Genomic DNA, 144,179 nt, shown 5'->3' on the forward strand with positions numbered 1-144,179 from the left:
TGGAGATTATCCTAGATTGTCTAGGTGGACCACATGTAATCATAAGAGTCTTCATAAAAGGAAATATTTATAAGACTTAGAGAAGCAGAGGTCAAAGTTATGCCATTGCTAGAAGAAAACCAGGAGCCAAGGAATGAAGACAGTCTCTGGAAGGTGGAAAAGGCGAGGAACAGATTCTGCCCTGGAGCCAAGGAAGAAATGCAGTCCTACTGGCACCTTGATTTTAGCCTCATAAGACCCATTTTTGGACTTCTACCCTACAAAACTGTAAGACAAATTTGTGTTGTTTTAAGCTAATAATTTTGTAGTGAATCAGTGCAGGAGAAATAGGAACTACAACTTCTGCCCACTTTTGTCTCCTCCCTTGTCCACACTCTCACTTCCTTACTCTCCCATCCTACATTCCTTCCTTTCCTCCCCATTTACTTCTGAACCTGGGCCTCCACCAATATTTTACAAATTACACAATAGTGAAAAAGTAGTTATAGCTCATGCTTTTGTGGGATGCATATGAATAGGGGGAGGGGGACCATAAGGCAGAAAGCATTAAGTACTTTAAGCAATTGCTTCAAAGGGATTAATCAAAGGTCAGAGAAAATGAGGCTTGTGTCTACTTTATGAGATACTTTGTGATGGTGTTACTAGAGAGATGGCATTTCTACAGAGATGCTAAAACTGAAAAAGAGTGATATGCAAAGGAGTTTTGTGTGGATTGGGGTGAGTAGTGGGTGGTGACTATCTGTCCAGATAGAAGGGCCTGTAGAAGGCAAGGTAGAATAGGCAAAGGAGTTCAGGCTACTTTTCAAGAGCAAGACTTGTCAAACTGTAATCATTCTTTTAACCTCAGTGAATAAAAAAATCAATATCTCTCTTACACAGAATTTTAAGATCTCCTGTAACATTTAGCTCAAGCTGCCAAAATTCTTGTTCTTCAAAAATGAAGGAGCTTTGAGTAATTGGTTCAGTCCCAAGTTCCATCCTACAGTGGGCAATATCTCATACTGCAAGGCTCTAAATATAGTGGAGGGCTGGTTTGGTTGACTTGGCCTTGAACCTGATTATTAAGGAAACTACAGCTTCTATGCATGCCCTGTTATCTCACACACACACTGCATAATTAGGGACTCAGTGGATGGTGGAGATAATTATCTTTCTACCCTTTTCTACCTTTGAATTTTAGGTCCCTTTTGTGTCTGAAATCTTTAATTTTGATAAGAACTCTTGTTCCAACTGTGGCACCATACCAGGTAAGGTCACTGATGCTACTTCATACCCTCCTGTCTCCCTCTGCTTCTAGCTCCAGTCCTCTCTAAGGGAACATGGAAGATTGAGGGGATATAGCATTGATAATTCAAGTCATCAAATACTTTCCCTGCTGTTACCAAGCAACTGTAACTAACAGGTACCTTTTGGCTTGACTTATATGGATAATTGCCTTTAAAAAATACTGTATTCAAGGTTTTGACTCCCTGTGACAACAGATACTAAGGTATTGTATTTATAAACAATACAAGGAAGAACAGGATGACAATTAAAAATAAATCACATCATTGACAATGTAACTTTGTGTTAGGGACCAATTGCTTTGTTTCTCTTATCACCACAACTGTGAATTGTCCTACCTCATTTTTGAATTGTCAGTATCACCACACACTTATTTCTCAAATTTTATATTTTCTCTGTTTTCTCAAAGTTCACTCCAAGAAATTCAGTTCAGTAAGTTTCTGCCATCAATATGTTTATTTTTCTTATAGGTGACATTGTAGATATCTCTTCCCTCTTAAAATATCTTCCACTAATAGCTCCTCTAATACTTTATTGTGCTTTGGTTTTATTTTATTTTTGTTTTTGTTTTTTTTTTCTTGTTCCTTTTAGGCATACCTTATCTGGCTCTTCTTCCACCCTTAAATACAAGGGTTCCACTAGGATTTACTCTTGATCATGATTGTGTGTGTGTGTTTATGTATTTCAATACTTTTGACCTGACAATCTCACAATATGTCATTTTTCCATGTGTATCATCTCTCTAAGGCCAATCTCTATTGAGCTGCATATCTAGCTGCCTGTAATAGACATTTACATCCATGTGTCCTTCTGGTGCTGTTAGGGGTTTGCAGAACCTTTCAGTAATTCTAGCCACCTAAGCACACTAGTCTAAGGCTCAGACTTTCAACCCCCACCTGTAGATCAGGAATGTCAAGTGTCTTAAATTCTAGGTCACAGCAGCATGGCCTAGTAATGCTGCCACTGGGAACTTCTTCAATAACATATCTCTCTAGCTGGATTTCTGGCAAAATGGCTGGAAAAGATTTCCAGAGGTTGTCTGGTGTGCATCAGACAGAAACTATATTTACTGTAAAACTGTAGCCACTCACAATGAATGCATCGTTATGGCTGCAAAAGAGGGGTCAACCTTCCTTTGCCCACCCTTAATGGTATGTGTTTTCTTATTCCCTATCTCTGCTTCAGTTTTCTATGCTGCTGCTGACCATAGGCTATCTGAGAAAGCATGAAAGAAGTCATCAAATGCCCCTTTATTTCCTCTTTCCGTGCATTGTCTCTTATGAATGAAGGGAATTGGAGTTTGCAGAAAATGAGACATGATAACTTGGCCTTTATGGATATGATATCATGGGAGTTGGGGTGGGTGAGCCATCTAGTGGGCTCCAGCCATGCTCTACTTCAACTCTGTCCCCCAGACAGGCTAACCTTTTCCTTTTCCAACAGGATCTCTACATGTATTCTTTATTTTCACCAGGGAATCACTGACGACCTAGTCACCCAACTCTGTATTCTGTAACTGCCTGTCCTTCTGATTAGAATGCTATTGAAACACTATAGGCATGTGGTATAAAGGTCTGTCTAAACCACACTGCAGTCATGGCTGGGGGAATGGAGAGGGAGGGACAAGTACAGAAAATAAGATACATGATAAGTTTAATGAGACTTGAGAGTTCATTATGAAGTAAGGGTGAAGGAGAGGGTAGAGTTGGATAGCAATAATTGTAACATTTATTGAACCCTTACTTACATGCCAAGAATTATTCTAAGTTCTACATGTAGTACCTCCATTAAGGAGCTGCAAATAGATTAATATTGAACTACCCCAGCTCATGGTAAGTGAAGGTCAGTGCCACTCAAAGTCCCGAGTCCCACAGACTGGAAGGTGTAGGCCCACAGACTGCGGTGATCTATGCTGCAATGAGCATAGGAATTGAAAGTAAGGATTAGAAACCTCCATGACAAGTCAACTTGTAAAGTGACTGGCAATAATAAGTGTAATAATAAAATTTTGGTGTCTGTATTTTGTGTCTTTGCTTTATATCTTATGTAATTCATTTTGGAGAGTGCACCTAGAGGCTGTCTCAAGCCTTATTCCCTTGCTGAATTCAGTTGGTTTGTTGATCTATAGTAATTACTTCCAATAATACCTCCTCTTGGGTCTCATTTAAATAGTTTATGCCTTTAAGCCCTTCTTCAGAGGTAGCAAAGGTTCTCACATTTTTTCAAGAAAAATTTTCATCTTATGGACACTCACCGCTGAGCTGGGTAAATGGGAAGAATGTTTTGAAAGTTGGCTTATTTTAACCTGTGAGGAAAGATCTCAAAGTATTCAGAACTGCCAAAGAAGAGTGCTTTTGTAGAGGTTCTGTGGGGAGTCTTGCCACCACACTTGAGTCTGATTACCTGGACTCTGTATAGTTAAGTCCCCACATGAGAATCCAAGTCCTGTTCTTTGATCAATCATGGGTCCATCCCTTTTAACTTTGTCCTGGAGCAACTGGAAGGGACTGGAATGATGCTTATGAGAAAGGAGAAAGACTGGGAAGTCAAATCCACACCATGTCTAATGAAAATAACATTCAATTTATTGACCACTTAGTATTTATTGGTAGTATTCTAAGTTCTCCACCTGTGTCAACTTCTTGCATCTTTACAACGAACTTGTGAGGTTGAGGTATCATGGTCTCTGCTTCATAGGTGAAGAATCTGAGCCACAGATTTTAAGTTGCCAATGAATTCACAGATGGTAAATGGCAAAACCAGGATTCCCACCTGCGTGGTCTGACCCCACATCCTGGACTATTGTATTTCTGAGGCATTCTTGTGTGATTCATTTTAATTATTATTATTGAGATATAATTGACATATGACATTTATATTAATTTCAGGTATATGACATGATGTTACAATATTTGTATATATTGTAAAACAGGGGTCCCCAACTCCCGGGCTGGTTCTGTCCACACACAGCTTATTAGGAACTGGGTCACAAGCAAAGCTCACCTGAACTCTGCCTTCTACTCCCACTCCCATCTTCCACAAAACTTGTCTGTAATGCCGGAAAGCTTGGGGACCACTGTTGTAAAATGATTACCACAAGCAATCTAGCTAACATCTGTCACCATACATAGTTACAAATGTTTTTTCTTCTAAGGAGAACTTTTAAGATCCCTTCTAGCATGCTATTCACTTTTATTGATTTCTATACATGTATCTGTTATGTTTACATGAATGTGATACTCTTACAGAAAACACAGGGTCTCTGAATCAGAGAACAGATTGTTTATCGCTTACAGAGTATTTTGGCACGTGTTCCTTGGGCACCAGTCCTGTTGGGGTGATATAGTGAGGGCCAGAGAGGAACCTAGAAATTATGAGACTTGGAGCTTATATAGAAAAGCTGGCTGGCATATGAGCCCATCCTCCCCTATGGAGAGATAGAGGAACCTTTGCAATGGAATATGAATAAATATTCTCCAGGTAGGCAAGAGGAATGGGATCTGTAGCTTCCCTAGTCTGGGATGTAAGCCAATGGCTCTAGGAAAGATAAGTCTCTAAGTCTCCTTAGAACAATCTACTGTCTTCAGCTTTTAAGGTATGTTTGCCATGACATCCTTCTTTACCCAAATTTTCCAGTTCTAAGAAAGCTCAGACCAAGCAGATATGTGAAACTGTTTATGGAGAATTAGTTCTGAACAGTATCAATCTAAGACAGAAGGGAGAATTAAAATCATAAAGGTCTCCCCTTCACAACAGTTTGAGATGCACTAGTATAAAGATCAAAATAAGGAAATTAACAGGTGAAGCTAGATTCAGTGAGGTGCAGGGTGAGAAATTTGTTTTAGATGACATTTCCTGGAGAGGTTATCCTATAACTTAAAGGTGAGGGAGAACTGAAAGCAAACTTTTGCAAGTTATCATTAGCATATTTGAGAGCAGGTAGGTTCAGGGCGACATGGCCTTACACGCTGTTAGAGGTTGAAAAAAGTGAAGGGATTAAGAAGTACAAACTGGTAGTTACAGAATAGTCACAGTGATGTAAATTATAACATAGGGAATATAGTCATTAATATTAATGACTACAGATAGGCATTAATTACTATCTATGGTACCAGGCAGGTTCTTGAACTATTAGAGGTTAGGGTGGTGTGGGACCACTCTGTAAATTACATGATAGTCTAGCCACTATGCTGTACATAAGAAACTAATAGAGGACAATACTGAATGTAAACTGCAGTTGAAATTTGTCAAAGAAATGAAATTTGAGGCCAGAAAGAGAAGAAGAAACTCTATTGGACAGAAAAGAGGGAAGAGAAGGAAGGAGACAGAAGGATGTTACAAAGTAAAAGCTGATAAGCATTGGGATTCATGGAGAGAAGAGCAATCTTAAAAAGGCTGTCTGGAGGAGGTTAGGATGGGCATGTAGACAGAGCCAAAATGGGTTCTGAGGACAGGTTGTGGTCCAGCCATTGTCACGTGCTGAGAGCAGTTTCATTCCTCTCAGCTGGAAGACCCCTCTCACCAGGTGCTTTAGGACACCAATTGCAATCAGGCCCATTCCTATGAAATCATCCTTCTTTTAAATGCTAATCCTTTTGGAAATGAAATGTCTGTCAGAATTATATAGGTATTCTTGAGAGATGTTGCAGGTTTTGTTCTAGACCACCACAATAAAGTGAGTATCACAATAAGGCAGAGCATATTTTTGTTGGTGATGGAGGGTCTTGCCTTCAGTTTGTAAGAATGCAATACTTGTGAATCACAATAAAGCAAAGTGCAATGAAATGAGGTATGCCTGTATATGAAAACCTGGCCCATTCTCATACATTTTTTCATTTTTAGCTTCTCTCTTTTCTCTAAAAAAAAACCCCTCCAAAGTAACAGATCAGCAATACTAGATATATACTTACCTTTCGAGAGAGTTCCATAATCTCCAACATACTCTCTCTCCTTGGCCTTAAACCTGAATAGCAGCTGCCCTCAACAAGTGTGAATACCACTCTTCTTTTCCCCCAGCTGGCTTTACTTATTTAAATGATTCACCTGTTCTCTCTATTGTACAATATTTGTCCTTAGAAGTTTTCTTTTGGAAATATACTTTTGTATATTACAAGGGATCCTTGCCCTCAAAACAAAATTCAGTGCCAGAAACTGATTCAGTAAAGTTTTAAAGAGCTAAATATCAAATGTCAGCTCTACCACTAACTATCTGTGGCAGAGAAGGTGACTGGTCACCAGAGCTGATGGCCTCTGCCCAAATGGTGAGAGTTGTTACTAGGAAGTGCCAGGCATCCCATTTTTGAGCTCATTTGCATCTAGGTGGAACCATGTGATTTGCTCTGGGAAATAAAAGTGTGAGAGGCAAGGATGCATTTATATCCTGACCTAGGAAGTTTCTAAGGATAGGGTTTGCTTACTCTACAAGTATTGTACCTCTGCGATGCTCTCCTAGGCCATGAGTTGACACTTTCAGCTATGTAAGATGCCTCTAACCTGGATCCCCAAGTCATTACTTGAGAAAGAGCCTCTCAACAGGGATGGACATTACTTGGTACCTGAAATATTTGAATTGGACTTCATTGGAGGAAGAAATATATGTTTAATATGTTAAGTCACAGGGATTTTAGAATTGTTAATAGAACAATGAGCCTCTTGACTAAAACACCAGCTATATGACCTTGGGTGGATTAATTTAACTTCTCTGTGTTTCAATTTACTCTTCTGTAAAATGAAAAGGAGAATACAGAATACCTCATAGAATTGTGAGAATTAGGTGGGGGTAATTTGTGTAAAACATTTAACCAAATGCTATTTATAGGCATTTGAAAAGTGTTAGCTATTGCCACGTTTATCCTGGTTATATTGGTTCATACATGGAGTTAAATGTGGTCTTTATAAAAAATAAGAGTCAGTCTATTTTTTCCCAATATATGATCAGATCACAGAGCAGAGTTAGGCAAAACAAAATTCCCATCAAGAAATCCACATAGATCTGTTGTCTGTATTTGAATTTGTCACACTTATCTAAATAATTGGGTAGGTCTTTCTTAAGATCGTCGTCTTCGCAATTTCTTATCCTTATTAGGCTGAGGCTGACCAATCACCCAAATGATGGTCAATAAGAAAAAATGTGGCAAACTTTACTAAAAATAGACAGATTGAATTATTATTTTCTTTATTGGGCAGGCACAGTGCTATGGTGGCTGTTGTGTTAACTTGCTGGCACATCTGATCCTCCTTGTGACAGAGACCTGCATTGACAGGACAGGGTCCCTCAGCATGCAGAATGCTTCTATTGTAACATTTGATTGAGTACCAGGCCTCCTTGACTCTGGGTCTCAGATAGCAGCTTCTTGTCTCCCAAATTTCACCTTGCCACCATCCTCAGCAGCTTCCGTGATCCATCCCTACAGGTGTTGGTGGGATGGAACCAGAGAACAGAATTTGGGGAAGCATGGTTTGCAGGCATGTCCTTCTGGGATATGAGAAGATGCAGGAAGAGAATAAAATGGGAACATTTGGAGGTAACATACCCAAGAAACTCTCACAGTTTGTAGAAATATCTTTGATAGGGAAAAATCTACCAGTTTTCCCCTATGTAACCTGTATCAGAACTGTGATTGAGCTCTGTCACTCTTATTTGACTCCCATTCTCTTCTCTGCAGCAAGTTTACTTGAATCTGTGTTCCTTTTTCATAGAATGTACTTTTCATCGCTTTGACTTAATCTAATTAAAAAATCAACTCTGGCCTTACTTAAACTCAAAGGACATTACAAGTCCCCCAGTCCCATCATTATTTATTTACTTAAAGACCACAAGGGGTTCTCTGGCCCTTCCCCAGTACCCAAAGTATGTCCCAGTATCCCCTTCCATCTCTCTCATGCTAATCTCCCTCCCTACAAGACAGCTCTGGAAGAAGCCTGTCAGCTCTGGGAAGGAAGCAGAGCAGATAATCAGGAAATCAAGTATTCACCAGCAATGGGTACTTGGAGTGCAACAAGTTCAATTTGCCAGATAATTTGCTTCCCACGCTCAGCTCTACCTACAGCACAATGAAATACATTTTAATCTAAATTGCCTCCTAACTCCAATCAGCATTAATTTAATAATACATATTCAACAGACATAAACACTTCAAATAACTCAAAAATGAATATAGATCCACATGCGGTTTTGCTGATATTGGCACCTAAATATATTTATCAGTGAGGGGAATGGAAATTTTTTGTTATTTCCCACTCCCAAATATGAATATAAAATAATCTTCAAGCTGCAAAGGGATTTACATATTGGCAGGGTTGGGAGAGCCTTTGCTACTTTGCTTTGCTTTTCTGTGTGTTCACTACGATTTTCTCTGTTGGGCCTCACTCTGGTGTGATAAATTCCTTCTCTATTCAGGACATAGGGACTGCCTCTTCTGGTGGGTCTGGACAGGATCAGTACCTCCTACAGTGGGGATTATCTTCTTTCTTTGTGAAAGAAGAGGGAAAACTGAGGAAGTGTTAGCACATTCTTACCACATAGATTAGAGGGCCAAACAAAGGCATTTCAAACAGAGAATATTCATAAATAGACTCCAAGATTGTTAGAAATGGAGAAAGCATCCTTGAGACCTAACCTCTCATTTTCCAGGCAGAGAAACTGAGCCTCAGAGAGGAAAGGAAATGTGGCTACAGGGTCAGGCAGAACAAGAACCAGAAGTCAGGCTTCCTGACCTCCAGGCTTCTGGACATTGCCAGATGCAGCTCCCACACTGGGGGAAAAAAGGTAAAGCATACAACTAGGATGGCCTTTTCATCGTTGTTGTTAAAAGTAGTTTAGTAGCTGAAAAAGCATTAAAAAAGAAACATGAGACTTTTATCAAAAATATGGTAGTGATAGAGGCAGAAGGAGTTTTGCATCTTTATCTCTGTCAAAGTATAATTTTCAAAAACTTAACTTCTTGATCTTGATACAAATATAATATAAGAATATGTCAAATTTATTTTACTCATTAATAAGGGGACAGATGAGATGGTAAAGCTGGTTACAAGAGCATTTGCAGAATTAAGCATGTACAGGAATTTAAAAATCTCAAACTATGTTTGCTAGGTTGGTTACAAAACTGATTAATGTCCTGTAAGGCAATAAAACTGAACACTTTAATGTTTGGGGGTATCTTTTCTACTGGACATCAATGTACACATTAACATGTAATGTCAGTGCCTGGGCTCTAATAAATAGAAAACAGTAATGTCAAACACAGGTACAGTCTTCCAGAGAACTAAACAGTCTCTCAGTGTACCTGTTAAGCAATGCCTCAATATGCCATTGATAAAAATGACTGCCCCCACCCCTGCCCCATTATTTCAAAGGGGTAATGATTAAAGCAGATTTTTAAGTTTTGGGTCACAATCACAATAGAACTTCATAATCACTCTTTGCTTTGTTCTAAGTATATTTCTCCTACCAGTAACTGCCTCCCCCAATCACTTGCATATCTCCAATCTCTTTCCACTTCCCTAGACTCAAAGCCTGATTGGGTTTTTAACTTTCCTGCTCTTCCTCACTAAGTCTTCTCTTTTCCTTCCTCCAGCCCAGAAGTTCTTTCTGTTTCCAATGTTAATCTCATAGGATCTTCAGGCTTTTACAATTCCTTTTATTATGTTTCAATGTAGTGATCATTAAAGTCAGAAATAGTGATGCTAAATGAAATCCCATGGCAAAGAAAGACAGGTAGGCCAAATCCAGCCAGCAAAAGCTGAATTTTCCCTGAGGAAGGAAGGAATGAATGGGGAAGAAACTTAGGATACCCAAACATTAGAAATCTTTATCCTTGCCAACAATATAGTTCCCACCCAATAATGGGTCTCTCAGATATTCATGGCCCTGAAAAACATACAAGGATTTAGCTTTATTGGGCCAATGTACCAATTCAGAGGTATATCTTGAGCTATCCTTGGAGTTAAAATCACTTTGAAAATTCCCAGCTTTCAGTGATAAGTATTTGGATGCATTGTTTTTCTTTTACTGCCTTCTGTGTTTATTTTCATGGCTATATAATTATTACTAACCATTTGGCCTGTTTATTCAGGCACACACTTCACTTGCAATACCAAGTTCTGATATCTTTTTCTAAAATTGTGTTTGAAGCTGACATTTCATTGGGTTTTTCACAGAATCTGAGACATGGAATGCATTTGCTGGGTATAAATATTTAAAGATGTTTCTGCTTTCAGCTGGAGTCAGTAAGTGCAGAATTTGTTTACTTTCGAAATAGGTTAGAGAATTGGGAAGACCTAAGTTGTCATCTGAGGAGTCTTACAGGTATCTGTGTGGCCTTGGATGAGCCCTTCAGTCCCTGAATGCAAATGTGGACCTTGCTTTGCATCTGGAGCCACACAAGGAGCTAGTGATTTGAATGAGTATGTATGTACATATGTGTGCATGTGTGTGCAGATGTGTGGTGGGTAAATGGAGTGGTGGGGTGTCATGGACACCTGCTATCTTGTTTCCCATTGCATGGCTTGTTTGACTATTTGCACATTATACACACAGCAATAAAATCACTGGTTATCTTAGACTTCATTTTTGTAGCATACCTAAAGGACATGGTAATTCTCATCATTAACAGAGATACATTTGACTGATTTGCTGAGGTTCTGAGAACAGGCAATGAGTATTCTGTGTTACCACTTGAGTCTTCACTGTACCTTTCGACCACATCACAACTTGCTGGAGGGGACTACCCCTTCCTTATGAACTCTCTTCATCCCCACTTCTAGAAAATCATTGCCATGAGCAAGGGGGCCTGTGGACTCTTTTCAGAAGCCCCTGAGGCTCCAAGACTGGGGTGTGGTGTTTGCATATGCTCTCAAAAGCAAACCCCCACTTGGGGTGCCCAGGTCCCACAGTGGATTAGTTTCCCTTTAGAGAAGCTGTGGGGAGGGGATGTTGATGGGCTCACTGAGGCTCCCACAGTCTCTGCAGCTCAGGTCTTCTGGCCCACACATCTATCACCACTAATGGCCCCTGACGGCAGGTTATTAGAACACAGAAGGCTTCTACCTTTGAGTGCATTTTATGTATTTCTTCAAAGGCTTCACTGCATCCCTCAGGGATGTGCATCATCCAAGTTGAACTAAAAAACCTGACACTCACACCGGAATGCTATAGCATTAGCATGCACCTCTGCAGTGTTTCCTGCTATTTGGTTTCTTCTTTCCTCTTGGAAATTCTGAGTTCTCATTCTTGAGCAAATTTGGCATGAATGGCACAAGGTTGCCACCATGTCTTTGTGGCAGAATCTCTTATAAGGGATATGGGAAAACCATAACCAATGTATGGGATGCATAGTCCTTTAGAATTTGTACAGATGGGCACATCATGGCTTGGGAGTTCCATGATCTTTGAGACTTTCTATGAAAGATGAATGCAACCTTCCATATAGACCCATGCTTCCCAAATATCTGTGGTAAAGGGTCAATTTTATTGTTTTAAAATTTCTAGCCCACTGCAGACTAGCACACATTTAAAATGCAAGCAAAATGTACAGGGAACCAATAGTGATGGGAAGGAAACTGGGACTCAAATCAATGGAGTGGGCCAGAAGGAAGAAAGAAACATCCAATCAGAAAAGAATGAAGAAACAAGAATTCAAAAAAGTGAGGAGAGGCTTAGGAAACTCCAGGACATCTTTAAACATTCCAACATCTGAATTATGGGGGTACCAGAAGGAGAAGAGGAAGAGCAACAAGTGGAAAACTTATTTGAACAAATAATAAAGGCGAACTTCCCCAATCTGGCAAAGGAAATAGACTTACAGGAAGTCCAGGAAGCTCAGAGAGTCCCAAAGAATTTGGACCCAAGAAGGAACACACCAAGGCACATCATAATTACATTACCCGAGATTAAAATGAAGGAAAGAATCCTAGAAGCAGCAAGGGATAAGGAGACAGTTACCTACAAAGGAGTTCCCATTAGACTGCCAGCTGATTTCTCAAAAGAGACCTTGCAGGCAAGAAGTGGCTGGAAAGAAGTATTCCAAGTCATGGAAGTCAAGGACCTGCATCCAAGATTATTACTCTATCCAGCAAAGCTTTCATTTAGAATGCAAGGGCAGATAAAGTGCTTCTCAGATAAGGTCAAGTTAAAGCAGTTCATCATCACCAAGCCCTTATTATATGAAATGTTAAAGGGTTTATCTAAGAAAAAGAATATAAAAATCATGTATAGTAAAATGACAGCAAACTTACAATTATTAACAACCACACCTAAAACAAAAACCAAAACAAAAAGAAACTAAGCAAACAACTAGAACATGAACAGAACCACAGAAATGGAGATGAAATGGAGGGTTATCAACAGGGGAGCTGGAGGGTGGGAGAGGGGGAAAAAGTACAGAGAATAAGTAGCCTAGAAGGTAGGTAGAAAATAGACAGGGGGAGGGTAAGAATAGCATGGGAAATGTAGAAGCTAAAGAACTTATAAGTATGACCCATGGACATGAACTAAAGGGGGGAATGTGGGTAGGAGGGGGTGTGCAGGGTGGAGGGGAATGAAGGGGGGAAAATGGGACAACCGTAATAGCATAATCAACAAAATATATTTAAAAGTATAAATAAATGAATAAATCAAATGCAAGCAAAATACATTAAAATTACATTTAACAAATATACAAAATACAAGCTCCCTTCTTTACATTTTTAGATTCAACAGCATAAAACTATTTTCAAGTATCTATAAAATTTCTGGATATTTTCCCTCAATTTCAGTCTATTGTTGTAGAACTGCAGCAAGCAACTTATGGACAGCCCTGCTGGTCGCCCATAGTTTGAGTAGCTCTCATTGAGAGCATATGTAGGAAGATTCCCATCCCAGTCCTTTTTGAATCTGGGGACAGACTATGTCTCCCTACACACCCTTTTTAAAAATCATGCTGGGTCAGTGGGAGATTGTAGATTTGATTGTATACTCAAAGCTGTCAGTGCCTCCATCCTACCCCTCTACTCCCAAGTGGTTAGGGCCCACAGTCAGAGAGTGGGCTCTGTGCAACCAGGATATAGAAAGTGAGGTTTTTTTTTTAAGATATCCTTTTTATTTTTTTTTAAAGATTTTATTTATTTATTTTTAGAGAGGGAAGGGAGGGAGAAAGACAGAGAGAGAGAAACATCAATGTGCGGTTGCTGGGGGTCATGGCCTGCAACCCAGGCATGTACCCTGACTGGAAATCGAACCTGTGACACTTTGGTTCACAGCCCATGCTCAATCCACTGAGCTACGGCAGCCAGGGTTTAGAAAGTGAGTCTTGTTCATAAAATCTAATCACAGATTGAGGCCTTAGGGTCCCATTTATATAGTCTTTTATAATAATGAAAACAAAAGATCTTCACCATCCAAGACAGCCTTGATTTTAAGTTACCCATGTCAACTTGTTTTTGGTGAATTTGATATTTTTCTAGCCAAATTGGAGTTACCCTAAATTACCTTACTCATTACAAATGGCTTAGGAATGTGCATTGAAGTATTTGTATAGTAGCCACTTAAATGAGGGAAGTAGGAATGCAGGTCCACCAGATGATCTAAGTGTTTTCCCAACATGTCAATTTGGGAAAGATGAAAAAGTATAAATATTGTTTAAAACATAAAGAAGTCTGTGTGGGAGCCAGGTACTCTAAAATGAAAACAATAAAGCCATGACTTCAGCTAAGTGCTTACGATAACAACCTAAATTCTACATGAAAGGGAGGCATGAAAGTGGGGAGAGAGAGAAACGGAGAAACGAGAATATGAAATTTTGTGACAATAGATGCCCTTTGAAAGGGATGGATTTTTAGGATTCAGCACTAATATTTAGGTTCAGAAGCATTGGCATTTTTAACCACATCAAAATTGCGTAAATTCCTTTGTTACTCTAAGGAACCCCTCCAAGATGGTTTAAATGATACATTCATACATTAACTTCATAAGTGTGTTTGTTCACTGTGTAAAATTACTACATCAGTCAAGAAGATTGCAACTGGCTTGGTATACAATTTGGAAAGACTTGCTTCTGAGATTGGAACTATGTAGACCAACTAAATGGAAACATAATGCCATTATCTGAAAAATTCACACAAAAGAAGCTATTACAAAGGTAAAATTATGCAAGAAGTTTTTGGGGAATTATCAGAGAAAATTTTCTAGATTGACATATGTGTTGATTTTATTTAACTAGCCTTACCACTTAGCAAGACTCATTAATACTTGAGTATATGATGCCTACCTTGTTAGTGTCCTTACCCAACTGATAACCTATTTCTTTTTTTTAAATATTTTATTTATTTATTTTTAGAGAGGGAAGGGAGGGAGAAAGACAGAGAGAGAGAAACATCAATGTGCGGTTGCTGGGGGCCGTGGCCTGCAACCCAGTCATGTGCCCTGACTGGGAATTGAACCTGCGGCACTTTGGTTCACAGCCCACGCTCAATCCACTGAGCTACGCAAGCCAGGGCTTCTATTTCTCATTTAAAGAAATTACAGGAAGAACTGATAATAGACAATGCTATAATAGAATGAAAGGCGTTAAGTCTTTCAGTTGCCAATTTTCACTGGGTACCAGGATTGCTTGGGTTGCTTGTCTGTAATGTAGATCCCAGCTCCTTTGTCCAGATATTCTGAGTAATCAGATCTCGGGCAACATGAACTGCTATCACAAGCACACCAAGTGAGTGTAATACTATTGGTTTCTAGAGCACATCTTCAAAATTGATATAACTTCCTCACTGTAAGAATGATGAAATGGAGACTCCTTAGCTGTATGACCCTGATGAAGTCATTTAAACTCTAAGAGGCAGAACCAAGGCTGGAACTCAGGATCCATTCCCATGCTTGTGCTGTCTTAGGTCTCAGAGACTGCTTGGGTCTCTGGCTGGATCTCAGCCTTGTACAACACCTTAGAAGCAAAAATAGCTTTCTTAATTTACAGCTAGAAGGATTAGCCAAGATCAGGGATAACTCAGACAAGTAAAGCTCATAGTAGGTCATCAATGCTTCTTCTAAAATTCTGCCTTAGTTTGTACTATATCTGGTGACTGATGGCCTTGGATTTCCACAACTGCAAACACAGGTTGAGGACATACAGGGCAGAGAGACTCTCTTTCTGCACCAATTGGAGAATGTGAAAAATGACAAGAGGAGGTGTTACAGGGTGCAGCCAAGAGGGGGGACCCCAAATAGGAATTTGAAATGGGGTCCAGAACTTAAGGTGTCCAGGAGATTTTAAGATGTCTACCCCCCCCCCCCCCACTGCACGGTGTGGGTTGGGGGAAGGGACAAATGGAGCAGGGCCATTGAGAACTGTTTTGCATAGCAACAGCCTTGCAGCTACCCTCTGGCATGGTCATTTAACATATCTATAGCCTTTGGCTGGTTTCATGGATATGTTAAATAGCTGTGATCATCTCTGAGCCAGGGGAATGGAAGTAACTTCCCCACCAAGACGTGACTGGGGGCAGATCCCCCAAGCTACAGTGCCTGCATGGGAGCTCGGAGAAGATTGGCTCCAGGACATGGGGCCACGCCTGCCCAGACTCAAGATGGCAGCCCAGTAAAGCTGGAAGGATACGAGTTCTGGCATGTGAAGCTGAGTGTGGGAGGAGTTGGAAATGGGGCTGCAGAGGAAGATTGGCCACGGGGATAAAAAACCCAGACTTGGCGGCCATTGAGAGAGAACCATGCTGCTTTAGGAGAGAGAACCACACGGCCTTGACAGAGTGGAGACTCCCGCAGCCCTGAGAGGGAGAACCATGAGGCCTGGACAGAGCGGGGACCCCCACAGCTTTAGAAAGGGAACCACCACCTGGTTTTAGCAGAGATCCTGGCGACTCAGCTGAGGGTGCCGGGAACCCAGGGAGGTCTCCCAGTCGAGATGGAGGACTAACTGGGAAGAACCAGAGGACTGCCTGAGCCATGGACTTCTATTTCCTTTCCTGAGATACGGTACTCTGGACTGGGCAAAGGGGGAAGGAAGGAAGGACTGTGGGTGTTTTAAGGGACTTTGGGATTTTTGATAAAGACATTAGTCACTACTTTAAGTTTGTATAGCATTAAATAAACATTTCCTTTTCTTTTCACGAATCTCTGGCATTGAGAGACGTCTTTCCTCTGGCGGCGGATATAATGGACCCGGGGCCTTGTTTCAATAATAGTATATTGTCCCAGGCCCCCCTTGTTTGTTCTGTAACAGAGGTATAAAAACTAACATTCCCACCTAGTCCAGTTATCCACATGGGAAGGAACTGAATTGCTTCAGAACTGAAGCAATTCCCTTTTGCACTACTTCTGCAGCAAGTGTCTGACACCAGTCTCTACTCTATTCTGACACTAACTATCCAGAGTTAGCACAGACATCACAGGGTAGGGTTTCAGTACTACAAGACTGATCCTACTTCAAATGCCAGTTCCAAGGTCTGGATCTCTCTAAGCCACTTACAGTTTTGCTTGGCCAGCTACAAATTGGGAGTTCCTGCAAGCCTAATTTAGGTTTGATAATTTGTTAGAACAACTCACGGAACTCAGGAAGAGCAATACTTAGAATTACAGTTCTATTGTAAAGGAACTGTACAACCCAGGGACAGTGTTGCGTGGGTCACCGGCCAGCAGTGACCACGGAATGCTGTGGATGGCTCGCCAAAAAACACGCGAGAAAAAACACATGCACAGAGACAGACTAGTTTCTGTGGGGAAGTAGGGACGAAATGGCCACCCCCCCAGTGGGGAGCGCGCCTATTTACAGTCCATACCTGCTTTTATTGGGCTCATTTTGCTTAATAATTCAGGTAAAGTACAGTACTCATTAAGCTGTAAGACTTTGAGGAACAAATTAACTTCCTCCTTGGACCCCTCTCATTCAACTGAGAGCATTCTAAACAAAGAAGGTTTCACAGTAATTTACATATTCTTTCTTAGGCCTGATCACCCGGGGAATCCACCCTTTTCAGCACAGAGCTGCACCACCCTGTCATTGTTTCAGGCTTAGGTGGAGCAAGGGAACTAAGGCAACCAGGAGACTAGGAGGTTTTCTCCCAGATGCTGAGAACTCAGGCTATGTCAAAGCCGAGGAGCGAGGGTCCATCACCCCCTTTTGCTGCAGCCCCCCAAGTCCTTCTTTTTGGGGGCCTCCCAAAGTGATCATGCCTGTCTTAGGTCGTTCCCCCCTTGGGGAATCTTACCTGTCTTTGGCTAACCGACCAAGCTTTTTGGGGTTCAGTTATGAATAAAGCAGCAGAAGCAGCATTCCTGCCAGGGAGATAAGCTTTTGTCTCCTTGCTGGTTTACAGTTCCAAGGGCGTTCCCTTAGCCTTAGCCTAGGCGGGGGTTTCAGCTTCTGATACCAGTCAGGGCAGTTACCAACAGGACAGTCAAGTAAAAGAGATATATAGGACATGGTATGGGCATTGAAGTTCCCATGCAGTTTCTAGGTGTACCACCCTTCAATGTGTTCATCCACCTGGAAGCTCTCTGAGCCTCAGTGTTTCAGAGTTTTTATTGAGGTTTCATTGAGTAGCCCTGATTGATGAAATCATTGGTCACATGATTGCACTCAATCACTGAAGAAATTGAGGGCTGAAAGTTCCTACCCTCCAATCCACCTTTGGTTTTTCTGATGAATGGTCCCTTGTCTGAGGCTACCTAAGGGCCTTGCTTTGAGTCATCTCATTAGCATAAACTCAAGTATGGTCTAAAAGGGCTCCTTATAAATAACGAAAGACATGACTATCACTCAAGAAATGCCAATGGTTTTAGGTGCACTGTGCCAGAAACTCTGGAAAAAGACCAAACACTTTTTTCATTGTTGTTATAGCACATCATTCAATTTTGTTTTGAGTAAATACTGTTGTCAGAGAAGGTCATTTGTCTTATTGACTTATCTGTAGCATCGTGCAAGGAGACATTTACTATCTGGGCCTCAATTGCAACATGTAGGAGTATTAAAAATGATTACATGTACAGTTTGCATTTCTTATATTAAAATTATGACAAGATGACTTTATAGATTATTTTGTAACTGTCTAAATGCTATTATGATGTATAAGAAAGAAAAGATTTATGTAGCATGATACATTACCTCATTAGGAAAATTAAGCTGCAGTAATAAATAACATCCAATGGCACTTTACAGTTTATAATGTACTTTCATGGGCATCATAAAAAACTGCTAACATTTATTTAATGCATCCTTGGGTCAGACTCTGTGATGAGTGTTTATACGCATGATAACTCTGGCTTCTATGCACTATAACCGTACAAGATAGACACTGTTATTGTCCCATTTTGCTAATGAGGAAACCGAGTATATACAAGGTTAAAAATCTTGCTAAAGACTGGAAATTAGCATTAAAACGTGGAATTTGGCTCATCTGAGCCCAGAGCCCTGCTCTATACTTATAATCCCTCTGCTATAAAAAGAAGGTAGAAGAGTGCATCCTGAACTAATAGCCAGAATGGCCTGTGTTCCAGTCTTTGTCACACACACATTTGCTATTTGACATTAGGTAGTTCACTTTGTTCATTTCTGGTTTCTCAGAGTGGGGGACAGGGGCAGGTGAGGGGAAGTGCTCTGTGACATTTTGAGTTTTGACATTTGTGATCTGATGCCCAAGTTTGGTTTTTGCTCATCTTTTGTCCCTAACATTGCAGAAGGTGATTTTTAAAAAAAGATTTTATTTATTTTTAGAGAAAGAAGAAGGGAGGGAGAAAGAGAAGGAGAGAAATGTCAATGTGTGGTTGCGTCTCATGTATCCCCATCTAGGGACCTGGCCTGCAACCCAGGAAGGTGCCCTGACTGGAAATGGAACCAGTAACCCTTAGGTTCACAGGTTGGCACTCAATCCACTGAGCCACACCAGCCAGGGCAGGAGGTGATGTTTTGTAAATCAGGGAACTTGAAGGGTAAGGACAGCTTCCTTGAGAAAGTCTGGGGCCAGTTTCCCAATTGCCTTTAATGTCATAATTCCTGGTTCCTGTATACTTAATCCCAAGATATTTATCTTATCTGCTTCTCTCTAAATATAAATGGAGTTCATCACACAGAGCCCTATGGACAGTGTAAATGCAGCTTTCAAAATAAATAGCATCCTGGGAAAATGCCTTCATAATCCATAGACTTAATATTTTTCTGCCTTTCTGATGAGTGAGTATAAGTCTAAGAGCATTTGGCAATCTATTTTCCCTCCTACTCTTGTAGTGCAGGAACGTATTCATGTAGGCTGAGGTTTTGCTTTCCAGCTCTCTTATAAGTTAGACTGATCTTAGTCAAATGTCTTAAGAACTGTTTATGTCAAATAATGATAACACCCATTTTATGAGATTACCAGGAGGATCAAAGCAGTCTATGAACTGCTTTAATGTTATTGACTTAAATCTGGTTTAAACCTTTTTGGGCTACTCCTTTACTTTTTCCTCCTTTCACCCTAAGCTTATGGACAGCTAGTATGTTGGTGGGTCTTGGGCAGCCTGCTGGATGGGAGGATGCCCTGCACTTGCTGCTGCCTGTTTTATCTTCAGATCTTCCCCTGCCTGTCTTAGCCGGCTCCCATTTGGAGATGGAAAGAAAAATTCTTGGGGCTAGGCAGAGAATTCCTCCTTGTCAGTTCATAGATGGCTTTAATGCCACTCTGGATATTTTCCCAGAGCCTTGCAATGGCCTCAGGAAAAACACAAAGCTCTCAGGGGTCCTGATTAAAGGTGGCTCTGAATGTTCATGTACTATTTATGTCCATATGATTTAATTATATTAAACTAGTTTTTCCCCCTTCCATAGTATTTCAGTAACATGAATAAAGAAAGATTCTCCACTCAAGCATGGTTTTTGATTCACTTAATGGTGACTGTGCCTAAGTAGGAGCTCTTTACTGGTGCTAAAATTCTGCTCCTGAATAGAAATTGCCATTTCAAAGGGGGAAATAGTACAACAATGACTCATTGGTAGACAGAGAAGAGCGTCACTGAGTAGTGTCAGCTATGTTTCATACTTGCCTTCTAGTAATTTCCCTGATGATGGCCCAGTTTGGGGCTTGCCATTATGTTCTGAAGGATCAGCTACCACAAAAAATACCATCTCTTGTCTTTTTTGAGAGCTGTGATGTAAATATGGAGAACAGGAGGGAGTGTGGGTTTTATTTCCAGTTTCATCCCTTTCTAAAGGTCTGACCTTTGGAGAGTTATTTGTGCTGCCCAGGCTTCAATGCTTAAGTAGGTGAATAAAGCTAACCCAGAGTTCAGAGTCATGAACTGCTTTCTCTTGGGTCCAGTTTGGATAGTAGAGGTGTTTTTTTTTGTTTTGTTTTTTTTTCAGTTTAGCATGAAACACCTTTAAGTCCTGCTCCTGTTTGAAACTTGAAAGGTCCTCTGACCTTGATCCCATTTTCCTACATGGTAACCATTCACTGCAGCTGAGGAGCTGTTGCCCCTTTAGATCTGGCATTCGTATGGTCCCCACCAGTTCTGCTGTCTTACACAAGCCTCCTTCATTCAGTTACAGCATCTGCCTTGCTTCTATAGGCATGTGTGTTTGTGACTTCAGGAGTTCTCTTTTGGTTACTTAAATGTCTTTGCTTCTACCATCTTGGCTGCTTCAAGAATAGGCTGGGCTTGCGAAGGTAGACTGTTTCTGAATTTTACAAAAAGGCTTGTGTTAACTTTTCAGAATTTTCCATGTATATATACATTTTTACTACTTTTAATTTTCCTACTTATGATCATGAACTTCATGAAGTTCATGAAGTTCATGATCATGAACTTCAACATAATTTCAGTTAGGTGTTGTTTACACTTTTACATCTGGAATTAATTCCTAAATCAGAATTGATTTGCCATTTTAAAATGTTTGGTTTTGATGTAACTTTGAAGATCCAAGCTTTCTTTAGTCTCTTAAATTATCAAAGGAATGAAAAATAACTTAAAGAAAATAAGGAGGAAAAAGCCCTGGCATTCACTGTTATTTGCTGATGTGTTATCTATCTCCTCTTCATTATCAGGAAGTCTAGGGAAATATAATTGTTGGGGGAAAAGGCACTAGGTAGAAGGAAAATCTAACAGATCAGATAAATAATGTAATCACTGGTTTAATAATGAGGTATTATTATTGTATGCAATAACATGGAGAAGCTTTTTAAATATTTATTTTTTGGTCATATTATTACAGTTGTCCCAATTTTCCCCAAGCACCCCCCATTCCCTCCTGTGATCCCTTCTCTTTTGTTCATGTTTATGGGTCATGTATATAAATTCTTTGGCAACTCCATTTCCTATACCTGCTCTTAACATCCCCCTGCGTATTCTGTACCTACCAACTTGTACTTCTTAATCCCTGCACCTTTTCCCCCATTCCCCCAAACCCCTCTCCCCACTGGCCACCATTCCAATGATCTCCATATTTGTAATTCATTTCTATTCTGCTTGTTTGCTTAGTTTGTTTTTTAGATTCCATTTTTGATAGTTACATATTTATTGCCATTTTAATGTTCATAGTTTTGATCTTCTTTTTTAAATATATTTTACTGATTATGCTATTACAGTTGTCCCATTGTTTCCCCCTTTTATTTCCCTCTACCCTGTACCCACCCCTCCCACTAGCATTCTCCACCCTTAGTTCATGTCCATGGGTAGTACATAAAATTCTTTGGCTTGTCCACTTCCTATACTATTCTTAACCTCCCTCTGTCTATTTTGTACCTACCATTTATGTTTCTTATTCCCTATAACTTCCTCCTGCCATTCTCCTTACTCCTCCACCCTGCTGATAACCCTCCACGTGATTTCCATTTCATGATTCTGTTCCTGTTCTAGTTGTTTGCTTAGTTGTAGTTTTCTTTTTAAGGTTTAGTTGTTGATAGAGCAAGAAATTGAAAACTTATTGGAAAAATAATGAAGGAGAACTTCCTTAATATGGCATAGGAAATAGACTTCCAGGAAATCCAGGTAGCTCAGAGAGTCCCAAAGAAGTTGGACCCAAGGAAGTACATACCAAGGCACATCATAATTATATAACCCAAGATTACAGATAAGCAGAGAATCTTAAAAGTAGCAAGAGAAAAGGAGACCATTACCTACAAAGGACTTCCCATAAAGTTCTCAGCTGATTTCTCAAAAAAAATCTTATGGGCAAGAAAGGGCTCAAAAGAAGTATTCCAAGTCATGAAAGGCAAGGACCTACATCCAAGGTTACTCTATCCAGCAAAGCTTTCATTTAGAATGGAAGGGCAGAAAAAGTGCTTCCCAGAAAAGGTCAAGCTAAAGGAGTTCATCATCATTAAACTATTATTATATAAAATTTTAAAGCAACTTAAAGAAAAAGATCATTTTATTGTTCATATTTTTTATCATCTTTTTCTTCAGTAAGTCCCTTTAACATTTCATATAATAATAGTTTAATGATGATGAACCCCTTTAGCTTTACCTTGTTCCCTTCTTTGAAATAGTTTTTCTAGGTTTTTCTTTTTAAAATTTTTCTGCATGTCCTTTTCAATAACTTTTTTTAGGTTTTTCTTTTAAATGTGAATCTTTTTAAAAATTTTCTGCATATACTTACTTATGACATTTCAAATATATAATGCTTCTCTTTTGTCTTTTCTGAGTACAACATTTGTCAAACATTAAGCTAATAAAATTAACATCCATAACCACCACTAAAATTTGTTGAATGCTTCTTTCATATGAGTCATTTTTCTAAGGGGATTAAATGTATTAATGCAACAACTGCATGTGATAGATACTATCAGTAATTAATACAACAACTGTATGTGGCAGATGCTATTAATACCATTGTGCAGATGGAATAGTCACAGAAAGGTTAAGTCAGTTGCTGGCATCTCATTGCTGGAAGTGATAACACCAGTCTTCAAGCCCAGGCAACTAGCATAGCTCCTAGCACATAGCAGGTACTCAGTAGATGTTGAGAAAAGAATAAATGAGTGATATAATTTGACAGTGTACCAGTCATAAGAGTTCATGCATAAGTAAAGAAATTACTGCATCTGATGCCTGATTTCCTTTTCATGGTTCCAAGATGCTAAGTAAAACTTCTCAAGTACCAGATAATATAGTCTTCTCTCACTTCATCTCCAAAGCATCTATGACCCTATTGGGAACTATGTAGCACTACTGCCTTTGGCAATATTTCCCTTATCAAAATGTGTTCTTGTTGGCAAACCAATTAAACCACCCTTAATTGAATGACATTGAAAATGGATCTGTTAGAAGGTTATTGGGTAGTACATAGAATAAATCAGAAGGGTACGTTTGGAAAACAAGCCAGAGGTAAGATATACTAGAAAAAGTTATGCATATGACCCTCTAAGTGAACAGTCTTCATTAATTAATTATGATGTTGTTGCATATTCCTCACTGATCTTTGTCTACCACTGGATATTCATGGCTGTGTCATCAGAAGAACCTCTTGCTACCAGCAGGCATCACCTTAAAAATATCTTTGCTGTGGCTGGGTGTTTGAGTTCTTTTTTTAGTATTCAAGTTTTCTTTTTCAGGGGGACATCTTATTGGTGACTTCAGTTTTTGGGTCTTTATCATGCATGGACTGGTCCAAGCACAACTATGTCTCAATTCTCATCTTCCACTATTTTGGGATTTTACAAATTTAGAATAATTGAGATGCCTGATAGTCACCTTTATTTCTGCCAAAACTACATATATAGAGACTAAATTCTTTAAAGGTACCAGGAGAGAGTGATGAGGTGAAAGAAATCTTAGCATTGCTACCAATTCTTATTATTTTTCTCTTATTTTAAATTGACATATAATTGACATACAACACCCTATTAGTTTTAAGTGTAGGTCATAGTGATTTGATATTTATATACATTGCAAAATGATCCTTATGATAAGTCTAGATATCACCCATCACCATGCAAAGTCATTACAATAGCATTTACTATATTCCCTATGCTTTATATTACATCCCCCAAGACATTTACTTTTTAACTGAAAGCTTGTAGTTCTTAATTCCCTTCACTCATTTGGCCTGCTCTCAATCCCTTTCCCCTCTGGGAACTATCACTTTGTTTTTTGTATCGATGAGTCTGTTTTTTTGTTTGTTTGTTTGTTTTGTTTTATAGATTTCACACATATAACAAGTCATGCAGTATTTGTCTTTTTTATGCCTGGCTTATTTTACTGAGCTTACTACCCCCTAGGTCCATCCATTACAAAATGGGCAGAGGACCTGCAGAGACATTTTCCCAAAGGAGATATACAGATGGATAGGAGGCATATGAAAAAATGCTCATCATACTAATGATCAAGGGAATGCAGATCAAAATCACATCTCATACCTGTCAGAATGGCTATCATCAAAAAGACAAAAACTGATGTGTTGGCCAGGATGTGGAGAAAAGGGCACCCTCTTCCATGGTTGGTGGGAATATAAAATGGTGCAGACACTATAGAAAACAGTATAGAAGTTCCTCAAAAAATGAAACATAGAACTACCATATGATATAGCAATTTCACTTGTGGGTATATATCTGAATAAAATGAAGGCACTCTTGTGTTAATTGCAGCATTATTTACAATAGCCAAGGCATGGAAGAAATCTAAGTGTCCATCAATAGATAAATAGATAAAGAAAATACAGTTTATATACACAACAGAATATTACTCAGCCATAAAAAATGAAATCTTATTCTCTTTTGAAATTAAGGCATAGATAGATAGATAGTCTGAGATAGGCTAAGGATTGATAATTTAGAGTGACATCATCTTCTATATGAAGTGATCACATTATATTCACTCACCTACCACATATTGATTTAGTAGTCATGATGTGCCTGGCACTACCCAAGGCACATGATGAAAAGTGAAGGTGATGTCCCTGTTTTCACAGCACTTATATTGCCCATAAACTCACTAGTAATCAGAAGCCACATGGGCTTACTGGAGTACAAAAATTCAGCTAAGTGCAGAAGAGTGATGTAGCAAAGTATAATTTATTATTTTTTGTTTAGGATTTGGGAGACAAGTTACTAGATTTAGTTTGACAAAGACTTTCTAAGCTCATTTTTAGCTTTATTATTATTGTTATTATTTGCCTTTGGGGGACTAGCTCACTATCTTCCCAGCAGGCTGGGAGCCATCTGAGCAGCTGGTCCTGAGCTGCATGTGCCAGCCATTTGCCTGGTGTGTTTGCACATGGTGCTGCTTTTGTCCAAGCAGCAGGCCATTGATGCAGAGTGTTTTCCCATGTGTTCCAACAGTGCATGGGGTGGGAGGAGGAGTCCATAGGCTGAGATCCAGAAGTGGTTTTCTTTCATTTATGATCTTCTGCAAACAGGTTCATTGTTTGGCAGGCTCCCTGGGCAGAATGAAGGGACTGGCAGAATCCTAGAATCCTATGGCCATTGGAGAGCCCAGAATAGTAATACTAGGTATAATCATTGGCAATTGATCTTCTGGATGTCCTTAAATGTCTAATACATTATATCTCCCCCAGCTGAAGACCAACTAAACATTTAAATCCAAAAACACTGGACAGTCACTATCCATGCCTATCTTCTGAGCATCACTGTGTAGCTCTTTTCCCTTATGGTCTCTTGCCTACTCATATGGACCTACGCTGTAAGATTTACTTCAGTAATAAACTAAACTGCTATTTTTTCCTATGTGACATCACTGTCTGCTTTTAATCTGGGTTTCAGTTATGACTCTTACTGTATGATTTGAGCTGTCCCCTTAGCTACTCTGAACTTCAGTATCCAAATCTGTAAAACTGGGAGAAAAAAAAATAGATTTCTCTAGCTGCAGAGAAGATGGAAATTAAGTGTGCATGAAAACATTTGTAAAATACAAATTGCCTTTGAAATGTCATGTTGTAGCTATTATTATTAATTATATATTGAAGCCAATATGTAGAAATCTCAGTTTTTACTAAAGGAAAGAGGTTAAACAAGTGAAAAGAACACAAGACTTTAAATGACAAATGAATTTAAACTAGTTTTCTTACATGGGAATTATGGTATCTGGGTTGCAAGTTTATATATGAAGATTAAGATAAATTGACTGTTTCTATATTTCCATTTTAACTCTATGTGGCTCTAGGTAACTCACTTAACCCCTCTGAGCCTCCATTTCTTCATTTTAATGAGGAGAAATATGATAGTTACTTTTCTTCCCTGTCAAAAGTACTCAATGAGATGGTTTATAGAATACATCTGGCTCAAAGTAGAATTTTGGTAAATGTGAGTTTTATTTTTTTCAGTATCATTTATAAGGGGATTATCATTTTCACGGTTTTCTGATTGTTCTTGGAGAAGTGGTGGGTGAATAGTTTCATGTTTCTTCTTCCCCAGTTTTATGGGGATGATCTGCAGAAAGAAGTTGATGACAGAAAAAAATAGCTCATAGCATTGTTAACTGATTTTCTTCAGTTAAACTCTATGAAGAGAGAACAATTAGTTGGATGTAAAAATACCAGTTGATGGTCTATTTTACCTCTATTGCTCAAGTCTCCTGTCAAAGTCTTCTCAATTAACTGATAAATTACCTTGGTGTCTTTGACTATTTGTGGTTACAATAAGACCCTTCAACAAGCCACATCCGGTTCTCAGTTCTGGCATTTTTTTAGGTTTCTATTAACATCTCCATTGTTTAATGTAAATAAATCCAAGGCAGTTCAGTGACCACCTCCCTCCATCACCTTAAAATAAGATGGGAGACACCAGGCTTTTAATAAAAATTTCGTTCCCTATAGTCAAGCTTCATTCAGTTTCTTGCTGCTTTTTTTTTGTGATGAAGCTTCCCTAATCACCTATCTCCTACCCGTTTTTGTGAATCCCTTTTCATTATTTTAAAATAACTTCAATCTAAGAGAAAAATGGAAAGAAAACTACAAATATTTTAGTTTCAACCATTGAGAGTAAGCTACACATGTAATACTCCAGTATGCCTGAATACTTCAACACAAATCTTCTACAAACAAAGACTTTCTCCTAATTTTTAGGATAATCATCAAGTAGTCATGAAGTCAGAAAATTGACAGTGCTACATTACTAACATGAAATCCAAAGATTCCATACAAGTATTGCCAAATACCTCAACAATGTCCTTTATAATCAAAGAATCCAATACAGGGTCATGTGTCACACATAGCTGTCTTGTTCTTCCAGTCTCCTTTGATCTAGAACAGCTTCTCAATCTTTCCTTGAGCTTTTAAAAAAATTGTTGTTCAGTTGCAGTTGTCCCACATTTTCCCCATTACTCTCCCCTGCCCTGCCCTCCCCACTTCACATTCAACCCTCCCCTCTGTTGTCCTTGTCCTTGTGTCCTTTATACACATGTCCTTGAGCTTTTTTAAAGAGTATAAGACAGTTATTTAGGAGAAAGTCCCACAAACCAGGGTACTGACACTCTCATTGTGGGTAGAGCTAAGAAATATATGTATATGTGTATGAATACCCACATTTATATGCACATTTATTTCTCTATCTGTGTATGTACCTATCAAAAGCCATGAATTATTATAGTCCAATTCCAAACTAATGCCAGAGTGTCCATTCCAGTTTTTTCCCTTTCTGTATTTGCAACTCCCTTCTTCAACAATGAGAGACCTGGATAACATTATCTTCTCCTGTATTTTATTTGCTCAGTCTTTCTTCTTGGAATCAATTTCCTAGAACTTCTGGTATACCATCTTTTCCACTGTGTGTACCTTCCTTGCACAGGCTTCAACCCTAATTGCTTTTGAAGGGAAAGGAAGGGGGCAAGAAGTAAGGTTAGATGGCTTCTAGCTTCTTTACATGTTGGTACTTAGAGGACTGTACTACTGTGGATTTGATTATATGTGTGTATCTGCCTCTTTAAGCCTCTTTACTTCCATGCTGTGATTGTGGAGGCAACTTAAAGGATGGTCTTCCTCTTGCCTTCTTGTTGTTGGATTTTGGATTCATACTATTTGCAAGTCACCTCTTTGGAGTCTAGTATTGGCCTTGTCTTTAAAAGTGGCCTCCTTAGCATAGTGTGTGATTTTTCATGGGTCACATCTTGTGACATTGCAGCTTCCCTTTTAAAACACTCTGAATTCTTGCAGCAGTGTTTTACAAGATACTTATTTTATTTTAGAAGTGGATTTTTTTTCAAATGACATCATAAGCAGGAAACCAATTTACAATATATAAAAAATCTTCTTATGGCAAGGCAGCCTTTCAGAGCATTGTGTGAGACCCATTAGTATTACCAGGGGATTTTCTGCTTTTAAACTGGTCTTCAGTTGCATGGAATTGATTTAATCTTAACCATTGATTTGCAGCATATTCTTATCATTCATCTATGGATGGTCTATTATTTAATTATTTACTATTTTTGTAGTGATTTAATTATTTTTAGCAATGTATTAGGTATGCCCAAACACATCACCCCTAGCAAGTCATTGGCTTTAATTTTTGATATTTTTAGTGCCTCTATATACACATCTATAAAATATACCTCTATGTTTATAAAAGTAGAAAAATCTAGTTTTAGCAGATTTAACCTTTATTTTAAATATATAATTAATATTTTCCTACTTAATAATATGTTACTAATATTCATCTACCTTGTTGTATACTACTTCAGTTCATTTGTTTTGATTGCTGCATAATAGTCTGTTGGGTGAGTATGCCATGATTAATTCTCCTACTCATGAGCATTTAACCTTGTTCTAGCTTTTTCTCTTGTGATCAGTGCTGCTGTAAATAGGCTGCAATGTTTTCCTTTGTAAATGTGTCAGTAAGTATTGGGTCTTTGTCTAAGTTAGAAATTGTTATGTCATACTATATATGACTATATGTTACTTTAGAACATTGTTTCTCAAACATGGCATTGTTGGCATTTTGGACCACATACTTCTTTGTTGTGGGGCTGTCCTATGCAGTGTAGGATGTTTAGCAGTGTCTCTGGCCTCTACCTACTAATGCATTCACACCCCAGTTGTAACAATTAGACATTGCCAGATATTCCCTGGGAGACAGAATCACCCCTGGTTGAGTAGCATTGCTTTAGAAGATAAAGCCAAGGTAATTTTTCAAAGCCTTTATGCCACTTGACACTCTCAGCAAGAATGTTAAAGATCCTATGTCTCTATACCCTCTGTGACACTTGGTATTGTCAGACTTCTGAAATTCTGCCAATACTCTGTAACGTGGCAGCTTAATCACAGCCAACTATTCTCATTTACAATTACTTCTCTAGTCCTATGCTCTAACAAACCAATCAATTCTCCAGTGATTAAATTGGCCTAATACTTATTTATCCTGCAAATATTTGAGCAGCAATTTCACACAAAAGCATGAAGGTACATGCTAGGCACAAATACAGTGGCAGTAGAAACAAGCCAGGTTCCTGCTCTTGTGAAGCTTGCACACTAATGCAGAAAAGAGATATTGATCAAATTGCCACCATGTTCCAAGGAAAGGGACAGGAACATGGTGCTGATGACTTATTTATTAGAGCATTTAATCCAGCCAGCAAAGTCAGGAATGCATAAAGAAATGTAAAATGCTACTGTTTCTGGAGGGATAACAGTGAGAGGATTGCGGTTTGAGGTGATAAAGAGATACAGGTAAGGATCAGACCATGTAGGTACTTGTTGGCCATGTTAAGGAGTTTGGAAGTTAGACCAATTTGGATAGGAAACATGGGAGGCCATTTGTATGAGAGAGCTAAGGCTGCCACAACAGATTATTACAGGCTTGGTGGCTTGAACAGTAGACATTTATTTTCCTACAGTTCTCAGGCTTGGTTGTCCAAGATCAAGGTACCATCATGGCTGGTTTCTCTGGAGACCCTCTCTCTTTGGTTTGCAGATGGGCACCTTCTTGCTGTGTCCCCACATGGCCTTTACTCCATGAGTGAGTAGTCCTAATGTCTACTCCTTTTCTTTTATGGATACTAGGCATACTCCTTTTATTATATGGATGCATACCTTTATAATATCATTTATCTTTAGTTACCTTCCTAAAGGTCCTATATTCAAACACAGCCACATTGAGGGTGAAAGCTTAAAATTAGAAATTTGAGAGGGTCATGATTCAATTTATAATACCAATGAAATGTTTGAAGTAGAGAAATAATTTGATTAGTTGGTCATTTCAAAAAGAGGTTATCTTACTGTGGTATGAATTGGAAGAAGGCCCTAGTAGATGCAAGAACAGGGTAAGGAAACAGCCATGGGAAGCCATATCAGGGATTAGGGTAGCCAGGACCAGGATGGGGACAGTGATCGAGAGAGGTGATGTGACCAGAGACTAATTTAGTATCTAAAATTGACCTGACATGATGATGGAGAAAGAGTAGCAGGAAAGGGGTGATGATGATAGATCATAGGTTTCAGCTTTGAGCAACTAGCTGGATAGTGATGCCATTCCATGAGACTGGGGTTGGGCCCTGATGGGTCCAGGGCCAGACCAGGTATGCAGGGCATGGGTCTGTTTTTGGTTCAAGTAGTTTCCCCTATCTAGACTGTTTTTTGTCTCTTTATCTGCCTTTTCTTGTTCTTCTCATAAACTACTCATCACTCAAAGCCCACATTGAATATTGCTTCTTTTTTTCTGCCCCTCCTTTGATTTTCATCTCTTATCCCTTCTCTTCCCCACCCCCTACACTTATGCCTATATAGTACTTATTCCTTTCCTCATACCAAATGGACTGAAGGCACAGTCCTTGTAACATCAGAATGCAGATGTTTCTGGATTTCAGCTCATTTCCAGGTGGGAAACTCTACCAGTCCAGGAAGTGTTTGGTTCATCCTTTCACTTCTAAAGTTTATCATTGTTCCAAGGAGAATAATTAAATGAGTTGTTCAGATTGTTTTATCTTCAAAGGGAGACAATTCATAACCAGGAGGGAAATGGGAAGCATAATAGGGAAATTAGCTTTCAGTCATAACCTCCTTTGGTGACCTTTATGATTATTAGGTAAGTTCTGGTCTGGTCCTTGCCTGTCTCCTTTCTATTGGAGGTAGGGGATGTTTACTTCCTGGAAGACTTCACCAGGTTTAATGTGGATTCCTACTTTAATCTATCTTCCTCAGCTCCATCCATCCATCCATCCAGTCATTCATCTATTCATTCATTTATTCACTAATTAATTTACTGAATAATTCAGTTCTCTATTTAGTATTTTTTAAGTAATAGGCATACTCCTAGGTGTAGGGAATAGAGAAAAGAAAAAAACAGATGAAAAATATCTGTCCTCATGAGAAAAAAAAAGACCCAAAATCTGAGTGAAGTTTTATCAGTGATGCTTAGTGCATCATTGATAGTGATGGTAGGTGAGGTCATTGGCTCCTTTACTTTTCTGAGCATGATTTTGCAGGAAATAGGAAGGGGTATGAAGAGAAGAAGTGGTGCTGCTGACTCTGGAAGGGAAAGAAAATGCAGATTTCTGAGATGGAGAGATGGGGAAAGTTTAGTGTCTGTCCCTAGAAGTCATTGCACAGAGGGACAAGACCTTGCTCCATTTCCATTATGGGAAAGGTGCATGGTTTTCCCCTTTCTTTGGTATTGTGATTGTAATCTGGGGGGTGGGGGAAGGTTAGTCCAGATAGTCTCTAAAGCACTTCATTCTTTATAATTTCTCATGTCACATCTGTGGACAAATTGTGAAGTAAAAACAGAGAATGGGCTTACTGTGTATATAAACTCAGGCATTAAAAGAGGGCCTAGATTCTAAATATTCATAATTTATACTAAATTTAAATATTTACTTCCAAATAGCTAAACAGCTAACTCACTTTCTTTATTAGTCCTTCATTCCTGGTCCTTGGCAGCCAGAGTAAAAGTCAGATGAAAATTGATTAACTATCAAACGATAAAACAATTAATCTTAACAACAACAAAAACTCTGCTGCAATAAAAAGTAAGAGAGAATGTTTTTGAAATTCATTGAAACATAAAACTAAATTAAGTAGATAAGTGCCTATTTTTTATTTGAACCTATGTAAATACTCCTATTTAAGGCATTAATTCTTAAGCAAAAGGCTGCTGTCAGGGTCCTGAAATAAATAGGATATGTTCAAAGGTAAAAGGAAGCTGGAAATTAGACAAATTTAAATGATCTAGAATCATTTAAATTTGCATTTAAAGACATAAATATGCATTTGTCTACATTCTCTGAGAAGTGAGATAAATGCCTCTGAGCTGGGAACCCAGGATGTTGATATTCTCTATCCATTTATATTAGCTCCAGTGTAATACTTTGACCCTCATAGTATAAGTCTCCCCATCTGTTTATTGTACTCACTAATGTTTTCAAAATCATTCCCTCAAAAATAAACATACCAAGGAGCATGCTCTATAATAATTGAGGGAAGTGGGGAGAAAACACCTTTCCATAAGGGAAGTATAATGGAAATAATATCCCTGCAAATCTGTCTCTTGGTGATGCATAACTTGTGATGGGAACCCTTGCCCTCGTACCTCAATAAAACTGTTCTTCTTCACTTGACATGACTTATTGTGGGTTGGTGAGGTTCCTGGAAACCTGACTTTCTCACTGTCAGAACTACTATTATTTCAGGGCAGATTCTAAATACTTCACAGATAAACTCTGTGGCTAATGAGCTTAAGGCTATTTTGTGAGGCATGATTAAGTATATCAAGGTTCTTGCAGATAAAAGAATCTACTTATGCTGGTTAAGCAGAAAGAAAATTATCACAGAGAATTAGGTAGCTTACAGAATTTCCAGGAGGGCCAGGAACTGAGCTTAGATCTACATAACCAAGAATATGTGGCCAGGAAGAATGTTTAACCCTAGCATGGGAAGTTTTGAATGAAACTGCACTTTTGACCTTTGTGTCACTTGGTACCAGTGATGTTGGAGACTTACTTCCAAGCAGCCCCCAGAAGAACCATGTATCTCTCCCATCATACCTGACAGAAGCTCTACTCTCTCCTCATGTTCTACCTTTTCTTACTACTCAGAATTATCTTTTAAGTCTTGTGGAGGTTTGTATCAGCCTGCCTGAGCCGAGGTTACCTGTGTAACTCCTTGCAAAGGCTTATTCAAAATGTAGTTCTTTGTGGACAGGAAGTCATGTCAGCAAGGGGCTAGAGTGGGAGCTGTAGGAGCCTACTTTCCTAAGTGAATAGCTTTGTCGTGACATCTATTTGCACACCTTCCTCCATTTTCAGGTCTTCTTTTGAAAATTAGAAAACTGATCCAAGGAAAAGGAAGCAATTTAGCAATGTTAAACTTTATGGTAATTAATATACTTTGGAGACATTTATAAATACACTACTAATATGAAAAGGTATTAAGGAAAGTACTCACTTTTTAGAAATCATTGGTTCTAGATCCAAATATATAATTTTCTAGCTACTGATATTTTACATTCATTTATTCAACATATATTTGAAATGTTTCTCCAGGCACCTTCATTAGAGATATACAGATGAGCACAACACAGTGTTTGTTTATTGTCAGGGAAAGTGAGTGAGTATGTAATTACAGATTAGTGTGATATATGTTAAAATATGGAGTAAGCATGTTGGCAGGGGAGCATGCAGGAGACACAGCTTATGTAATCTTTGGGTGTCAGGACAGCTTCCTGGTGCTTTTGGAAGAGATATCTAAGCTTACTTAACCCAGTTACCAAAGTTGACTAGAATTTAGACAAAAATGGCTTTTTTATGTGCTATATTCTTTCTCCAGAAAACCCTCATAGGTAACAGAAATGCCTCCAAATGATTGGAAACAGTATGTTTGAAGTCCAGTGTTGAGAGGAGGCAGAGAGTGTTTGTAGGGGAAAGCCAGCAGGGTGTGAAATGGACTAGAGGTTTAGGAGATGAGTCTGGAAAGGCAGTAAGTACAGTTCAAGTGGGACCTTGTATATTAGGATATAGAATTTGCACTATATCAACTATATATTAACCTCTCCCAAACCTAACTTTTATGCTAGTCAGCACTCTTCCAAACCGATGTGGTTAAAAAGCACAAAACAAAACCAAAACATGGAGAGGGAGAGGAAGAGGGGAGGAGAGCAAGAGAGAGAGGGAGATTGAGGAATGTGTTGATTTGTGGGCTGGGAAAGATAGCTCACAGTATACAAGGGGAAAAATTAGTGAGCAATAATAAGCAAGCTTTGGAGGCTGGAACTGGGGTTAAAGATATTCAGCACATGCATTCACATCTCTTTCTCTCTGCCTGTCTCTCTACCTCTTTCTCTTTCACTCCCATGTGTACCATTTGGCTTCACCTAATAACAGGGTTTCCTCACATAGTAGGTTAGATGGCATCTAACATTGTGGAAATCACACCTTTCAGCCTAGAAACCTTATAGGAACGAAAACTTCTCTGTATTTGTAAAACAGCCCCAAGGAAGCACTCTGACTGAACCTATTTGAGTTACATGCTGTGGAGTTCACTCACTGCTACCAAGGGGATGGCCAACTCTAACTGGCTCTACTTGGATCACATGTTTTTCCTGAGAATGGGTGGGTAGAATATTTCATAGTTGGCTGCTTCATTAAAACTGTATTTGGCCCCTGGCTGGTGTAGCTCAGTGGATTGAGTGTAGGCTGCAAACTGAAGTGTTGCAGGTTCGATTTCCAGTCAGGGTACATGCCTGGGTTGTAGGCCATGACCCCCAGCAACTGCACATTGATGTTTCTCTCTCTCTCTGTCTCCCTCCTTTCCCTCTCTAAAAATAAATAAATAAAATCTTTAAAAAAAACCAAAACAAAAGCTGTATTTGATAGGTTCTTTCCCAGTGGGTTACATGGTTGTTAATAGTTCTATATTTATTATATATTCTTATAGCTTGCTGTACCCAGCATATATTATTAAAATAAATGTAATATGTATTCAAAATATTTGCTGTGGAAAGATTATTCACTTCCTAACCCATTAATATCAACTTTGGCCAGAAACCCTTTTCCTACTTTATTAACATCATATTTGGAACAAGAAGGAAATCTTGGTTGTTGAAAGCCATTGAAATGTAGGAGTTTATTACAGCAGCATAACCAAACCTAAGCTAACAGATACAGACAACATTTTTCTTCAAACACATTTTAAATCTATGAAAGAACTCTATTGACTCTGCTGTCCAGATCTTGAGCCACTTATCATCACTAGAGGGAGCAGAAATATGATTGACCAGCTCAGGATGTCACATGTAAATTCCTTCACCAATCAGAAAAATTTTAGTGATCATGGGTAGGATATGGGATGTGCTCATATCCTATGAGCACTGTTGGAACCATTAGAACTTTATTGTCTAGGAAGGAGGGTGGTATTTACCACCTACCTCTCAGCCTTGCTAGTTCCTCTCTTCCTATGCATAGAAGGTTAAGCACAGGTGTCACTGAGGTTTCTGCGAATATAAAGAGAAGAATCATTGCAGGGTGGGAGTGGGGGTTGGTCTTTCATGAGTTAAGAGGGAAAATGTTTATTTTCTGTGTCTTTTTCAGGAAACCAAAGCTATCCTGTTCTTCATCTTTTGATTATATCAAAGATTAAGTGACTGTTTCATCTTATTTATAAACAGGACTCATCATTCACCCATTTTAGTTCCCAGAAAGCTTAATAAAAAGCTAAAGCTGCAACCTCAAAGAAAATAGAGCCATAGAGCTATCCCTTCACCTGCATAAATATAACTGCTTTGTATGCTCTTCCAGACTTGCCTTTACCTTGAGACAGCCCTGAGAATGGATTCACCTGGGGGAGGGACTGTATGTTATTCTCACATTTATGAGCATCATGCCTTGGTGGCAAGCATTCCTGTAACAACTGTGACTTAGAGAAATCTGCCAGACTGATTTGGGGCCATGGGTTTGTGCTGACATTTGTGATCAAGGAGAAAGTGTATGCTAAACCAATTGAAAACACCATTTTTAATTAAAATCTGGGCCCTCGTGACATAGTAGTAAATGAACATCATCTATTATCTGGTATTGTTGAAGTATAATGTCTAACAAACACATTTCCTTGGGAGCTGCCTTTGGGATTTTAAACCTGAGATGAATTATTATTAGCAAAGTATAAATTGAGACCTTTTCCTTGGAGTTTAGCCCATATAAGATATGTCTGTTTTCCTAGCAGGATCATGCTTATTTTTGAGCAAAGATGATTAGGTGACAAAGTGAATCCTCACTGCCATTTATATCTAGTCTGGGACCATTCTTTTTAAATGTTGGTGGGTTCATACTACTTACAGAAGGGCTGGGGCAGAGCAATTGAAATATAAGATAGCACTGTGTCTTCTATCATTACTGATGTTAATGTTCAGCCCACATGGGAATTAAACTGGGGGGGATTGTGTTTCATTTCTATTTATCTTGGAGAAGTAAAACATGATGCATATAATAGCTCTTTAATCTGTGCTTAATAGGAAACACTAAAATAATTCTATGTACTTTGTTTTACACATGGAGAAACTGAGACCTAGAGAGAAAGAATGAGTTTATACATGAGGTGATATGTGAATTAGTAATCATGGAGCTGAGGTAACCAGTTTCTTTGTCTCTTCTTTTTTCTTCACTAACATTTCCCAAAGTGCAGGGCTCCTACTGGTGACTCTTGAGATGGGTTTGGAGGATTACATTCTGAAAGAGTCATTCCCTCTTCAATTCTCTTTCAGCCTTTCAGACTCTAAAATAAGATGGTCTTAGTTCAATGTCAGACTCTACCTCTGTGAATACTTGCTAATCTTTGTGTAACAGAGACAGTGAGACTCACTAAATTCTACTACACTTAAAAGCAGCAATGTTTCCATTGAACTAATTTTCTTTTTTTAAAATTATTTATTTATTTATTTATTTTTAGAGAGGGAAGGGAGGGAGAAAGAGAGAGAGAGAAACATCAATGTGCGGTTGCTGGGGGCTGTGGCCTGCAACCCAGGTATGTGGCCTGACTGGGAATCGAACCTGTGACACTTGAACTAATTTTCATAGTTACCTTCCCTGTATGAGAAGTGATACCACTTTTATATTTGCAATAATTATATAAAGTTACTTTTAAAATAAAAATTAAAAATAAAGTAAATAGATTTATAGAAAAACATTAAGTTAGAAATAGAGATGGCATGAGGATATGGTAACAACTTAAAGTTCCCCCAGGGCTGTAGTTTGGAAAACATGAGACTGTGCTATGTTTCTCTTCAAACAGTCTTCAGAAACAACTTGCCACCAATTCTTACCACTGTCGCATGCATCTTCCCTCTCTCCTTCCCTTCCTTCCATCTGTCCATCTGTCCATCTATCTTCTTAGGCCATTGTCTAGTTTTGGTTTTTGTTTTTTACCTGGTTGGCTGAATTCCATCCAGTCTTGAGCTACTTTACATCATCATCTTAAGGCAATTCCCAGCTGTACTGTAGAATCTTTAAGTAAACAAATACTCAAGCAAGCAAATAAAACCAACAAAATCCCAACAATCTTGATATATGATGATTTTGCTTTACTTAAAATAACATGCATGCTCATTGGAACATAGAGAACATGAAATTTTGTGAGAAGAACCTTGCTTCCTAGAACCTGCATTTCTATAACTTTCAGGCATAGCTCTTAGCAGCCCCCTCCCTGATCAGGTAGATTTTTATTGAAAGATGGCAGGAAGGAACAGTGCCCTAGTCTGGATGTCTGTCTGGTCTCTTTGAAGCTTTCAGAACATTTGCCCAACCCTCAGAAAATAGAGGCAGCTCATCTGTATTCAGTAGAAAATTAGTGTTAGATTGGCCCTGTGATGGTACAACTTCTAATTAAGCCCACATAGCCATTGCTCCTGAAATACTTATTTGTTGCTATACTCAGTAGTAATCACTGTATACATGTAATTTCATAAAATCCTCTCAACATCTCTAGAGGCTTCTATTCTTATTTTGTAATGGTAAAAATGGAGAATCCCCTTGCATGTGATATTCTACACTCTTACACATAAGCATTCCTATAGTCCCTAGGATTCTGTGCTGAGAACACACTCACCATCAACATCTAGGCTCTCATTAGTTGAACAATTTATTGAGCACTTATGATGTGCAAGTGAGCTGAGCATACAGAGGTAAGTCACAAAACCAAACTCTCAGTGACTCTCCAGCTGGTCCAAAAGACATGCATGTGCACAGACCCACTATTTGGGGACAGTTTTATAGAGGAAGCCAAATTTTCCCTGAAGAGAGAAGAAAGTAGATCACATGAAGAACAAGGGGAAACAGCAAAGGCACAAACACCTGTTGATTTCCCATATCCTACAGGCTTCAGCCTTGTAAATGGTGGTAATGGACGTGTTTTGAAAACTTACTACTCAGTTGGCCTAGCACTAGGGCCATCACATTCTTCATCTCATGTAAGACTTGAAGAACTATCAAGCATCTATTAACAAAACAAATTTTTAGAAAAAAACTGAATGTTTGATAAACTGAGTTAAAGGTGGCATTTCAGAAAGAAGACACACCTGGGTGCCAGCAAGGAGCTAAATTTATGTTACTAGATATGTACTTGTTGATCTGATTGAATGAGAGTAGCTTTTGGAGTTCTCTGGGGAGATGTATGGTGAGGCTGTGTTCCCACTCTCTGGGAAGGAATGGTATGATTAACTAGCATGGGTTTGGAGTGGAGAGCCACAGCATGACTACTATTCGATCCCAGAGTAAAAGGATGACATGAGTCATGTATGCAAGAGCCATGAACAGATGGCTCCATGAGAAGTCAGAACTGAACTGTTTTTGAGCCACCACCCCCATTGCAAACCTAACCATTTTATGTCCACATTCTTCTTCATCCACTGACAAATCCTTCTACTGGTTTATTCTTTCGAAAGTAGTACTTCGACCATTTCATTCCTCATTAACCATAACTTGGAGTCTAAGCTTATAATACAAATACTTGGCCTTCTTTCCTTTAACCATTAAACATAATTCTCTAGTACGTTCTCAAGAAACTGGTTGCTTCTGAACATCTCCTCTTAGTCACCATAGAGACACAAAGTCAAACAAGTCTTTTAAAAATTATCATATAATTATCTCTTATTTCTAAAGAAAAGCTTTTGGTTGCACTTTGCCTTGATTTGACAGATATCATCAGCTGTGATTGAGTGTCTAGCCATGTTATACTTGCAGTTTCCCAAAAGTGAGTCCCATGACATTGGAAAAGATAGTGAATTAATTTCCATGAATTAGAAAGGAACCATATGTTTCTGACTAACATATACTTCATCAACAAAATAAGCTGCGCACTTCTGAGGGGTGGCTATTAGCTGTCCAGCTCAGGTCAGTACAGGGTAGGTAAATCTAATTTAGGACAATGATAGAAACAAGTTTGCCCATGGATTAAAGCCATATTCTCCAAAGAGCTTTCTCAGTAATAAATTTAACATTCTGATTTCTATCTGTGAATCTCCTTTGTCTTAATTCTCATTTAGTTCCTCTTCTGGTCATTGGCTTGTTTTTCCTCAGATACTTTCCTTGCTCATTCTCCTCTCCTCTGCAGGGGGCCTGACCCTTCAGACAACATTTCTGACTTTGTTGCTCACTGCCTTCTGGCTGAGTCAGCAAGGCTAGGCACTAGAGAGGTATTGAGGCTAGGAGAGAGGGATAAACTCCAGTGATCTTCCACCTTCACTGCTCATGGTAAGGGTTTCATCAATAGTTACTGCAGATATACCTCAGTTCCAGCTCCCACCACCCAGCTGCTCCGTGTGGAGGTAGGTGCCTTTCAAAAAGGTCCAGCATAACTTTTGTTTCTGTTAGAAGCACCAGCTCCTGCCTCCTTTAACACTGTTTCCTTCCTTTGTCCCTCCAGTCCTCAGGGTGGTAGGGGCTTACTCTAAATGCTGATCTCTAAATTGCTACTCCTTTCCATGTTTGCTTTTTTAGCTTTTCTAAACACTGCTGTCATAATTCCCTATATTCAGTCCTCTCTATTGAGTTACCTGGTATGGGTTTTGTTTTCCTGACTGGATTCTAATGACTGCAGTTCCAAATTTAGGAGGGAGGAAAGGGGTTTCTGAACATTTTATTGATAACCTGAAATACCATTAATCTCCAATTCAAAATCCAGATATTTCTGGCACGGCTTGACATCACTAACTAAATACAATTATAATTCACTTCTCAAACCCTATAAGTAAGACTGGGAAAAATGGATCAGATTAATGATCTGAACACAAAAGTATAAATATACAAATGCATCAATATTAGAGAATACTTTTATATAACTTAGTGAGAAGACCTGTGAGTCTTCAGCTCATCTACTAGTTGCAGAAACTGAAGTTCAGAAAGCCTTAGTAACAAGTCTAAGTACAGAAATACCACTAGAATTTCAACCCCAATGAGCAAGTACCTTTCTGTCTTGATTACTGATGTGTCCCCAGAAAATAAAAATATTTGTCACATGGTGTGGTATTGAAGATCACAGTGCCAAAAAATGGCAGAATGAGAATTCGAGTGCAGTATGCCTAGCATCTCAGCTTACCATTTATCAGTAGTCACCACGCAAGGGTCTCAGCTGACCAATGCTGAAGCATAGGGGATCATAGGAAGCATTTAAGAGATGGAGTTTGAGGACATTAGTTCAACATTGGTGAAGTCATGCAAGGCTGGTTAGGATGTGATCACCTGAGCAGTGAGATACAGATGATTTCTGGGTTACAAAGTACTCAATTTAGTCAATTGTGAACTTTTACAAATTATTCTTAAGAATGTAGTAGAGATGAAGAGACATGGAGAAGGTTTGTCTCACCTAAAACACAAAGTAGACCAGAACACAGATAAATATCTTTAAATTAAAAGATAATGTTGGAAAGCAGCTGAAAAAGGTGAAGGAATTAAACAGTACAAACTGGCAGTTACAAAGTACTCATGGGGATGTAAATTACAGCATAGAGAATATAGTCAATAATATTGTAATAACTATGTATGGTTTCAGGTGGGTACTAGACTTAGCAGGATGATCACTCTGTAAGTTATCTAAATCTACAACCACTAACATAGACACCTGAAAGTAATATAATATTGAATGTCAACTGTAATTGAAAAACAAAAATAGATAATGTTGCAGCCTGCTAGCACAAGGTGAACACTGTTTTGTCTCATGCTGTTTCTGTTGCTTCGGTTTGTTATTTCAGGGTGATTTGCAGAGTTTGCTCCCTTTTGTTGTATTCTAATAGTGACAGGGAGGTGGTGGAAGGAAAGTAAAAGTTGAGCAGCAGCTCTGGAGTAGAAAGTACATAGATAAATATAAGAAGTAAAGGCAGCCAAGCTGCCTCCCAATCTACATGGTCATAATTTGGCTCTTTTATAAGTTAAATACTTATGTAAGTCGGAACATGAAAGAGAGAAAGGTCTTCTGTTTTAAAGTGGGCAGTGATGAAAAAGTCCTCTGGATGGAGGACACACTGGTTTTCAGTACCTGAGCTGCTCCTGCACTGTTCCCACAGTCCCCAAGGCCCTCATGCCACTGCCCTGACTCTCCCCATGGTCCATACCACTGGGGCCTTCCAAACCTTGTTCCAGCATGTGTTCTGATTGATTAAGGCCCAGGATATATTTCTTGTTGAATATGTTGAATGTCATCTCTGGAAACATTTTTATAAGAGTCATAATTGAATGATAATTGTCTAGTAGAAATCTTACTCCTACATGGTCTCCTGATATGATTAGTTTTGTACTGAGTAGTATTACAGAATGTACACCCCACCCACACACACACATCTATATGTTGAGGCCCTAACCATCAAATGTGACTATATGTGGAGACAGGGCCTTTACAGAGGTAATTAAGGTTAATAAGGTCATGATGGTGGGGTCCTAATCCAATAGGACTAGTCTCCTTATAACTAAAGGAAGATATAGGCAATGCCAGGGGTGGGTGCATAGAGAGAAAAAGTTCACGAGAGGATAGTGTGAAAGGCACCCATTTACAAGCCAGGGAGAATCACCAGAAACCAATCCTATGAGCATCTTGATCTTGGACTTAAGTTAAACAAATTCTGATGTTTAAGCCACTGAATCTCAGGTAGCCTTAGCACTAATACAAGTAGTGATGAACTTAAAATGGAAAAATCTGTTTTCTTTTCATGATGTGAAGAAGGGTGAGTATCTACAAATAGCAATAAATCAGCCTCATTATAGTAAGACCACGCAAAGTCAATGCAAGTCCTGTGAAACATCTAATGGTAGAAAGCAGCATGATACCAAATACCAGATGACTGAGATTCATTTTCTTTGAGTAGGTGATGTAGTTCTGCATCTCCTTGCTACCTGGCTAACTTCATCCATCAAGTGTCACAATAATGGAAATTCAATGATGGTTCTGAGACAGAAAGATAAATTACATATTGCACGTGAGGAGGGAAAGCCATCTTTGATTTTCTAATAATAGCCTTTAAGCCTACACTTTCACACATAATTCTTGACACTCCAAAATGTCTTCATAATTTTTTACCCAGATTTGGCTTGCCTATGCCAACTGACATGCATTAGATAATATCAATTAGCATCTTCTTTGGTGCAGTTACTCAGAGCTTTATTCCTCCCTTGTGCATGAAATAGAAGTTGCGTGTGTAAATATATATTAATTTTGATACATAGAGAATATTTGGAGGCTGCAAACCCCTGTCTAGTTCTGAAATGAACCAAATGCTTGCTCTTCAGTGGACAGTGTTTATTTTGAATATTTAGAAGAATTGCTCTGCCACCCAAACATTCCCAGGAGAACAGTTCATTCTGTTTACAGTGGCCCTTTGCTTCTTCTTCATGAGCATGCTGAGGCATCTTTTGGTGAGGGTATAAGTATTTTTCCTAGTGTAGGTATCATTATCTGAATTCTAATGATCAGATTAGAAGCTCACTATGTCATCCCTTTATGAAGATGATAACAGGACTAGTTGAGAATGGCCAAATATTTACCAGGAAGTTAACTAGGTATGGATTCATTATGTAAAATGATAATTGTGTATCCATTTAACAAATGGCATGTTTACAATTTCCTTGGTAAAAGGTGGTAAAAGCCTTTGGTATAGACTGGTCAGGCTATCCTGACTTGATTTAGGTTTTGCTTTGTTTTCCACCATCGGCACTCTGCTATTTCTCCTCTGTGCCATCACACCACTCTCACCCTTTCTCGTGTGCTCATCCTTGAATCGTAACCCCCTTTCTTAACCTCAGTTTATTTGCTTGCTCAAAGTTCATTTTAAGTACATGCTCTGATCAACCATTTTGCTAGAGTTTGCTTTTTTTCTAGTGGCAGGCTGTGTGAAATACCTACAGTTGAGCATGTATTTCAAGGAAATAGCTTCTCTTTTAATTTGTGAAGGAATTTGTGAGTTTTACAGATGCCCACAAGGAGGGAATGCTTATGTGCCCGTCTACTACAGTGGAAAGAGTGAGTTGAGATTAGATTTGAGCTACAAATGTGCTTTCCTCTAACTGAACAAAAGCATTAGCACCAGGGTACATGTGACATACTAATTGTCATCCTGTCTAGTTACCATTTAAAATCTATGTCTACACCATGAAAATAGCACCACCTGGAGTCGCTGCACTGCCGTCCTGGTGCCCACTGCTTTTCTCCAATACATGGCTGCAGTTAAGCATACATTAATTTATATAGAGAGATCTTTTTCTGATTATTGAGTACCTACTCTGTTATGATGGAAAGAAATATGTTACAATGTGTTTACAACACAAAATAAAAATGCAAAGAATTGTGGGAGTTAGGACCTAACTGTCAGAGGCAAATTTTGGAGAGTCTTGAACTGTGTGAGAGTTGTTGAGGTGCTTTTTAAAAAATTATTATTAAAATATTAGTGTAAATTGAAGTAATAAAGACAATAATATTATGGGTATTTTCTTGGCCTTCACTTGGTTTGAAATTAGCCAATCAATCTGACAACTGTCAATTGTACCTTCATTTCAGATCTTGAGCAATGGCATACATCAATTTAGGCACATTTGCATGAAGTGAATTTTTGATTTTTAATTTTAAGTATATGCTCAAGGAGAAGGCAGAGTTCTATATTAATTTTGCATTGGTAAAGCAAATTTTATGGTTTATCTTCCTGGAAACATTGCTATTGAATGAACTTAGGTTTAAATGACACTAACAGGAAAGCAAAGCAAAAACTGACATGAATGTGATATAAAAATAAATCCATTCTTATGGAAAGGAATAACTATATATGCTCTTTATTCAGGACCTTAGGCTAAAGAGGCAGTCAGTTTAAAGAGTATTAAAATCTCCCCCCCATCTTTCCTCCTTATCAGGACCCATGGAAAAATACAATGAGAGGAGGGAGATGGGTTGGGCAGGGGAGAGTAATGGGGGCGGGGAATGAGGAGAACTGTAATTAAACAAAAATAAAAAATAGGTTAAAAATAAAAGATATACTTTATTTTTAATATATTTTATTGATTATGCTATTACAGTTGTCCCATTTCCTACCTTCATTCCCCTCTGCCCTGCACACCCCCTCCCACCCACATCCTCCCCCCCTTTAGTCCATGTCTATGGGTCATACATATAAGTTCTTTGGCTTTCACATTTCCCATACCATTCTTGGCCCCCCCCATCTATTTTCTACCTACCATCTATGCTACTTATTCTCTGTACCTTTTCCCCCTCTCTCACCCTCCAACTCCCCTGTTGATAACCCTCCATTTGATCTCCATTTCTGTGGTTCTGTTCCTGTTCTAGTTGTTTGTTTAGTTTGCTTTTGTTTATATTTTAGGTGTGGTTGTTAATAATTGTGAGTTTGCTATCATTTTACTGTTCATATTTTTATCTTCTTTTTCTTAGATAAATCTCTTTAACATTTCATATAATAAGGGCTTAGTGATGATGAACTGCTTTAACTTGACCTTATCTGAGAAGCACTTTATCTGCCCTTCCATTCTAAATGAAAGCTTTGCTGGATAGAGCGATCTTGGATGTAGGTCCTTGCCTTTCATGAATTGGTATACTTCTTTCCAGCCACTTCTTGCCTGTAAGGTCTCTTTTGAGAAATCAGCTGACAGTCTTATGAGAACTCCCTTGTAGGTTATTGTCTCCTTATCTTTGGCTGCTTCTAGGATTCTATCCTTCATTTTACTCTTGACTAATGTAATTATGATGTGCCTTGGTGTGTTCCTCCTTGGGTCCAAATTCTTTGGGACTCTCTGGGCTTCCTAGACTTCCTGAAAGTCTATTTTTTTTGCCAGATTGGGGAAGTTCTTCTTTATTATTTGTTCAGATAAGTTTTCCACTTGTTGCTCTCCCTCTTCTCCTTCTGTTACCCCCATAATTCAGATGTTGGAATGTTTAAAGATGTCCTGGAGGTTTCTAAGCCTCTCCTCATTTTTTTTGAATTCTTGTTGCTTCATTGTTTTCTGTTTGGTTGTTTCTTTCTTCCTTCTGGCCCCCACCATTGATTTGAGTCCCAGTTTTCTTCCCATCACTATTGGTTCCCTGTACGTTTTCCTTTATTTCGCTTAGCGTAGCCTTCATGTTTTCATCTAATTTATGACCAAATTCAACCAATTCTGTGAACATGAGCATTTTGATTACCAGTGTTTTGAACTGTGCATTTGATACATTGGCTATCTCTTCATTGTTTAGTTGTATTTTTTTCTGGAGCTTTGATCTGTTCTTTCATTTGGGCCACCTTTTTTTATCTTGATGCTCCTGTTACGTAGTGAGGGGCAGAGCCTTAGGTATTCATCTGGGGGGGTAACTCACATCACTGTGTTGTGACGCTGTCTGTGGGGAAGGGATCTGAGAGGGAACAATTGTGTTCGCTCTGCTCTCTACCAGATTTCAGCCACTTCCCCCACTTCCCAGAAGGAAATTGGGTCCTTCTGGTGCTGATTTCCAGTGGGTGGGCTTGTGTATGTTCTAGGACCCTGTGGGTCTCTCCAAAGAATTCTCCTATGAGGCGTGAAATTTCTCCCACTGCCTCAACTCCCACAGGTGTTTTCAATCAGTGGTTTGAGGCTTTATTTCCCCATACTGGGGCTCTAGGGTATGCAGTCCATCACGCTCCCCAGGTCTTTCTCCCAGTTTATCTGCACATGAATGTAGGACTTCCCAGTCTGCAGTCCACCACCTCACCAGGTCCACTTGCTGCTGTTATGCCTGCTAGCTGCAACCTTGCACACCCTGCTCCACAATCCACCCCCTCTCTGGGTCCTCCAGCTGCCACCTTGCTGAGAGTCCCTTCTGCCCAGCTGCCTGTCTCAGCCCCTCCTACTGGTCTGGATAAATGTGTCTTCTTTAACTTCTTGGTTGTCTGACTTCCATACAGTTCCATTTTCTGTCAGTTCTGGTTGTTTTTTGTTTTTAAATTGTTGTTGTCCTTCTTTTGGTTATTAGAGGAGGCACAGTGTGTCTACCTACACCTCCATCTTGACTGGAAGTCAAGATATACTTTAGAAAAAAAAGGCATTAAACTTTAAATTGTGAATTTATACTTAAAACTCTCAATAACAATAGAAAATGATCTAGGAACTTTTCCCTGAAAACTCTGCTCATCAAAGGCTTAGGAGTAGGAAAGTGATGTATTCTAAGCACTCTATTGCACATACTAGTACTTCAAATATTTGGGAATGACTGTCACACCCCCTCAAAGCTATACCATCAACCCTGGCTGGGTAGGTAGCTCAGTTAGTTAGAGTGTCTTCCTGATGCACTAAGGTTGCAGATTCAATCCCTGGTCAGGGAACACACAAGAATCAATCAGTTAATCATAAATAAGTAGGACAACAAATTGATATTTTTCTCCCTCTCTCTAAAATCAATAAACTAAAAAAAATGAAAAGTTATATTGTCAAACTGAATCACATACACAAATTCACAAATTAAATTATTACTGCTTTGATGCCACATCATTAACATAGGTCATTGGATGTTATCTATAAAGATATTGGTCTTTCCATTTGATCCCTGTGCTCTGCAGCTACCTACACAGTAGTCTTCTTCTATCTGCATGGTATATGTTCGAAGACCTCCAGTGAATTCCTGAAACTACAGATAGTACCAAACCCCTACATATGTTTGTTTCTTTCCTGTATGTGCAGACATGTAATAAAGTTTATAAATTGGCACAGTAAGAATTTAACAACAACTAATAGAACAATTATAATGATGGAAGTAAAATGAGGACTACTTGAACACAAGTACTGCAATACCATAATAGTCAATGTGATAACCAAGCAGGAAGCAGGTAGATAAGAGACTAATGGACTGGTAGTGTATACAGCATGGACATGGTGGATGCAGGGTAATTTATGTGGCGGTGGGAATGTCTGGAGTGGGTTAGTATGAGATTTCACCATGCTACTCAAAACAGCCTAATTTAATCCTTATGGATTGTTTATTTCTGCAGTATTTTATTTAATATTTTTGGCTCATGGTTGACTGCTTGTAACTGAAACCACAGAAAACAAAATCATGAATAAGGGGAAACTACTGTATGCGAACATGTCTAGAACTGCCAGTCTGGTATTTTGAAATCTCCATCTAAGTCCAGGTTTTCAGCTTGTTCATGGGTTTCTTATGGATGAAGTGCATTGATTTTGCATTTGAGTAAATGATTTGTAGCAGAGGGATGACACCCTGCAGCAGGTTAAAAATATGTTGAGAGCAATGGGACTCATCCTTACTTTAGAGGACAGAGGGGTAGTTATGCAGAAGAAAATGTAGACTTTTGAAAAAGGGGAGGCTAATGCTAATCAAGGAATATAAACACCAGCTTATCTTGGAAAGGGCCTGAGATTGATTTCTCCCAGTTGTACAGAGGAAATTGGCCTGCAATTTTCACACTGTACTTGGTTTAAATTATCGGGGAAAAATAAAGTTGTTTATTGATTAGCATTTGAAAAACCAATTAGTACTTTGTTTGCTTGAAAGATAAAATAAAAGTGCAATATCAGAACAAAATGTAAGTGTTTCCAGGACTAACAAGCACCCCAGGACTAAAAAGATGGTTCTGAAATGCTGAAGAAACAGTGACTGAGGATATAATTTCAGCTGCAACTCCAGGGCCTGAGCCCACATTTTGGGGACTGCAATTGCCCCCTTTCCTCTATGTGATTGCATAGTTGATGCATTATGCATGTTTCTTTGGGAAACAACACTTTTTTGTTTGTTTTCATTACATGCTTTTTTATATCATCTTTTCTCTAATCTCTTTCCTGATAGATAATGGAGGGAAAGTTGCCATGAACATGAAAAAAAAAAAACAAAAACAGAAATCCGTAAATTTTAAAGTGCATCACATGACCACCAGTTTTAACAGATTAACAAAAAGTATATAAAGGATAGTTTATAAGGGCAAGTGAATTTGAAAAATACTGGGTTATACTTAGTTTAATAGAGACTTTTAGTGCAGGATCTAGAAGAACCCTTCATATGCTAATGTAAATGGTGCTCTGTCATATCTGTCTGTCTGTTCACCCATTGAGCCAGCCAACCAACAAACTTCTTTCATTCAATATGCGAGGCACTGGCAAAGGAAGCGAGATGACTTATTGGGCATGGGGGTGTTAGGTAGCAGCTAGGAATGAGTGCCCAGAAGGAAAATAAAGGCAGGGCCCTAGTCATTACAATCTAGTAAAGAACTTAATATAGGAGGATAGAAGCAAAAGGAAAATGTCTCACCAATTAACTCAGCAGTCCTGAGCTTAGTTTGATTAGATTATGAGGTGTCCCAAGCATTACAAGTAAAACAGCATGGGAGAGTCCTTGAGACTGTACTGAGAAAAGGGGCTTCTCTAATAATCATACTAAAATTGCAATTGTTCTGATGATCACAAGTGGGAACTGCACAGGCGGAAAAGGGGGTGCCTATACTGGGAAAGGGGGCCTCTGTAAAAATTTCACTAAGACAAAGAGCCTTTACTAACTGAGAAAGAAAGCCTTTGTAACTGTACATTCTTCTCAAAGGGAGAAAGGAGGGGAACCAAGAAGCCAGCTAAGGAATATAATCTGTGAAACCAAATAGTCAGCATATATTAGTTAAGTACCCACTCGTAGCCCCAGGTCAACTGTATAGAACAAACTTATTAACAAACTTACTAACACTTTATGGATCCCTGCTTGCAACTTTCTGCTTGTGTGTGTTTCATCAAATGAACTTGCTATTTCATTCTCACTATACTTGTTTGTCTCTCTCTTGAATTTGTATCTTGCAAGTAAGGTAAGAACCGAGGCAGGGAAGGAAGGCCTCCTGACTCAAGTCTCTCTCTCCCTATCCTTAACAGGGATAGAGAATAGAATGTAAGTTTCTAAATAAAAGAAACTTGACCTAATATGGAGTTTTTTCTAGTTTGGTGGGTCTGTAGGCCTATGCCCAACTTTTCTTACTGTGAATATTAAGAGCTTTTTCCTCCTCTTATTTAGATTGGATTTACCTTCTTCTTGGAAGCACAGTAGAGAGTAGAACTTAGAGGCAGTTGAGTGTGACCATAGGAGAGGAGCCTAGGGGTTAGCTCTGGTCTCAGTGGTGGGTCAATCAGCATTTTGAGTGACAGGTCCTGGGGTATAAGGTTACAAAGACACAGTTCTTGGACAACTAGTAGGAGCCTGGAGACTGCCTGGTTCTCAGCAGGGACTTGAAAGTGAGCCAGAGTGAGACTCAGGGCACAAACACTCAATTTCTGTTGTTTATCTGAGCTTGTCATGTGGGGGCACAAAAGTAGGGACCCCTTATCCCATTTAGGTGAGAGAGAACTGCTTGTAAGGGCAATATAGTAGTGAATTTTCAGATTAGCAGAAAACTCAGCTTCTAGTATAAAACCCCTAACAAAGGATATGCACGTTGACTCTGGAAATGAGATGTTTTCTATCATAGAGTTTAGAAGCAATAAACCTGTAAGTGATGATGAGGGGTTGCAAATTGCAAAACACATGCCATTTTGTGTTATGAGCTTAAACAAATTGGTAAACAGAGGTCTTTTCAATGGTCAGAATATAAATAAAGGCAGGGATATCCACTGTCCAACCTACAAGCCAAAATAGAACTCCCCCATGTTCACCATAAGTCAGGTTAGACAACTGACTTATGAGGGAGAAGGGTGGGACCCATCATGGCCAAGATCATCTTCACCTATGGAAGCAACATATTCCTTCTTCAATTCCTGATGTCATTAGATTTTTTTATTAGATTACTGCATGGGCTGTGTATATTAATGAAATTAGATATCTCAAAATAGTTTGGTTCTGGCTGAGTAGTTAATATCTCCTGTGTGTTTTTCTGAGATGTGGCAGAAATGCCATCTTCTGATGCACAGTGAGTGACTGGAGAGAAGACAGTTCTGAGGGTTTCCAAATAAGAAGGGATCTCTGTTCAGGATTTGGGGCTTGTAGATAGCACCATGACTGTGATGACTGGGGTTTTAAAATGTTTTGGTGATGTGAACCCTGGCTTATGAAGTCTGTGGCATTATGGATGAGACCAGACAAATTCACACAGACTACCGAGTCCTGTGGAGGAAAAGGGATGGTGTGGCTTCTCTCTCAAGAGGAGGAAAAAGCCTCAGCCCTTGCCTTGACAAGCTTTTATTGCTTTTCTGGGCACATTACATGATGGTCCTCATTTACTATGACAGGTTTGCTTTAGGTGGTTACCTTTTACTGAAAACAAAGGAGAGGATGCCACTAATCATATCACAGAAGAAGGATATTTGCAAATGCAAAGGGAAAAGTGGTAGAACTGGTTACACTCATCCTTGAAAGGTTTAGCATAGATTTTAGGAAGTTACTTTAAAGATATACAGTAAATGTTTGCTGCCTCAATTCAGGGTGAGAGCGTTTTAGCAAAAGCAAGTCTCGTAGCAGTCTGGGTGCAATGCAGGCCTGATTCCCCACAGGAGAACCTATCCGTGGGCGTGATTCCTGTGTATCTCCAAGCAGAACAGTCTCCTATATTTTGGTTCCTAAAACCCGTTAAAGCATCTTGAAATGGGTAGTTGCCTACTGGCAGGCTGTCACAAAACTTTCCTCACCTTTGTCACAAATCTCTGCTGGCTGAATTTGTAATTCTACCCTCTCATCTTCAGTCTTTTAGCACAATGCTTTGGTGCCAGTGAAAATGCATGAGTGACTTGGCTTTTGGATAGAAAGTTATTTACAGGTCTTTCCTGCTATAGTATAAATGTGCTTGAGATCACTTCTCTAATCAGAAACCCTCAGTTTAAAAGAACATATTGAGTTGTGCCAAGCACCCTGTTAGGCACTTAGAGATATGTAGAGAACCAAAGAGATGTAGCCTCTGGCCTTAAAGAACACTTCCATTTGGATGGCTCTCACAATCCTTTAAAACAGAGGTTGGCACACTAAAGCCCCCAAGTAAAATCCAGAGGGCTGCTTGTTTTTGTACATAATGTTTCATTAAAATCCTGCCATAGCCATTCACATACATATTTTTCAACATCTGCTCTTGCACTAGAGTTGAATTATGGCAGCAATTATACAGCCTGCAAAGTCTGATATACTTATAGAACATTATTTTTTTTATAGAAAAAGCTTGCCAATTCTTGCTTTCAAATTCCAGAAACTGAAGCCCAACCCTAGATACTTTAAATTAGCAGATCCACAGGTGTATGCCTGAACACATGTAAACAGACTGGTATATGCAGACCTCTGCTGCACCCACTCTTCCCATGAAGGTGTTCTCTTCATCCTGTGTATCTGCCTTTGATTTTTCCTAAAGTAGTTTCTCTCTCCTACTCTTCTCTTTCTAAGGTGGGTATATATGATCCAGCAGCCACAGCTGTCTGTCCTCTGCAATTGACCCTTGGCATTGACTCTCCCAACTTCTTCAACTCTCCTGCTATTAACTATTCTCTGACTATGCCTCACAAATCTATATTTTTAACCATCAGTCATCTCCTACATCCCCTTCTGATGTTTCCTGGGTCACTCAAACTAGTATATGTGAAACCAAATTTATCATCAGTTCCTCCAAGCTAACTCACCTGGACTTTCCAATTTTCTGTTATTGGTAACTTTAGTCTCCAACTTTGAGATCTTAGTTATTATTAATAATGATCATATTTGTTTCAAATGTTACCCTTTTCTTCTGAAAAACAAATATAGTTGAGATCTGGACCTAAGGACAAATAATGAAAGAAAAAGCTTACCTAGTATATAGACCTGTATTTTCCTATAGAAGAAACAGGAGGAAAATAAGTTATTATTATTTTTTATAGTTTAAAGTGAAAGAGAGTTTATTAGGGAAGTAGTGAGACTGAGAGGGGCCACTCTACAGACAGAGCAGCCAGGAGAGAAGGAAATTAGCTGTGTCCAGGCACTTAGCTGTGATGGCCACTTTATCTGTGTGATGTACGTAGCGTTCCTAGTAATGCTATGAGTACATATTTTTAGTCATCATTTTATAGATGAGAAAGCCCAGTCTCCTAGACTACCTAACCTTGCCAAAGGCCATGTATCTAATGGATTGTGGTACCAGTATCTAGATCTAAGTTTTAAATATTACTTCTATACTCTAGCATATAGCAGACCCAGCTTCTACTTCTAAAAAATAGTTTGAGCCCTGCCTGGTGTTGTTCAGTGGATTGAGCATGGGCTGTGAACCAAAGGGTCACTGGTTCAATTCCCACATGCCTGGGTTGTGGGCCAGGTCCCCAGTGAGGGCCATGTGAGAGGCAACCATACATTGATGTTTCTTTCCCTATCTTTCTCCCTTCCATTCCCTCTCTCTAAAAATAAATAAATTAAATTAAAAAACCTCACATTTAAAAAAAATTATAAAAAATAGTTTAAGATTTTATTGATGTTTGATAAATTTTCTTTTTAAAAATAGATATCAATCAAGATGGACCAAAGTATATTTGATTATCACTGACTGCATTTTTAAATATCCATTTTACTTTTACTTCCCTCAGAAACATTTAGTCATTTGCCCCAAATCACCCAATGGGTAGATGGTAAAACCAAGATTCTAATCCAGGTCTTTCTTACTCGAGTCTACACTGTAGCCCCTGTGCTGACTGCTTCCAGGTGGAGAAATAAAGTCCCTAGATGGCAGGTGGCTAGGTCAGGCCCCTAGGCAGGTAGACCTGTCCCAGGACCCAGTGTTCATCCTTCTAAGGTCACTCTGGTGAAGAAAGAAGAATGAGCCATAAACCTGCCTTACTCATTCAACATAGGTCCCTTCTGGAATATTTGAAGTTGGAGAAAAATGGAAAGTATCTATCTCTGTTTGTAAATTCCTGAGGGTATTTTCATTTTTAGCTTTGTTGCATTTCATAAATAGATCAGACAATAAAAGGAGGAAGGATAGAAAACAAATCTAACTTTTATCATTCCTTGTTCTAAGTGAGAGTAAGGCTTGTCATTGGCAGCTGATTAAGTACCTCCCAGGTCTCTCTCTCTCTCTCACTGCACAGAAGGGGAATCAATTTACTGGTGATCTTGTCATGGGCTGTTAGCTGCCTGTTGGAAGGTCCCAGCACATAAGCTCTCAGGTAGTGACATTGGCCTTTCTTTTCTTCAGTGACCTGCCCTTTGCCTGACCTTGTACATTCATGCAGTCTGCCCCACCTGAGCTCTAACTTCTCCCAGCCCATGCTCTGTACCTGTCCATCTCTCCAGCTTTGCTCATGCCCTTTGCAGATATAGCCACATGGCCAACTAGTATGGTCTGTCAAGGTCTTATTCAATTACCAGTCCTCACCCCCTACCACAATAAAAGTTTCCCTGTGAAGTTTTCTTTTAAGTTTTGTTTGGCTGCCTCCTTTTGAGAGACATGAAAGAAGAGCAGCAGGGCTTAGAAGTAGGTGGATGGAGAATATATTGACAAAATAATCTCATCTCTGAATTGTTAAATTATTGGTGAATATAATTACAGTGAGTGGTTAAGTCAGCTTAGGTTTAGAATATAAAATGACATATGGATCATTTCTAAATATAAACTGGCCTTATGAATTATTTGATTTCTAAATATTTATCAAAATTTTTTGATTGGTAAGATTGTACATTTGACTCAATAATGATAAACCTTTGAACAGATCCTTAGAAAAATTGATATCCTAAGAAAATGGAGAAAAATGTCTCTTCTGATGCAAGAGTAATCCTGGGGAAGAGAAATCAATGTTTTGTCTACTAAGAGGTAGATTGGGCTTTGTTTTTCCCATTTATTTTTATAGCACATTGTGTTAAGTATACAATTTTATTCATACCCCTAAATGTGATAAACAGTTTAGAAGCATTGCCTTTGTTTCTCTTGTTAAGTATTTCTGTGGAATGGATCATGTACTGCTAAAGTTATCTGTGGATATGAAATTATGTAATACCGAATCACTTTGCCATGTCATTACTTTTTAATTCTCTGTCAGTATCTCTAATTGCTTCAAGAGAAAAGACTCTGATGTTAATACGTCTTTAACACCTTTGACACTGGTGAATCTTCCTTTTTAGCCTAGAAAGTGTGCCTCAAGCTCCTTAGTAGGCAAAGCATTTAACTGAAAAATGGTAAAGTTGGCTCATTTCACTTTGTTTTTATAGCTACCTACTTGTCACCATTAGTGCTGACTTTTCACTGATGGTAGTGCTTAGTCTCCTTTTGAAAAAATTGTGGCAATTTAAAGAAAATTTGTGATGAGATTTGAATAAAAATATTGATCCAAAATATAGTTGCTACTAGAGGTGCTGAAAATTAGGCAGTGATTTACAAATAAATAAAGTTTGAGAAACAGGTTTAGTACATGTAGGGACAGTTCAGTGATTCACTTTCCATATCACAACACTGGAAAAATCCTCCTCCTTGGGTCTCTTAGAGCACGCACCATATATGCACATATGAAGTTTTCTGGGACTTTATTCTAATGTGTTGTAAATTAATTACACACAAATGTGTACATGTGTGCACATACACATTTGCATGTATGCTCATTGATGGCAAGGATTGTCTTTTACTTTTTCTGGTGATCTCAGCTGCTCAGAATCTGGTACTCACTACAATGTGCTCACATGCTAAACTAAGTGTTGCCCTGCCTCTCCCCCGCATCCCTAGTCCTGCTTTATTGTCTGACAATCAAATGCCCTTAGGCCATTCTTAACTTAGGTAAGAAAGACATAAAACTTTTCAGTGTTGAGGTCCATGAAGATTAGAATTCTAAGTCTTCTGGATGCAGGGAAACATGAAGAATTTATAAGCTGTTTGAGAAAGAGTTGGGTCCAGTTCAATCCACTTGCTGATTGTTGAGAAGACCAGAGAAATAATAGTTTATTACAACTGAAAGCATACTCATAAAGACCATCTTTAGAATGAGATGCTATACAGTATAAGGATGAGATGATTGTGAAGCTGTATACTTGTCTCTAAAGGTGTTAAGTGACTAGTCAGTTTATTTACTGGTGCCTTAGCTTTATATTAGGATTGCATCTCCAGGGTCTTAAATATATGTGTATATATGTGTGTGTGTATGTGTACATACACACCCAGTGCATACCTCATTTTATTGAGCTTCGCTTTATTGCACTTCACAGACATTGTGGTTTTCACAAATGGAAGGCAAGACCCTCCACCAGCAAATTAATTATTTATTGTGATACAGAACTCAACTTATTTTGGTATTCACTTTATTGTGATGTTCTGGAACTGAACCCACAGGATCTCTGAGATACACCTGTATATTTTTTTAATGAGCTTAGTAATCAATATCAGATCTCAAGGTGATGAACCAGGCTCTTGGACTCACAGGATCAGAATTAGGAGACTACCAAATGATAACCCAGTTTATCTTTCATACTGAAGTCTAGGAAAACAAAGACTCAAGAAGGTGAAAAAAATATATCCAAGATCACACAACTGGTTGTTAATTATAGTAGAATTAGGACTTGAACTAGGGACTCTCTATTCCCAACATAGAATTCTTTCTATAGTCCTTACATTGTCTCTCATGACATTGATTATTATTTATGTTTTAATGCATTTCCATTTTAATTTATTTCAAATTCATTTTTTAAATTTTATAGTTTGTTGGGATAAAATTGGTTAATTCAATTAATTACATAGGGTTCGAGTGCACAATTCTGTAATGTATCATCTCTATATTGCATTGTGGTGTTTTTATTTTATTTTGCAACATAGAATCTATTACTCTGCTACTCAAAGTGTGGTCTTCAGAACTAGCAGAATCAGCATCACCTAGGATGTTAGACACGGGGAATCTCAGGCCTCATCCTAGACCATCTCAATTTGAATCTGCATTTTAGCAAGATCTCTAGGTGATTCATACCACAATAAATTAAAAAAAAATTAAATTCCCTCCTATAATTCAGAAAAGTGTTCTGAACTGAGTGAGGAAGTTGGACAATCTTTTAGCTCAAGGGCTCTCAAACTTTACTTTGCATAAAGTAAACCAGGGTAATTTTAAATTCTTGAGTACCACACCCAAACATTCTATTTTAGGAAACCTGGAGTGGACGTGGTATAGAATTATTTTAACAAGGTGTGCAATGTTCTGATGCAAGTGGTCTTTAAATAACTTCATTTTAACTCTTTCTTAGTTTAGTATTTATAAATAGCTTCATCATTTTCCATAAAATGAATGCCTGGAACACATTTATAGTGCAATTGTCAGGACTAGAATAGACTTCTAAGATTTGGGGATGGATGTGTGAAACAATCGGATTAATAAAACATGGTATGTAAAGTATTCTGAATAATTTTCCTGGTGCGGCATCATTGTGCTATTCAAAAAAATCCAGATAGCCTCTCTTTCCTCAATTCTTCTTTATCTCATAGACATGGCCAATGATCAACAAATTTCACTTTCACAGCAGGAATTTTGTACTAGAATTCTTGATTATGGGCTATTTAAACCCAGTTGGAAATCAACTTAAGCAATTGGGAATGTAGTTGCTTGTATTACTGAAGAGTCAGGAAATATTTAGTTTCAGACAAGGCTGATTCCAGCAGTTCAAAGAGATGCTCAGGTTTTTCTCCTAACAGTTGTCTCTCAGCTCTGCTTATCTATGTAGATTTCCTTTCTCTTCTGCAGAAAGGTGTCTTCTGCTCAGTGGTAAGAGGACTATAACAAACATCAGTTCGAAATCTTCAGTCTTCTTTAGCTACAAACCAAAACACAAATCCTAGAGAATTGTTCTGAGACTTGCACCACAAGTCCATTTCTGTACTTATGTGGCCACCAAAAATAGGTATGGCCTACACCCACCATACCACTGGTGAAAAGCATATGCATCTCACTGAAGAAAACAGAGCACAGGGACACAAAAGCAATCCTGGTGCTGAGGTAGTGAGATTCAAAGCACCAGTTTGTTTTCTTTTTTCCTTTTGTTATCATCCTTTCTTCCCTTTTATTTTAAGGGTCATATCCTATATTTATTGATATATAAAATAAAACACCATCATCATTTTATAATCTTCTCACATAGTAATTCTAGGCATTTTTTTTTAAAAAAAACTATGGCATTATTTTCTGCTTCCCCTAGTGGACCTCTGAGCTTTGGGCCAAACTGGCATTTATTCCTCCTTCTGATAATTAGATCTCTCATCTTTCCTACAGTAATTCCATGGGGGCCCTTTCCTACAGTAATTCCATGGGGAGGGCTAGCCTACCTCTGGTCCAGGAAAGAGCATGTTTCTCAGCCCCAGCCCATCAGTGTACTGAATCCTCTGACTTCAGTGTTTGGTTCAGGAATTATCATGTGACTCAAGTTGGTTTGCTGAGGTTCAGTTCCAGGAGTTTTGCTGGAACAATTGGGAAAGAGAAATCCCATTTTCTCAGGGACTTTTGAGCTGGTACATACATAAGTCAGGAGCAATTGGTAATCATTTTGACTCATAATGAAGGTGAGGGATGATATTTTAGTTATACTCATGGAATCACTATATTCTATTATGCTTGAAGTTGATGTATGTGTGGAATTTGTTGTCCATTCATAGATACACCCACCTCTCTCCCTTTCTTCCTCCCATCCTGGACTCTGGAAACCACTTATCTGTTCTCTATTTCTCTAATTTTGTCATTTAAAGATACTATATAAATAGAATCATATAGTATGTAATGTTTTATACTTAGTAAAAAGAGATGGGCTGTTTTCACTCTGCCTAATTTTTTGAAAATGCATCATATATATAAATTCATCATATATATGTATATTATATATACATACATACACACTTGCGGTGGATGAATTTTTTATATATACAGCAGATAATATATATATACATATATATGTGTGTGTGTGTGTGTGTGTGTGTGTATATATATATATATATATATATATATATATATAAATGTTTTGTTCCTTTTTATTGCTGAATAGTGTTCCATTGGTTCCATTGTTGGATGTATCATAGTTTGTTTAACCAGTTTCCCATTAGAGAACATCTAGATTGTCTCCAGGTTTTGGGATATTTCAAATAAATCTGCTGGAAAATAAACATATGGGTTTTGTGTGAATGCAAGTCTTTATTTCTCTGGGATAAATGCCAAGAGTTTAGTTTTGGAGGGTATAGCAGTTGCACATTTATCTTGTTAAAAAATTAAACTGCTAAACTGTTTTCTAGTGTGCTTGTTTCATTTTATATTCTATAAACACATGTACATTTTAATTTTTACTTAAGCTAGTTGAAGCAATATTTTTTTACTTACCTTCTCCTCAGTTCATCAATGAACATAATTATCCCTGTACCAGTCAATCAGTCAGCTCTTGCCACAATAATGCTGCATAACAAACCAACCCTAAGCTCAGTGGCATATAAAAATAAACATTATTTTCATGAGTCTGCAAGATGACTATAAATTGTCTGGTCTTGGATGGATGCAGCTTGGTAAGTTGAGGGTTAATTTCTCACTGTGGGTTGGGCTCAGAATTGCTCTATGGGGATCAATCCTAGGGTCATTTATTACCAATATAAAGATTTTTTGAAGTTCTCTGGTGCCTTTGCTATTACACAGCTGCACTGTACATATCAAGCCTCTTCTTGAATTACATCTACTTAGATGCCATTGGCCTAAGCAAATCACATAGCTAAGTCCTAAATCAAGGGACAGGAGAATATATTCCCTCTCTTGTGGGAGAAACTTCAAGTAGCATGGTAAATGGTAAAGGACAAAACAAAAACCAAGTTCCTTTTACTACCATCTACTCACTCCACAACAATTTTCTTGGTCTTCTATAACTTCTAGTGCTCTCATCAACATTGCTTTTTGGTTAACTGTATCTTCTAGGATTATAGTAAATTATAGTAGGAATTTGTGCTCCTGTTTTCTTAAACTATTTTTAATCCAACCAAGGACAATCATAATCACACTGCAAAGGTTCATAAATCCTCACTGTTTATAAGCATACTCTGCAATATAATCTTGTCTCTCTTACTACTGCCCCCTCCCCATTAAAATGACTGCAACATAGTAGTTTGCAGGTTTGTATTCCTATGACTGCCTTCTGAAGGTGTGTGGCACAGTAGCAAGTGCTCTAACTTTGGGATATGATTTCTAAAGTCAAATCCTAGTTATAATACTTATTAGCTATTAAGATCAGTTTCCTCATGTGTAAAACAGAAATGATAACCTTTACTTCACAGTATAAAGGGATTTTAAAGATTTTGCAACCAGTTAAGTGCCTTACATTTGCTATTAATACTAATTATTTATACTTTAGAGAATACCTTCTCTTAGAAATGTGGCTTTGCTGGGCTTGGTTTCATGGTTCTCTTGACCTGTCTTCTGGCTGTCATGTCAGGGAACAGATAAGGAAGGGTCCACAATTGATCGAAAGAATGACCTGAGTCCATGAGTACATATTTACAATTTGTGTTGCTAAATATTATAAGACAGCTGATTTAATTTCACAGGTATGGGTAGAATTACTGAGGCATTGTTCATCACCTCCAATACCTTTTGACCCCAGTATTGACGTAGAACTTGAAGTTGGGGAGTCTGTGGATGGACTTGGGTGGGGTGGTGCTTTCCCAGTTAGAGACACATTCCTTAACACTTGATGGTTTTTGCAAAATATGGTTCTATGTCCTTTGGCAGTTTTGTTTCATGCTGGTAAATGGGACTGCCTATTGGAGTATGCTTTCTTCAAGCCATAAGCGGAAGTCTATTTTTTCTCAGGAATCTGAGGTCCTAGTCTCAACTAGCCTCACCATGTCACTGGTGATCTTGGGGTTAGTTGCTCTACCTCACAGTGTTTATCTCTCTGCTGTAAAAGTGACAGGATGAAGTTTCTGGGCTTATGGGAACCCTTCCAGCTTTAATGCTCTGTGAATATGCACTGATTTCCCTGGAGCTGTGTGACATATGGTGCATGTACAGTGGGTTACAGCATGTTACCTGGCTCTTGTACAGTGGGGTCTCAGAGTGTCAGTGACTCCCTGTTCACGTTTCACAATGTTAGTAGACCATGAGGTCACAATCAGCCCTCATGAATGAACATCAGGCTTAGGTTGGCTTGTAATCCATTCCGACCTCTGAATCCTCCAATCTGGCCCAGTTATTCTGAACAGGTCTGCTCACCATCCAGCTTTGCTCATTTTTATTTACAACATTCTATTTTAGTGTATTGAGGAAGCATCGTTTTGCCTGATTATTCAGGATTACTCAATACTTTTATATTCTATTTTTGTTCCCTAAGCCAATACATAACAACATAGTGAAAGACCAGGTTTTTGTTTCTTTTAATTTCCAATCTATTATGGACCTATACTTGTGGAATCAAGCATTTAGATGTGGTAGTTCCAGATTGCTATAAATTTTCTAAATGTTTGCTTTCAATTTTGTACATTTTCTGTTTGTGTACATACACAGGCCTGTTTCTGAATTCTCTAATTCTGTTCTGTTCATCTACTTGTCTATCCCTAAGCTAATACTACACTGTCTTAATTCCTGTGGTTTTATTATGAGTGTTAAAATAAGCTAAGACAGTTCCTTCCTTCTCTGAGCCAATCTTCTTTTCAGGAGTTACATGGGTATTCTTGTCTTTTGCTCTTCCATGTACATTGTTGAATCAGCATGTCAAGTTCTACAAAGAACTGTGATATAGTTTTTAGAATTTAATGTAATTCACTTATCAATTTAGGGCAAATTTTTCTCTCTCCAAAATGTGCCTTTTTACTATAAACATAATTTAGTTTACTAGTTATTCAAACATAGAATAAACTTTTTTCAATTTTCTGCAAAAATTATTGTGTATTTTTGTTTATTTCTAGGTTGTTTACATAATTTTATTGCTATTATAAATGGAATCTTTATGAAAATGTGATAAAATATAATTTTTTGACATTTTGTGGCCATTTTATAAATATACAGTTGATTTTGTTATATTAATTCCACACCCAGCAACCTTGCTAAACGCACCCTTTAAATAATTGTTTCATGATTATTTTTGTTTTTTATATAGTGATGATTTGTGAAAAAAATCTGGTTCTCTCCAATCCTTCCTTGTCTTTTATTAATCTTTTGCCTTATTGGAAATACATTATGGGATTGTATTAGTTTATTACAGGTCTTGTAACAAATTACCACAATCTGAGTGACTTAAAACATATAGATAGTATTTTTGTCATAACCTGGAGGCTGGAATTCCATGTATATAGGTGGGATCCCTCTGAAGACTCTAGAGAAGAATGCTTCCTTGTTTCTTTCAATATCTAATGGCCCCCACACTCCTTGACGGATGGCAGCATAATTCCGATCTTTGCTTCTGTCTTCCCTTGGCATTCTCTGTGTGTCTCTCTATTCTCTACTCTTATTGTAAGGACACCAATCATTGGAGTCAGAAAACACTCTAAACCAGGATGATTTTTTTCTCAATATCCTTAGCTAATTGTATCTACAGAGACCCTCTTTTCAAATAAAGTCATATTCTGAGATTCTAGTAGGAAGTAAATTTGGGGGAGACAGTATTAAACCCACTATCAAGACCTTCACTAAAATGAAGAGTAGAAGAGGTAGTAGTGGGCATTCTTATCCTAGTCCTAACTTTTGAGAGGTTGCTTTTAAAATTTCACACTTACCATAGTTTGTGGATTCTAAAGAACATGATTTTTCACATTTCAACAACTCTGAAAAGACTTAAGACTTAAAATCAGTCTTCACCATAGTTTAATTGGCAGTATTTTTTCTTTCTTTGTAGTGCATCTTATAGTAAATGGAGCCTTAAAACTAGACCTTTGGTGATGAACATGCTGTGGTGTATACAGATTGTTGTACACTTGAAACGTATATAATGTTATAAAATATTGTTACCTCAATAAAGATATAATTCCTTAGATTTAATAAAACAAAATAAATTTAAATTTTACTGTAGATTTTTCATTGTTGTTGTTAACCTTTAGCAGAGTAAGAAGATCCCTTGCATTTTTAGTGTAATGAAAGTTTTTCTTTTTTTTATCATAAATAGGTGTTGAGTTTTATTGAATGCTTTTCTTCTCTATTGAGATAATTATATGATTCTCCTCCTTTACTTTGTTAGCAGGGTAAATTCCATTGGTAGATATTTTAACTTTAATTTCACTTTGCATTTTTCTAGCAAGCCCCACTGGGTTGGGATACATAACCTTTTTATAGGCATTTTTGCCAATTAAAAATGACTTTTGCAACATGTTCATGGATGAGATTGGCTTATAATCTTTCTTCATCTTATTATTCAGGATTGTTTTTTTAGTGATAATACTTGGTCATTGTGTATGATCCTCTTAATGTGATTGTCAAATTTGGTTTGCTAATATTTTGTTAAGAATTTTTGCTTTCAAATTCCTTAGAGATATAGGCCAGTAGTTTTCTTTTCTGGTGTTATCTTTGTTTGGCTAGGTGGATGCTAGCCTCATGAAATGATTTTGGAAGTGTACCTTCTACATTTTAAAAACATTGAATAAGAATTGGTATTAATTCTTCTTTACATGTTTGGCAGAATTCACCTGTGAAGCCATCTGGTTCTTGGCTTTTTTTGTTGGGAGGTTTTGTGTTCTGTTTTATATTTGTATTATTATTATTATTTTTACCTATTCAGTCTCCTTAGTTGTTATTGGTCTTCTCAGACTTTCTATTCCTTGTTGATTCAATATTGGGAGACTATGTGTTTCCAGGAATTTATCCATTTCTTCTAAGTTATCCAATTTATTGGTGTATAATAATTATAATAGTCATTTATGAACTTCTTTATTTCCATAGCATTGGTTACAATCTTTTCTCTTACATTTGTGATTGCAAGTCAAAGTCATAGTAAGATATCACTTTACATGTGGCTATTAGGATGGTTATTATCAAAAAAACAAAAGGTTACACTGTTGGTGAGGATATGGGAAAAAGGGGAACCTTTGTACATGGTTAATGGTAATGCAAATTGGTGTAGGCACTGTGGAAAAGAATATGAAGTTTCCTCTAAAAGGAATGTATAACTAACATATAATTTAGCAATTGTGCTTCTGCATATATCTCCTAAGGATATATATTCAAGTTCTTACAGGGATATATGCACTACAATGTTTATTTCACCATTATTCATGATAGCCCAAGCATGGAAATGGCCTAAATATACATATAACTATGGATTAATGGATAAAGAAATTGTGTTTTACACACACACAAAGAAAAATTATGCAGCCCTTAAAAAAGAAGGAAATCCTGCCATTTGTGATAATAGGAATGAATGTGGAGGACATTTGCTAAGCAAAATAAGACAGGGATGGAATGATACCACTTTTTTGAGGAATCTAAAATGGTCAAATGTACAGATGCCAGGAGCTGGGAGAAGGAACAAAATGAAAGATATTAGTCAAATAGTATAAACTTTCAGTTATACAAGATGAATAAGTCATAGATATCTACCTACTAACTCTCTACTATACAGCATAGAGCTTGCAGTTTAAAATACTGTATTGTATGCTTTAAAATTTGCTGAGAGGGTAGACTTTATGATAGTGTTCTCTTTTTATTCTCTGAAAAAGCATATGTACATTGGAATGATCCATTCAGACTTACATTAAAACTTGCCTATAAGTGTGTCTGGGCCTGCTATGTGTGTGTGTGTGTTTTTTTTTTTTTTTAGTAGTAATGTTTAAATATTTTTTCAACTTTTATATTATATAACTGTTGAGGTCATCTTTTCTTTCCTGATTCAGTTTCATTAAATTAGATTTTTTTCTAGAAACATAACTATTTTGTGTTTTCAAATTAGTTAGCATAGAAGTGTTCGTAAGAATTGTTTCTTAGAATCCCTACTGCATCTCTAATGACACTTTGGTTGTTCCTGAAACAGAATTTGCTAATTTTTAGGCAGTTTACCTGTTTTCTTTTTCCCCCTACTTCATATCTTAACTGACTCAGTGAGGATTTAGCTCATTTGTGATATTTCCACCACTTTATGATTTGGTAGTTAATCATTTTTTATTTATTTTATTTTTAGATGTTTCTTTAGTGATATATGCAATTTTAAATGATATAAGTATTTTACTTTTTTATTCTCTCAAATTTTCATTAGTCCTCACCCTTTTGAGAGAAGAGATTTGAGATAAAGGCCCTTCCTTTTGTTCTTCAAATTCCTACTTACAGGTGACTTGCCTGCAATCAGCATAAATGACTGCCCCTAAATGATAGTCTATTTTCCTCTACTCCATGTCTCCTTTAAAAATTGTTCAAATACCACTGTTATGCAGCGAATGTTTCCACCAACTCAGAAGCAGACCATAACTCAAAACTCCTTTTGACAACTGTATAACTCTGTGACTTAAGGCAAGAATTTTACCTCTGTAGTTTCCTTATTCATAACGTAGGAATACAGTTAATCTCACATGGTTATTTTAAGATTAAAATTAGGTGACAATTGTTAGTATGCCTAAAACGGACCCCTCATAGAGTCAAGGCTCAGGATATACCACTTCCATACCTTCATGATAAATTTTCTGTTATTACAGCATAGTAACTTTTCTTTTTAAAGACAGTAGAAATAACAATGTATTAGTTACAAAGAATTTTCTAATAACTTAGTGCATCATCTGCATTTATAAGAATAAGTGGGTAGAGGTCTTTCTTCTGCCTATGCATATATAGTGCAACGTAGAAGAAAAATTACAATGTTTTCTGTACAGTCAGTGAGCCAACCTCAGGGAACAGGTTTTCACGCAAAAGCTAAATTGACATTCAAGAGCAAGGCCCTTGGCTTCAAGTTCAAGATGGCAGAGTAGGAAGATCCTGAGCTCACCTTTTCTCATTGACACCAAAACTGCAACTACTTATAGAACAACTATCTCTGAGACCACCTGAAGACTAGCAGAAAGATTTTCTACAACTACAGACAAAGTAAAAACCACATTGAAAAGGGTAGGAAAAATAGAGACTAGTTAGCACTTACCCCCTAGGCAGCACCTACCCCACTCCCTACTCCTCATGCAGTGACTCACAAGTGGGAGGGTTATCACAACCTCAGAGGTTGTCCCTAGAGAGCAAAGTGTCTGAACCCTAAACAGGTTGACCTGAACCAGGAAGTGGGGCCCTCATAACAGCTTTCTTTGAAAACCAGCGAGGGTTACATCTGGGAGAGCCAAAGGGCTGTAGGAAGCCAAGGTTGTGCTCCTTGCAAGTTCTGGCACAGAGGGAGCAGTTTAAAAAGCAGCTGGGTCATACGTGAAGGTGATTCATTGACTAATTTTAGGGTGTGTGCTGGAGGGAGAGAGATCTGTTGGAACTTGCTAGTGCCACAGGTGCTGATGGGTGCCATTTTCCCCCTTCCTTTAACCTGGCTGGTCTGACTCTGTCCATTAACCTTGCTAACACCGTTTACCCCACCCTGGCATTTCTCTGAGAGCCTACCCAGAGTAGCACCCCTCCAGAGCACTTCCTGGCTTGCCACACACAGTGGGCAGCATCACTCAGCACCAGCACACAGCAGTGTGTCTGCAACAGCGAGGGTGGACTTTGCAGCCAGCCATGCCAAAGCCTTTCCCTGCATTCCAGTGAGTCTGCAACAGTTGTGGCCAGGCCTCACAGCCTGCAGGCCAGATAGCAGTCTTGTCTGCTAGTGTGTCCACAGAAATTGTGGCCAAGCCACAACAGGAGGCTATATTAGTACCCCCTGTAGACCATCTGGCTCTGATAACAAGGGGAACACTGAAATTAGGACCCCATGGGAAAATAAGGCCACTTTTTCAAGACCAAGAGACTTAGCTTAACTACCTAATATAATACATAAAAACAAACAGGCAAAATGAAGATAGGAAAGAATATATTAAAAAAAAAACAGGATAAAACCCCAGAAAAAGAACTACATGTGACTGAGGTCAACTGTCTACTAGATTAAGAGTTCAAAGTAACAGTCATGAAGATGCTCTTTCAACTGTGCAAACAAATGAAGAAACTCAATCAGAACTTCAGCAACTTGAACAAAGACCTAAAAATTCTAAGAAAGGACATAACAGAACTGAAGAACATAACAACTGAAATGAAAAAATCACTGCAGGGAATCAACATCAAATTTTATGACACAGAAGAATGGATCAGCAATCAGGAACACAGGATAGTGGAAGTCACTCAGCTGAAAGATCAAAAAGAAAAAGAATTAGAAAGAATGCAGATAGCATAAGAGACCTATGGGACAACATCAAGCATACTAACATTTGAGTCATAGGGGTCCCAGAAGGAGAAGAGAGAGAGAGAAAGGGACATAAAACCTATTTGAGAAAATAATGGCTGAAAACTTTCCTAACTTGGCAAAGGAAACAGACATACAAGTCCAGGAAGCACAGAGAGTCCCAAACAAGATGAACCCAAAGAGACCTACACCAAGATACATTATAATTAAGTTGTTGAAAGTTAAAGATAAAGAGAGAATCTTAAAAGCAGCAAGAGAAAAACAACTAGTTACAGACAAGAGTATTCCCACAAGACTGTCAGCTGACTTTTCAACAGAATCTTTGCAGGCCAGAAGTTAGTGGCATGATATATTAAACATGATGAAAGAAAAAAACCTACAACCAAGAATACTCTACCCAGCAAGGTTACTATTTAGAATAGAAGGAGAGATCAAGATTTTCCCAGACAAGCAACAGTTAAAGGAGTTCATCACCACTAAACTAGCATTACAAGAAATGTTAAAGGGGATTCTTTAAGTGGAAAAGACCAAAACTAGAAATAAGATGAAAAAATATGTACTGGTAAAAGCAAACATATAATAAAGATAATAGACTACTACACTTATAATGTAGTATGAAAACAATTAAAATGGCAATAAGCACATACCCATCGATAATTACTTCAATTGAAGTTGAATAAATGCTACATTGCAGAATCAGGATGACTAAATGGTTAAAAAAAAAAGGCCTGTACATATTCTGCCTACCTTGCTTCCAGGAGACTTCTGATTGAAAGTCACACAGAGGCTGGAAATAAATAAAAGGAAAATATATTTCATGGAAATGGAAATAAAAAAAAAACAGAGAAGCTGGGATAACAATACTTGTATCAGACAAAAATACTTTAAAACAAAGGCTATATAACAAGACAAAGAAGGACCCAGCAATTGTTTTCTTTAGGTAAGCCCCCAGAAGTGGAATAATTCAAAAAGCTATATGCACCTCTGTTTACTGCAGCATTATTTACAGTAACCAACTTATTGAAGCAACCCCGGCATTTATCACCAGACGAATGGGTAAAGGAGTGGATGGGTGTGCACATGCACACAATGCACTAGGATGTTGCACAACTAGAAAAGAAGTGGATCTTCCCATTTACAACAACACAGATTGACCTAGAGGATATTTTGCTAAGTGAAATTAAGTCAGAGAAAGACAAATACTGTATCATTTCACTTAGGGGTAGAATCTAAAAAACTAAAATGAACAAACAGGACAAACTGACCCATAGATATAGAAAAACTGGTAATTGCCAGAGGGTTAGGTGGTGGGGGTATGGGAAGAAAGGCTAAGGGGATTAGGAGGTAGAAACTTGTAAATACATCGTGGGGATGTACAACATAAGGAATATTAATATCATAATAACTTCGTATGGTGACAGATGGATAGTGGACTTTTTGCGGTGATCACTTTATAAGGTACATAAATGTTAAATCTCACTATGTTCTACATCTGAAACTAATACAATACTGTATATCAACTGTAATTCAGAAGAGCTTTACATTTCAGAATAGAAGCTAGACATGAAACCAAAAAAATAAAAAAGAAAGAAAAATTACTTGACAGTGACATTGTGAGAATCCCAATCTCTATCTTTTCCTTTAAGAATAGTGGTACATAGAGAGTATATTGGTGGTCACCAGGGGATGGGGATAGTGGAAATGGGAGGATATTAGTCAAAGGGTATAAACTTCTAGTCATAAGATGAGTAAGTTGTGGGGATCTAAAGTACAGCATTGTGATTATAACCTATAAAACTGTATTATATACTTGAAAGCTGCTAAATGAGAACATCTTAAACGTTCTAATCACACAAAGACATGTTAATTATGTTACATGATGGATGTGTTAGGTAATCATTTTGTAATATATATCAATCAACACCTGTAAACCTTAAACTCACACAATGTTATATGTCAATTATATCAAATAAAACTGGGACAAAATAATAGTTTATGATCTCTTCTATGTTTACATGATTCCCTTTGAGAATCATGTAAAAATTATGGACACCATCTCCTCCAAAATACATATTTGTACATTCTTTTGTACTGAATTCTATATTTCATATGTCCTTCAAAGGCTAGCTATAAGTTGAGGGTTAAGAATCTCTGTTAGAAAATAACAGCTTTCTTTAAGTTTAACCAAATGTCATATATTTAACAGCACTGATATTCTGATTCCACACAAACCAATATATCCTGAGTTAGAATATGTGTTTGCAATGTACAGATAGATTTTTGACGTTGATATTCCTTTTCCCATCAGTCATGAAGACCCCAAAAGGAGAACAGAAATGGCTTATGTGCTTAAAAACATTAAGTGAAAACATTTTCCAACTGCTGGATGTTCTGAGGAATGAGTCCCTTATGAAGTCTCGATAAATTGTACATTGAATGCACATAAAACTTTCAAAATTACTTTCCTTCACATTCCATGTAATTCTGGGGTGACTTTGTATTAAAGCAGCATCTCAGGCAAGAATATACTTAGTATGTCAATAACAAGAGCAGAATGCCCTTTATGTTTGTTTCAAAAATACATAGGTCTTTGGTGGGCAAAAAAAAAAACAAAAAACAAAACAAAAAAAAACCTTGCACATAGCAAAGAAAGAAGGAAGAGAAAGAGACAGAGGGAGAGAGAGAATAATAACAATTTTGACCTAATGCTCAGTAGAAAAATGTCAGGCTCCAAAATGTTCTCAAATAGGTAACAGAATGGGATATATGTAAGAAGATAAATCTCAAACATAGTAAATTTGAAGGCTTAGATTTTTAAAAATCAATGATGAATAAATATATGAAAAGATTCTACTTTGTAGGGTTGCAGTGAGGATTAAATAAGGTGATAGATGCAAAGATCTTTAGCAAGTATCTGGTATATAGTTATAAAATAACCAAGATTGTTATGAATTTCTACTCTTAAGAATTTGTATATTTACAAAGGATTGAGACCCAGCTTCTATTGCTGCTTCTCAAATATATTTTGTAAAGTAAATTAATAGTGGGAATGATTTTGTATGGGGGAGGTGGTTAGTCTTGTCAAGTGAACTGTTTCCTAGTATTTTCTAAAACCATCTGCATATGAACCATTGTTTGCTAGCTTGAAAGATCACATTAATGTGGTAGTTTTGTTATGAGCACACATCATAGACTTATTTAAGTCTTCAAGGCTGGCTAGCGATAAATCAAAGCTCAGAGAACACCCAAGGGCAAAATTGCTTTTACTAGTGGAGGTCCAAAATGTAGGAGCAAGACACTTGGCTGGGGAAGAGGGTGTTAAAAAGAATAGGGAACTATGTTCTTAACAGAAACAACCTCTAACTTACAAGTATTAAAAAAAAAAGACCAAAACCTCATTCATGAAGGACTTAGATAAATGGTGGGTAAACAGACATAGTAACTGCCAAGTTCATCCACAGCCACTAGATTGTCTGTTGTGTGAATTGATGTGATACAATGCTGTTAGACATTTGTGTTCTTAATTTAAGCAAGTCCCTAAATATTTTTATCTGGAGGCTCTCTTAAAAGAATCAAGAGATCAAAGGCATTATTGCACTGTGAATAAGAAGACAAACTCTGATATCAAAACTAAAGTCTAATCCTTGAACATTCACTTGCTAGCTGGATGAATTTAGGTCTGAACTTACCTCCAAGCCTGTTTCCTCATCTGCCAATGGAGTTTATAAGAGTGCTGACCTTAGAGGGTGACTGCAAGCTTTAAATGAGGCTCTTACATGTTTAAAACACTTAGCACAGTAGGTAGTACATAGAAAGCACTTGATAGTAGATGCTATCAAACATTGTTGCTTCTAAACATTGTTGATAGTAGATGCTATCAAACATTAGATGCTTCTAAACATTGTTGTTGATCATTTGACTCTAAGGCATCCTCAGACCTCATGGATATTAGTTGAGAAACACCAAACTGAGGGAAGAAAAATGTCTTAATGTAGTAAATATGTATTTTTAGATGTCTCAACAAGTAAACAGGAGCACTGAATAAAGTGTTACACACAGAAGAAAGTGGGATGATCAATTCAACAGGATTAAGTGGGAAATGTCATAGTCATTTTTGAGGTAGGTGGACAAGAAGGCAAGGAGTGTCTCACTTCTCAGAAGGGAACACTGATGAGGCATTTCCAGGCAGCAGTGTTAGTACAGAGAGCCTAAGAGAAGTCACCATCTATTAGTTTTTATCAGGACTATTCAGACAAGTCATATTGTAAAATTTGGATAGCTGTGATAAACAATTTTTAATGCTTTCATCAAAGTTTATGCAGTGGTATCTTTCCAAAGATCACTTACCTGTCATCTTAAAGGTCAAAAACTAGGAAAATATATTGGAAAACATAAATGAGTCACTAATTCTCAAAGTCTAGTTGAAGTAAATATTTATATTGGTTATTTGTCATCCATTTAATACTCAGTGGCTTAAATCTGTATTTACTGTTATCTGTTTTGAATATTCATTCCCATGTGAATGATTTTTCTTAGCAGGTGCACAGAGGGGGAGCTATTAGCAAACTAACATGAGACATCTCTGCATCTTAATATGTGTGCTCTATTAATTTATGCACAGTGACCTCTATGCTGTCTCACAGATTGGTATGCCTTCTAGACTCAGAATCTAGTAGAAAATAGTCCAACCTTAAAAGAATGGTGTTTTAGAAAAGTAAGGAATTAATAAGACAGAAATCATAAGTAATAACATTGGGGTTATAATAGTTACATTTACCTTCAATATGTCACAGCTTTGCCCAAAATGAATTATAAATTGAAATAGACCATAATTCAAAGAATACTTATTGAACACCTACAATGTACTGGAGAAACAGTAGATAATGAAATATCATCCTGTGTGCAAGTGGCCCATATTCTAGTGAGGGTGACAACGTTGTAGTCAGAAATCCTAAGACACTCTGGCATGTATGCTGATAGAGATATGTACAGAACATATCTCAAGTAGGGGCACCTAACTTGCTGGGAAGCAGTCAAAGGTAGTTTCATGGAGGAGGAGAAACCCAGAAATTTTATTCACTACACGTTGTTAGGCTGACTTGTCGTATTTGCTTTAGTAATTTTTTCTTGTCTTAATGTATACTTTCTCTGATATTAGTTTAAATTGATCTGTCTTCTTTTTGTTAGTATCTTAGTCCACATTAGAAATGCCATAGACTGGGTGGTTTGAACAAAACAACTTCTTTTTCTCACAGCCACAGAGACTGGAAATCCACGATCAAGGTGCCAGCAGGGCTGGTTGGTGTCAGGTGTCTCTCTTCTTGTAGATGACTGCTTTCTCACTATCTTCTTACATGCCCTGTCCTCAGTGCATGCAAGGGAAAAAGAAAAAGAGAAAGAGATGTCTCTTTTACAAGGCCAATGAAATGTCAACCTTAATTACTTCTTGGAAGCTCTCTGTCCAAATATAGTCATGTTCGGGATGATCCTGAGGGTATGAATTTTGTCAGGACACAATTTAATCCAAAGAGTTAGTTTTGTGTATGTCATTTTATACTTTTATTTTCAAGCTTTCTACATCCTTGTGTTTGTCTTGTATCTATTTTAAAAGGGAAGAGTCAGGTCAAGGAACATGGACAAGAACAACTGGGTGGGGAGGACTGGATGTGGGAGGGGGATGGGTAGGGCAGGGGAGAGTAATGGGGAAAATATAGGGACAGCTGTAATTAAACAACAATTTTTTATTTATTTTATTTTTTTGAACAACAATTTTTAAAAAAGCATAGATTTCATCTTAATTTTTCAAATTGATATTATTCAGCCTGGCAATATTTGTTGCCTAAGTATTTAATTTATTTATATTTAATTTAAATACACATTTAAAGTAAACCTATAATTTTACTACTCATTTCAGTTTTTCCACTAATCTGTATACCTTTATCTTTTTTTATATCATTCAAGTAGATTTTTATTACTTTATTTATTTCCTTTACAGGTGTATTAGATGTTTTTTGCTCTTTCTTTAGTGGTAAGTCTGGAGAATAGAACATGTATACTTATCTCATTAAAGTATGTATATCTGTATGTTTACCACTTCCTAGAAAATGTAACCACCATTTAATACTTTACAGTCACTTAACTCCCTATTTTGGTCTTATTATTCATTTTAATTTTGTATATACATTAAACTCCACATGTTACAGCAGTTTTAAAATTTATTTTTCAATTACAGTTGAAATACAATATTATAATATTTTCAAGTTACAACATAGAGGTTAGACATTTATATCAACTACAAAGTGATCCATTCACTAAGTCTAGTACCTACCTGATGCCATAGTTATTACAGTTTTTAATTTTTTATTTTATTATACTTCCCCATTACCATTTATCCTCCCTATATCCTCCTTCATCTTCAGTTTTATTGACTATACTCCCTATGCTGTAATTTATATCCCCATAGCTGTATTTATAACTGGCAATTTGCACCTCTTAATCCCTTTTACCATTTTCACCCATCCTTCTGAACTCTCTCTCATCTGGCACCCATCAGTTTCTTCTCTGTATTTATAAGTTTGTTTTATTTGTTTATTTGCTTATCTTGATTTATAAATTCCACATATAAGTGAGATCACATGGGATTTGTCCTTCTCTGAGTTATCACTTAGCATAATACCTTCTAGGTTCATCTATGCTGTTGCAAATAGCAAGATTTCATTCTTTATTATTGACAAGTAGTATTCCATTGTATATATGTACCGCCTCTTTGTATCCATTCACCTATTGATAGATACTTAGGTTGCTTCCATATCTTTGTTATTGTAAATAATGCTGAAGTGAACATAGTGGGACATTGTTCTTTTCAAATTAGTGTTTTAGATTTCTTAGGATAAATACCCTGAAGTGCAATTGCTGGGCCATGTGGTAATTCTACTTTTAGTTTTTTGAGAAACCTTTATGCTATTATAGCAGTTTTATACAGTCAGTTTTCATTTAGGTTTATTCACATTTTTTTTTGCATGCCTTCCTATTAAAACTTTGTTCAGCATTTTTTTTCAGTTTGGGTTTGCTAGTAAAAAATTCCCTTTATAAATCATCTGAAAATGATGTTTATTATTTTTTATTTTGATGGATATTTTTGTGGGATATGAAGTTCTAGTGTGGCAGTTATATTCTTTTAGCATTTTGAACATACTTCATTGTCTTCTGACTTCTATCTCCATGAGATGCTATCTATCTTTCTTGTTGCTCATTTGAAGATTGTTAGGGGTCAAGTTCTTAACATTCATTTCTTTTGATTTCATCATTTCTATTCCATGGTTTTATGTGTGTGTGTGTATGCATGTGCGTGTGCGTGTGCGTGTGCGTGTGTGTGTGTGTGTGTATAGCTTAGTGATTGTAGTGATTCTTGAATTTGTGGTTTGATGTCTTTCTTTCATTTTGGAAAATTCTTTGTCAGCATCTTTATCAAATATTGTTCCTGCAACATTCTCTTTCTTCACTCTTTCTGGAAATTCTCTAACTTATATGTTATACCTTTTCACTGAATCTTATATGCCTTTTATTATTTTTTATGTTTTCTCCCTTTGCTTTAGCCATAGCATATTCTATTGACCAATTTCCCAATTTATAAATTTTTCAGCTTTATTATCTTTATGTACCTCTAGTTATTGTACTTTTCACTTTTATGATTTCCCTTTGATTTTTTCCAATAATTTCCAGTGGTCATCTGAACCTTCTGATTATCTCTTCTAAATTTTTGTTCTTGTTGTTACTTTAAAACCTTATCTGATAGTTCTAATAACTTAATCTCTACTGACTATTTTTTAATTTATTTTATTTTAAACCATTGGCTTTTCTATTCTGTTATTTTTTTGAAATTTAGTCTTGACTCCTGATAAGTTGAATGATATAATTTTTAAAAACTATCAAATGTCAAATATTGTATATGAAGAATTGCAGAAATAATTCAATGGTCTGGTAATGTTATCTTCTTTCAGATAAGATTTAATTTTGCTTCTAACACTATGTTGGTCAGGGGACACATCACCTAGATATAGTTTGGAGTTGAGCTGATTTCAACTGAATTTCAGTCTTTGCGATTGTTAGTCTGGTCCTGCTTAAACCTTACTTCTTTGATGTATCCCTTCAGACATCCCACTTGAAAGCCTAAAAGCCTTAGATGTTTACCTTGGTTCATTGTTGTTGGTGGCCCCTAAACTACAGTTTTTGTTTCTCAAAACTTTGAGACCACCTAATGTTCAGCTTCAGCCTCTCAGCTGCTGCTTTATGCCCATTATTGGTATCTGATATCTTGATGTCCTAGTGATGTCTGCTGCTTCCATTATTGGCTTGTAGTAGGCAAGTTTTATGGGCAGTTGCCATAGGAAAATCCTGGCCCAATGTCAATATCACTTCCATCTTTCTCTTCTATGCAGACCTTGACACCTGAATGCTCACTGCCTTGGTAGCTCTTTAATACCTTCAAGTACATTATTTTTAGAAATATTTTACCCAGAATTCCTTCTTGTTTTCAGTAGAAAAAAATTGGTCCTTTCCAAGCTGGTCCACTAAAAGTGAAAGAACTGTACAGCATATTCATGTGGAGGATTTTAAGCTCATTGATTCATGTGATGTTACCAGGTTATCATTTTGGAAAAGATCATTAGTTTGACTAAACTTGGAGTGGAAGTGGAAGTCCAAGATAAATTGGAGCCTTCACAGAAAGTCACATTGCATTTAAATTCATCAGAACTGTTTTTCATGAAAACAAGTAATATACTTTATGTAGTGAAATCCCCCTTTGTAATTAAGCATCTTATTTTTATGAATCTTGAGAATTTAGATTTTCATTAAGTGATGCACACCTGTTATTTTTCTGGCTATTTTTAGTACTATTTGAAATTTTAGAAATGTTTTAAGTAAGCAGAGAGCCTGAGGTTAAAAAAAATCACATAGGCTTGTGAAGATTTTTTAAAACCACATGGCTTTCTTTTTTTAAACCGAGCATTCCAGGAAATATCCATTTTTAAAAGATGATTTGCTGACACTTCAACTCTTGAATTCACGTTGCTGATTCATGAGGTTTGAAGTTCAGAGAACTGCTTAAAGTTATAGCTTCCCAGGAAATAATCATGTTGATGCCAGATGAGGTTTGTAGTGCTACAAAGAATTGGAATTACATAGTCTGCTACTCTATACTGCAGTCTGATAGATAAGGGACAGATTTAACAGTGGGGCTGACAGCTGAGCTGTTACTGATTTTTTGTTTTTAAAGCAAACAATGATGTATCTCATGCTATAACTTTAAACCAAACCCATGTAAATACGAAATTGCTGGGGTACAAATGAGACATAGAAGCAACGGGTTAGAAAATGTAACCATCTGACTATGTAAACTATAAAAAAAAGCAGATAGAATGAATAAATTCTTACAGTAATATCATCATGGAACATATTCATAATAAACTTTATGATACCCTGGGATGTTAAAGAAACCACCAGCCAATATATGATATAGTTATATTAAGTCATATTTTCATCAATCAAACATATAATCTTGGGGTAATATCTTAATAATTCCTTATACCTAATAACTATTTAAAATACTCAAATGTTAAATTTTACTATATTTTATCTATTGTAAGATGAATATTTTTCATTTTTTTGTCTCTTAAATTAATACATTGGCTGTGTATCTTTCCTAATTCTTTGTAAATAAAGAATGCAAAATAAATCATGCCTCACTCATGGAATAAATAAATTTATAAGAACAAAAGGAACATTTTAATTATCTTCTTTTCAGTCATTTTAATTTTGTTCATGAACCATCAAGTTGATTATTTTGGTAGGACTTTTAAGTTCAAGAAAAATGTTTGCTTTATTTTGTTATTAAAATATTAATTCATACATAAAAGTAAATAAAAGAAGACATGAATCACCTGCCTATCTGTAAGCAGTTACATTACTACAGGGCTTGGCAAAAGTAGGTTTACAGTTGTAAGTATGCAAAACAGAGTTTATTTTTATATTATTATTTATTAATTAATCAAAGTATTGTTTGTATTATTTATCTTATTGTTATTTCATATCCTTACTTATGATTTATCTTTTAGGTAATGATGGCTAGTAATTTAACCTATTTTTGCCTACCCCTGTATTTTGCCTATTCTAAATAGGCTATTATTCTTTTTTCATTGTTTTAGGTCATGTTTTATTTTAATTGTATATTTTTCCAATATTTTTCCATTACCATGTAGTCCCCTTATATTCCCTCTCTGCCCCACAATCCCCACACTGTTGTCCATGTCCATGAGTCCTTTTCCCTTTTTTCTCAATCCCTTTACCCCCTAACCTCCCCCTTAGCTGTCATCCTGCTCTCTGTGAGCCTATCTCTATTTTATTTGTTTGTTCAGTTTGTTTGTTAGATTCCATATATAAGTGAAATCGTTAGAGATATTATTCTTTAGAAATAAAACTTTGTACTTCAGTCAGTTTTTTTCCATTCTTTCTCCTTTCCTTCTTTCCCACACATAGCCTATTTAAGATTAGTGTTTGTCAATCATATAAATTTTATAGATTTTGTATGTTATATAGAGTATGCCTTTTACCTTTACTCCATTCAAGTACCTGTGAAAAATATGGAGTGTAATTTTGCACAATTAGAAATTATATAAATGGGATGCTACCTTATGCAAGTTGCTTTTTCTCTGTTATAGTTTTGAGATTAATTTGTGTGGATGCATGTAATTCATTTCTTTATCATCATATAAAATTAAATTCATGAATAAACTTGTTTATTTTTGCTTTTCCCTAATAATAGGCAATTAGATTATCCCTCAGTTTCATTTTGTTGTTTGTTTTTTTTTGCTATTTCAATCATTGTGTAGTGAATATACTTGCAAAACAAACAAACAAACAAAAAACTATCCAGACTCACCCCACCTTGGCCATCAAGCAGAATGATATTTTTAAACATAAGTACTTGAAAAAACAAAGTCATATACATTAAATGTTATTAGAAAAAGCTCACCACTTCCCCTATCACAGCCACCAGGTTGGAAAAAGCAATACTGTATTTCTCATTGTTAGAACAAAAACTAGACATTTTGTAGCCATAATAAATATTTCATCTGGGAATATATTTCTAGCCAGTGCTTTCCCAGTTTGCAGTTCAGAAAGATAATCAAAGATATTCCTCCTGAGAAAGAAATTCTGGGAAATGATACATGTTATATATAGCCTTCTTCTAAAATTGAAATTACACAATGAGAAAGCCTGTCTAACTTTATTTAATCCAACTTTTCCCACATTTAAAACAAATCTAATCCCTACTAATAAGAAAACACTGGAGAATACTAATCTAATCTCAAACTAGTATTATCACAAAATTAAATATTAGAAAAGAGGACTCAAATCCAGATTTTTAACATTTATTTGTTCTGTAATGTTAGACAAGAAATTGACTGTTCATGAACCTGTTTTGTGAGCTGATGTAAAAATTATATATATATATATATATATATATATATATATATATATATATATATATATATATATATAGTTGTTCCTCCTTGGTACTATTTATGGGTTTATTCTACCAGAGCATCTACCATCAAACTGTGTGTGTGTGTAAGAGAGAAAGAATTACTGAAGAACACAAAGACTATAGTTTCCCAAGTGATCTACCCTTTTCCATGCCTTGCTACCTAATTGGACCATGATTTTAAATTTTTCCTTCAACTCCAGCTAACAGAATATAAGGACTAATTTAAATATGATGGGAACTCTATAGAAGATTATAGAAGATGAGTTCTTAAAATGGCAGAGAGATTGGGACACATAAGATAGGAAAGAATCTGGTAGTTCAGGGAAGAGATCATTGCCCCAGACATAAATTAAACAAGGAGTAAATTGGTTTGATTTAGCCTCACAATGCTGAGCTAGTATCAAGAGGTGGAAAGTACAAGGGTCAAGCTATGGTTTATTATATGAAAATAATTTAAACCACTATGGCTTATCAAAACTGAGAAGGGTGGTATCATATAGTGGTTAACAGCGCGATAAATCTGGAGTCAGATTCACATGAGATCAAGTCCTGTGTCTTGTCCTTATATCTGTGATCTTGGACAAGTTATTTAACTTCTCTCATCTAAAATGGGACTAGATTATTTGTTTTCCTGGTCTTGAGTCGTATAAGTTCTTTATATATTTTGCAGGTTAAACCCTTGTCCAATGTATCATTGACAAATATGTTCTTCCATACACTGGAGTTTCCTTTTCATTTTGATGATAGTTTGTTTAGCTGTGCAGAAGCTTTTTAATTTGATTGAGTCCCATGTGTTTGCTCTTTCCCTTTGTTTCCCTTGCCCTAGGAGATATATTGGCAAAAATATTGCTATGCAAGATACCTGAAATTTTACTGCCTATGGTTCCCTCTAGAATTTTTATGGTATCATTACTTATATTTAAGTCTTTCAGCCAATTTATTCTGGTGCATGGTGTAACATGGTGGTCTAGTTTCATTTTTTTTGCATGTACCAGTCCAGTTCTCCCAACACCATTTATTGAGGAGGCTGTCTCAACTCCACTGTATGATCTTGCCTCCTTTATAAAATACTAATTGACCATAAAGATGTGAGTTTATTTCTGGGTTCTCTATTCTGTTTCATTGATCTATGTGTTTGTTTTTATGCCACACAGGTTGTTTTGTTTACAGTGGCCTTACAGTGTGACAAAATATTTATATGACTCAACATCAGAAAGACAAACAATCAAATCCAAAAACGAGCTAAGAACCTGAATAGACATTTCTCCAATGAGGACATACAGATGGCCTATAGACATAGGAAAAAGTACTCAACATCACTAGCCATCAGAGAGATGCAAAGTAAAACCACAATGAGGTACCACTTCACACTGGTCAGAATGGCTATCATTAACAAATCAATAAACAGCAAGTGCTGGCAAGGTTGTGTAGAAAAGGGAACCCTAGAGCACTATTGGTAGAATGCAGACTGGTGCAACCATTGTGGAAAACAGTATGAAATTTCCTCAAAAAATTAGAAATGGCCTGTCTTTTGACTCAGCAATTCCACTGCTGGGAAGATATCCTAAGAATCCTGAAGCACCAATTCAAAAGAACCTATTCACCCCAATGTTCATAGCAGCACAATTTACAATAGCCAAGTCCTGGAAACAGCCTATGTGCCCATCAGTAGGTAAGTGGATAAAATCACTGTGGTACATTGGAATACCATGAAGCAGTTAAAAAAAAAAAAAGAAAGAAATCCTTACCTGTTGTGACAGCATGGATGGAATTGGACTCTATGTAATAGCTAAGTGAAATAAGCCAGTCAGTGAAAGGCAAGTGCTAATATGATCTCACTTGGAACCTAATTAACAAAATTAACTATTGAGCAAAATGGAACCAGAGGCATAGAGGGAACAGACTGACAGCAATGAGAGGGGTGGGGGGGTGGTGGGGACTGGTTGAAAAAAGGTGAAGGGATTAAAGAACATATATGAATGACCCATAGATATAGATAATGGTGTGGGGGTTGACTGTGGGAGTGGGGGATGGGCTAGGTAGAGAGGGTAAAAGGGGGTAAATTGGGACAATGGTAATAAAATAATCAATAAAATATTTAAATTAAAATATAAAATGGGACTAATAAAAGCTTTTACTGTGTAGTATTATTATGAGGATTCAATGATAACATCTATGGAAATTCTCATTGCAGTAGCTGGCAAGATAAATGATCAAAATGATAAATAATTTCTAATAAAAATATATTTATGCCTGAAACTGAATAAAGACCTCTGTAAACATTAGAGCTGGTAGAGTACCAGGCAGTAAAAATACTAGCACTTACATGCTTTCTGGGTAAATGATGCCTGTCGATGCTACTGGAGATTTTTTTGTTACAATTGCCCCTAGCAATTCAGTAAAAAAGTCTGTTTTTCCTTCTGTCTATAAAGACATATTATTACTATTTTGGTTAATGCCTAATTACCATGGATTGTAACCTTATTTTCTCTTGTTGGAGTAATCAATAATTCCCAGTGTGCAGAGATATCTACTTCTATGACTGTATCTGAAAAATCATTATTTTAATGATCATAACAGCTCATTTTTTTTCTTTTTGCCAATATCATTGTTCATCAGACCATTGCTTTAGGTGACTTAGAAAAATCAATTCCAGGGAGAAAATGCAGTGTCCATAGGAGGTCAGACTAATAGTGGATGATGCCCAAAGCAATGACTTCTGATTACCAGTCTACTAGAGTGGGTCTTGGGTTTGGATACAAATCACTCAGCCAATGGCTGCCTTATCAGTTTGCTTGTAAATTGAGAATATTTGAGTAATGGGCATTTCAGAGCTTTAGCTGTGCTCCTAATGTGCTTGGGAGACTTAGATGAAAGATACTAATAACATTACTGGGAAGCCAGGTCATTTGAATGATCACCTGCTGACTTTTGTTAATGTAGGCTAGCAATCAGGAGAATTCAGTGGGAGGAAAAAATCCATTTCCTGTGTCCAGCTACCCTAGTTAGAGAAAACCTGTGAAATTTCCTACTTCATACCAGTAAGAAGCTACCATAACACCTTAACAATATTTTGAACTATAGCTGCTGTTTTAGATATATATTCATATATGTATTCATATTATATATGCCATTTATCACATGTATAATTCATATATATATCAATAATAAACATATGTATATATGAATAAGGTGAAAACAGATTTATAAATGATGCTAAAAGTGGCATATTTGTACATAGTCTTAAAAGTTACTTATAAGAAATAAAATACCAAAATTGAAGTGCTTCAACAACACCAGTCAAAGGCTTGAATTTTCTAAGTATAATACCATAGCTCTAAGACTGCTCACTAGCTAGAGCTCCACTCTAATAGCCACTAGCCATAGATGGCTACTAAGCACTAGGAATGTGGCTCCTTCAAAATGTGTATAAAATGAACCCTGGATTTTATAGATTTAGTACAAAGACAAGATGAAAAATACCTTGTTAATATTTTATGTTGATTTTGAATTCAATTACATTTTGAATAAATTAAGTTAAATAAAATATTTATATTTCAAAAGATTCTTTTTACTGTTTTAAAAATACATAATCTTAATTTTATTTTTTCCATTACCATTTAGTCCCCTTATACCCACCTCCCCCAAGTAATCACCACACTGTTGTCCATATCCTTGAGTCCTTTTTCTTTTTTGCTTAATCCCTCCACCCCCTAACCTCCCTCTCCCACTAACAGTTATCTGTTCTCCATCTATGAGTATGTTTTGTTCATTAGTTCAGTTTGTTCATTAGAATCCACATATGAAATCATATGGCATTTGTCTTTGTCTGACTGGCTTATTTCACTTGGTATAATATTCTCCAAGTCCATCCATGCTGTTGCATAGGGTAAACTTTTCTTCTTTTTTATCACCAAGTAGTATTCTATTGTGTAAATATCCTATAGTTGTTTTATCCACTCATCTAATGATGGACACTTGGGCTGCTTCCATATCTTGGCAATTGTAAATAATGCTGCAGTGAACATAGGGGCGCCTATGTTCTTCCAAATCAATGTTTTGGGTTTCTTCAGATATATTTTCAGAAGTGGGATTCCTGGGTCAAAAGGCAGATCCATTTTTAATTTGGGAGGTATCTCCATACTGCTTTCCACAGTGGCTACACCAGTCTGCATTCCCACCAGCAGTGCAAAAGCATTCCTCTTTCTCCACAGCCTTGCCATCACTTGCTCTTTTCTGATTTATTGATGATAGCCATTCTGACAGGTACGAGACGGTATCTCATTGTGGTTTTCATTTGCATTTCTCTGATGATTAGTGACATTGTGCATTTTTTCATATGTCTATTGGCCATGCGTATGTCCTCTTTGGACAAGTGTCTATTCAGGTCCTTTGCCCATCTCTTTACTTTTTTAATGTGGCTACCAGAAAATTTTATCTTACATGTTTGACTTTTCTTTGTATTGTGTAGTGCTGGGCTAGAGTTTCATTACTCAAAATGAGGTCCTCAGATCAGAGGCATCAATATTCCCTGGGCTTTTATTAGAAATACAGAGTCTCAGGCATTGGCCCAGAACTATTGAATTAAAATCTTTGTTTTAATAAGATTCCTAGTTAATGAATATGCATATTAATGTTTGAGAACTATTGGGTCAGACTGCAGTGGAGCTAAAATAAACTGATTCAGAGGAAAGGTCATCTTGGGAGTTCTTAGCACCCATGTTTCACCTATAATGTCATTATGACTTCAAGTTTCTTTGGTGTGTCCAGACTATCATTGTCCACATGGATCTTCCATCACACACTGTCCATGACTTTATAGTAGAAATAAATGATAAGATTACAACTCAAGTAGCAGAGGATTTACCTTATAGTCAACTTTTTAAGGGTAGCTTTTTTGGAAAGCAGAATTATTCCATAACTGATTTTGACTTGTTTTTTGTGATTGGTTCTATTTGATAATAATCAAAGAAGGGAAAGGCTAGGTCTCCTTCCTCATCATTTTTCTCCTTCATCTTGAGTCTTAACTCTGAGGTGAAAAGAATCTTCCTTGACCACACCCTTCCTCTTCCACCAGCCAGTCTCTATCACATTAATCTACTGAAGCTTCCTGGCACTTCTGATAGGGGACTCAAGAGTTGGAAAATTTTGGTTTAAGGTAAACAGTTATAAGCCTAGTAGGTAACATATGTTAAAACTATTGTTTCAGAAACTGCAGATAAGTCCCATCCTGGCTCCTGGGAGAGACAGCCCACCTCCTGGGTCACCATTAGAGATCACTGCCTGGGGAACAAGTAGAGGCATCTGGGCCATTGTGTTCCAGGGAGAGATAGAGGACCACCTGCCCCTGGGAACAGCTAACTGCACAGGACCAGAGTACTGCAGGTCTTTAAATCCAATTTTCTCTGAATTTCAAAACCTTTCACTGCACTTTGCTCTCTGTTATAAAAAGGTTGGCTTGGAATGAAATGTAAGATGGTCCATTAGGGTATGAACCTGCATCTTCTCAGCTCACTGACCATCTGAATAAAGCCCCATAAAGATTCAATCCCTGTCTCTGCTTATTGGGTTTAAAATGTGACAGGCAGCATGAATGCTAGTCTTTTCCAATTTCACTTACACCTTGCTGTAATTATTATTACTTCTTTACATATTTATTGTCTGCCATCTTTGTTCACAAGAACACAAGTTCCAGGAGGACAAGAATTTTCTGTCGTTCACTTCTGCATTGACTCTTGACACCATCTACCCTGAGTTGCACCACACATCACAGATTAAGGGCACAGTTCCCTCAAAACTGCCACCACCTCAACACCAGCTACATGTTTGCAGATTCCCAAGTCACCCTCACTCTGACCAGCTGGCTACAAATTTATCCCAGATGTGATAATTCTCTGAATGATTCACAGAACTCAAGAAAGTGCTATACTTACTATGATAGTGTTATTAGTGAAAGGATATAAACTGGAACTGTCCACAAGAAGAGACACATAGGGGTGAGGCCTGAGAGGGTCTCTAATGTGAAGTTTTCATGTTCTTAGGGACAGGTTCGCCTCCTGGCACATCAATGTGTGATAATTTTTCAAGTATAATGCCAACCAGGGAAGCTCTCCTAAGCTTTAGTATTCAGAGTTTTATTGGTGTTTCATTATGTAGACACGATAGATTGAATCACTAGCCATGAGGCTGAACTTACTCTCTATTGACTTTCATCTCCCCAGTGGTTAGCTGATATTACATGTCTCAAAGTCCCAATCCTCTAACTACCCACATCCTGAGTTGCTTGTTAGCTTAAACTCTCTGTGGACCCACCACAAGATACTGTATTAACATAAAGTCAGATGAGGTTTAAGGAGCCCACCATGAATAACAAAGACCCCTATCACTTGGGAAATTCCAAGGCATTAGAGGTACCCTTCCAGGAACTGGAAACAAAAGCCAGTTAATTTCTTATGACACAGGAACCTCAATATCCTCAGTGCCTGTAACAGTGCCTGGCAGATAGTGAGTACTCTTTGAATATTTGGATAAATGAGTTCCCAGTGTCTAGTAGAGAACCTGACACTGAGGGCTTAATAAAAAAATTGTTGGTAGTATAATCATGCTTTTAACTCTTCAGTTAGCCATACTGTCTCAAAGTTTGGCCAGAGATTCAATCTTCTTAACAAGTAGCTTTCTACTGCCTCAGAGAGGTGCAGCATTGTTAAACAGAGTTAATTACAACAATGGAGGTGAAGTACATAAATCTTTTACTATTTATAATGCCAGTGTTAAGTTAATGGAGGGAAATCAGCTCTATAAAATGACTGCAAAATGATATTTGAGGCGTTTTCTCTTATATAATTAATTAGTTTACACTCATTACACTCTTCCAGAAATAGAAAAAATGATACCAATTATTAATACTGCAAGAAAAACTCCCATAGATTAACTTTTTTTTTTTCTGATGATTATTTCGGTACCCTGAGAAGGAACTTTGCTCTCTCATGAAATGGTTGTTAAATACTTCTTTGATTCCCAAATTGTTGGTTAGAATAGCAAAAATGCTACTTTCTCTCTCTTCAGCAGAAGCTACAGGGGGTGGGGGGAGAGTTTTTAGTTTAACCAGGCCTGAGATAGAATTGGTGGCCTAATGTAGGTTCAGAATCCTCAATAATTTCTGTGACAGTGAGAGGAGTCAGAAGAAAATGAGAGAGGGTTGGAATCAAGGATAGGATCGGCCATGCAGAGTGGAAAATTTGTAGTTTGGAGAATAACTTCCAAATGTTTGTGAATCTAGAACAAACCTGTTATGAAGTCCAGGAAAAATAAGTGAGCTGGTGCTTTCATGTTCATAAATCTATAGCCCTGTTACCCAAGTGTTTGGGGGCAGGAGGAGAAAATGAGAACTTGACAACAGTTTCCTCATTTACAAAATGGGAGAATAGTCCTATCTGACAATCACATCTGCCTGCCAGGCTGTTGTGAGGGTTAAGCTGGTCTAGGCACACAGTGCCCATGATGTGTGTGGCACTGAGCTACAGCCCCATAAATGTCAGGCTCTACTTTTTAATCTGCAAATTTCCTTATGTCACATTCTTGATTTTTTTTCTTTTATTGATTCAAGAGAGATAGGAAGGGAGGAGGAAAGAAAGGGAGAGAAACATCTATTGGTTGCCTCCTACATGCATTCCTACTGAGGGCTGACCCTATCTTCCAGGCTCATGCCCTGACTGAGAATAGAACCCATGACCTTTCAGTGAGCAGAATGATGCCCCACCAACTGAGCCACACTGGCCAGGGCTCATGGCACATTCTTTACACTTGAGGGATGTGAACAGGAAAACAATTTTCTAGAAAATTTGTGGTTTCAGAGTTTTTTTGTAAGGAAAAATTTTTCTTTTTTTTTTCAATCGGTCTTTAGATAAGTCAGACAGTTCCCAGCTCCACTTTGCCTCTGTTACTGGGATATTTGTGACACATGTTTGTTTCTGCTCATCTGTCTTCACATATGAGAGAATCTTCACTTTTCTTTGTACATGTAGTCAGTAGTTCATGATGAAAGGAAGAGCAGGCACAGGAACCATTGTCCCCTGTAGACTGTCTGGTGTGAAATGGTGCAGCCTTAATTTGTTCTCTTATTTTCAGGAATGACCTTTCTTCTTTTCCTTCTACACTGACCACAGTTAAGTTCAAGGACTTTGGAGTCAGGAAGAATTTGATTTACTGGTGGCTACAGACACTGGGCAAGTATCTTAACCTGTCTATGTCAGAGTTTTTCTGTCTATGGATAAGGATGATAGTTTTTGCCTTACCTGGTGTGGGAATTGAAATGAGAATACTATTCAAAGTTGTCCAGCCTAGTCCTCAGCTAGCTTGGAGAAGGCCTCTCTCCTTTATCAGCAATCCTATCAAAGGAACGCATGTTGTAGCTTGGACACTGGTGACTTGCCATGTCCTGGTTCTTGAATTTCACTCTAGACAAAGTCAACTGAATTGATGCTAAAGGAGCCACATATCTCATGATGCTTCTTATGGGGTCCATGATTTCCTGTGAAATACTTAGGAGATGCCCTAACATCCACTGTGTACAAGTTCATGTATCTAATATAGTAGCTACAGATAGAATTTTGATTAGGGATTTGTACTCTAGGGTGGTTAGGTTAGCTAGAGTTGTTACTAGAAAAGCTCCTCTAAAGATGTCTAGTATAAGGGCTTCAACTATCTTTATTTATGAGTAATCTAAACATTTTGCCAATTAGCCTAATAAATGAATTACTGATAAAACTATTTGTTAATCAGCATAATGGTTGATAGAAATGTACTCTCATTTATGATATTAAAAGAATTCAAATTATGTGGTTTGGATAAACTATATATGATATATCTGATATTATATTATATATCATGTAATATCATATATAGTTCACATATCATATATGATAATATTTCAGCCAAACCACATGATGTGTATATAGTTCCAAATAATAATAGTTGTTGACAATATGTATATAGGGATTGATTAAACTATTCTCTCTACATTAATATGTATTTTTAAGTTCCATTAAAAATAATCTAGTGAGGCCTTAATATGAATCCTTAGGAAAGGTGTGAAATGTTCTTGGGTCCATTCTCAGAAGGCTTCTTTCTGGGTGCTGAAGCCAACTTTAGCCTGACTCATAATCTCTGGGATGTTATCCTCTTTGCTTTTAGTAAACCTTCACTTTATTGGGAGAGGAATTGTACTAGCAAGAGGAGAGCAAGCATCCCTCTACCCCTACTCAGTAATGGCATTTGATTATTGAAGGAATTTGTGGAGCATAAGGTAGGAGACATGGGAGCTAAGCTCCAAAGTGGTGCTTGTGTTTATGAAAATGTCAGAAGCTCATTTCTGTTTGGGTTGTCAGGTTGGAACAAATATATTGTGTGGATCCACTGAAACGGGTCTCCTTACATCTCTCTCTCTGGATATTGATCGTATTGGTCAATAGAGACTAAGGAGGCTGAGGGGTAAAGATACCATGTGGATTCTAGTAAGAACTTGTTCCCAGCTGCTTTTCTTCCACAAACATTTCACAATGTAGCTAGATAATATACTGGAGTGATTAATATTTTCTCTCCCTGAAGACCTCATTTTTTGCAGCCCTTTAATTCAATTCTTTTTGCTTCAAGAGAGGATATGTTACGAAAACAATAGCATATATTACATGTCACGTTTTCCCCTTTGGGCTTTTCCCCCCCACCTTAGAACTAGTTCTTGAAAAGATTATCTGTGACCAAGGGAGATGCTGCTAAGCTAAAAGAAGAAATGCCCTCAGAGAAAAGAGAATGGGGTTCTGCAGAGCCTGTGAGCAGTGGGGAGCTGTCACTTGCTCCCTGATGTGGCTCTGGGGAGATAAACAAGTCTCCACAGGAAATTTGAAATAAGCAAAAGAGAGTGCTAAGTGATTCCAAAGGAAAGCTATGCATATACTTTCCAGGTTAAATGATTCTCCCTTTTTATTGTCTTTGAGCAACCCAGTAAATTGTAACTAATAGTAATGCAAAATAACTCTTATCTATATACATGCAAATAAATTCTGTCCAGTGGGGGATCAAATGACTTCTCTCCCCATGTCTTGCATCTATTTGTACATTTCATTTCAATATTCCCTTACTCCTTATAAATGTATGCTTCTTTTACTTTTTTTTCACTCTTGTAATATATTACCAATCCCTTCATTAATAATAGATTGGATAACATCTTTAACAAGCCTTCATTTTATATCTGTTTTAAAGGTAGAGTCAGGATTCTTTTACCTTGTATGAAATTTTTCATTTAACAATATAATGGGGACATGGTGCATCTAGTGAGTGGGTCTGGCCAGTAGCTGACAAGGACCCTTGCAATATTACCTAAGGCACGTGAGCCACTTGATTGTCATTTTCTTTTGGTAAATATCTAATTGTCCCCAATAATTAATTGTGGGGGTAGTGAGTTTCCTCCCCCACCATGTGGTTGCCAGGCATCAAGGATTAGTGACAGCTGGTCCCAGAGAGAGTATGATGCTTGTACACTGTCTGTAAACAGACATGAGAAGGAACAGCTAATTTCTTAAGGCTCAGTGAAGTACCCACTTGGTCAGGCACTCAGAAGCACATGCCCGATATTCTCCTGGTTGGATCAGCTGGCCTTTTGGTTGGATTAGGTGGAGCGAGTCTTCTGTGAAAGAGGAGGGATGCAGGGCCAAAGATCACTGTAATTATCCACTTGGCAAACCCTCTCTTGCTAATTTAAAGTTATTTAAAATATTTTCCATAGTGACCTTTGGAGTGTGACTTCCCAATAGGTCTTTCATATCATTGAGGTCTGTCTGTAAAGTGTAAATAAAACAGAGCTAACTTTTACACACATTTTACTGATTTCAGAGAAGGGAAATTTCAGAAAGATATTGGAACGGAGGAGTGATATGACCATTGCACTTTAGGAGAGTGCTTGTGCTGCATTACTGACTATGTGAATCTACTAGGGATTTTAATAAAATACATAATCTGATCCAGCAGTACTCAGGTGGGGCTGAGTATCCACAGTTCTAACACACTTTCATGTGATGCTAATATCAGCTGCTGGTCCTTGGATCACACTTTTTGTAGCAAGGTTTTACAACAAGGGTTTGAAAATTAGGGGATAAAGGCAGAAATAGTAAATATTTTCAGTTTTGTAGATTATATGGTCTCTGTTGCTACTTGACTCTGACATTATAGTATGAAAGCAGCCATCTTCAATATGAAAATGAATGTATGTTATGTGACTGTGTTTCAATAAAACTTTATTTTAAAATACCTAGACAACGTTTGGATTAGGCCCATAGGCCATTGTTTGCCAATTTCTGGTTTCAAAATATCATTCCAGCAGCAGAGTGAAGACTGAAAGGATGGAGAAGAGATTGGAGATAGTATGTAGCCTGTTAAGGGGAAGAAATTTCAGTGAAAGCTAATAAATGCTTAGATGAGTGCAGAGTGATAGGGGATCAAAAGTAAAAGTAGAATCAATAGGACTCTTTCCCCCTTTCCTCCCCCTTTCTATTTTCTACCTACCATCTATGCTACTTATTCCCTGTACCTTTCCCCCCTCTCTTCTCCTCCCACTCCCCTGTTGCTAACCCTCCATGTGATCTCCATTTCTGTGATTCTGTTCCTGTTCTAGTTGTTTGTTTAGTTTCTTTTGGCTTTCGTTTTTGTTTTAGGTGTGGTTGTTAATAATTGTGAGTTTGCTGTCATTTTACTATACATGTTTTGTATCTTCTTTTTCTTAGATAAATCCCTTTCACATTTCATAAAATAAGGGCATGGTGATGATAAACTCCTTTAACTTGACTTTATCTGAGAAGCACTTTATGTGCCCTTCCATTCTATATGAAAGCTTTGCTGGATATACCAATCTTGGATGTAGGTCCTTACCTTTCATGACTTGGAATACTTCTTTCCAGCCCCTTCTTGCCTTCAAGGTCTCTTTTGAGAAATCCGCTGATAGTCTTATGGGAACTCCTTTGTAGGTTACTGTCTCCTTATCTCTTGCTACTTCTAGGATTCTCTCCTTCATTTTAATCTTGACTAATGTAATTATAATGTGCCTTGGTGTGTTCCTCCTTGGGTCCAAGTTCTTTGGGACTCTCTGGGCTTCCTGGAATTCCAGGAAGTCTATTTCCTTTGCCAGATTGGGGAAGTTCTCCTTTATTATTTGTTCAAATAAGTTTTCCACTTGTTGCTCTTCCTCTTCTCCTTCTGGTACCCCTATAATTCAGATGTTGGAATGTTTAAAGATGTCCTGGAGGTTCCTAAGCCTCTCCTCATTTTTTTGAATTCTTGTTTCTTCCTTCTTTTCTGTTTGATTGTTTCTTTCTTCCTTCTGGCCCACTCCATTGATTTGAGTCCCAGTTTTCTTCCCATCACTTTTGGTTCCCTGTGCATTTTCCTTCATTTCACTTAGTGTAGCCTTCATGTTTTCATCTAATTTGCAACCAAATTCAACCAATTCTGTGAGCATCCTGATTACCAGTGTTTTGAACTGTGCATCTGATAGGTTGGCTGTCTCTTGGTCACTTAGTTGTATTTATTGTGGTGCTTTGATCTATTCTTTTGTTTGGGCCTTTTTTTTTTTTTTTGGTCTTGTTGCTCCTGTTATGTATGAGGGGTGGAGCCTTAGGTCTTCACCAGGGCAGGGCAATCCAGTCACTGGGTTGTGAAATGTATGTGGGGGCAGGGTAGGAGAGGGAACAATGGCACTTGCTCCACACTCTGTTGGATTTCAGTCCCTTCTCCTGCATCCCCCAAGCAAACTGGGCCCTTCTTGTGCTAATTCCCATGTTTGGGTGGGCTTGTGCTTATTCTAGGACCCTGTGGGTCTCTCCAGTGAACTCTCATGTGAGTCTGGGAGTCTCTCCTGGCACCTCAATCTCCACAGGTGTTTTCAATCAGTGGTTTGAGGCTTTATTTCCTGGCACTGGGACCCTGGATTGTATGGTCTGCCTCACTCCCCAGTTTTGCCTGATTTATCTGCATGTGAATATGGGACCACCTGGTCAGCCTTGTGTGCAGTGCTTCACTTCACAATAGCCGCCTTGCTGGGTCTACCCATTGCCACCCCATGTCCGGGATCTGCCAGCCACTGCCTGCATGCCCAGGGTCCACCCGCTGTGGTCTTGTGAGCCTGGGTTGCCTTATGTGCTCAGTGCCACTGATTTTTGTGCCGTGACTCCTCTCTGCCTGGCTGCCTGACTCTGCCCCTCCTACCGTTCTGGATGAATGTGTCTATTTTAACTCCTTGGTTGTTGGACTTCCATACAGTTCAATTTTCTGTCAGTTGTGGTTGTTATTTTGTTTGTAAATTGTTGTTGTCCTTATTTTGGTTGTGCAAGGAGGCACAGTGTGTCTCCCTACACCTCCATCTTGGCCGGATAAGCTTGACTTTTTATGGGCCCTGTAATTCAGGAGCTCCAAGCTGGGAAGCTATGTAAGTATTTGTGATAGTCTGAAAAATCCACCTGGAAGACCAGCAGATGTGGAAATGCCATTTATTATTCACATTATGGGGTAGTGCACCAATGGAGGTGGATCAGTATGAGAGAGATCATACCCCACCTCCAGCTTTGCTGCTCCTTCTAGGATTAGGGAGGGAGTGGTGGCAGCAGAGAGGGAGCCATGGTAGCCTCTGAAATGCTACTGGGTTGTGATAAACACAGGGACCTGAGAAGGCTGGGACTCCAAGTGCAGACTGTTTTCTTTGCTCCTTATGGCTGCTGGCAAGGCAACCATCTGTTTTCTGAGTTTGATGGGCCATGTCCTGAGTCACCCCTCAGGTACATTTGGGGAGAATTTGGTTTTGGTGTGTTGTTTCTGAGATATGACAGCTTTTGTTACTGACATTCTTCAGGATTTAGACAGCTTTATGCTCCCATTAATGATGCAAAATTAGAAAAATTTTATATGGGGCTTCAGGGGAAAACAATCTTATTTCAATTAAGCCCTCTTTCTACTAAAATATGAATGTATTTGGATTTTTTACATTAATTGTAGTTTCTGAATAAAAAATTATATGCCAAGTATGAAATAATTGAGTGTCTTTTCTGCTCTGCTTAAGGGCCTCTGCTAGGTGATAAGGTCCATTCAAGAGCAATCAGCAAGTATTACATATCTGTGGTAGGTATTTATGGTTATAAAGTGAACTTAATAGATGCATCTTAAGCTTGAGAAACTTAGTGTTTTTGAAGGGAGTGTAAAGCAAATAATATAAGGGTTGAATTATATTGTGATGTAGTGTTGCACCTTTTGAGCCCTACAGAATAGTTAAGAATTAGTGTAGCAATTAAAAATTTAGGAAACACTGCTCACCGACTTCAGCATTCAGAATAAGGGCAAACTTCTCTATGACCCAATGCCATTATCAAACCTATGAAAATGAAAAAATTCCATAATAATATTTAATTTCTATCTTACCTTTAAATTTCCCCAGTGGTCCCTATAAAATCTTTTTGTGCTTGTATTAAAATCAGTATCTGATTAGTTTTCCTGTGCTGTATTTGGTAGTTACCTCTTTTAGCCCAGTGTTCTCAAATCTAGTCCCTTGGACCAACAGCATCAGCATCATCCGGGAACTTGTTTCAAATTCAAATCATCATCACCCACCCCAGCTCTACTTCAGAAACTCTGGCGATATGACCCCTCATTTGTAATAGTGATTCCAAGTCATGCTAAAGTTTGAAAAATGCTGCTTTGGTGTAGTCTTGACTCTCAGTCTTGGCTGCATAAAATAATCTTTTAAGAAGACCCAGCATCAAGTGTAGACCAGGCCAGTTAAATTGGAACCCCCAAGATTCCTGAAGTTCCTCAGGTGCCTTTGTGCAGCCAGCACTGGACCCCTGCTTTAATATTGTATCTGTTCACCTGAACTGGCTTCCTAAGCTTTTATGTAATGATATTACTCTTCTATTGTAGTCTTGTAGAAGGGTCCACACTGTGTATACATCTGATTGTATGCATATGTTTTTGCACCATTATTAGTGCTGCCCCATGTCAAAGAAATGAAAGCATCAAATCTTGTATCTTTTCTAAGACCTCCCTAAAATAGCTTTGGGCTTTAATATTCCTTGTAAGTAAAATCGATCCTATTACAACCATCTACTTGTGTTGTATTTTTTGCTTTTTTCCACCAAGTACATCTTTGCTTTGGTACCTATTTTGTTCTGTCTTGCTAGGCCAGATTATTACCACTCCGGCTTTCACTTCTATTTCTTATTTCCAAGTTGATTTTGTGTGAAACATGTCTTCAGAATTTTGACCTTCTCTCTCTGGGTTTTATCTGCTCATAACATGGACTCATCCATTTCACTTACCTCATTCTTCTGTTTCCAGCTGTGTTTTATTAGAGGATTTGCTTTCAGTATCTCATCTGGTCATCTTGTGTGTAGAATGCAGTCTTTGTTCTCTTGGATTTCTTTTTCTCCAGCTAGTCAGTACAGATTTGCTTAGATGCCAGCTCTGAACCTGTCTCAGTGATATCTCTCCTGACAATTACACTGACTTTCTTTTTGTTTAGATTTGTAGCACAGAACCTGTTTACAGTTAATGTTTCTGCATTCTTACAGAAATCTCCAAGTCTCTGCAGATTGACCCAATTTTTTTCTTAACCCAGGGTGCAATGACTTTGTGATGTGCAATGTGTGTTGCCTGAATATGGAAGTAAATGAAGGTGTGCATTTTACCAGTTTTTACCCACTAAAATAAAGACACTTGAATATAATGCACAGGAACAGGCAGTCCTCATGAGCCATTACTGACTAATACACATACAAAATTAATAAACCTATTTTTTAAATATTTCATAGTGAGAAGTAGTGTTAAAGGATAACTTCATATACAAAAAGTAAAATCATAACTCTCATACAGATACAAAATGCATTAAAGATTTTATTTAACTCATTATCAGTGAGTGAACTGGAAGTCTAAGAAGTACAAATTAACATGGGGTAAAGGAAGGTTGAAATGAATGTGCAAGAGGGATACCAGATTATTTCTTCCTTATAGCAAAAGTGGTGAGGTCAACTGAATATCTACCAAAGAATGTAACTGTATGCCTATGGATAGGATTTATTTTGCAGCTCTATCAGTTATTTATGACTTGCAGGGCTGGAGTGAAGCTCAAGGGCAACAAAGAGCTAGAGGCACGTATCTCAGAAGAGTGTGCTCAAACATTGCAGCTTTCCATCAGAGATGCTAGTAATTCTTTTTGATATTTCCAACTATCCTTACAGAAATAGCATTTGTTAGAAACTCAATGGCTTACAAAACATTTTAAAATATATGCTTTTGAGCAGCACTTCAAACTTGTCAGCCAAATCAGTTATATCTTGTGATAGTTACCTCAGGGAGGTAAGCTGTGAAATCACCCAGTGTGCCTGGCACAAGGGAGGTGCCCAAACGTGTGTAGTTGTTAGGAAATAACATTGTTAAGAGAGAAGACTCTGGAATCATGAAGATTGGGCCTCACTTCTTATCTATACAATGGGAACAAAGCAATACCAATCTCATAACAGTGCTGTGATGAGTGAAAGAGCTAATTTGTACACAGTGCTGAGAACAGGGACTGACTCAGTAAGTGCTGTCTCTTTTAGTTACCATTGTGTGGTGTTCAGCTGTTACATACAGAGCAGGTCCTGAAAAGACACCTGGATCCTCTGCATCTAAATCCATGTGCATCCCCTGTCAGAGATGGTGCATTGTGAAGGAGATGTATATTTTCAGATTTGACAATTTTTCCTTTTTCCATTTTAAGGATTAAGGTGGATTGTGGAGTGCAGGTTTTATCTTTGAATCTGAGAAAGTTGAGAGAGGTACTTGAGTGGTTATTCTATTCTGACTCTTTCATCTCACATGTTGGAGGAGTACTTATTTTACTGTATTCAGCCAGATCAGAGCTAGGCTAGTGCCCAGTCCTCAGCACTTGATGTCTATTTAGATGGAATCTGGAAATAAATACTCCTGAGCTTTCAGGCTGATGTTGCAGCGGCATTAAGAAGACTGGTAAGAGCAGAACAGAATGCCAATGTCAGACCTGGGTTAGGGGCTACAGTACGTGCTTGTTTACTTTCCCACAGCAATTATATGAACTGAGTGTCAGGTCCACTTACATAAGAGAGTGAATGTGGCCCAAGGAAGCTAACTGAGCAGAGCTTGGCTTTGAATGCTGGCCTGGCTGACTTGAACATATGACTCTAAGTTTTGTTGTTACCTACCCCTAGGGGTAGATTCCAGTAGATTCCACATACGTCATTATCAATGTGGCAAATGTGGAGTGAAGAGGAAGATAAGGGTCTAGTAACTGAACCCACTTCACAGAGTAACCAGCTTAGCTGTTGGTGATGAGACCATAATGTTGGTGAAAAAGCAGGCCTCTGTGCTCTGTCTTTTTGGTGTGAAACTAGAGTTCCTCAAATCCCTCTGAATTGGGAACCACCAAGGCCTAGCAGGGCACTGAGGCTGTCAGAGCAGCCAACACAGTCTTAGCAGAGTTGTCTGGAGGGCCAGGGAAGCCCAGAGGGCCAGCCCAAGTTACAGAGATGGGGTCAGGGGCCTTCCCAAATCCCACCACACCCAGCCCCAATGATGGATGGAGCTCAGTAGGGCCCACTATTATCCTGGTTCTTAGAGCTCTGTTCCTTGTTTAGTTGGAGTTTTGGGACAGAGAAACAAACAGAAGATTTTCTTTTTCTAAGAAAGCGTGTTATCATTCATAGACAGCAGCGTAGGACATCATGCATTATCACAGCTGGGGCTCAAACCTGGTATATTTGATTCCAAACTGTGTATCTCTACGACATCCTGGCCACAGCTGTATTAGTTTCCTAGAGCTACACTAACAAAGTAACACAATAGGTGGCTTAAAAAAAATGTATAGTCTCACAATAGTGGAGGCTACAATTTTGAAATCAAAGTGTTAGCAGGACCATGCTCCTTTTGAGGGTTATAGGGGCAGATCAGACTTCTGCTGGCCTCAGATGCTAATTGGCTATGGCAGCATAACTCCAGTCTCTGCCTCTGCCTCACATTGCTGTCTTCCCTCTGTATCTATGTATCCACGTGGTATTTTCCTCTTTGTGTATTTATGTGTCCAGATTTCCTTCTCTGTATAAGTTCAGCAGTGATATTGGGTTAGGGCCCACCCTGGTGACTTTATCTTAACTTGACCATCTGCAAACACCCTATTTCCAAATAAGGCCAGATCCACAGGTGCTGGGGGTGGGCAATGGGTTAGGACTTTAGCATACTATTTGTAAGAATACATTTCAGCCCATAAACCAATTCCATTCTTTTCTCAGATTCCCTTTTATTTCCCAGGCTTTAAGTTTTCACATTTAGTAATTATTTGTTCTTTCACCCATGCATCTACCTTTCCAATAAAAAAAAACCATTTAATGATGGCCTACTGTGTGTAAACCATTGAGCCTATAATGGTACATGGAAACAGACAGGGGCCCAGATCTTATGAACCTTCTGGTTGAAGGGCGGGGGGGAGAGAGAGACAGAGAAATAGTTAATAAATGAGTGAAAGAATCTCAAATCATACTTAGTATCATGAAGCAGAGAAATAGGGGTTGAGACAGTACAGGAGTACAAGTGATACTACAGTCTATCCAGGGAAGGTCTCTCAGAAGAGATTACAGCTGAAGTGAGACTTAAAGGATGAGAAGTGATGTCCATGGGGAGCTAGAAAATAGTGGTCCAGACCAAAGAAACAACAAGCACAAAGGACCTGAGGCAGGGACCAGTATGGCACATTTGAGGAGCAGAATGGTGACCAGTATAGCCTGGGAATGGAGTAAGGCCAAAGACTAAGCTGTAAGACCAGGTCTTGTAGGGCTGGGGAGAGGAATTTGAATTTTAAATTATGTCAACAGCTAACCAACATGTTATTATAAGATCAACAACACACTAATAATACTAATTAGAACTTTGTAAGCACCCACTCTCACATATCATGTCACCTCATCCTCACCACAACCCTGCAAAGGAGGTATTAGAAAAAATCTTAGAGCGTTTATTTGCTGTTATGTTTGTGGAACATGTAGCCTGCTGCAGGCAGAATACTAGGTCCTAGCAATGTGCTGATGATCCCTTCCCTCAAGTGTCATGCAGTCCAGTAAGGTCATCTGTTAACACATGACCACACTGGTAGCTCAATGACAGGGCTGAAGCCTCTCAGCCGCTTTGGGCTTTAGTTCACTGCACATGTCAGTGAGGGAGCTACTGTTTCCTCCTTGTAGGGTGGTGGTAAAAATTAGAAGAGATAACAGATGAGAGGTGTTCCAGACAGGTGGATGCTCAATCTCTGGAAATTAATATTCAAGCCTTGGTTGTTCTGTGAGTGGGAGCTGCCTACAGTGCTCACAGCTGATGAGACACAGCAAGAGCACTGGGGAAAGGGGAGGTGGAAAGGCTGTGAAAAGTGTGGTGAGCGGAAACTTGAAGGAACAATGGGCATTCCTCAGGCATACAAGAAGGAGAATGACCAAAACTTGATTTCCATTAAGCCTAGATTAATGCCTTGATTAATGCATTTTAATCCTTACTATTAAAATAAGGGCAAGGAACCAATGCATGTGTGGGTTTGATGGGAAGAAACTATTTACTATAATTTGACATCTGAACTTGTCATGATGCTTGGATACCTTAGGAGACCATTTACCAGTGACAGTTCTGCATCACATTTTTGTAAAAATTAGAATTCTACAGTAAATTTAGGTCCACTCAATGGCTTTCTGTTTCCAAGAATGTCTTATTGTCTTTTATTTTTTTTAAAGGCACATGTCAACTTGCCCTCTAGTGACAGTACTTTGTATTTCACTCAGGTTCAGAAAATGCTGCATGCTGGTTCTTTCAAATGTAATGTTTTTTAATAACACGGAGGACCACTGTGAGTATAACTCTACTAAAAGAGTAGGAAACAGTGACATCTGTGAAGTGTCTTTATCTTGGGCTACTGTGGTCCCCTATAATAAGAGGAGTAGTTGTGAGGGGATAGTAGTCTAGACTTTAGGCAAATTATTTACATTCAGCATATGGGCTCTGGAATGAGCTCACCAGGAGGCTGTGTATTTACTTCTCTGTTACTCATATGAGAATGTAAGCCCCATGAGGGCAGGGATTTTGTATGCTTTGCCAATGATCCCCAGTACACACAACAGTGCCTGGATTATCTTAGGTATTTAGTCCATATGGTGGAAGAATGAATGAATGGCAATGAGTCTGAGGATTGAAAGCCATTAGTCACGAAAGTCCCTAGTATGTGGTCAGACAATCTGCAGGTGCTTGACTATGCAAGGGTATCCTTTCTTCACAGGCTATTGTCACTTGCTTTTTTATTTTTAATCCTTACCTGAGGACATTATGTCTTAGAGAGAAAGGGCATGGAAGGGGGAAAGAGGAAAAGGGAGAAAGAGAGAAACATCAATGTGAGAGAAAAACATTGGTTGGTTGCCTTCTAGTACGTGCCCTGACTAAGGATCAAACCCACAACCTGGATATGTGCCCTGACCAGGAATTGGACCTGTGACTTTTCAGTTTATGAGACAATGCTGCAACCAACTGAGCTACACTGGCCAGGGCTGTCACTTACTTTATATTTTATCTTAGCCTTATTACTCTGTGTTGTTTCTTGTGATGCTTTATTTAGCTATTTTGAGCAAAAGTTTAGAAAAGGCATGGAAAAAAGCAATTCAAGGATTAGGCTGCTTTAGTTCTGAAAGGTAGGGAGACAATTAGCAGGCCCTTCCTTCTGGTTGATGACATTTCATATTTAATCTTTGCCTATAAACTATCCACTTATTTCTCTCCGTAATGTGCTGTTGGGCTAAGGCATGCGCATGTGGCACATGGTAAATCCTGCAAATCTAACTGTGTCTGCCTCACTGCTTTCCTCTGTTCAGTGTCTCTAACAGCAACATTCTGTGCTTTCAAGAGGATAAATAGTTTTTTTAGCTACCCTATTTGTAATTGTTTTGTTCTTTTTACCAACGATCATATTTCTTATTCTGCTTTGAAAGGCAGGACCTAGGAGGCTATGGAAATGAAAAAAATGGGATCATGCTTTTCCCTAGTGAGGACTGAACCTGCTTGCTGCTTACAGTTGAAAAAGCATCATCATCTTCAAGTGCCTTTGAGCTGTGTTCATATACGGAATAAGGGTGAGTCAGGAGAGGGAGGCAGCACCTCTTCATGTGTTTATTAAAGTGATAAGAGTCTAAATCCTTCCTTCAATAGTAACCCCCTTGGAGAAAAAATAATATGTCTTTAAAGTTCCTGCCTGACATCTAAACCCCTCAGAGTTCTATCAAGTTGGAGATGATGGTGAAAAGATACTCTTTGAGAGGTAAGGGGGAAGAATGGGTATTGATTTATCCTTTTAATCTATAATGTTCTTCAGCTCAGAAACAAGTAATGCTTCCCATGGGAAGAATATGAGCCCAAACTTCTTAACCTTGCATTTAAAGGCTTCTGGAGCCAAACATCAATTTATCCTTTTGACCCCATCTTCTACTATCCTCTCCATGATGTTCCAGTCAAACTGTCCTCCCCACTTGTCTCCAGTTGCACCTCATGCTCAAATTTAATTACATGCTTTGGTTAGGGAACAATGGAGCTGTGACTGATGGATGAGAAATCTGAAAAGTATAAAACAGAAGATGGCATTCACTGTTCTATTTAGAATTCATCTTTGTTGGTAATTATCATGCTACTTTTAGTTTTTGTAAATACGTGAGTTTGTGTATAATTACTGTAGGGAACCGCTTTGCATGGCATGGAAATGTAGCTCAGCCTCCACATGGAAAACCAGTGGGGAGCGAGTGGCATGCAGGACAATGCCCATGGAGAGGCTTTCCCATGGGGAATCAGGCCTGCATTGTACCCAGACTGCTATGAGACTTGCTTTTGCTAAAACTCCCTCAACCTGAATTGAGGCAGCAAGTGCTTACTATAACTTCCTAAAGTCTATGCTAAACCTTCCAAGTATGCAGTGTGACCAAGTCAACCACTTTTCCCCTTGGTCTGCAATATCCTTCCCTTTGAAGTAATTAGCAGCATTCTTTCCTTTGTTATCTGTGAAAGGTAGTCCCTGCAGTGAACCTGTGCATAGTAAATGAGGACTATCTCCCATGTAATGTACCCAGAAAAGCAATAAAAGCCTGTCCAGGCAGGGGCCAGAGGCAACTGGCCCTCTTGCCCTCTCTCTCTCTCAGAGGGTGACCACACTGTCCCTTTTTCTCCACAGGACTTCTGTTACCATGTGTATTTGTTCACTAGCAGCCACAACATACATGGATTCTGCAGGCAAGAATCAGCTTAAAATTACTATGTTTTATATATTTTTAAATTACAAAGGCAATATGGAAAATACATTCCCCCAAAGAGAAAAGATACTGCAAATAAATATAAGTTTTGTTTCGGTATCCTCATCAATTCTGATTTGCTCTCACCTTCCCCCAAAGTACCTGCCATTTTGGCTTGGTTGCATATTGTTAACTTAATAGTATGATATTATTCTGTGTTTATGTTACTTCACATAAATAGCACCATATTGTGTATATCATATCATAGTTTGCTTTTTTCAGTCAACCATATTTGTTGATATCCATCCACATTGTTTCAAATAGTTCAAATTTATCATGCTTAACTACTACTCTCCATTGTATGTTCTGCTTACCCATTATCTGCTGGTAGGTATTTAGGGTGTTTTCATGTTTTTGAAAAGATACAAAGGAAAAGACTGTGATTTTTCATGTAAGTGTGCAAGAATTTTTCTTGTGCTCAGAGTAGTATTGCAGGGTCCTTGTGTCTGCACACTGTCAGTGTTCATAGAAGCTGTTACATTTCCTGATCCTTTTACTAGTTTACATGCCCATATACAGTGGTAATAGAGATATATTTCTTAGATATTCTTTTTTTTCCCTCAAACTCCACAAGTCTAGGATTCTCCTCTTGTGGAAATCTGCTTATCAAGATTCAATTAAAATAATATATATTGAATAGTCTTTCTATTTTTCATTTACTCTAAATTTTGACTCATTTTGTTTTACTTGTTCTTGTCTGTACCCAAGTGAGTAAGTCAGCTTAGAAGACACACAGCCCACAAGCTCCTCTGCAGTCCCAAGTACCCAGCCTAGTCTCTGGCCCATGGTGAGTTCCAACTATAGCAAAGTATAGTATTGCTTAAAGTTTAGTTGTAAAGTTGGTTGAAAGAAACATCCAGGACAATCGAATTTACCCTGGATTTTTAAAAAATTTCCTGTAATAAGCTATCTTTAAATAAGGCATTTTTCCCTGCAGTGTTACACCTAATCAATACTTCTTTGCTTGGTCAAAGGATAAAGGTGATGGGCCTATGTGCAATAAATATATACTGTAATGTTAAACATATTTCACTTAGCACGTGAGATACATGTATTCCTATTGTATGAGGTGTGCAGGAATTGTAACTGATGGTGGATACAGTGGATATACACTCTCACCTCATCTCATATTGAGACATGTATGCTCATTGACAGGGTTGGAAGGAATCACCTGCACTATTTAAAGTGTTTCCTCTTCGTCTTGGCCAAACCCCAACAGGCACACTTGTACTTGGTGAGCTTTGTGATGTGATCTCAGAGAATATGTTAAAGAACACTTGGATGAGGCAGGTGATCGGTGCAGTGACAAGGACAAATAAGTTCCTGCCCCTCTGTCTTTGCTTCACTGAGAGAAACAAATGAGGCTGCATCCAGCAAACATGACAGTAGGGTAGCTTTTCTGTAATCAGTCTCCTAATACTCTCCAGGATTTGACAGAAATAATTAGGTCCCAAACACTGTTCTAAAGGTCATTTTCACTCTGCTGATGTGGGGACCATTTTATTTCAAAGCTGCAGGATGCAGTCTTGGTGGGGCAGCAGTAATGAAGGGAAAAATTGCCCTGAATATGTACAATTATATTCCTCTGTGCCTCAGGCACTTATAGACCTAATTTGTTCTCACAGTGTGGGAGAGATTGCTCATTGTTTTAAAATATAAGTTTTATTTTAATGTATGTGTGACAAGGCCTCTTGATCAGGAGATGACTATCACTGAAAGGTAGTTTATTACTTAGAGTTCCCAAGAAGAGTGGGCATACCACACCACAGGTGTTAGTGTAGGTAGCTAGACATTAATAAAGGAAGAAAGCAAAGGGAATCACACATTATTAAGTATAATAAACTAGGAAGCATGAGCCTGCTTACACAAGAAGCTACAGCTACACACACTTCCCAGGGAACCACCAGTCTGTTCCAGCAGATTACTGGGAGACAGGATAGAGCAATAAAGGGAGAGGTGAGCACATGAAGAGAAGGAGCCAAAACAGTGACCATAGAGGCCTGCCAGTATAGCCTGGGAAAAGGATCAGATTGAATAATAGGTACAACCCTGGAAGATCTGAGAAATAGATTGGTTAAGGGGTGAACCCATCAGAAGCCCACAAAAACTTGGGAAATTGATTGGTCAGTTTAAAGAAGCACCTGGTCTTTCCAAAGCCCAAGTTAATATAACCTAACTCTAACAAAGACAAAGGCTCTTCTCTCTCTCACTCCATAACGTGTGCTTGCCTCATTCATTTATGCATTTTCTGTGTAGCAGTCATGTGGCCCTAGCGGCTTCCTGGGGCCCATGGCTGACTGTGCAGGCCTGAGAACATTGCCACCCAGGAACAGATTGGGACAGAGACATAGACTTAACCAATAGTGCAAAATGTCTGGACACTGGCCCTATTTCTTGGCCAGATGAACATAAGATTGGCCTTTTTCCATGGTGGAATGGATGGAGATGGGACATTGGAAACTGGGAGTAAACCTTCTAATCTTACTACACCACAACCTCCCACAGGTGAATCTCTCTGAATGCTCTCCTTGGGACTCTGTGAAAGAACATGATTTCTACTGGCAAAACAGGGAAGGGCCATACAGAGAAGTGCTGGGAGGGATAGGTCAGGAAGCGGGTGATGGTGAGGAATGTGTGCAGGAGCCTTTGTGGTTTCATGGGAGGGAAGAGGTAGGGCAGGTAAGTATGCTTAGGATTTGCTTGTCTGAGTAATTTCAGTGGGCTCTGGATTATAGGGGCTGTTCATAGTTGTCTGGTACCAGGCCTGAAGTGTTTTGGGAAGGTGGATAGTGGCTTGGAATGTGGGAGCTGGACAAAGGAAGTGAGTGATTGGCTTGTGGGCTCCCATTGGTTGGTTCACATATGAAGGACAAGTTTTCAGGCAATTGTTTGCTATTTCTGGGAATGATCTAACCCTGGAGGGGAAGTCCCTCCACAGTCATCAAGCCCACAGATGTCAAACCATCAGACTACAGAAAATCAAAAGTATGGTTAATATGATGATGTTCTTTAAGCAGATATCTCCCCAGATATGAATTGTTCCCAGGTTTCATACCCTTTTATAAGGGATATTTAAGATGTCTACTAAGGGAGTACTATGAAATGTCACAGATGGAGTGTCAGCAGTGGGGATGGAAGAAAGGCTACCGGGGCTAGCTAAAACTCAGATACCTACAGGGGACTTGTGGGTCTGCCTTCCCTCTAAGATGTCTTCTATACTAACTTATTGTGATGTTTAGCATCACTTTCTCCTTGATGGAAAACTGGTGATTTAATCTGCAAATTTGTGTTACTTCTCTCAGCTAAGATATTTCCATGTTGAATACAAAAGCACCTGACTTTGCCCTCAAACTGACTTTCTCTGTTAGGGTCCATAGATTTGTGAAATGGCATCACCATTAACCTGGAGAGACAACCAAGTAACTTGGGAAAGAGCTCTGATTTTCCCCTTTACCCCCTTCCTCTTGTATGATTTCTCACTAAGGACTGACTATGTTTGTTCTGAAGTCATTCTCATATTTATCCATACGTTTGTGTCCATTGCCTCTTCATTGACTGACTTCAGCATAACTTTATTTTTTTCTCATATGGGTTGTTACAGCTTCTAGCCAGAAGTGTCAAACTCATTTTCACATCAGCCTCATGGTTGCCTTCAAAGGGCCGAATGTAATTTTAGGACTGTATATATGTAACTACTCCTTAACAGTTAAGTGAGAACTTGATGCTGCCGCCAGTTAGAAACAAGGTGCTGGGCCAGATAAAACAAGGTGGAGTGCTGGATTCAGCCCACAGGCCTTGTTTTTGCTACCTGTGCTCTAGACAGTCTGTTCTCTTCACAGGATAAAGAGAAAGCACAGATCACCAATATTAGGAATGAAATCAGGATATTACTTTCAACCCTATAGAAATCAATAGAATGGTAAGTAAATGTTATGAAAAATTTGATGCTAAAAAATTAGACAGTTTAGACAATATAGATAAATTCCTAGAAAAACACAAATTACCAAGTATGTCTCAAGAAAAATTATAAATCTGGATTGACCTCTAGCAAATAAAGACATTGCATTAGAAATTGAAAACAAATAAACCCTCCATAAATAAAATTCTAGGTTCAGATGACCTTCCTGTTGAACTCTAGGAAACATTTTTTTCTACCCTAAAGGAGAATCCTAATCCTGGACAAACTCTTTCAGAAAAAAGACCATGGAACACTTCTCAAATCATTTTATGATGTCAATATCACCATGACACCAAAACCAATGCCAAGAAAATAAGACTACAGACCAACATCCCTCATGAACTTAGACACAAAAATTCTTAATAAAATTAGCAAATAAACTTCAGCAATATATAAAAAGTACAGTATATCATGACCAAGTATGTTTATCTCAGGAATTTAAAGGTTTAACATTTGAGAGTCAGTTAAAAATATACTATACTGTATTGCTAGAATAAAGGATAAAGACACATGATTATCTCAATATATGAAGAAGAAACACTTGAAAAAATTCCAATAGCAATTAACAGCAAGAGAAAACAATTAAACAAATTTAGAAGGAAAGTTTTTCAAACTGATGAAGGGTATTTATAAAAAGACCACAGCTAACATTTTTAATGATAAAAAAGTAAATACTTTCCCTTAAAATCAGAACAAACAGCATCATCTATTCTCTCCACTTCTACTAAACAATGTAGTGAAGGATCTAGTCAGTTCAAAAGGCAAGAAAAAGAAATGAAAGTCAAACAGATTGGAATGAAATAAAATTATCATTTGTGGATAACATTATGTTTCATGTAAAAGAATCCTAAGGGATCTACTAGATGACTAGAATCTATAAGCAAGCTCAGCAAGGTAGCAGGATTCAAGATTATTTTGGCCATCATAAACAAGTTAACAAACAAGTGCTGGAGAGGGCGAGGAGGAAAGGGAACCCTAGTGTATTGTTGGTGAAAATGCAGACTGGTGCAACCCTGGTGGAAAACTGTATGGAATTTCCTCAGAAAACTAAAAATGGAACTGCCTTTTGACCCAACAGTTCCACTGCTGGGATTATATCCTAAAAATCCTGAAACATCAATTCAGAAGAATCTATGCACCCCAATATTCATAGCAGCGTTATTTATAATAGCAAGTGCTGGAAACAGCCTAAATGCCCTTCAGTAAATGAATGAATCAAAACACTATGGTACATTTACACAATGGAATACCACATAGCAGAAAGAAAGAAGGAACTCCTACCATTCGTGATAGCATGGATAGAACTGGAGGATATTTTGCTAAGTGAAATAAGCCAGGCAGTGAAAGACAAATACCATATGATCTTACCTATAAGTGGAACCTCTTTAATAGAACAGACATGCAAACAAAACAGAAACAGAGACATGTAAATAAAGAACAAACTCACAGTAACCAGAGGGGATCCAAGAGGGGGACAATGGGGTAAAGAAGGGGAAGAGTCAAGGAATGTGTGCATAAAGGACCCATGGACAAAGACAATGGGGGTAAGGGGAGGATTGAAGGTGGGAGATGGGGGAGGGGAGGATGTAGGAGAGTAAAGGGGGGAAATGAAGACAAGTGTAACTGAACAATAATAAAAAAATATATATATAAGCAAAAATCTGAGACCCTGGTTAAGTAGCTTAGTTGGTTAGAGCATCTACCTGATATGCCAAGGTTGTGGGTTCAGTCCTGGTCAGGGCACATACAAGAAGCAATCAATGAGTGCATAAATAAGTGGAACAACAAATATATGTCTCTGTCTCTCTCTGTCTCTGCCTTTCTCTCCTCTACCCTCTAAAATCAAATAAATTTTAAAAAATCTAATGTATTTCTATACAGGGTGGGGCAAAAGCAGGTTTACAGTTTTTCATGTATAAAATAATACAATAAATAATGACACAAGAATAAACTGTTTTGTCTACTCACAACAGTAAATCTGCTTTGCCCACCTTGTATACTAGCAAAAAAAAAATCAATCTAATCATAAACTGAAATTAACAATTCAGTTCACAAAAGCATCAAAAGGAACAAAATAAATAGGAATAAATTTAACAAAATAAATTTAACAGCTGTACACTGAAACTACAAAACATTGAAGAAAGGAATAAAACATGTAAACAATTAGACATACAATCTTTATGGGTTGAAATATTTGATATTGTTAAGATGGCAATTCTCAAATTCATCTGTAGATTCAATCCAATCATAATTAAAGTTCCTTTGGGCTATTATTTCTAACCAGTCTATATCTTGGAAGTGATTATTCTTGTTTAAATTTAATAGCTATCCTGTAGGCCCTTTTAATATGTAGATTCAAATCTTATATTTCTGAAAAATTTTCTAATATTATTGTTTTAAATATTCATTTCATTTCATTGTTTGTTTTCCTGGTTTTTCCTCTTCAGGCTCAATATAACTACTTTGAAGTGTGTCTTATATTCATATTTTTTCTCAACACAAGCTTTATTCAAACTCCTTCCCAAATATTTCTTCTAAATGGAACTAGTTAGAGTATGTATAGACCTGATGTCTCCTTAATTCATTTGCATATTCTTTCTTACTTATAATTGACAATCCTAGAAAAGGGATCCAGGGTACCTGGGGATGGTATTTGCAGACTTCCATGAATGTATTAGTCTGCTGGGGTTGCTATAACAAAATATCAGACCAAGTGGCTTAAACAACAGACTTATTTTCTTACACTTCTGGAGGATTGAAGTCCAAGATCAAGGTGTCAGCAAGGTTGATTTATCCTGAAGCCTCCCTCCTTGGCTTGCAGATGGTCACCTTTTTGCTGTGTCCTCATATGGACATTTCTTCTGTGCATGTGTAATCCTGGTGTTTCTTCCTCTTCCTTTTTATTGGATTAGGATTCCACTTTTATGACTTCATTTAACCTTAGTTGTGTGTTTAAACACCTTATCTCCAAATACAGTCACATTGGGGCTTGAGCTTTGACTTGTGAATGAGGGGTCATAAATCAGTACATATAACACTGAATATTCAAGTTTTCTGGTAAAGTTCCCATTATGTTCTTGACTCCTCTAGCTTCTGTGATCAAAAGAAGTCTCTACAGTCATAGGTGGGGATTTTAACACTCTGTTGACTTCAATGGATAGATCTTCCAGGCAGAAAATCAATAAGGAGATAACAGCCTTAAATGATACATTAGATCAAAAGGGCTTAATTAATATCTTCAGAGGATTTCACTCCAAAGTAGCAGAACATACATACATTTCAAAGGCACACTGAATGTTTTCTAAGATAGACCATATACTAGGACATAAAATAGTCTCAATAAATTCAGAAAGATGAAATCATATCAAGCATCTTCTTTGACCACAGTATTATGAAACTAGAAATCAATCACAAGAAGAACACAGAAAAATATGCAAAGACACAGAAGCTAAATAATATGTTATTAAATAATGAATGGTTCAACAATGAATAAAAGGAAGAAATCAAAAGATGCCTTAAAACAAATGAAAATGAGGAACAACAATCCAAAATCTGTGGGACACTGGGAAAACAATCCTAAGAGTGAAATTCATAGCATTATAGACTTATTTCAAAAAACAAGAAAAAGCTCAAATAAACAATCTAAATTCGTACTTAAAGAAACTTGAAAAGGAACAACAAATAAAGCCCAATGTGAATAGAAGAAGAAAATAAGATCAGAGTAGAAATAAATGAAATAGAGTTTAAAAAAGTGATACAAAAGATCAATGAATCTAAGAGCTGGTTCTTTGAAAAGGTAAACAAGATTGACAAACCTTTAACCAGACTCAAGAAAAAAAAAGAGAAAAGACCCAAATAAATAAAATCAGAAAGGAAAGAGGAGAAATAACTGACACCAAAGAAAATATAAAGATAGTAAGAAAACATTGTGAACAACAATATGCCAACAAACTGAACAAAGTGGATGACATGGATAAATTCCTACAAACATGCAATCTTCCAAAAGTAAATTGAGAAGAATCAGATAATCTGAACAGATAGATTACACCTACTGGAATTGAATCAGGAATCAAAAAACTCCCAAGAAACAAAAGCCCTGGACTGATGGCTTCATAGGTGAATTTTACCAAACATTCTGAGAAAAACTAACACCTCTCCTTCTCAAACTATTTCATAAAGTTCAAGGCTCCCAAGCTCATTTTACAAGGCCAGCATTATCCTAATTCCAAAACCAGATGAAGACTCTATGAAGAGAATTATAGGCCAAAATCCTGATGAACATAGATGCTAACATCCTCAACAAAATATTAGCAAAACAAATACAGCAATACATCAAAAAGATCACACACCATGATCAAATGGGATTTATTCCAGGAATGAAAGAATGGTATAACATTTGCAATCAATAAATGTGATTCACCACATAAACAAAATGAAGGATGAAAATCACATGATCATATCAATAGATACAGAAAAGGCATTTGATAAAATCCAGCACTCATTTATGATAAAAAAAAAACAGTCACCAAAGTGGGAATAGTGGGTGCATACCTAAACATCATAAAAGCCGTATATGAAAAATCCACTCTCAGAAGTATACTCAAGGGAAAGAACTACAAGCATCCCTCTTAAGATCAGGAACAAGACAGGGATAGCCACTTTCAACTCTTATTCAACATAGTACTGGAAGTCCTAGCCACAACAATCAGACAAGAAAAAAATAAAAGATATCCAAATTGGAAAGGAAGAAGTAAAAATGTTTTTATTTGCAGATGACATGATACTGTACATAGAGAACCTCACCAAAAAGCTACTAGAACTGATAAATGAATTCAGGAAAGTATCAGGATACAAAATTAATATTCAGAAATCAGTTGTGTTTTTATATGCCAATAGCAAACTAACAGAAAAGGAAATTAAGAAAACAATCTCATTCACAATTGTTTCAAAAAGAATAAAATACCTAGGAATAAACATTTTACAAAAATGTAAAAGATCTATACTTGGAAAATAAAATGCTCAAGAAAAATTGAAGATACAGATAAGTGGAAGCACATAGCATGTTCATGGATAGGATGAATTAACATTATTAAAATGTACATATTACCCAAAGCAATCTGTAGAGCCAATGCAATTCCTATCAAGATTCCAAAGACATATCTCACAGAACTAGAACAAATATTTCAAAAATTTATGTGGAACCACAAAAGCCCCCACATAGCAACAGCAATTCTGAAAAAAGAAGAACAAAGTTGGAGGAATCATGCTACCAAATATCAAACTATACTATAAATCCATAGTAATCAAAACACCCTGGTACTGGCATAAAAACAGACACATAGGTCAATGGAACAGCATAGGGAGTCCAGAATTAAACCCACACCTTTATTGTCAATTAAATTTGACACAGGAAGCAAGCACATACAATGAGCTAAAGATAGTTTATTCAATAAATGGTTTTGGGAAAATTGGACAGATATCTGCAGATAAATGAAACTAGACCACTTCCTATACCACACACAATAATAAATTCAAAATGCATCAAAGACTTAAATGTCAGACCTGAAACCATAAAAATCCTTGAAGAAAACATAGCACAGTCTCAAACATTGCTTGTAGAAATTTTTTTATTGGGCATATCTCCCCAGGTAAGGGAAACAAAAGAAAAAGTAAACAAATGGGACTACATGAAACTAAAAAGTTTTTGCACAGCAAAGGAAATCATCAACAAAATAAAAAGACAACACACAGAATGGGAAAACATCTTTGCTGATGCATCTGATAAGGGTTTAATATGCAAAATTTATAAAGACCTTACAAAACTCAACACCAAAAAACCCCAAACAACTCAATTAAAAATGGGCAAAGGACCTGAATAGACACTTTTCCAAAGAGGACATAGAGATAGCCAATAGACATATGAAAAGACGCTCAGCATAACTAATCATCAGAAAAATGCAAATAAAAACCACAATGAGATAACATCTCACACCTGTCAGAATGGCTATCATCAATAAATCAAAAAAATACAAATGCTGGCAAAGATGTAGATGAAAGGGAATCCTTTTGCACTGATGATGGAAATGCATACTGGTGCAGCCACTGTGGAAAGCAGTACAGAGATACCTCAAAAAATTAAAAATGGATCTGCTTTTTGACCCAGTGATCCCACTTCTGGGACTATATCTGAAGGGACCCAAAATGCTTATTCAAAAGAATATAAGGCCCCCTATGTTCACTGTAAAATCACCCAGATATGGAAGCAGCACAACTGTCCATCAATAGTTGAGTGTATAAAACAACTATGGGACATTTACACAATGGAATTCTACTTGGCTGTAAAAAAGAAGAAAATTTTGCCCTTTGTTACAGTATGTATAGACATGGAGAACATTATGCTAAGTGAAATAAGCCAGTTAGAGAAAGACAAACATCATATAATTTCATTCATATGTTTAATCTAATAAACAAACTGAACTAACAGGCAAAATAGAGACAGACTCATAGATGGAAAACAGATAACTGCTAGTGAGGGGCAGAGGGAGGTTAGAGGGTGGAAAGATTGAACAAAAAGGGAAAAGTACTCACGGACATGGACAACAGTGTGATAATTGCTGAGGGGAGGCAGCTGTAAGGGGACTAAATGGTAATGGAAAGAAATATAATAAAGAGTATATACTTTTTAATTTTAGAAAAGATTTTATTTATTTTTAGAGAGGGAAGGGAGGGAGAAAGAGAGAGAGAGAGAAACATCAATATGCGGTTGCTGGGGGCCATGGCCTACAACCCAGGCATGTGCTCTGACTGGGCATCGAACCTGCAATGCTTTGGTTCACAGCCCGTGCTTAATCCACTGAGCTACGCCAGCCAGGGCAGATTATATACTTTTCTTTTTAAAAAAGGAAGTCTTGAGCACTTCTTCTTGCCTTGTTATTCCTCATACAGACTTATCAGTTTTCCCCTAAATAGCTAACATTACCTGGGTTTTGTTATGTGCCAAGTAGTGTTTTGAGAATTATAAGTATTCCAATATATTAATTGATTTTTGTTAATGTGGTTTTGATTTCTTTAGCATTTCTTTTAGATTCTTTCTTAGTATTTTCAGCTATTTCCATTCCTTTTATGTTCTTGCATATTTTTACTTTTTCTATTCAAGTATTTATCAAATTAATGACAGTTATTTTAATTTTGTCTGATAATTCCAACACTTGAGTCTGATTCTGATGCTTACTGTGTCTCAAGAATGTGTTTTTCTCTTGTCTTTCAGCATGCCTTATAATTTTTTGTTGAAAGTCAGACACATCATACTGAGTACAAGAAGTGGAGGTAAATAGGCCTTTAGTGTGACATTTTATGTTAATCTAGCTAGGAGCTGGGCTGTGTTTAATATATTTTATAACTATAGATACCAGAGGATTGAAATTCTTCTAGTGTCCTTGTTTGGTTTTCTCTTTTACTTTGAGCTTCCCTAGATACACCACTACCTTAGAGAGTCTCTGCACTTGCAACTCTTCCAGTTATAATACAGTAATGTGGTGCAAAGCATGGTTCCCCTAACAGTAGGGGAACCCTATCATCCCCCCAAATCCTGCAGGGAGGCATGAGGGAGATGTGACAGGAGCAGAAAGTGTAGCATTTAAGACACATTGCATAACAAAGGCAGGTTAAAAGCTTGTGATTCCTGAAAGGAAGATCTCTGAAGCTGCAGAATTGTGTACATAACTGAGAATATGCAATGATTCATGACATAGCTGGGGCTGGGGGACTCAAATAGCACTTGTGAGAGCTGCAGAGGTGCAGATGCCCTCCTGGGATGCTCATGTGTTGCTGGGACTCTTGCTCTGACTAAAGATGGCCCTGAAAGAAGGTCAAAAACCCTTGGGAGCTGACAAAAATGGTGGACACTAATGCACCATAGGAAGATCCAGGTGTTAGATCATGCAGGAAGTTCTGCACCAAGCATTTAAAATTGGAATGGAAGTTCTTGGCAAAGAAGGAAGCCACGAAGTCTGCCTGCCTGGAGGTCTGGAGGTCTACCTGAGGACAGTGACAGAGGTGTTGGGGCTGCAGTTACCTACCTGGCCACCCAGACTCCTGAGAGATTCTTGGAGCTGAACTGTGACCAGGAATGGTGAGCGACAGGCTTCTGCTTCTCTGAAGGATGTACAGAGAAGTCACTGTCTTGGTACAGGGGCTCTCAGTATGGAATTCTTGAGTTTGGCACAAGCTCTCTACCTCTGGGCTTTTGACATTTGGACCTTCTAAGCTTCTGGCCCTGTTGCCTTCACAGACGGGAGTAGTTGTGGGACCAGGAGATGCAGGGCACACCAGGGGCTTAGACCCCACATGGATAAGAGCCCACTCCTGGAGGGATAGTCTGGTATAGGGACACTTGCCTCCCTGGGCACCACCCTCTGGGACAGTATAACACAACACATGGTTTCCTGGACTGCTACATGGAGGCTGAGAACAGTGCACCCAGATCTGGAAGGAGAGAGCTGCTGCAATAGGTTGGCGACTCTGAAATGCACAAGTACACAACCCAGAGAAGATGGAAATTTGTTTGCCCAGCCAGCTGATGGACAGATAAGGATGTGGGGAACTTCTGGGCATGGTTTTGGCTTGTAGCCTTTTGGGGAGCAAGGGAAGTGCTGGGTCTCATGGGAGAGGAAGGCTCTGAGCAGGAGTGCTCTAAGCACCCTCAAGGTTGGAACCTTGGTAATAAAAACTTGTTTCCTTCAGCAGAAATTGTTGAGTCATGTGAATCAAAGGTGTCAAGTGGCTGAGCCCCACTTTGCAGGGTTACAATACACTATTGTTAAATTGGAGCCCTATTAATGTGGTGATAAGGTGTGGGGAGAGGGAACACTCTATATAGCCTTCTGATTAAGTCTCTCTATTTTAGTGGACCTGTGTCCCTGGGCTGTGACTTTCACAAGTATTTATTTAGTGGTAAAGCCATTTTTTGCCCTCTTCCTAGTCCCTCTCCTGGCTGCAGAGTTCTAAATTAATTTTCTTGAATCCCTGAGTCATGTGGACTAACCTCTTTAGCCCTTTAATGAGACAATATGGCTACAGGGTACTTGAGTGGGAGAAATGTCCTTGTTCAAGTTGGTATAAGGCCCTTAAAATATTTTCCCCTGAAGAGTATTTGCTCTACACTTATAATGATTATTCTTCCCCTCCCTCTGTCAGAGTTAGGAGAGAAGCTTTCCTGGACCTTCACCTGGAGAACCATATAGGGTTAGAGGAAATAAAGGCCACAAAGTATGCTCCCCCTTAAGGAATTAAAGAAAAAAGGCCACAAAATTTCACACAGACAAATGTCTAGGCCTAGATGACTTCACTAGTGAATTCTATCAAGCATTTAAGGAAGAAATGAATTCCAATCCAATACAAACTATTCCAGAAAAAAAAAGAGGAGAAATGCTTCCCAGCTCTTTCTATGAGCCTGGTGGTACAATGGCCATATGCTTGCCCTCCAGCAGTTCATCAGCATAACTGTTTGAGTATGTCCAAGAGTTTACAGCCCCAGTGGTTTCTGTTCCAGGTAGGTTGGTCTTAGCAATGGCCTTCAGTATGCACCTGGCTCTAGATGTCAGGTGGTGGTTTGCCTTGTGAGCTCAGTTCTCTGATGAGTCCAAGAAAAGCCATTGATTTCTAAATTTATCTAGCATTCTCTTATTGTAAATATGGAAACAATAACTTCCAAGTTCTTTTCATGTCACTGAAATTGGAAGCCTGCATTAATTTAATGAAATTATTTAATCCTCTAATCCAAGAAAACAGGTTATATTATCTTCATTTTACAACTGAGGAAACCAAAACCACATGAAAATTGGTTCTTTTCCCATGATGACACAGCTAGTCAGTGGCAGAACTAGGTTTTAAATAAGTTCAACTTATTTTCTTCCCCCTTCCTGTTACATGATGGATTCACTCTATAAATTCCTGCTTTGATCACTGATGCCTATTCATAGCCCATTATTTTCCAGATGAGCTTTAAATATAACAATGTTTGTAAATCACTTAATATGGTGCCTGACACAGAGTAATTGCTCAATAGATAATGGAAGTGACATCGTTGCTCTTAGTACATCATCTATTCCTCACAGTGATTCTAGGTGATAGCGTTTCCCACCTGCTACTTTACATAAGAGATAGGTGCCACCACAGACACTCTGATATAATTGGGCTGAGATGCAGCCTGAACATTGCAAACTTTAAAAACCTCCCACATTATTAAAATATGAAACCAAGAGGAAGAAGCCCACCTCTAAAGGCATGTTGACCATCTTTATCCCATTGGTGTCATCAGGGCAGAAAGATTCAATATTGCCAGATCTTTTCTTTTCTCTCCCCGCCCCAGCAAAAAAGATGAAGATAGGAGTTTGAGTTATAATGTGGAATTTTCTAATTCAATGTTGTCTCAAAATTTTAAAAACAATACATAGACTCCTAGGAGCACAATCTCAGATTGACATTTTGTAGTCAATGTGGTTGGAATTAAGTGGGGAGATCAGCATTGCCTGATTGGCTACTGACTAGGTTAGACCAGTGCTTCTCAAAGTTGATGGGATGGGCCAGCAGCATCAGCATCACAGGGGAGCTTGTTAGAAATGCATATTCTCAGGCCCATCCCACAGAATCAGACATTCTTGGAATGAGGGCCAGGATCTGTGCCTCAACCAGCCCTCCAGGTGATGCAGATGCACTTGCAAATTTGAAAACCACTGGATTGGATTATTTTATTATTACCGCTTTTCTTTCATTCCATGGATAGTCCCCAGTAGCAGAGAAGACCTATGGATGAGAACAAGCAAAATAGTAACCAGAACATTAAGATTCAACTCAGAAGTTTACAGAAATAAGGCATTGTATACAACATAAATGCTTTCTTTTTCAAATATATTTTATTGATTATGCTATTACAGTTGTCCCATTCCCCCTCTTTATTCCCCTCCACCCCTCTACCCTGTTCCCACCAGCACCCCTCCCCCCCATGAGGGAAAGCTGTACTGATGTAGTGGACTTTATTTGTTCAGGTCCCACCTCTGCTGTTTTCACCTTGACAGTCCCATTAAATCAGCCAAGAGCAGGATCCACATGAAGCCTCTTATCTTTTCAGCTATTGGAACACAAAGGAATGGGAAGAAGGAGTGTGACTATGGTTAGAGTAAGGAAGATTTTTTTTAAAGATTTTATTTTATTTATTTTTAGAGAGGGAAGGGAGGGAGGGCGGGGGGAGAGAGAGAGAGAGAGAGAGAGAGAGAGAGAGAGAGAGAGAGAGAGAGAGAGAGAGAAACATCAATGTGCGGTTGCTGGGGGTTATGGCCTGCAACCCAGGAATGTACCCTGGCTGGGAATCGAACCTGGGACACTTTGGTTCCCAGCCTGCGCTCAGTCCACTGAGCTATGCCAGCCAGGTCAGGAAGATTTTTTTATGCTATAAAGAATGCCAGTGTGGAAGGGTGTCTTTATGAGCTGAGTCATAAAAATTTAAAGAAAAAGTGATATGAAATTATATGCTCCATGTTCAATAGTTTCAGGGCATGAAATGAAGAGTGCTGACAGAATTGGAATAATAGGTTAGAATATTAATTGGCAGATGACTCGGAGAATATTGCCATTGGTTGCTCAGACCCTGGGCTGTGGTATCACATAGTCGTTGACTACACATGCTTTTCATCCCAGGATTTGCATCAGGCTTCTTCCCTGAAAAGTATTTGGGGCTTGGCAGGTTTAGCACTAAGCACAATGTTTGTAGATAACTTATTCTAAAAAGAGGCTGGGCAAAAATTATATGTGTAAAGAGTGCTTTTTTAAAAATGAGGTGGCTATGGGATTGTATAACATGGGAATGAATCATGGAGTCTGGAAGTGACTTGAACCTGAGTAAGCTGAGTATTGGCGCAAGAGTGGAAATGAGGCAAGTCAGTGACTCTCTACCTTTGGTGAGCGTTACAATCTCTTGGACTACTTGTTAGAAATGAAGAGCTATGGCTACCCTCTGTATCCTGTCCCTCAAACCCTAACCTCTGCCAAACACTAATGTAAAAGGGCAATAGGTATTACATTGTGATGTCACAGCCCATCAGTATGGTAACTGTGCTGACAGGTACACTAGCCTACATATGGGATTAAATATTATAGAGTGGAATACACACACCCTATACATACAAACATACACACATCATACACCCATAGGCACACATACACACACACACACACATAAACATGAGGGCAAGCAAAACGGGGGGAATCTGATTAAGGTGGGTGTCAACATTCTTGTGGTTATATTATATAACAGATTGTGTTACCATTGGAGGAAATTGAGCAAAGTGTACAAAAGATCTCTATAATTTTTTTTACAGTTGCATGTAAATTATAATGATCTCTGTATGCTTTATTGGCTTTGTGGGTGATTCTAATATTTACCAAAGAATGAGAGCTATTAAGCTAGATGACTAACAGATGTAAATATTCTAGGCAGGAAGAACAATACCTGTGAAGGCCCAAGGATAAGAACTTGGAAGATTTAAGATGTGAAGACAGCCTTTATTACTGAAGATTAGGCTGGAGAAATGGGTCACAGTCACTTTGGGAACCTGACACTTATAATAAATACCTCTTGGTCATAGTGTGTAATTACTTTTATCTTTTTTTATTTCAATTTTCTAATATTTGGTTGAGATCTTTTGCACATATGTTAATGAGAGATAGTCTATGTAAAAGACATACCAAGATAGTTTTCTTGTTATTTCTTTATCTAGTTTTGGTATTAGGATAATACTTACCTTAGAGAATGAATTAGGAAGTATTTCCTCTGTTTCTAGACTCTCAAGAGATTGCAGAAAATTTGGTGTAATTTCTTTCTTAAATATTTTATAGAATTTAGCAGTGAACCCACTTTGGCCTGGTGGCTTCTGTTTTGCATGATTATTGATTCAATTTCTTTAATAGTTACTGGCCTATCCATATTATCTATATGTAAGTGAAGCCATTAAGCTGTACACCTTAAACTTATACAATGATGTGTGTTGATTATATCAATAAAACTGGGAGGGAAGGAACCAAAAAATGGGTTTCTTATAAACAACATATAATTGGGTTGTGGTTTTTGGATCCTCTCTGACAATCTGTATTTTAATTGGTGCATTTAGACCACTGATATTCAAAGTGATCATTGATATAGTTGGATTAATACCTACCATCTTCATTACTATTTTTTCTTTGGTGACTTTCTTTGTTCTTATTCTTTTTCTGCTTTTTTTGTGGTTTAAATTCTACATTTCACATAATTCCATTTTCTCCTCTTCTTAGCATAGTGGTTGCCCATTATCCTTTTATTTATTTTTTTTCAGTGGCTGTTCTAGAGTTTGCAGTGTATGTCTACAACTACATTAAGTCCACTTTCAAGAACACTATACTACTTCACAAGTAGTGTGTGTACCTTCTAATAAAAATAGTACTAATTCCTCCCTCCTATCTGTAACATCAATATCCTCATTTATTTCACTTCTATATAAGCACACATAAGGGTGTGTGTACCTATAAAAGACATATTCATAAGCACACACAATAAGAAACAATCTTGCTATTATTATTTTGAACAAACTTTCTATTAGATCAATTATGAATAAGAAAAAATTGGCTTGGAGTGGGAAGATGGCGGTGTGGTAGGAGGGAGCGTATTCCCCTTCCCCTATGCATGGGAGAGAAACTGGCCAATCTACAGAGGAACAAACAGAGCAAGGGGCCAACAATATCACAACATTTATGAAAATAGGACATCAAAAATTATAGAGGACATTGAAAAATCAGATGGTAATGAGACTGCTTCAGAATAATAAGGGCCCAGGGATCAGTGCGGGGACCAGGGAGGTTGCAGCCCCCAGGTCCAGTGCTCTCGGGTCTGCCTCAGGGCACCCAGGAGAACAGAGTCACTGCTCCCTCCACAGACAAGAAAGATTGAGCCACACAGGGGGAAGCTTTGTTGCTTGCAGTCACAGAGAGGGGAATGAGACTGAGAGATAACCACCAGGGGCTGCAGGCACCCATGTATAGCTCTGGGAAGAGTGAGTGCCCCGGCCTGTGCAACCAAGGGTGGCCTGGCCATGAGCCTGCACCCCAACCCGGTGAGAGTGTGGTTCTGTAGAAGACCCAGGCCCCACAACCCTGAACAACGAAAGGGAAAGGGCATTCATGGGTTTCTGGAGCCTGTGGTGGTGAACTCAGGGAAGCATGTGCCCCTTCAGAATTCCTGAATCTCACATTGTGAACCCAGAAAAGACGCAGGCACTTCTCTGCTTCCTGGAGCCTGCAGCAGGGAAATTGGGGGAAGGGCGCAACCCCTCGAGATCCCCAGAGCTTACACCGTGAACCTGGAAAAGATGCGGGTGCTCTGCGGGACCCCAGAGCGTGGGAGACTGGGGCAGTGAGCTCCGGAGAGCGTGCTTGGGAGCACCCATACCCACACCCAGGGCACTGTGGTGAGGCATCAGATCGGCTCTGGGGAGAACGCTCAGCTAGCCTTGGGGACAGTACTTGAGAAACTGACTGAGTTCTGACTGGGAAGAGTGAAAAGCATTCTAATCGCCCCTCAGCTTGCTGAAACCAGCAAGACCAGGAAAACTGGTTTGGCCAGTTAGAAGCCAACAAGTGTTTTTTGTTTGTTTGTTTGTTTGTTTGTTTCTTAGCTGTTGTTGTTGTTTGATTGTTTGATTTTATCTTGTTTTTTAAGTAACTTTATTTTTTAGTTCTTATTATTTTTATATCTCTCAATTCCTTATGTTTCTCTTCCTTTCATTCTAGTGTTATTCCTTCCACTCCAAATTTATCTCCCCTGCATTCCATCTTCTGCTTTTTTTCCTCTTTTTTTTTGAGCCTGCAAGTTACTGCAAATTTGTATTATCTTTTTCTCATTTTTTGACATTTTGTATTTTAATAGTATTTTGTTATTCTTCTTCTTTCTGTATAAATGTCTTTGTTTGGCTGGTTATACTGTCATTTGACAGGTTCCCCCTGTTATTTCACTCATAGTGTGTTGCTAATTTACTGTCCTTCATTTGTGTTCCATTAGTACACCACTCAAGGTTCTATACTCCTTATTCTTGTTATATAGGTCTCATAGATTCTACCACATGATTGTTGATTTAATATTACTGTAAATAAGACCTATTTTATACTATTGTAAATACTACATAACACCACCACCCGCCCCCCCCCACCCCGATCTCAGGCCACCTCGCAATTTCCTGAACTCTATTATTGTAGGGGTTATCTCTATTCTTTTACATACTACTCCTATTTACTACTCTTTATACACACCCTACCTCAGAATCTGACCTCCCACAGCCTCACAACTTTCTAGATCCAACTAACAATCTTTTCCTCCCCAATAAGAGCCTTATCTTCTTTTCATCCTTTCCAAAATGTGGCTAGTGGGGTGGAAGATCACAGTTAACACTATACATAGCCAAAGGATCTCCCGTCTTTTCTCTAGTGGCTGCTACTGTAAATATCATAGAATACTGTCTTGTTGTCTTAAACCATTTTGCCTTACTCCTCCAACTAATCACAAAAAAGAGTAGGGGGAAGCTGTGAACACCAGGATACCCAAAGGAGACTGCACCACTGAATCTCACAGGTATTTTATGACAGAAGTTCACACCATAACAAAGAAACAATCCCCAAATGAAAGGAAAGGAGGAAGCCTCAGAAAGAATGCTAAATGAAATAGAGGCAACTCGACTATCAGATATTGAGTTCAAAACAATGATTATCAGAAAGTTCAATGAGCTCAGAATGAGCTACCAGAAACTACAGGGAAGCTACAATGAACTCACTGCAAACTATATCAATATGAAAAAGGAAATAGAAACTATCAACAAGGGCCAAGAGGAAATGAAGAATGCCATTTCTGAACTAAGGAACACAGTACAAGGAATGAAAAGCAGGATTGATAAAGCAGAAGATTGGATCAGCGAATTGGAGGACAAAGTAGAAAAAAGCACCCAGAAAGAGCAAGAAAAGGAAAAGAGGCTCAGAAAGAATGAAGAGGGATTAAGAGAAATGCAAGACAATATGAAATGTAATAATATCCATATAATAGGGATACCAGAAGGAGAAGAAGAAGAGTAAGGGATAGAAACCTATTTGAAAAAGTAATGATGGAAAACTTTCCTAATGTGACGAGAGAAAAAGTCACACAAATCCAGGAAACACAGACAGTCCCAATCAAGAGGAACCCAAAGAGGCCCACCTCAAGACACATCATAATTAAAATGGCAAAATTTCAAGACAAAGAGAGAATCTTAAAGGCAGCAAGTGAGAAAAGGAAATAACATACAAGGGAGGCCCAATAAGGCTAACAGCTGACTTCTCAATGGAAACACTCCAAGCCAAAAGAGAATGGCAAGAAATATTCCAAGTAATGAGAACCAGAGGTCTGCAACCAAGGCTACTTTACCCAGCAAGGCTCTCAATCAAGACAGAAGGCCAAATAAGAAGCTTCCCAGACAAAAGAAGTCTAAAAGAATACACCTCCACCAAACCAGCTCTGCAAGAGATGCTAAAGGGACTGCTTTAAGGAAAGGAAGGAAGAGAGAGAGAGGAACACACATACATAAATGGCAATGAATAAGTACCTATCAATAATAACGTTAAATGTAAATGGATTAAATGCTCCAGTCAAAAGACATAGAATAGCTGAATGGATAAGAAAACATGACCCATACATATGCTGCCTACAAGAGACCCACCTCAGGATAAAAGACCTGCATAGGCTGAAAGTGAGGGCTGGAAATAAATTTTCCAAGCAAATGGACAGGAAAAAAATGCCAGGTTAGCAATACTCATATCAGACAAAATAGACTTCCAAAAAAGGTCCATAAAGAGAGACCCAGAAGGTCACTTCATAATACTCAAGTGAAGAATCCACCAAAAAGACATAAATATTGTAAATATATATGCACCCAACATAGGAGCACCCAAATACATAAAGAAAATCTTAGAGGATTTTAAGAAAGATATTGACAGCAACACAATTATAGTGGGGGATTTTAACACCCCACTGTCAAAAATGGACAAATCTTCCAAACAAAATATCAACAAAGGTATTGTGGCATTGAACGATACCCAAGGTGAAATGGACTTTACTGATATATACAGAGCCCTCCATCCCAAAGAAGCTAAATACACATTCCTTTCCAATGTACACGGAACATTTTCAAAGATAGACCACATGATAGGACACAAAACAAGCCTCAACAATTTCAAGAAAATTGAAATCATACCAAGCATTTTCTTGGATCACAAGGGACTGAAACTAGAAACCAACCCTAAGGAAAAAAACCCAAAACACTCAAAATCATGGAGATTAAACAACATACTATTAAACAATGAATGGGTCAAGAATAAAATTAAGGAAGAAATCAAAATGTTTCTGTAAACAAATGAAAATGAACTCACAATAACCCCAAAAAATGGAACACAGCAAAGGCAGTCCTGAGAAGGAAGTTCATAGTGATACAGGCATACCTAAAAAAGATAGAAATATTTCAAACAAACAACCTAACCCTACATCTACAAGAACTCGAGGAACAACAACAAAGACAGCCTAGAGCAAGTAGAAGGAAGGAAATAAACAAGATCAGAGCAGAATTAAATGATGTAGGGACTAAAACCACAATTCTAAGGTCAATGAATCCAGGAGCTGGTTCTTTGAAAAGATAAACAAAATCCACAAGCCTTTAAGCAGACTCATCAAGAAAAAAAGATAGAAGACCCAAATAAACACAATCAGGAGTGAAAGAGGAGTGATTACAACTGATACCACAGAAATGCAAAGGATTGTAAGAAATTACTGTGAAGAACTATATGCCAAGAAATTTGAAACCTAGGTGAAATGGACAATTTTCTAGAAAAATATAATCTTCCAAAACTAAATGAAAAAGAAGCAGAAAGCCTGAACATACCAATAACAGCAAAAGAAATTGAAGCAGTAATCAAAAAACTCCTAACACACAAAAGCCCTGGACCAGATGGTTTCACAGAATTCTACAAAACATTTCAGAAAGAGCTAACCCCTATCCTTCACAGACGATTCCAAAAAATCCAAAAAGATGGAAGACTCCCAAATTCTTTTTAACATCATCCTAATTCCAAAACCAGATGAAGACACAACAAAGAAAGAAAACTTCAGTTCAATATCGCTGATGAACATTGATGTTAAAATCCTCAACAAAATACTGGCAAACTGCATCCAACAATACATTAAAAAGATCATACAGTATGACCAAGTGGGATTCATTCCAGGGAAGCAAGGTGGTACAATATTTGCAAATCAGTAAATGTAATACATCACATAAACAAAAGCAAAAACAAAAACCACATGATCATATCAATAGATGCAGAAAAAGCATTTGATAAGGTACAGCACCCATTTATGATAAAAATACTCTGCAAAGTGGGAATAGAGGAAGCATTCCTCAACATAATAAAGGCCATATATGAGAGACCTATAGCCAACATCATACTCAATGGGCAAAAATTAAAATCTTTTCCACTAAGATCAGGAACAAGACAAGGTTGTCCACTTTCACCACTTCTATTCAATATAGTACTGGAAGTTTTAGCCAAAGTGATCAGACAAGAAAAAGAAATAAAAGGCATCCAAATCAGAAAGGAGGAAATAAAACTGTCACTGTTTGCAGATGACATGATAATGTACATAGAAAATCCTATGGACTCAGGCAAAAAGCTGATTGACCTAATAAATGAACTTGGCAAAACAGTGGGACACAAATCCAGAAATATCCAGAAATCAAAGGCATTTCTGTACACCAACAATGAAACAGCAGAAGCAGAAATCAAGAACAAAATCCCATTTGAAATAGCAAAAAGCAAAATAAAATACCTAGGAATAAACCTAACCAAAGAGGTAAAAGACCTGTATTCAGAAAACTGCATAACACTGAGGAAAGAAATCAAGGAAGACACAAACAAATGGAAACATATACCGTGTTCATGGATCAGAAGAATTAATATCATCAAAATGTCCATACTACCAAAAGCAATTTACACATTCAATGCAATTCCTATTAAAGTACCAATGGCTTATTTCACAGACATAGAACAAACACTTCAAAAATTTATATGGAGCCATAAACAACCTCCAATAGCTGCTGCAATTTTGCGAAAGAAAAGTAAAGTAGGAGGGATCACAATACCTGACACTAAACTATACTACAAGGCCACTGTAATCAAAACAGCCTGGTACTGGCATAAAAACAGGCACATGGACCAATGGAACAGAGCAGAAAGCTCAGAAATAAACCCAAGTCTCTATGGTCAATTAATATTTGACATAGGGGGCAGCAACATAAAATGGAGTAAAAATAGCCTCTTCAACAACTGGTGTTTGGAGAACTGGACAACTATGTGTAAAAACATGAAACACGAGCACCAACTTACACCTTACACAAAAATAAATTTAAGGTGGATAAAAGACTTAAATATAAACCACGACACCATTAAAGTCCTAGAGGAAAATGTAGGTAGGAAAATCTCAGATATTTCATGCAGAAACTTTTTTACTGACATGTCCCTTAGGGCAAGGGGCATAAAGGAAAGAATAAACAAATGGGACCTCATCAAAATAAAAAGCTTCTGCATGTCTAAAGAAAACAATATCAAAATAAAAATAGAGCCAACTGTATGGAAAAACATATTTGCCAATGATACCTCAGACAAGGGTTTAATCTCCAAAATATATAAAGAACTTACATGACTACATTCTAAGAAGACAAACAATCCAATTAAAAAATGGGCAAAAGACTTGAACAGACACATCTCCAAGGAGGACATACAGAAGATCCAAAGACACATGAAAAGATGTTCAATATCTCTAGCTATCAGAGAGATGCAAATTAAAATCACAATGAGATACTACTTCACACCAGTCAGAATGACCATCATAAACAAAGCAACAAACAACAAGTGTTGGAGAGTTGGTGGGACTACAGACTGGTCCAACCACTATGGAAAACAGTATGGAACTTCCTCAGAAAACTAAAAATGGATCTGCCTTTTGACCCAGCAATTCCACTGCTGGGACTATATCCTAAGAACACTAAAACACCAATAGAAAAGAACCTTTGCACCCTGAGGTTCATAGCAGCACAATTTACAATAGCTAGATGCTGGAAGCAACCTAGATGCCCATCAGTAAATGAATGGATCAAAAAACTATGGTACATTTACACAATGGAATTCTATGCAGCAGAAAGAAAGAAGGAGCTCCTATCCTTTGCAACAGCTTGGATGGGGCTGGAAAGCATTATGCTAAGTGAAATAAGCCAGGCAGTGAAAGAAATACCATATGATCTCACCTTTAATGGGAACCTAAACAACAAAACAAAGAAACAAGGAAAATATAGTCAAAGACACTGAAATAGAGGACAGGCTGACAGTGACCAGAGGGGAGAGAAGAGGGAATTTCAGGGGAGAATTGGAAGGGTTTATAGGAATAAATTTAAAGGACACATGGACAAAAACTAGGGTGGGGGGTGGTAATGGGAGGGAAGTGGGGAGGGATGGGTGGGTGGGCTGGAATGGGAGTAAAAGGCAGAAAACTGTACTTGAATAATGATTAAAATAAAAAGAAGAAGTTATTTCTTTATGAAAATTACTACAAAAGTGGCACTTCAGAGCAACATTACTTCAGAAGTGTTAAAACAGTATGTATTACTGGAGACACCATGCATTTCAACTTCTACAGGGTGAAATACATTGAGTAATGTTATTATCTGTGTACAAGATGTTTAATTAAACCTGTTTTGTTCAAGAAAAAAAATCTGTTCTTTAGCATAAAAAAAGAATAAGAAAAAATTATTTTGCTTTCCTTGTTCTTTCTTATGTAGCTCTTCCTTTATGTATAGATCTAAATTTCAAACTTTTTCCTTCTCTCTAAAGAACTTCTTTTAATATTTCTCACAACACAGGTCTGGTAACAAATTTCCTCAATTTTTATTTGAGAAATCCTTTATTTATTATTCACTTCTGAATACTATTCATGATGTAGGTCTCTAGGTTTTTTTTTTTCTCTCAAGACAAAATATTTTACTCCACTTTCTTCTTGCTTGCATGATTTTGGAGAAGAATTCAGATGTACTTTTATTTATTTATTTATTTATTTATTTATTTAATAGTCCCTTCACTGTGCCCTCTCCCCCACATTAGGCTTCTTTCAGAATTTTTTCTTTATCTTTGATTTTATGTAGTTTGAAGATGTGTAGGTACAGGTATTTTATTTTGTTTGTTTTTTGGCATTTATCCTGTTTATTATTCTTTGAGCTGACTGGATCTGTGGTTGAGTTTTATGGCCCAAAATGTGATTTATCTTGGTCAATATTTCATGTGAGCTTGAGAAAAATATGTATTCTGTTGGTCGTGGTGAAGTAATGTTTTTTAGACTTTAAATGAATCTGGCTTTTCTGTGGATATGCTAAGTAGAGGTTAATCATGTTTTTTTTTTTAAATTTAAAAAGATTTTATTAATTTATTTTTAGAGAGAGGGAAAGGGAGGGAGAAAGAGAGGGAAACATCAAAGTGTGGTTCCCTCTCACATCCCCTGCTGGGGACCAGGCCCACAACCCAGGCTTGTGCCCTGATGGGGAATCAAACTCAGCGACCCTTTGGTTCACAAGCTGGTGCTCAATCCACTGAGCAACACCAGCCAGTGCGAGGTTAATCCTTTTTAGAGGATGAGTATAAGATCATAAAGAATCTTTATGGATATAAAGATTCCTTAGCACAAGGAAACTTGTGCTAAGATGGATGTTGAGAAATAAGTAAAATATATTTTATTCTCACTGTTGTTAAACCTTGCTCAGTGTATTCACCCTGCTGTTTACTAAAAAGACCGGCTTTTCACTGGGCTTTTGAAAGAGTTACATTTTGGTTCAATCAAGATGAATGTTTCCTTTTATGCCACAGCCAAGGACCTAACGTTTCTTAATAGTAAATCTCCAATTTCTTTAGTAATTGGTATGTTAGTTAGACTTTTAAATAATCATAAAAAATGTGTGGTTGGTGTTGGACATTAATTTGTGAATTCTCAGTCATTATTGTTTCAAATACTTCTCTTTTTTTTCCTCTTTCTTTTGCTGGTACTCCCATTATGCATATGTTCTTCATTTTATAATTGTCCCACAGTCCTGGGATATGCTGTTGTGTTCTTTTTTTCATCTTAGTCCTCTTTGCTTTTCAGTTTTCAAGTATTCTATTGCTGTATCCCCTAGCTCAGAGATCCTTTCCTCAGTCATATCCAGTCTACTAATGAACCCATCAAAGGCATTTTCATGTCTGTTCCAGTGTTTTTTACCTCTAATATTTCTTTTTTCCCTTTTTTATTTTCGGATTTCCATCTCTCTGCCTACATTGTCCATCTGTTTTTACACACTGTCTGCTTTAGCCATTAGGGGGCCATTAACATATTAATCATAGTTGTTTTATATTCCTGGTGTCATAATTCCAACATCCCTCCCATGTCTGGTTCTGATGCTTGTTCTGGCTCTTCAATCTGTGTCCTTTGCCTTTTGTTATGATTTGTCATTTTTTTCTTGACACTTGGACATGGCGTAGCGGGTAAAAGGAACTGCTCTGAATAGGCCTTTAGTGGTAAGGTGTGAGGGAGGGGGAAAATCCACAGTCCTATGACTAGCTCTTAGTCTCTTAGTGAGCCCGTGTGTCTGGGCTGTGAATTTAACAAGAATTTTTCAGTTTTTGTTTTCCTCCAGACTTCTGTGCGACAGTGTGGCTAGAATAGTCTGGAGTTAGTTATTTCCCTTCCCCAGGTCAGCTAATTAGCTCTGCTTACTTAATTTCACCTGAGGACAGTCCTTTTTGAGAAAGAGGAGGGGGTCTCACCTGGGACTTAAAAATGGCTGCTATTCTTCTTCACCTGCTGGAGCCTCAGAGGCCTCCTCTGCCACACTGGTTGTGGGCACCTGGTCAAGCTCCTGAAGGTGTGGCTCACAGTAATGTCCAGGTTCACACGACTGGGCCCCCTGGGGTTTTGGAATCTCAGAGCTGTCTCTACTGAGCCTCCAGTAATCTGTCTATCACATTTAAGGATTTCTTACCCTGGTGTCATGATTTTTGAAAATGCTAGGTCATTCTAATATTGATCTAGAGTTGAGAACCAATGTAGGACAGTAGAAAGGCATTAAAAGTTTTTAATCAGGGACATGACCTAATCAGATTTTTATTTTATAGTCACTCCTGCTCTAGTGAGAAAGTGGTTGGATGAGGATGGTGAGCAAGGAAGGAAACAGGATGCTAATGCAGTGACGGAGGTGGTGAGTAGTCTTGTGTGTCTCAGGGAAGGAAAATGAAGGTGGGAATGAATATGTCAATGTTGACATTTTATAACTGACAAGACTTAGTAATTGACTGGAATGAGGCCCAAGTCATGAGGAATACAGAGGAATCTGATGGTACAAATTATTCTAAAGTTGATAGTAGATCTTGATTTATCCATGCAGAAGATAGTGAGAGAGATCCACCTGTGACCCACAAAGTCCAGAATCGAATGAAAGGGAACATGATGCCACCACTGAGACCCCTGACTTCAGGGTCAGATGCTGACACAGTGCTTTAAGGGACTTGGACTGAGCTTTCCCCAAATCAGCAAAACGGGGGCAGAGCATGGAGAAAGTGCTCTATTAGCGAGACTTGTTAAGAGGTAGGGTGCCCAGTGGAACACAGGGAGGATAATTAGAAAATGGAAAACTGAAAAAGAAGACAACTGTGAGGGAATAATTATAATAGTGAAGGTGTGGAGTAATTACAGGTCAGAATTAGAGTGATAGCAGTGGGACTAGAAGGAGGGGGGTTATTATAAATGAATTTATAAGGGAAAAATCTACAGGACCAGATGGCTTATTGAAAGTAGAAAGCCATCAAGAAGAAGGAGGCCAAGAGGACATATGATAATGGTAGGGTTGGGGCTGAACACAGGATGCTAAGTGGGAAGTAGGTTTTGGCAGAAAGATGAAGAGTTTGATTTGGAACATGTTCAGTTGGAGGAGGTGGTGGTTGAGAAAATTATAAGTGTCCATGTGGATAGCAGGTGGAGAAGAGGGATGGGAAGGTGACCAAAGATGTCCCGAGGGCAACTGCCAAGGCAAGGATGTGTGCAGGTGAAACTTCACGTGTTTGCTCTTTGTATTCAGTGTTGGTCTGTTAGACCATGAACTAGATCAGGGTGACTTTCCCAAGAGAAAAATGAGCCTTTGTAATCTGCCTTCCAAACAGTTGCAAGATGCAAGATATTGTGGCAAATAAAAACAAAAGCTGCCACCTATGAAGTAGGTCTTTAGTGAAGATATATTAAGGGAAATGTCAAAGAACTGGATGCTAACTAAAAATCAAGGTGGGTGCTGGGTTATGGTGCTTTCCTCACTGTAGCTGAGGAAAACAGTGCTAAGGTGTTTTTGAGACCCAAGTTATGAGGAATATGGAGGAACCTGAAAACAGCAATGAGGTGCTGTTTTCCTCCTTAGAGCAAACAAAGGTTTGGTTCTCCAGTTCAGGGATTAGCAATGTACAGCTAGTAGGCCAAATCCAACCCACCCTTGTTTTGCTAAATTAAGTGTTACTGCAACACAGCCATGCTCATTCATTTATGTACTATGTGTGGCTTCTTTTATGGTATAGCAGCAGAGTTGATGAGATGCAGTAGAGATTCTATGAAGTACAAACCCTACAATATACTCTCTGGCTATTAGCAAAAATGTTTGCTGACCCCACCTCTAGTTTATCAGTGTCTATGCAATATGTGGCTTGGAAAATCTTAAACTGTGTCAGCTACCTTCACCATCAACACCCCAATATTCAGGTGTTCACTCTTGCCTAACACATTCTTTGCTATAAGCCAGGGGTGTCAAACTCATTTTCATTGGGGGCCACGTCAGCCTCGCAGTTGTCTTCAAAGGGCAGAATGTAATTTTAGGACTGTATAAATGGAACTACTCCTTAACAAGGGCCAAGGAGCTTGGTGCTGCCACCTTGTAGAAACAAGGTGCAGAGCCAGATAAAATAAGGTGGAGGGCTGGATTTGGCCTACAGGCCTAGTATTTGCCACCTGGGCTAAAAACAATCTTTTTTTCAAGTTCTCTGCCTCCTAAATCCCCTAGCCTGTCTGTCTTCTGGCAGGCACCCATCCTTTTCCTATTAGAGTGGGATTTGCCCCAGCCCTTTGTTATCGTTACTAATTTAGAATCAGCTCTTGGACCCGACAGGTTGAAGTTCGGTATTTAAAGAGAATAGAGAAACATTCCTTCTTCCCTTGCACGTGAATGCAGAAGAGTTTAGCCTTGGCCTGCTCAGAGAACCCAGATTAAGAAAGCAGGAGGAAACTGGTGAAAGAATGTTAGGGACATTGAGCCATGGTGTCTAAACCATCATAAACCTCGCATTGACCTGAATCCTGCCCAGGGCTCAGGGCTCTCTGGTTATTTGAACAAAAAACCTCCTTCATCATTTAAGTCAGTTTGGACTGGGAACTTGGCTACAGGAAATACAGTGAGCCTTAAAAAACTGGTCCTAGCACAGTTACTTGTCAGTTTCCTCAGGTGATGAGACTTGGGGAGCCACATCCCCTTCCTCTCCAGCGGCCCTCAGGGGAGTTTGTAGCAGCTTCTCCACCCAGAGTCATCATTGCAGTGCTTTCCTGGGCTTGGCTCTCTTATTATCTGCTCTGGCCTCCATCCCTTTAGACTGATCAGACTTGTTGTGGCCTCCATTCCCCTGCCTCATGGATGCTGGGGTTCTCCTCAGTGTTTGGATGTTTTTCCTGGAGGTTGGCCATGTTGAACAGCTTAAAAACAGCCTTCATTGTTCAGGTACTGGGTCCTCTTATGCAATTAAAAGGTCTTTGTTAATTATTCTGTGGTTTTCAGGTACTGCAGTTAACCCTAACAGTTTATTGTGGAAGGGTACAGGGTAGCTCCTGTGATGGAGGGTAGCTTCTATACAGGGTAGTTCCATAAGAACTTGGAAATGACAGGATCCTTACAACAATCAGGGATTAGTAAGCAAGACTAAGTGGATGTTTTCTTTGGGGTCCAATTGCTCAGATAAAGGCACTGCAATACAACCAAAATCCAAGTTTCTAGGAGAAAAGGGACACTCAGCATGGGTTACACATTCTCCCCTTGACTACCAAGGGAACAGGGATTTTGATGGACAAGCTCTTTAGGACCATATGCACTGGGGAATGGGTTATCTCAAGGAAGATCATGGTATGACTATTCAAAGAAGGGAGGAGTGATGGTTCACAGAACTGCTGTTGTCTGATACAAAACTCCCTGTGGATGCAGAGAGGCCATGTTCAGAGACACTTTTGTCACTTGAATCAGTGGTTCCCAAACTTTAGTGTGAATCAAGATCACCCAGAGGGCTGGTCACAATGTGCTGGGTTCCTCAACTAGTTTTTGATGCATTAGCCCTGGGACAAGGACCTGAGATTCTGCATTTCTAGCAAATTCCTATGACGATGCTGATGCTGTTGGTCTGGTACCCAGAGACTCACTCACTGTCTTATATAATGGCACTTTTTCTGTACATTATAGTTAAATTTTAATTCTAGCAGTAATGCATCAACACTTCTGCTCTGAAATAATAGGAAATTACATTCTTGTTATAACTCACAGCTGTTAACTCTGTCTTTGAATTGTGAATGCTTGCTGTTATGGCAATGGGCTACCTTTTAAATTGTCTGAATACACCTTACCTAATCTCCATGAGGGAGCACCTATGTCTTTACCCAATTATAAAATTTGTATTAAAATCCATGGTGAAAACCAAATCCTGTAGTGTGTTGGAGCCTATTGATTTTGACAGCTGCAGTCAAATTCCAAATAACTACAGAGAGCACAGGGGCCTTGTTGCTCAAAGTACTTCAGCATCGTACCTCCGATAAGTTGCCCTTCAACCAGCCAGATTCTTTGCTGTTGCTCATCGGAAGAGGGGGAAAACTGACACAGTCAAAACTGCTGCAAATGTTAGTAAATTTCAATTGATTGTTTGACTTATAGAAAATATTCATACCCCAGGAAGGAATGCTGGACTTATTCTGGTGATGTCATCTTTTGGAGATAATGTCTGGAGAGGGGAAGTAGCTTGACCAAAAATCTTCATGTCAGAAGTAGAGCAGGAGTTCATGTCTCTTGATTCTCAGCTCAGACAATGATGGTGCTAACAGTAGTAACACCATTGTTATGGGCTTCATGAGCCATGGTGCTGGGTACCATTTTGGGGACTTATAGTTTCTCTAGAAATATGTTAAGTACTTAATTTATATTCTCCAAGTCAGGGGTCAGCAAACAGGGACCTGGGTTTCATCTTGGTAAATAAATTTTCTCTGGGACATGGCTATGCTCCTACACTTGTATATTACCTGTGGCTATTTTAGGGCCACAGCGGCAGAGTTCAATAGTTTCAGCAGAAACCAAGTGACCCATAAAGTCTAAAGCACTTTAGACTTTACAAAAAAGGTTTTTCTTTTTAAAAAATATCTTATTCTCTGAGCTATTTCTGGCATCACCTGTGGAGTCTGCATTATGGTACCATTTTACTGATGAGGAAACAGACTCAGGGGAAAACATGCCCCAAATCATCCAGACCATTGAGGTGGGATCCAAGCTGAGGTTCGTCAGCCTCTAACACCTATGTGGCCTGTACTTTTTACTATTTCTGATGACTGGCTAATTGTGTGGATCATATTTTAGTGAAGTAATATAGTGGATTATAATATGGTGACCTTTTTTCTCCATTAAATACAATAAAGTGACATTTTAAAACTGAATAATGAGAACTGGTCCCTGCAGGATAATCACATCACAGTGGCATATTTACTTTTTAAAGTAAATCATGCTCTATGTCAATTGCCAAGTTAATGAAATGATTATGCTAGCAGTTAAGTGAACGTTATTATCCCCTGCTTTTAGCAGGACACCTGAGACTTGACTCATGTCAATGAAAGAACCAATAGCCCAGTGGGTATTTGAGCCCAGAGCCTGAACTCTTATCAAGCATACCTGTGTTTTTGCACATGGTGCTGGTTACCCAGTATGTGTTTTCTGGTGCTTTTAACTTTTCCAGTTCGATCATTTAACTCAGTGGATCACAGTCTTTACAGTGTATCAGAATCATATGGGAGTCCTCAAAAATTAAAGACCTGAGCTTTGGGCCCACTCTACCCCCATTAATTTAATTACTTACTTTTTAAAAAAGATTATTTGGGGTGTGTGTACAGTGTTGAGAAACTCTGTAAAGAATGCTTTTACCAATGACTTGATACTTGTAGACATACACCCCTGGGTTACAGGCTCCCTGTAAGAAGGCAGAGTTAAAAATATCTTACTTGAATGAGCAACAAGGGAATTGCATATATTATCTTGAGGTTTTTATTTCCCACTCTGTGCATCCATTTCTATAGTTTTCTTATCAACTGTTCCATATTCACTTGATTATCTTTAGGAAAAAGGACCAGGTAGTATAGATTGGTAATGCAAATTAGACACAATCAGGCATTAGTTTGGATGAAGAAAAGTGTGGATAAGCCAAAACTTGAGACAAATTAAAATTAGTTCTTAATTTATTAGATAGAGAACAGCTGCTTTAAAATTACTAGGCGTCCTTGCTGAATAGCAGATTTCTGGGTCCTACCCCAGTTCTGCTAGATCGATATTTCTATTGATGTGTAGATGTTCCTATGTTGAAAGAGAGAAGATAGTGATGTTTATGAAATGTTATGTGCATGCACGTGTACACTTACACATACTTGTATATGCACACACAAGTGTATTTCATGTGGTCAAGCACAAGTGTGCTCAAACATTTTCATTTGACCTCCCTTTGTCTAGAAATCTCTTTTTTTATCTGACTCTTCCATCATTCATGTCTCAGCTCAAATGTCAGTTCTCTAGAAAGGCCTGTCTTGACTATGGTGGTAGATTTATTACAAACATGCATCTAATCTTCATTCCTCTTTGTACTTTTGCAATGGGGTTTTGCAGCTGCTTTCAACAGGATGTGCAATCTATTTCCCTTCTCCTCAAATCTCAGCTGGCCATGTACATTTACTTGGACCAATAGCATGCAACCAAAGTTCCAGTGCATTAGAGGCTTCATCTGGCCTTGCATTCATCTGTGGACCTCTTGGAACCCTGCCACCTCCATATAAACAAGCCCATGCAAGGCTGCTGGATGATGAGAGACACTTGGCCCAGTCATTTCATCAATCCAGCTGACAGCCAACCTCCAGGCTTGTCATTTGAAGCCTTTCTATAGTAGTCAGCCACAAACTGATCTCTGGACTGATCGCAAATTCATGATTGAGCCCAACTAAAATCAGCTATGCTTGGTGGAGGTCAGCAGGACTGCTTAGCTTACCACTCAATTCATGAGAAATAATAGTATTTTAAGTCACTATATAAATATAAACTTGCTATTTTAAGTGAATGTATTTTGGGGTGCTTTGTTACACAATAATAGGTAACCAATATAACCATCTTTTCAAAAGGTCTCTCATTACATCACCTTGTGTATAGTCTTCTAGTTCCTTCTCATCTGCAATTATCTTGTCTGTTTAGGACTGACTTTCTCCATAACAATGCAAATATATTGAGATTAGATTCTCTTTTTGTCTTGCTAGCTGATGAATCTCCACACCTAGAGCAGTGCCTGGTTAATTCCAGTAAATATTTTTTTGAGTCAATGAGTATGTACATTTCATACAGGCATCCCTTACAGATTTACCTTTCTAATCCTATTCTCCTAAGGCTTATGTTAAAATTTACCCACAGGGGGTCTTTAATGGGAGGCAGCGGGATGTGGTTTACTGAGTGTGTGTGATGGGTTGCTGAGAAATGCAAGTTTGGGAGATTCAGTAGGCTACCCTGGTGCACAATGTCTGTCACAATAACTGCAATGTACACATATATCTGGTATCCCAAGTGGGTCATGTCACATTTTGTTTTAGTCTGAAGTCCCTTCTGTTGCACTGGCTGCTGTTAAAATTTAGGAAGTTGGGGAGATATTTTAAAGATAATAACTCTTTTAGACAGGGACAGAGTCCTGTCCACAGGAAATGTTTTTTGCTTCTTGTGTCTTGAGAATAAAAGCCCTTGGTACAACAAGACCTAGGCTGGGGACTGATTCTGTTGTTTTCAGCTGGCTGAATGTCCAATGTGTCTCTTCTTTGGGGTACCTAACTATCATCTTTTCAATCTTTCTTTTTCCAGAGGAGATGTAGTCTGGTGGTTGAGAATCTTCTCCTTGGAAGCTGACTTCCAGAGTTGGCATACAAGCTGCAAGGCTAATCATCTGTGTAACATCAGGCAAATCACTGCGCATTTATGTGCTTCTGTGGGGTAATGATAGCACCTACCTTACAGGGCAGGCTATTGTAAAACATCTAATATATGCAAATCTTCTGGACCAGAGCCTAAGGCATATAGTAGGCACTATCATATATATATATATATATATATATGTGTGTGTGTGTGTGTGTGTGTGTGTGTGTGTGTGTGTGTACAGATTGATTTAAGATTGATTGAAAAATCAATATAATAATAATACTACTATAATAATAGAATAATAGTGACCCTACTATTGGAATCTTAAAATCTTTAGATTTAAGATTCTGAAAAATCAATCTGATTCTGATTCAGAATCATTTGATTTTTCAATCAAGATTCAATCAAGATTCTGATTTAGATTCTGAAAAATCAATCTTAAAATCTAAAGTTGATTATAAGATTCCAATAGTAGGGTCACTATTATTTTATTATTATAGTAGGGTCATTATTAATTTAATAATGATAATTGCTTACCTTATAGGAGACTAGGCACTAAAGCACTTTATTTCTACCTACTGGATGTTTGTCCTAACTCCATGGAGTAGGTAGGTCACTGTCCTTTTACCGATAAGATGGTCTAGATTCAGAAAGGCCAAGAATCTTGCTCTAGGCTGCACAGGCAGTAGGCTGGGATTCAAACCTAGGCAAGCTGACCCAATACCCTGCCCAGTTCTACCTCTGACTACCCATTTAAAAAACCCTGCAAAATTTAATAAGGTAGAAATCACCTAAAACTAGAGATCATTCTTTTGATGTTATTTCTGTAGAAGGCTGGCAAACTTATTTTTTCATGGGACTTAGGGGAGTTTGTGAAATGTTTCCACGTGTATGTGTTCATTCATTCCACTCCTCACAATCATCTTGGGAGGTAAAGGGCCTCTTCTCTCCCAGTGTGTAGGGAGCTGAAGGTTGGAGAAACTCAGTAACTTCTTTTAAATTCCACAGCTATTAAGTGACAGCACTTTGACATAATCCAGACGCCCCAAGGCCAAGTACTATACTCTTTTGATAATGCTATGCTGACATTCTTGCATTGGCTTATTGATATGAATTTCTCTAACCCTCAATCTATGAGATTTGGGGCACATGCTGAAAATTTAATTGTATAAATTAAAACAACAGGCATTCTTAAAATGCTTATAAGCTTAAAATGTCACTGTAAAGGAGGTTAACCTTACTTAAAAGGTCAAAATATTTTTGGGATGCTTTGGAGAACTCATTGGCTATATCCAATTAATATTTTATGGAAATCTATTTTAAATCTTGATTAAATAGAACCTTTAACTAGCTACTAAGTCTACTTTATGGTCACAGCAATTTCATATGCTATAGAGCCATGTTTTCTAAAAGGTTGCTTAACATAAGTTTCAGGTGGAAAATCAATATAACTTTGAAAAATGTGGTATTAAACAGATTTTCTTACTTAGAACTTTTCAGAGCCTCTGCTATGTTAACATGCACTATGAAGCTCTGCAAAGGAATGAATCATACAGTCTCATGAGTTCATTTGACCACAGAACTCCCAGAACAGGTGTTGGAAAACTACAGCCCAGAACCCAATCCAGTGGCCTGTTTTTGTGTATGTAGTCTGGGAACAACTAACAGTTTTCACACTTTTAATAGGTTGCTGAAAACAAACAAAAATATGCAACAGACAGTGTATGACTTATAAAACCTAAAATATTTAGCATTTGGCCTTTCATCGAAAAGTTTGTTAAACCACATGCTGCCTTCAGACAAAACAGTATCATAGCTACCATCAGGGCAGCTTGTCTTTAAGAGGCTATCATCAATTTCTCACTCTCCTCTGCACACACGTGGACTGCCCATCAGATGGTGGTGTCTTTTTCATCCTCCTTGAGTCTGAATGGCCTGAGAGTTCTTTGAAAAACAGACTGGTGACAATGACATTATGGCAGTTTTAGTCTCTCATAATCCTGAGGCATGTATACAAAATTTAACTACCTTGCTGGAGAGATCACATTTATTATGCTGTTAGGCTACTTGGAAAGAGCACCCTAGTCCGTCCCAGACTTATTGTCATTCCTATTAAAGTACCAGGTGTGTGAATGAAACCAGCCAGAACCTACTGACAAGCACAGATGCCAAAAGAATATCAACAGGTAACTCTAGTTTCCATGACATGGAGCAAAGTAATTGGTCAGTTGAGCCTTGTATGAATAGACCCACATAATTATTAGGTAATAATAAAATAGTTGATATTTTAAGCTACTAAGCTTGGGCATAATATGCAAAAGATGATTAGAACAATCCTCACATTCATCCACATTACTGCCACCATTACCATTTTGCAGACTATCTCTAGGACTGGCATCCCACGACACTTTGAGATCTGATTTTGAAAGCATAACTGTCTTCACAGTTTAGTGTTTTTATTCATTTGCATAGACCATTCCACAAATGGTGTAAATTAATGAGGTATAACTTAGTAATATAATTATTTTACCAAATATCATCATACACAAAGGACTAAGTCAGGTGTAATACACTTGCAGAGACAAGATAGCAGTTCAAACCTCTGAGTCCCCTAATCTCCTATCTCTAACCATACCTTACAATCTGTACTACTGCCTGGGAGTGTGGATTTCAAAGAACTAAACCTCTGCTACTTAGCTGTAGCAAAAACCTTTTTAGGGAGTTATAAAATCACAACATCAGAAGAAGAAAAAATAATTGTGCTCTAAAGCCCAGCACATACCAGATGCTCAGTGATAGTATCTTGTGGATTCTAATTTCACATTCAGGAGGGCATCATTCCTTCACTGCTAGATGGTTGATATTTTCTCCCTGTTTTCAATGATTCTGCTGCACGAGTCCTGTATAAGAAACAGGGTAGGTAGCCCAATGTCTTCCTTTCACTTGCCATATTCCTAATTTCAAGTCATTAGCATCTGTACTGCCTGCAGAGCATCTCATTTCTTTAACTGTGCCTGTATGCTCTTCCACAATTTAGCCATGGCTTATTGTCCCATCTGTTGCCTGAAATATAATGTCATGGAATTTTTCATTATTTCTGGAACACACTATGCCCTCTCATAACTAATAGCTCTTCCCTCTTTCCTAAATGCATGTCCCTGATTTTCCACCTGATACACATCTTCTCCCTGTGGTACCTCCAACTCCTAATGCATCTGTGGATGGAGCCAGCATGTTTGTCGAGGCATGCATACCTCTGCTACAGTACTTATCAAACTGGGTTAATATTTATTGTCTAGGGATAGGTTTTGTTTCTCTAAGCCCCAGTTTTTCATCTGTTAAATGGGAATACTATTGCTTACCTGCAAGTTCTAAGGGTTAAATAAGATATAGTATGTTTATATAGGTACTTGGCACCTGCTAAGGAAAAGGCTTTCTAAATCCTTGCTCTCTTCACTCTCTGCTTGTCTCTACTTCCTATTCCCTACCTCCTCCATCACACTCCAACTGGCTCCAGTTTTTAGGTTAGGATAACTAGCCACCCATGGAGGGAAATATTTAAATATAAAGAAACCACAATGGCAAAAGTCCTCCTTTAGTTTTTAGAACATTATAGCATGCAGAAACAACATGTTATATGTGGTCATTTGTCCATCCCTATTGGTGGTGACTGTCCCTAAGGACATTTCTGCTGTGAATTGTTTCCTTGGTGGAGAGCCAAGAACAAATCTGGTCCCAGTCCCAGTCCCCAAAAATGACTTAGTGTCCTTCTTGCAAGAAGGGAACAGTGAAAATAAAATGAACTCACATTGTTTGCAGGTGTTAAACTTAAGCTACCTTGCTTGCTGTATCTCTCTTACCTTCATGGAATATATAAAACAGCAGACTGGGATATGGCTTCATTTAGATGCTCTTGCCTTCCCTGCTGATCAAGGTTTTATTTATGACAGTTAGTTTTCTATTGTCATATGAAATGACTTGGAGTGGACACCAGTGAGGCATTTGGTGTGAGCTGGATTTGTGGGCAGAAGGCTGGTAGTTCATATGGGCTTTCTGGTCTCTTAACATTTTTCAAAGAGGTGTGGTTGGATCAGATTGCAATTGGATGCATGTCACATGCTGTGCAAAAGTGGAAGAATCCTATTCCCTGCTCTTCTCCCTTTGAATGAACCAAGAATAAGAAGGGTCTTATAGGGACAGACACAACCATATTTCCTGGACTCCAGGCAGTAGAAGCTTGGGTACCAGATATTGATATAAGTCCTGGGAACTACCAACTGTGAAGACCCTAGAAACCTAGGCCAAAATATCCTGTCGCTGGGAGGTGCATTAAAGCAACATGTCTGCTTGATAGGCCACAGCCCTGTGGGAAGTTGGGTTTGGCTGTGAGGTAGCAGAGCCTCATCCCAGAGATCTTATTGCCAAGCATCCTAGAGAAAGAATCTGGGTCTTTCATTGGATGATCCTGGTTGTCACCACATGCATTTTTGTTGTTGGCTCCCTAATTTGTATCTATTTATGTAAGCAAACAAGTCAGTAAAACACGTCTGATTCTGAAAACATCACAAAACTCACTATGAATGGCCTATACACTGATGAATAAAATAATAATATCAATACTTTATACTTGAAAAGGCACCTGAAAGGGTATGTGCAGTAAAGATGGATTTGGAGAAGAAATCTCAATCTTTGAAGCCCTCCCTCCCATTTTCTTTCTTTTTTATTTTATTTTCACTGTTCACAACTATTTTACTGTCTTCAATTTCTATATTCTGACATGACAGTTTATTAGTATGGATTGTTGAATGTCTGTATTATAAAGTAGGAAGTTATTTGAAGCAATAGAACATAAATAGTTATAACACATTCACTTCCGTAAACCAGCTGATGGCAGGAAGTAGTGTTAGCTCTAAATGTAGGGCCCTGTGCCAGAAGTTATCAGTACTCTACCCATATTCTCTGGGCCCTGCCATGGTAGCATATGCTGGCTGACTTCAGCTGCCAGCATCTGCTTCTCTGTGGAAGGAATTTTTCTAGTGTCCGAGCCCACTCAGCTCCTAGGCATGGCAAACGAAGTTCCAGAAATTAAATGCCTCTAGAGATCAGTCCCCAACCAGTGAGAGATGAGGACTCCCTTGTGTCTCTGCTGGGATGATTTGGGGGCACAATTTTATACTGATTCTCTGAGTTTCCTAGTGAGATTGTCTAGTCACTCTCAGAGGTAACTTTTTTGATGACATAGCCTCTGTTGTCAGCCTGTTCTCTGTCTTCTCCAACCATTACTGGATTTCCTCCTAAATAAAGTACTAATCCTGTTATTATTTTCTTAAGATCTTCCACTGGAGAAAACCAAACCAAGACATGCTTAGTGAAAAATTTTATCTGAGAGGCTATATGCCTTGGCAGAGAGCCCAGAATCTAAATAAATTGAATGGGGAAGTCCCATGAAAAGCTGACATGACTGGGAAACAAACCTTGAAAGGAAATACAGGAACTTTTACTGATGATCCCAATATACCCCAAAATACACCTAACTGTGAAGCTAGAAACTATGTAGTATCACCCCAGTGGGATTGCTTTGCAGACATCTTCCTTCTCAGGATATGGCTCTCAGCTTGGGAAATCACCTGGATCTTTCTTGTACTCTGCAGTCAGGGGGCAGCGTACTACCTTTCCAACACTGGAAGGCTCAGAGCTAGGCTACCATTACATTCTTTCTTATTCCTCCTCATCTCTGCTTCTTGTCTCCAAGGTACATATGATGGTATAATGGAAGTGAAATAAACATCTTTTAAAGAGGCCCTGTGCCAGCTATTGCAGAAAGTTAAAGAATTTTAACTTGCATTTTGATATTTGAATCTAATGATAAGGATATGCAGTTACGGAATCTCAGTTTTAGCAGGAAACTTGAGGATCTTGTAGCCCAAAGACCCATCCCTACTTTCACATATTTCTGATGCACTGTCATATAGGAGGCAGTCAGTGAATGTTTTCCGTCTGAATTGTGTCCTTCTGTCAAGCTTGAACACAGTTCTTAGAAACAACCAGATGTTCTGGGTTAAGTCTAATTAGTAAGGGAATACCAGCACTTTTTGCTGTAAATATGAGGTTTTACTTAAATGATTGATTGGGGTTTTTTTTGTTTGTTTGCTTTAAAAGGGGTCTCTAGTCAAAAGCACAGGCCTTGTCTCCTAACTTCTGTCTGGCTCCTCAGAGATGATTAGGGGCTAAAATGATTAAGTCAATCACATGCCACTTAACTAAGTTCATTACTTTTAATTTAAAAATATAACATGCATGAAGGAAAGGATTAAAGCTTGTGGTGCTCATGACTCTTACTGAGCTCCCCAAATCTCTTGCCATCCATGCAGAGTACTCTGAGGTCTGGCAGCTAAGTGCATCCAAAGAGGTCAACTTGACGGTTGATGATTGAGGGGAATAAAGGGTCTTACATATGTACCCTCTTGCATTAGCTTCTTTGGGTCAGTTTTTCTAGTATCTACAGTAGTGGATGACTGTTATTAAAATAACTCATGACTTTTCATTTATTCATTAGTCTCTATGCTATACAGTGCATGCTCTTTTCTTGCTAATATGCAAGGAAGACTTAAACTTAAAATTTACTCTTGTGGGACTTCAGGCAGAAAAGAAAGTCTGGACTTGAATGTGAGGGATGTAGTAGAGGAAGACACCAAGAATGATGCTGAAATTCTACCTTGTGAGTGGTGGAACTGTTCACTAGGAGAGAGAACACTGAATGAAGATCAACTCAACCTTGCCATTGATGAGTTTAGTTTTGGACTTCTTAACTCTAGACATCTAAGAAGAACTATGACATATACTTGGATATATTAATTCTGAACCTTAGAGGAAAGTTCTCAATTGGAGAGAGACATCTGTAAACAATCTCCACATAAGTGATGAGTATATGGTCATTTAGGGAAAGGGAATGAGAGTGAGGAGGGCAGAGGTAGTTAGACAAAACGTGGATGAAATCTCCATATTTATTGTCTGGGTGGAGGAAAATTAATTTACATAAAAAAGGCAGGATCAGAAAACAGGGAGGGTAGGAAGGAATCCAGGAATTACTATATCACAGAAACTAAGAGAAAAAGACTGTTTTGAAAATAAGGGTCTAGTCATACTAATGAATACAGCTGGGAAGCCAAGTCAGCGTCTTAAAGAATACTCTTTGTATTTAAATGGAGGCCTTTGGTGAACTGAATGAGGTCATGCTGGAAGGGAACGAAAAATTGCAAGCATTTAAGTTTGTGTATGTAAAGTACTGCAGCTCTAAAATCCTCTCTAAAATCAAATCTCAATAAAAGAGAAATTTCCTGGTTATTCAGACCATGGCAACCTCATCTGAATCAAAATGTGAATTACTAGGATGATTATGTTGAAGTTAAGAGGGCCTCTGTCATTTTGAATTCTGGTAAATTCAGGAATTTATTAATTTTCTGCCCACTTCCCCCAAATCACTCTGGCCATCTCTCTGATCAGAAGCCTCCCAAGGCCCCTTGTTGCTTACAATGTGGCTCAATTTTATAGGGCTCTTACCAAGCTGCTGATTCTGTTTTTTGCCTTGTTCCCACTAGTTCCCCAAATACCCACTGGGTACAGAGACACACATGCTCTCTCCTGAGTGCAGGCATTTGTTCTTATGTTCCTTATGCAAAATACACATTTTATTTTTTGCATTACTTCTCTAAACAAATTATGATCAATTTAGTGGCTTAGAACTACACAAGTTGTGATCTCACAGTTCTGTAGGTCAGAAGCCTAGATACAGCATGTTGCAATTGCTTAGAGTTTCATGGGCCAAAATCAAAGTTTTGAGGAGGGCAAATTCCTTTCCAGAGACTCAAAAGAGTGAAACATGTCCAAGCTCATTCAAGTTGGCCAAATTCAGTTGTTTGTAGTGTGGGACTACAGTCTTCATTTTCTTGTTAGCTGTCAGCAAGGGCAAGTCTTTGCTCCTAGAGGCCACTCACTTCCCTTCTCATGCCCCTTTGTGGCCCCTTTCAATAGTGGCAGCTCGAATCCCTCTCAAACTTTGAATCTGTCCAACTTCCTCTTCTCTCCCACATCTTGGAGTCTAGCCAGAGCAAAGTGTTTCAGACTATTTTGATTAGTTTGGGCCCACACCCATCATCTAGGACCATCTCTCTATTTTAAGGTCTGTAGCCTTAATTAAATTTTCAAAGTCCTTTCTCTGAATGAAGGAACATGTTTGGAGGTTTGAAGATTAGGGCATGGACATTAGTGAGGGGACATTGTTCTGCCTACACAGCATGCTTTTCTTCCTCTTTTATCCTGGTCTTGTCCTGCTTAACATTCAAATTCCAGCTTAAATGTCACTTCTTCTCTGAACATTAGACTGTTGTTCCTATCTACACAAAGAATCAGTTACATCTTTTTTGCATTTCTTCAAGCCTTTGAACATACTTTTAGTTTTATCATATTGTATTATCACTAGTGATAATAGTGGTACACTTACCTCCACCAAAAGGCAATAGTTGTTTTAAGGACAGAGTTGATTCATCTGTGTCTCCCTGTTGCTAAATTCAAGCCTGGCACATGCATCGAGTGTTCCGTTCATTTGACACAACATGTAGTTGCCACCATATTCTAGAATATTCCATTTCAATGACATCTTTCTACCTTATCCTATATTTTTCTTTTCCCCCTCAGAGAATGAAAATGCTTTTGTCCACAGTGACAGAAGAAATGAATCAGTGTAGAGTTCCTTTCTTAGATTTTATTTAGCTCAGTATTTTATACCATCCAAAATTCCCTGGAATTCAAGTAATAGAGAGCTGGGATCTTCACACCTCTGTTGAGTAAGCTGTGCCCGTCTTCTCACTGGAAATATTTTATTTAATCCTTCCAACAACCTTTAGTGATAACTCTGACATTTCCCCCGTTTTACATGAGGGAACTGAATCATAGAGAGGTAAGGAGTTTGCCTGAATCCCTAAGCTGCTCAGTAAGTTGGGAAATGGATGCTCTGAATCTAGGCCATGGGGTCTATGCCCATGCCTTCCTCTTCTATCTATAATTTCTCAGTTTCTATTCTTATCATATTACCCTTTCTGCTTTAAATAGACCCCACTG

The sequence above is a fragment of the Phyllostomus hastatus genome, unplaced genomic scaffold (assembly GCF_019186645.2).
Source record: "Phyllostomus hastatus isolate PE091 unplaced genomic scaffold, TTU_PhHast_1.1 phas_contig_16, whole genome shotgun sequence".
Taxonomy (NCBI): Eukaryota; Metazoa; Chordata; class Mammalia; order Chiroptera; family Phyllostomidae; genus Phyllostomus; species Phyllostomus hastatus.